The sequence below is a fragment of the Aotus nancymaae genome, unplaced genomic scaffold, assembly GCF_030222135.1.
Source record: "Aotus nancymaae isolate 86718 unplaced genomic scaffold, 86718_ANA_hifiasm-v0.15.2.pri h1tg000062l, whole genome shotgun sequence".
Lineage (NCBI taxonomy): Eukaryota > Metazoa > Chordata > Mammalia > Primates > Aotidae > Aotus > Aotus nancymaae.
Window position 1 is genome coordinate 39546038 of NW_026988476.1, and position 134177 is coordinate 39680214.

Sequence of the window (134177 nt, forward strand, 5' to 3'; positions counted from 1 at the left end):
CTGGGCGTGGTGGCACGCGCCTGTAATCCCAGCTACTTGGGAGGCTGAGGCAGGAGAATCGCTTGAACCTGGGAGGCAGAGGTTGCAGTGAGCTGAGAGTGTGCCTTTGCACTCCAGCCTGGGCAACAGAGCAAGACTCCATCTCAAAAAAAAAAAAAAAGAAAAGAAAGAAAGGAAAGGAGAAAAAGAAAAATTAAAATACAGTATATATTCGCTTTTATGTGTAAAAAAATCAGTTTTTCTTTTTTTTTTTTGAGACAGAGTCTCTTTCTGTCACCCAGGCTGGGGTGCAGTGGCACAATCATGGCTCACTGCAACCTCAACTTTCCAGGCTGAAGCGATCCTCCTGCCACAGCCTTCCAAGTAGCTGGGGCTCCAAGTAGCTGGGGCTACAGATGCGCACCATTCCTCACCATACATTTTAGAATGTTAACTATGCACTGAGCACTATGCCTTGCATTGTTAATTGCACACTATTTGATTCAGTCTTTGCAACAACCTGGTGAAAGCCATATTCTTCCTTATTCTTGAGAAACTGAGTCTCAAGAAAAGTAAACACTTGGCTCAAATAATACAAGATAATTATAGAATAAGCCAGGATTTGATCCTAAGGCTATTTAATCAAATACCCATGTTCTATCCACCACACATAACTGTCTCTCTAACTCTGCTATTATTGACTCTTAAGATGCCAGATATGTAGGATCGGGGGCTAGTGGAATTCTGATTTTTGGAGGCTGTGCTAAATGCTCCCAAACACTTTGCTAAACATCATGTGCAATAACCCACTTAATCCTTTAAAATATAATTCAAAATGCACAACTATAAAATATTAAAAGTTAGAGCAAGAATTAAAAACAAGTTATATTAGGTAGCATATTACATCTTTCAGAAACACTAAAAGTGAAAATCAAATATTTATCTCACTAATTATCTGGAAAAGCATACATTATAAAAAGGAGGATGTACTGAACCAAAAAACAAAAGAATAAACTTATAAATTAAAATTTCATTTCACCTTTAATTACAGGCACCTTGGGTGTCAGACTCAAATAAAACTTCTTAGACTTCTCCCTCAGCCTGACATGAAGAATTGCACATAAAGGTATTCACTAAACATGTGCTAAGTTAGACAATATAAACAAAGTTTAAAAAAAAACATACAGTGGGAGAAGATATTTACAACTCACACAACTAGCAAAATATTAGTTTAGATTAGTTTCCAGAAAGTATTAAACTTCAATAAATCAGTAAGGAAAACTACCCCCAAAAATGGCCATGAACTGGCAATTCACAGAATCAATTTTAATGGATAAAGCAATAAGAGGGAAAAAATATTTGACCTCACTAGTAATAAAAGAAACAATTTCATACGAATGTGGAATGACAAAAATGTTGAAAGTGTGACAGTATCAGGTGTTGGTGAGATATGGTAAGATGAAAATTATCATTAGTCACTCATTTTACTTTAAAAAACAATGTTACAATGTCTAGTAAAGTTGACTACTGTAGACCTAACAATTTCATTGCTAAGTACATGCCTCTGGGAAACTTAGCATATGCTAGAAGGAGATAATATACAAGGATGTTCATTACAGCACTATTTACAATAGCAAGAAATTGGAAGTCATATTTCTATACAGAGAAAAATGACAAATTATGATGCATTCTTATTTAATTTTATATGTCTAAATGAATGACTTAGATATTCAAGTATAAACGTGAATATCTAATATACTGTTTAACTGAAAAAAATCAATATGCAGAATGCTACTTATACAGTATAATAACCTTAATCAAGTTTAAGAACCACACAAAACTCTACCATATAGTTCTGAAATCCAGGCAATAATAAAAGCACAAGGTAAAACTGTAGACAGAAACATCTCATACCTAGGATAGTGGCTGATAATGATCTTTTAGGAGAGAGGAAGGGAATGGGATATGGGAAGAAAACAAAAGACATTAAACTACATCTGTAACATTCCATTTCTTAAAAGAATTAAAGCAAAGAAGGCCGACTTAAGATATATTAAATGTGGGTGGTAGGTACATGGATGTTCCATTATTCTCTGTGATCTTTCATGCAAAATTCAAAACATAGTAAACGAATGCAATTTAAACAATTCTGTTTTTTTTCTTTTTTTTTTTTGCTTGCCTACATGCAGAGCAATTTAAACAATTCCTAAGAGTCATGATGAAGATGGTTTAAGTCTAGAGTAATAAAAAATAGTCATACAAAAACAAATACTCTACTGACTGTTAACTGGTACACAAAAATGTATAAGAAAATTGTTTGCTTACAGAAAAATAAAGAAGACATTTAAAGGCCAGGCATGGTGGCTTATGCCTGAAATTCCAGCACTTTAGGAGGCCAAAGCGCGCAGATCACTTGAGGTCAGGCGTTTGAGACCAGCCTGCCAACATGGTGAAATCCCATCTTTACTAAAAATACAAAAATTAGCCAGGTGTGGTGGTGCATGCCTGTAGTCCCAGCTACTCAGACGCTGAGGGATGAGAATCGCTTGAACTTGGGAGGTGCAGGGTGCAGTGAGCTGAGATTGCCCCAGTGCACAGCCTGGGTGACAGAGTGAGTCTCCGTCTAAAAAAAACAAAAGAAAACAAAACAAAACTGAGGACGCAATTAATAAAATATAATGAACAGAATCTCAGAAATAAGGTCAAAATTTTTCCAAAAAGCAAATGGTAGCTTTTTGGGGGTGCAGGGGGGAGTTATTTATCTGAAAATAAAGAGCCCCTAGAAATTGTATCCAAATTATGTTCAAAATTTGATTATCATTGAAGTGAAAAATTTTAAAGGAGTTCAGTGTATCAAGAGAATCAAGACTATGTATCTGTATATCTATATATTTGGAAAATAGTTTTAATGAGTCACAAAAACACTGATATCAAAATTTTGATTTGGAACCAGAAGCATATTTCGAATGATAATAGCATATTTTCCATCGTAGGTTACACAGAATAATCTGAGAATGAATATGGAGAGCTTACGTCAAACTGAGTCCATGTACATCAGGTTTTCTCAACTAATAGGGGAAGCAAATAACAAACATCATTCAAAACTACAACAGACTAGTTATCTATAATGAAATCCAAGCATGGTAAATATTATTTAATGAAATAACAAATCTATTAGTTAGTCCATTCCTAAGTTGATCTGACATAATGGAAGAGTTATTTATTCAATGGAAGCCAGGTAAATGGAAAATGTTTTTTTCTATTTGCTATATAAGCCTGAGTGCTAATGCCTTGGGAACCCATCCATATGGACATTAAGGTTCCTTTGTTTGTGATTTTATCTGAAAAGGTTTTTCTTCTTGCTCTATTTTATTTTGAGTCAGCTCTCAAAGTCTTTCAGGTATTAAAGAAATATACAGACAAAGAAACTTTATAGATTTTTATCAGGAAAAACTTTGTATAGAGTAGTATGGAAAAAATCAGTCACATCAGAATAAAGTATTCATGAATATTTCTATCAACTCATCAATTCCTGTTATGAGCAAGGGTTTCTTCTAATTTTCAATAACATCATAAATGATCATGTTGAAGACATATACTGGTATAGATTTTCATTAACCATATGTTTTGGACAAACATATTTGTAAACAGATCTTTTTATTACAAACAAGTACAGATGCTCTCTGACTTACAATGGGGTAACATCCTGATAAATCCATCCTAAGTAAAAAATATCATAAATGTAAAATGCAATTAATACACTGATAAGCCCATTGTGAAGCCAAACACATAAATCAAGCCATCATAAATTGGGGACCATCTGTATAGTTTTCATTATATGAGATTCCCCATTTATACCCTTTTCTCTTTAATTTTCTTCTCCAACCACCACAAAGAAATAGAAAAATACAACCCCATCAAAAAGTGGGCAAAGGATACGAACAGACACTTCTCAAAAGAGACATTTATGCAGCCAATAAACATATGAAAAAAAGCTTATCATCAGTGGTCATTAGAGAAATGCAAATCAAAACCACATTGAGATACCATCTCACGCCAGTTAGAATGGCAACCATTAAAAAATCAGGAGAAAACAGATGCTGTAGAGGATGTGGAGAAACAGGAAAGCTTTTATACTGTTGTGGGAGTGCAAATTAGTTCAGTCATTGTGGAAGACAGTGTGGCCATTCCTCAAAGATCTAGAAATAGAAATACCATTTGACCCAGCAATCCCATTACTGGGTATATACCCAAAGGATCATAAATCATTCTATTATAAAGACACATGCACACATATGTTTATTGAAGCACTTTTCACAACAGCAAAGACTTGGAACCGACCCAAATGCCCATCGACGATAGACTGGATAAAGAAAATGTGGCACATATACACCACGGAATACTATGCAGCCATAAAAAAGGATGAGTTCATGTCCTTTGCAGGAACATGAAGAAAGCTGCAAACTATCATTCTCAGCAAAATGACACGAGAACAGAAAACCAAACCCCGCATGTTCTCACTGTTAAGTGGGTGTTGAACAATGAAAACACATGGACACAGGAAGGGGAACATCACACACCAGGGCCTGTTGGAGGGTGGGTGACTAGGGGAGGGATAGCAGAGGGGTGAGAGGCTAGGTGAGGGATAGCATTAGGAGAAATACCTAACGTAAATGACAGGATGATGGATGCAGCAAACGACCATGGCACGTGTATACCTATGTAACAAACTGCACATTCTGCACATGTACCCCAGAACTTATAAAGTATGATACTACTACTAATACACACACCAAAAAAAAATTAACCAGGAGTGGTGTCAGGTGCCTGTAATCCCAGCTACTTGGGAGGCTGAGGGAGAAAAAAAAAGAAAAAAGAAATAGAGCAATCCAGTGGCAAAATAAAAGAACTATTCTGGGCCAGGCACGGTGGCTCACGCCTGTAATCCCAGAACTTTGGGAGGCCGAGGTGAGTGGATCACAAGGTCAGGAGCTCAAGACCAGCCTGACCAAGATGATGAAACACTGTCTCTACTAAAAATACAGAAATTAGCCAGGAGAGGTGGTGCAAGCCTGTAATCCTAGCTACTTGGGAGGCTGAGGCAGGAGAATAGCTTGAACCTGGGCAGAAGAGGCTGCAGTGAGCTGAGATCGCACCACTGCACTCCTCCAGCCTGGGCAACGGTGAGACATCTCAAAAAAAAAAAAAAAAAAAACTATTCTGCCATTCGTATCACAAAAGATTGATGTTAATAATTCCCAGTGAGTTAACTGGGCCTAAAAATTAAAAACAAAAAAAGAAATAAAATAATTCCTGGTCGGGCACAGTGGCTCATGCCTGTAATCCCAGCACTTTGGGAGGCCAAGGCAGGCAGATCACCTGAGGTCGGGAGTTCAAGACCAGCCTGACCAACATGGAGAAACCTTGTCTCTACTAAAAATACAAAATTAGCTGCGCATGGTGGCGCATGCCTGAAATTCCAGCTACTCAGGAGGCTAAGGCAGGAGAATCACTTCAACCTGGGAAGTGGAGGTTGCAGTGAGCCGAGATCGTACCACTGCACTCCAGCCTGGGCAACAAGAGCGAAACTCAGTCTCAAGAAAAAAAAGAAAAAAGAAAAGGATTCCTAAAAGCCAATGAAAACAAATGATATCACAAGTCTTTTTGTGAAGTAATTAAGATATAAATAACAATAAAGGAAAATTAGTTGAGAAGCACAGTCCCTGCAGATACTCTTTCTCTGATGAGGCTTTCTGAAAGCATCACAGATTCAATCTAGAATTTATAATCCTAGAGGTCCAGCGACTATCCAGAGGGAAATGTTAACTCTGAATCAAGTAATTGGGCAGTCAAGAGGCCTAATATGCTCAGTATCTAGATAGTACATAACAAGAACTATTTTAGGTGCATAGGAAAGAAAATAATTCATAACACCATAACACTAAACGGCTTGTCTTGCAGAACCCTAGTTGAGAAAGGTTGCTTGAGAAGGTGTTTGTTCATATATGTGGAAATAATTAACCAGTGATGTGGTAAACAGATGACTGCTAACTAGAAATCCATCACTATGTAAACAATTGTGTGGATTGCTGAAAACTTTTATTTCATATACTGTTATTTTTGTCAGTTCTTTAAATCCTCTGGTCAGAACACCATTGAGAATGACTAGAATGCAAACCTTTACAGCCCACCTGAAAACAGTATGAAATAAGTGAAGGAAAAAAGAAACCCATTTTTTTAATTACAAATTATCGTGTAAGTATTGGTTTTATAGAACAGTAAATCAGATGTAAATGATTGAGAAATTTCAAGTTATGTAACAATGACTCTGAAAAAGGTGAGCTTCCTTCATACCTGAGTACCTGATGCTATCATAGACCTACTCCTTTTAAGCACCAATTATTTTCTCCCATCTATGCCAGCTGTTATTAGGATCAAAATTATTTCTTGCACCAGGTAAAGTCTCAAGCAGAAGAGGAGACTGGAAGTCAAAGATGACATTAAGTTAGCTTTCACAAACTTGTTTACAACACTGTCCCGAGACTTTTCAGGGTCAGCCTGGTCTGGAAGCAAAACTCTATAGCAGCTGCACTCCGGGGTGAAGACATTGGCCTTGTCTACTCCAGCATCACAAGTTAGGGTACCTGGCTGCTGTACCAGCCCCCTGCCTAACATGACAAACTAATGTGCCAAAGTAACCAGAAACAGACATTCTCTACCGACTTTCCAGGACTGCAGAAAAAATCACTTCACGCTACTGAAAATATAGCCCAGCATTTTTAAAATCTAGTTTTTGGATCACTTAAAGTATGTCAAATTTAGTGGAAAACTGAAAAAGATCTTTTTCCTCTTCCTTATAGAATTTTTCAATTTGCCCTAAGCCCTTTTTAAGCACTTCCAATAGTAACCATCAGGCTGACAGACCACAGACCCCTTTATTACATTAAAAAATATACTGGTGATTCCAGTGAGAGACTTAACAAATTCTCAAGAGTTACCTCAGGACTTTTAAAGTGACATTGTGGAGAGTATAAAATATTTTCCTATGTTGGCTCAAATATGCAGTAAGATAACACTTTTAATGTGCTAATAAGATGTGATAAAAACATAGGTCTACAATGAACATATGTGAAAAAGATATTTAATTGCAAAATAGAAAAGTAGGCCAGAGTACAGTTTTAAGGGTAATTGCTTCTTTATACAGTATAGATAACCTAGAGGGATTTTAGGGTTAAACATTTTCATAAAGCAATAAAACACTGAAAAATAAAGCAAGAAAAAAGGTTTGAAGTAATGTTTTACCAAAAAAAAAAATAATAATAACAGTCTGCCAGTGTTTAATATCCATACATTGTGGAATTCAACAATATTGTGATGAAAGCAAGTCATAACACAGACATTGAGCTTTCAAAGGGAAAAGCAGAAGCTACATTAGACATGTCTATTGCATCACTGTAGTACAAAAGTTCCTGTTCTACATACAAAAGCAATTTTTTTCCAAAAGAATAATTTCCTGGGGAGAAATAAGTCCATAAAATATTTCAGAAACCCATATGCATTGAGTTTTCCAAAAACATTATCTTAAAATCCAGTGCCTTAAAGTGCTTACATGTGGAAATCATGATGGAAGGCACAGAATAGTTTCACATCCCCACTATTAAATTTTCAAAAAAGCACAGATTTTGCAGAATTGGCAAATTCAAGTTTCTTGTAGGCTGCTCCTTCCAAGAACATTGTCATTCTAATAAAACCAGCTGCTAGCTTACTTAGTTTCAATGACCTACACAGTAAAGGGGTGGGTTTTGTTTTTGTTTTTTTCTGGTCACTTTCATCATTTTTGTGGGAGAAATACCTATAAAAGTGATGCATTTTGAAATTATAAAACATGCAGAATATGTACAAACAGAAAGTTTAAAAAATATTTGCTTCATATACATGTAAATCTACTTGGGTATAGCTGAAATTGAACAAATATAAAAATTTTACTTTCTAAAAAATGTTTTCAGAGAATCTGAGACAACTTAAAGCTGTACAAAGATTTCCTGGGAGAAATCTTCTCTTCATAATAGAGGTTTATACCTACAGGAGTAATTCCAGCATCTGTCCACCATAATTATTACACAACATTTGGTCTAATCAACAACGATCACCCTTAAAACTGTTCTGTTTCTGAGAAATTAAGGTTTGTACTAAAATCAAAAAGAATTCACAAAAACAGTGGCTTATTGTGGTTTTGGATCTCTTCAACAATCTTTATCAACTCATTTGGAACTGTAAAAAAAAACAAAAACTATTTACAGAATTCAGTTTTAAATACATTTCACAACTTCCAAAGTAAAGTTTTATGTTACAAGAATTCAGAGCTCATGGCTTAAGTCCAATTATCAATCTGTAGTCTCTTCTCTTATCCTGTATTCCCATGGCTGTACCTTTGTTGTGTACAGTTCAAGATTGTATTCTTTCTTGACCAAAAGTAAAATCAAACTACAAGTTTGTTTCAATTAAACAGCTTCTTTATTAGTCTGAAGACGAGTCATAGCTTCCAACTTCTGTCTGTAGGCCTCTGCTTCCTGTTCTTTCTTTAGAAGCTGCTGTCGATATTTTTGTGCTTCTCGATTTGCTTCATCCAGCTGTTTCTGAAGAGCTTCTCTCTCCTAATTAAAAGAAAAGTTTTTTTTTAATTTTTGCAAAAATAGATTATTAACACATATAAGCATGCATCTTTCAAATTAAAAAATAAAACCGTAGTAGCTAATAGCAGCCACCTGTTGAAATTTCCTAGCCATCTTGCGTATTCAATCAATTCACCAATATTTAAGTCACTAATTTTTTGCTCTACATTATGAGATAGGAATTAGTTTCTGACCTCAAGGAAATTATTTTTTTATTTAGAAATAAGACTGACAGAAAGACTCCAAACTGGGCACCTGTATCCTTATATGTACTATAAAAACTAGCAAAGAGTTTTTAAGAGTTTTTATACAACCACACCTCTTCGTATTTCCATTTGTGGTGCTCTTACCTAATTGTATAATTACAAGTATACTATTAGGTAATAATGATAAAACAATTTTGCTGAGCACCCACTGTATGAGTCAGGGTGATTTCCAACAATAAGCTTCTAAGACAGATATTCTGCCCATGTTACAGATGAGAAAAATGATGCTCAGAGATGATGCAGCTTTCCCAAAGTCACACAGTAAGAAGCTGGATTTATAGGATTCTAATATTACCGCTTTTAAAATTATTTTCATTTACAATAGCAAGTAAGATAATTCACCTTTAAAATAAAGAGTGATGATCAAGATCAGTATTTCCTAAATTATACTATTTCATAAACAAATAAAATACTAAATTATCAATAAATTATATATGTACAAAAGATGTAATAAATTCCCCAGTAAGTTGAGAGCTGAAATACAAATCTAATCCAACGAAAATGGTATTCTTTCTCCTCTTCCTCCTCATTCTGCCCCTATTCAGTTATCACAGGAAAAACAGGGAAAAGCATTTCAAAGAACCCATTCCCACATCTCTAAGTAAGCAGAAAGACAAAAGTTCAATCTGCACAGACCAAAGCTCAAGGTCAGTTTCCACAGTCTTAGGAATGAAGCAATCCCATCACAGATGCCCAGGACCTCTTAGTGGGGTAGAGGCCACGGGTAGGACTATCACAAGAAAGGTAGGTCCACACTGGACAAGACACTTGGCCAGAGGGAACTAACGGTGAGTGGCTGGCAGACTGCTGGGGAGGCATGGTATGTGGTTCTCTTTATTCTATGTATCCACACTGCCTCCTTCACTCTTGCCCGTTGCGAGCACCAAAGGATTCCTCACCTTCACTATTCACATGGTTGGTCTACAAGGAGGAGCATGTATAATCCTCCTGCCTTTCTGTGATTCCACTTCCTTCCCCACAATGGGAGTAAAGCTAGATCCAACATTTCTTTTTCCCATGGGCCAATCAGATATGGGAGTGATTTATTTGGAGACAAGCGGTCTCCAAATCTTCCAATTACACAAAATGTAGACGTAAAAGAAAGGAATACGCCTTACCCCCAATTTAAGCAATGCCCAGGCCCTATCCTGCTGCCTCCCTACACTTCTACTCTTCTCTTATCCTAACTCTAGCCAAGATGATAGTGTAGGAACAAGTCAGAAAAAACACCCTAGGATGAGTCCAAGGTAAGCAATCAATGTCGGTCCCCTGACTACAAACTATGCAGGACTTCAAGGACACAAATGAAAGGGGTGAGGGGTGGAACGTTGGATGTTACTTCCCAGGAGCTAGACCCCACCTCTGGCAGGAGTGCCCATAGCCATGCATGTGTTTTAACTTTACATGTGGCTGAGCACAGTGACTCACACCTGTAATGTCAGCACTTTGAGAGGCCAAGGCAGGTGGATCACTTAAGCCCAGGAGTTCGAGACAAGCCTGGGCAACATGGCAAAATCTCTACAAAAAAATACAAAATTCGGACAGGTGTAGTGGCATGCACCTGTAGTCCCAGCTACTTGGGAAGCTGAGGTGGGAGGATCATTTGAACTCAGGAGACTGAGGTTGCAGTGAGCAACTTCACTGCACTCCAGTCTGGGTGACAGAGCAAGACTCTGTCTCAAAAAAATAATAATAAACAAAAATGTACATGTATGTGAAAAATAAGATCAATCCTTTGGTAGTCAAAGTTTTGAACATGGGTAAAACTTTACCTTGATTAGCAGGAAATACTGGAAGAGGTTAACTTTTAAGTTAATATTACCTATTTATTACCACTTAAAGTCAGGAAAGGATTCACAATTATTGCACAAGATTAAAGCAAACCAAGTGAGGTAGTCTAACAGTGAAAAGAGCTTAATTCTATTTTCCATATTGCATGTTTTAATTTCAAGAAGTACAATTTATCTTGATAAAAATGAAAAGGTAGTGCCCCTCTGCCTACTAGGTGAAATAAAAAACTCATTTTCACAGCATTTTTGAGCTAATTCCATAAAACCTAGAAGACAAATATCATTAGCACTGCATGCTAAATACATTTAATCTTTAAGAATGAAAGTATAATGAACACTATAAAATTTTTAAGAATTTTCACTATTTTACTTACTTCTCAGAAATATAGGTATTTGGGGAGAGAGTCTTTTTGCCATCTCACTTTTCAAAGCAAATAAAAATACCTAAAAAGTGGAAAATATCACTCCCTTTTTTTTTTTTTTTTTTTTTGAGACAGAGTCTCACTCTGTCACCCAGGCTGGAGTGCAGTGGCGTGATCTCAGCTCACTACAACCTCCGCCTCCTGGGTGCAAGTGATTATCTGCCTCAGCCTCCCAAGTAGCTGGGATTACAGGTGCCCACTACCATGCCCGGCTAATTTTTGTATTTTTAGTAGAAATGGGGTTTCACTATCTTGCCAGGCTGTTCTTGAACTCCTGACCTCAGGTGATCCACCCGCCTCAGCATCCCAAAGTGCTGGAATTACAGGTGTGAGCCACCGCATCCGGTCTTATTTTACTCAGGGATCCTTCGTTTCCAAATTTATTTGTCAAATGTTTACTGAACACGTATCACATGGAAGACACTTCCTTAATTTAAACAGTAGTTTGGTTGTTTCACACATAAATAGTGCAACAGACTGGCATTTGAGATTTATATTTAAATAGAAATGCCAATCTTATGGCTTTCATCTTTTGCAATAAATCCACAACAAAAAGAATTTTCACATTTTTAAGTAAACATAGTTTAGCCTACCAATATGTAATACTAAAACATTTTGACCTAACAGTCTAACATTAAAGAATTCCAAGAAAAATACATCCTAATGATCAAGATTTGGTAGCAATTATCTTATGCTACAACTACAAACCCAAGCAATATATTATTACTATTACATTAGCAATGGAATAACAGAGCAAGAAAAGACTGAGTTTGCTTTTTAAATTTTAAACACGATTCTTGCATTCTGCTCGACTAGCGGCAATGATCGCTAACAGTTTTATCATTTTTTAATATATAATTTGCTAATATTCAAATTTATATTTTGTTTTTCCTGTTATAAAGCAAAAATGTCATTATAGTGATTTATCTTCTACCATACTTCATATAAATTTTAGAAGGATAATAATAGCAACTAATTTATTAAGCATTTACTGTATGCCAGCCATTATACTAGTCCTTCACATGCCTTCTCATTTAATCCTAATAACAATCTTATAATAATGTAGGTACTATTATTTCCTCCTTTTTACTGAGAAGAAAGCTAAGTCTTGACAGTTTAAATAACTTGATCAAAATCATACAATCAGACAATTATAAAATAAAATTTAAATCTAAATTTGATTCCAGACCCATATTCCTAACCACTAAATGTTTTTTAAAAGAGAGAAACTGGGAAGGGGTATGTGAGCTGTTTGCTTGTGTGTAAACATCAATTTTCTAACTGCCCTGGGACAAACATGACAACTATGATTTTGTTTTTATAAATAAAGTTTTATTGAAATACAGCCACATCCATCCATTTTAAAATTGTCTATGACTGCTTTCACTACAATGACAGAATTGAGTAGTTGACAAAGAGACTGTAGAGCCGATAAAGCCGAAAATATTTGGTACCTGGCCATTTACGGGAAAAAAAGCTTTGCCTTCTCCAGCCTTAGAAAAAAAGACTTATCAAAGTGATATAGACTGGGTGCTGGGCACACGGTGGCTCATGCCTGTAATCCTAGTACTTTGGGAGGCAAAAGCAGGTGGATTGTTAGAGCCCAGGAGTAAGTGACCAGCCTGGGCAACAAGGCAAAACCTTAGCTCAAACTCCTGACCTCAAGTGATCCTCCCACTCAGCCTCCCAAAGTGCTGGGATTACAGGTGTGAACCACTTTGCCCAGCCACAAAACCTTGTCTCTACAAAAAACACAAAAATTGGCCACACATGGTGGTGCACGCCTGTAATCCCAGCTACTCAGGAGGCTGTGAGGTGGGAGAATCACTTGAGCCCAGGGAGGTCAAGGCTGCAGTGAGGTGTGATTGGACCACTGCACTCCAGCCCAGGCAACACAGTGAGACCCTGTCTCAAAAAATACATAAATAAAAATAAATACAAACATATATACATACATAAAAACATTAATTTTAAAAAAGAAAGAGAAGAGATATGACCTGGATACAGTGACTTATGCCATTAATCTCAGCTCTTGAGGATGCTGAGGTAAGAGGATCGCTTGAAGCCAAGAGTCCAAGACCAGCCTGGGCAATATAGCAAGAGCCCCTCTCTACAAAAAGAAAAAAACACTTAGCTGGGTATAGTGGTCCCAGCTACTTGGGAAGCTGAGGTGGGAAGCTTGCTTGAGCCCAGGAGTTTGAGGTTGCAGTGAGCCATAATTGCATCACTGCACTTCTGCCTGGGTGACAAAGCGAAACCCAGTCTTAAACAAAACAAAACACCAGAGATGTGACTATAAACATTTTTAAATTTTGGCAGATCAGGAACAATCGTCATTAAAAAAAAGGAAAAGAAAAACTTTGCACCAAATAAAACATTTTATAAAGTTTACAGCAGTCAGTAAAAGAACACTAACGATCTAAAATCTACAAGTTAAAGGAAACAAATAAAACATTTCATTAAAAATAAAATTTACAGCTGTGCAGTGGCTCACGCCTATAATCCCAGCACTCTGGGACGCTGAAGCAGGCGATCACCTAAGATCAGGAGTTTGACCAGCCTGGCCAACATGGTGAAACCCTGTCACTACCAAAAATACAAAAATCAGCCAGGCGTAGTGGTGCATGCCTGTAATCCCAGCTACTTGGGAGACTGAGGCAGGAGAATCACTTGAACCCAGGAGGTGGAGGCTGCAGTGAGCCGAGATCACGGCACTGCACTCAAGCCTGAGCAACAGAGACTCTACCTAAAATAAATAAAATAAAAATAAAATTTACTAATCAACATATTTATCTCTAACATCCATGGCAAAGAAAACGTAAAATAAAAGTATTTCCTAAGTCATACAATAAAGTAAGTAATAGAGAAAATCTCTTACTCCTAATACACTAAATACATTTCTTCCACATGTACAAAGATTAATTTCAATTCAGAATAGTCTCATGTTGTTTATTTTTGGAAATCTGTAAAGAACACTCTTCATCCAAAAATATCTTCAATGCAATAATAAATGGAAGATAAAATTATATACATTATTACAATTTGGTGTCTTATTCACACCTTTCCCTCCAAAAAACAAATCTATTTTATTTCCTATATTGTCATATGTAGCCACAAAATTTACAATACACTTTCTACAATTTAATGTAATTTTTCCAGAGATTCTTGGCAAACCTCTCCAGTGTTAGTTGGGAAACTGTAAATATAAATTTTTAGCACCTTTTATTTATTTATTTATTTATTTTTTTTTTTGAGACAGAGTCTTGCTCTGTCAACCAGGCTGGAGTGCAGTGGCGCGATCTTGGCTCACTGCAATCTCTGCCTCCTGGGTTTGAGCAATTCTCCTGCCTCAGCCTCCCGAGTAGCTGGGATTACAGGCGCATGCCACCACACTCGGCTAATTTTTGTATTTTTAGTAGAGATGGGGTTTTGCCATGTTGGCCAGGCTGGTCTTGAACTCCTGACCTCAGGTGATCCACCCTCCTCGGCTTCCCAAGTGCTGGGATTACAGGCGTTAGCCATTGTGCCTGGCCAATTCTTAGCACCTTCTTTATGGACAGTCACTCTGGTCATTACATTCAGTACACGGAGAAAACCCAAATGTTAGATTTTACATAGAGTTAATTTTTAAATTTCTTTAAAGCAAAGTTTCTCAATCTCAGTATCATTGACATTTGTGGGCCACACAGTTCTTTTTTTGGTTGTTTTGTTTTGTTTTTGAGATGGCGTCTAGCTCTGTCACCAAGGCTGGAGTGCAGTGGCATGACCTCGACTCACTGCAACCTCCACTTCCTGGGTTCAAGCAATTCTCCTGCCTCAGTCTCCCGCGTAGCTGGGATTACATGCGCCCGCCACCATGCCCAGCTAATTTTTGTATTTTTAGTAGAGACGGGGTTTCACTGTGTTGGCTAGGCTGGTCTCAAACTCCTGACCTCGTGATCCACCCACCTCAGCTTCCCAAAGTGCTGGGATTACAAGGTGAGCCACCATACCCAGCCAGGTCACACAATTCTTTACTGTAGAAGGCAGTCTTGTGCATTATTGGATATCTACCCAGCCTCTACCCATTAAATGTCAGTGGAATGCCACTAGTCATGACAACCAAATATGTCTCCCCACACTGCTTTAGAAAAACTTTTTCAGTTAATAGTCAAGCTGTCCCTTAGGAGTATAAAAGTCTGCCCCCAAGATAACCCCATTGGCCACATAAGAAAATAAATTCAAAATAATGACTTCATATATTATAAGGAAATGATTACCTGGTTTGGTGAAAACATTGGAGGTCATCTCTTCATTCTACATCTCCAGCCTACCACTACCTGTACACTCACTGTATGCTTCCAGGTTTCTCTGAAATAGCCCTAAGAGGTCATGCAACCTTGACTTGAACATTTCCAGTGATGGAGAATAAGATTTCCATTACCAGAAAGCTCTAATTACTAAAATCAAAACAAAGCAAGCAAACAAAAACCAGTGTTCTTTATACCAAGCTAAAACTCAATCTCCCTAAAGCTCCACCTCCTTGGCCCTAGTTACTTTATATACCTCTCAACTCATACTTCCCTGTTATTTGCAATTATTTTCCCTGGTCTCTCAGACTGTAAGAGAGAAATCAGGCTGAACTTTGAAGGAAACAGCAATGCTCACTGGTCACTATGCAAATAAAGGTATAGGCTGCACATTCATTGTTTAAAAATATAATTTGTTGAATTAAATAAACTTACATTTAATAAAAATTCAAGTAATTTTAAAAGAATACTTTATTAAATAGTTAAAGCAAAGTACATGACAATTTCTTTACCTTATGTGTCTGAAAAAGGTCATCTGACATATCAGAAAAACACAACAAAAATTATTAAATAATAAGTATACTGATACCATTCAATGGGAAAATTGTTAGTTTGTGAATAAGGACTTCAACATCCTGCACATCACTTTAAATCTTGAAGAAATAAAACAATGCAATATCAATATTTAAAGTCATAATTTTACCAAATATTTTGGTTAAATCATTAATCAGATTCTTTTAAACTCAATAATATATTTGTGGTGTGGCCAAAGATGTTCCAGTCTTATATTTACATGAATTTAGGAAGGGTATTTTCTCATTATCTTTAGTTTGACTTATGTTGCCTTTTAGTGACTTATTTTTTAAATCTCCATTCTACAACAAGAACTTTTACAAAATATTACTAAATATTCACCAAATTTACTACACACACATATCAGATAAAAATACTGTATGACTGTGCTTTTTCAATTCTCAGAAAAACCCAAAAATGGAGACATTATTACTCTAAATTCCAGTTTGGAATACAATAAAACTGAAACTCAGAAAGATAAGATTCGTTGCTTCAACGCTAATAAAGCAAGAGGTGGGATTCAAACTCAGCTCATTCAATTTCAAGTTCAGTGGTTGCAGTTGTTCTTTCAAAGTTATTCAAGAATAACTTTGTTTTCATTTGATATAAGTTACTATCAAGTTCAGGAAACAAAATTTTATTTATAGTCAGTCAAGAAGAAAACCTGTGGGACAACTATGGTTTGGTTACACCTACAAACTAGTTTACACTTATAAACTACTTTGAGAGAAGGGAAAAGTTGAATCCTATGAACGGCTAGTCTAAATGCATTTACTTTCCTTGAAATAAGCAATTACCTACCACTTAAAAAAAATAACCCATATGACAAACATTAACCTTCTTTAAGAGGACCTGCTAGCCCAATTAGGCATTTGAGTTTCAGTTTTGAATGAAAAAAAAATTTTAGCCAATATATACTGGTATTTTCCTTTAGTAACTTGTAAGAATGGTGCATTTACTTTTAAAATATAAAGGATGAAGTGCAAGAACCAAAGACATTTCAGTGTTATCAAATGACAGACTGTTATAAACAAATTCTTCACTCACTCATTCATTCATTCAATATTTATTTATTGAGGGCTTGCTATATGTATAAGGCAAAAATAAACAAAATGAAAATACTATGCACTTTCATTCTGTATCAAAACAATACTGTCAGTAATAAATATAAAAGACAAAAAAAATTGAATTTATTTTGGATGACTGCAGCAAAGCACACCGGGTAAAAGACTCCTTACTTCTATTTCTGCAGATTCCACCCGGTTTTCAATTATTTCGATACACTGTCTCTTAGCTGGTGGTTCTTCACTTATAACAGTTTCTTCAGCAATGTCTGTTGCTGGTACTGTTAATACTAAAATGAAAAAAAAATGTATGCATTACTTCATTTTCAGAGAGGTTTATTAGAAATAAAACTAGTCTTGACATTGTTGATGCTACTCATCTAAAATAAATACATTCCAAAACAATGATTCCAAGTCATTGATTTGCTTTTTATGAGACTATCCATATTTGTCTTTTTTATCTTCTTGCTTTTTTACTGAAATCTACTTATTAAAGTACCTACATATATTTTTAAATTATATAGATAATATAGTCATTCATAACTCAAACATCAAAATATTTAACAAGTATATTTTGAGAGGTCTCATTGCCCACCCCTGCTAATAGATAATCATTTTATTAATTTATTATCCTTATATTAATTTGTGTTTAAAAATTAGTATACATTCTCATTTTTCTTTCCTACATAAAAGGAGCATATATACACTTATGTATATTGTTCTGTGTCTGTTTTTTTCACTCCAAATACTTACAGTATCCTACATCATTACATAGAGAGCTTCCTTTTATTTAGCTGCATAACATCGATGATGTGGATATCTCATTATGAGCACTGACTGTTCATAAACATTGCTTGTTTTTGTATTGGACTGTTGGACTTTTTCTCAATTATTTTCAGTAGCTTTTTATATAAATGTAAATATAGAGAAAGGCTGGCCTTGTTTTGCACAGCAGCACAGAAACACAAAAACAACTGTGCAAGCTGAAACCATGTGAAGCCATCTTAATAATCACAATGGGGAAAATTACAATTGTTCTATGACCTTTAAAATATTTTGCCAAAACATGAAAAACCCTCTTAGTGACAGTTATAAATGTAAATAAAAATGTAAAAATAATAAAACTAATATTTATTTAGTACAATGTAATTTAAAGCATTAAATACTGAGAATTCAGGTTTTACTTCTTTTTATTCATGACATTTATAAATTAATTGAGAATTTATATCTGTTTTATTAAACTGTACAGTCTATATAATTCACATGTCAGCTATATATTTTTAATTCAGGAAGGTTTTAAAAGTTTATTCTTTTAATATTCAGTAGAACTCTCTCACTGCTATTCTTTTCCAGAGTTTTTCTTATTCTTCTTCCCTCTGCCCCTCAACATAAACTTTAGACTCCATTTGGCTAATTATAGAAAAAAACTTGATCTTTGTTATGGGCTGAATGGTACTCCCACTCCCCAAATTCATATATTGAAGTCCTAACCCCCAATATCTCAGAATGTGACTCTATTTAGAGACAAGGTCCTTAAACAGATAGTTAAGGTAAAATGAGATGGGCCCTAATCCAGTACTACTGGTGTTCTTATAGGAAGAGGAGATTAGGACACAGATAACACAGGCAAACTGAGGTCAAGCATGTCAGGACAAGTCAGAAGACACCCTTCTGCAAACCAAAGAGAGTAGCCTAAGAAGAAACCAAACCTGCCAACACCTTCATCTTGCACTTCTAGCCTTCAGACCTGTGAGTAATCATTAGTCTGTATAATAATACAGGTTTTGGAAACAATGTTATATCTGCTTGATACAAATATTTTTAAAGTTTTCTTCTTTTCTAAAAATTAGAATTAGTTCTATAACACTTTGTGAAAGCATCTGACCCTAATCCAAATTTCAGACCAGCTATCAGCAGATTTCAGCAGAGTGGGACAGAAAGGCCTCCCGGTCACAGGTCAAGGGGTTCCTCTTCTATGGCTAGAGCAACAAACTCCTTTCTTGAAATGGTCTCTGTGCAATGCCATGCCTCCTCTGTCACTCAAAACCAAACCTGATTTAGGCCAAATTCTACCTCTAGCCCTGACCTTCACTGGCCATGAAACGCACATGTTCTACAATCCTACTCATTTTTTTTACTTCTTTCTTTCTTTCTTTATTTTGGAGACACGGTCTCACTCTGTCATCCACACTGGAGTACAATGGTGCAATCATAGCACACTACAGTCCCAAACTCCTGGGACCAAGCGATCCTCCTGCCTCAGCCTTCCAAGTAGATGGGACTACAGGTGCATGCCACCATACCTGGCTAATTTTATTACTTTTACTTGTGTAGAGATGGGTATCATTATGTTGCTCAGGCTGGTCTTGAACTCCTGGCCTCAAGCAACCTCCCACCTCAGCATTCCAAAGTGTTGGGATTATAGGTGTAAACCACCATTCCCAGTCCTAGTCATTTTCTTAAAGATTATGTGCCAACACCTTTTCAGGGGGAGACAAGGTACAGGGAAATGCTTAGGCACTTTCTGCAGCTTCTCTCTCTGCCTCCCACAGTATTTATGCCCTGTTCTATCTTAGTCCTGCTTGCAGCACTTCCTACTCAGTCTGGGGTCCTATCCTTCTAGGAGAGCATGTTTGTCTTTATTGTTGAGTTTAATCCCTTTTCTTTACTTGATGCACCAGTGTGGATTTCCATCAGAGTCCTCTTGCTCTGGCTGTAATGGCTTCAGATGCTTTTGGCACACTTAAAATGTGGAATTCTGAGGTTTTCTCAGCCTTTTAGTTTCACTGAAAATATAGTTGAGGTTTTTGTTTCATCCATCTTGTTAGCCTTTGTGGCTTCCAAAAGGAGAAAAATGTTAGAATTCACAATAAAGCTGCTAAAAGTTGCTACCATATTCCTACTAAAAGTCCCAAGTCCATTTTTTTTTTTCTATTTCTTTCTTTGAGAGTTTCTCTCCATTGCCCAGTCTGGAATGAAGTGGCACGATAATGGTTCACTGCAGCTTCAACCTCCTAGGCTCTAGTGATGCTCCCACTTCAGGCTCCCAAGTAGCTGGGACTATTGGCAAATGTCATCATGCCTGTCTAATTTTTAAAATTTTTTTTAGACATGGGGTTTCACTATGTTGCATAGGCTCCAACTTCTTTTTAAGTAGCTTTTTCTTACATGGTATTTTTAAAAGTTCACATGGTATTTGAATTGCATTAAATGGTCTAGAAAACTACTGTCCCACGCTGATCTGAATTATTTATTTCGTATATTATTTGTGGTGACATTTAAGTTCATTTTTTTCACCAGAATACTTTGGGGCCAATTTCTCTTTATACCTAGTATATACTCAGAGAAATCAAGTTAATTTAATTTTAATTATCCTAAGCAATAAAATTAGGTAATTAGGTCTACTGCAAAGGGTCATACAAATATAATTCAAGGCAAAAATAAATGCTTTGGAACGCATATCACAATTTCCTAAGAATTAAAAATAAACACAGTCTTTTTGGACTACAGAGAAGACTTAAAGAAAATAAAAATTAAAAAATAAACAAACATAAACTTTATATAAATGTCTACTACTAACCTTGTTGTCCATCTGGCATGGTCACAATGATGGGCTGACCAATTCCACTGGTTGGAATAGAGTGCAAATTTCCAAGCTGAATTCCATCTGTGACTATTGTGATGACTTGCTGACCCCCTGAACTAACTACTTGCTGAATTGCACCATCTACAGATTCTGCAGTAACCACTTCCTCCGTGGCCACTACTGAAAAAAAAAAAAAAAAAAAGAGAAAGAAAATTCAGCAAACATACATAACAGTATGAATAGAAACCTATTTTTGCTTTGTCTGCTACTTTTGCTTTCTCTACTTCTTTCTTTTCTTTTCTTTTTTTTTTTTTTCCAAACAGAGACAGGGTCTCTCACTCTGATGCCCATGCTAGAGTGTAGTAAACAATCATGGCTCACTGCATCCTTGAACTCCTGCACTCAAGTGATCCTCTTGACTCAGCTTCCCAAATAGCTGAGACTACAGGTACATACCACCATGCCTGACTAGTTTTATTTTTTTTAGAGATGGGGTCTTGCTATGCTGGCCAGGCTGGTCTCAAACTCCTGGACTCAAGTAAGCCTCCTGCCTTGACCTCCCAAAGTGCTGAGAATTACAAGTATGAGCCACCACACCAGGCCTCCTGCTTCTTTCTTACCCAGGAAAACTTGTACAAGATTTTAAAATTCAGTCTCCAGTGGTGCTGGAGATATCTATGTAACCAGTTGATTACAAGTCTCATAATTTACAAAACATAAGTTCCAACTATCTTTACATGTGAGTGGTTAAACAATTTCTCTTCATTTGGTTGTCTGAGGTACAAAATTTAGAAGATCTAATATCATGACAAAGGTTATATCTATTTCATAAAAACTCACAATTAAGTTGGGTACTGGTGGCTCAGGCCTATAATTCCAGCACTTTGGGAGGCCAAGGTGGGATGATCACTTGAGAGACTAGTTCGAGTTCGAGACTAGCCTGGCCAACATGGCAAAACCCCATCTCTACTAAAAATACAAAAATTAGCTGGATACGGTGGTGCACGCCTAGAATCCTAGCTACTCAGGAAGCTGAGGCAGGAGAATTGTTTGAACCCAAGAGGTGGAGGTTGCAGTGAGAAGAGATCGTGCCACTGCCCTCCAGCCTGGGCAACAGAACAAGACTCAGTCTCAAAAAAAAAAAAAAAAATTCACAATTCATAAGATGATCTGAATATGATTATACTCTGTTTACATTTATGTATGAGTTGACATACAGAATAAATATTCTCTTTTTGGATTAAGTAAGGATTTGCCTTAATAATCAGTGGCATACAGATGTGGTACTATGTGACAGTAAATAGTATAATATATTAAAATTTCCATAAGTAAAATCCCTAAATATGCTCTAAATAATTTATGACAGCCTTACAGAGGATTCTGACAGCTAAAGCAGCACCTGTGGCCTTGGCTGGGTAGAGGAATCATAAGTTAATACTGCCAAAATCCTTTCTCACAGGCAATCCTACACCCAACTAATGAACCCAAAAGATTATGTACAAGAACATGCATAGTAGATTTATAATAGTAAAAAACTACAAACAACCCAGATATTCTCTGATAATAAACAATGGTAGAGTCAAACACTGAAATAATATACAGCAATTTGACTATATGCAAAACATGGATGAACCTGACAAAAAACAAAAATGAGTGATATAAACCAGACACAAAAGAATAGGTACTGTCTACCTTCCATTTATGAACTGAGCAATGTTTACACAAATAATGTTTACAATTATTCAATGTATACCCTTTGTGATAATTAAACTGTACACTTATAATCTATAAACATTTCTGTATATTAAACCACACTTCAATAAAAAAGCATCAAAAGAAATGATAGTAATTGATTACTATCCATTCAATTTTTTAAAAATTTCCTATCAGCCTCACGCCTATAATCCCAGCACTCCAGGAGGCCGAGTCAGGATGATCACTTGAGCCCAGGAGTTCAAGACCAGCCTGAGTAACATAGTGAAATCCTGTCTACAAAAAATTTAAAAATTAGCCAGGTTTGGTGGCTTATATCTGTAGTCTCAGCTACCTGGGAGGCTGGAGTGGGAGGATTGCTTGCCTGGGAGGTTGAGGCTGCAGTGAGCAGTAATCACACCACTACACTCCAGCCCGGGTGATAGAGTGAGACTCTGTCTCCAAAATAAGAAAAAAAAATCCATGTAAAATAATACCTCGTAAAAAGGAGAGAAAGGAGAAAACGGGAAAGATCTTGATCAAATGACATCTAATTAACATTAAAGAAATGACAAATTAAGAAAAATCATTGAAATTCCTAATGTAATAATTGATTCAAGCAAGGATCAGTAGTGGTGCTAAAAGCATTGGTAAAATCTTGTGGAGAAATAGAATATTCAAATGTTCTCAAAGTATCCCACCAAAGATTACTATTAGTTGCAAAGGGGAAAATCTACCTGAAAAGACCTGGCAGTCATCATTCTACCAAGTGATCATTATCAGGATGGGCTGATATTATGTGCTTCCTTATGTAATGTAATGAGAGGTTACAAAAAAATCACTGGTGTACTTCCTGGAAATGTCTGAACTAAATCTGACTATAAAGGACATCTGGGGGACAACTTGAAAATGGACCACATGTCAAATGATGTTTTAAATTAATGTTGATGTTTTTAGAAAATAAAATGGAGCTGTGGATAGTAGAAAGCTATCCTTGTTCTTAGGAGATACATGCCAAAGTAAAGGTGAAGTATCATGATGTCTGCAGCCTACCTTCATATAACTTGGCAAAATAAATGTGTGTGTGTGTTTATGTGTGTGTGTGTGCGTGTGCACATGCATACATGTGTCAGAGAACATACTAGAATGACAAGATGTTAACAGTTGGTGAATACAGTGAAAATTATACAGGTTAATCCTCCAATTTTTCCATGGGTTTGAAAACTGTCAACATATAAAAAATTCAATTATAACTAGTTCAAAAAGAGGAATAACATTAAAAATTATTTCTAAATGGCATGGTTTTTAATGTGTTATTTGAGGCAATACTTTACAAAAACTGTAATTAAAACAAACCACTCTACCAAAATCAAGCTACCATCAGTTATACAATTGCTCTTAAACATGCTAAGTTTCTATCAACTCACAGTAGGACAGCACGGATATCAGTGATCATAGGATTTACTAAGACAGAGAGACCATAAATATAGAAACTACTTTTTTTAAAAAGGCAGGATAAATACTTGGAAACTAGTTTGCAAGATGTACTCAACAGGTCTGGCTTCAACTCTGGTACTGTGTAACTTAGTAATCAAGGATCACAATACAAACCGCAGAACACTCAAAATGCAAACAACCTTTATGTTTTGAGCTCTCCTGCAATTTTTGTTTGCCTTAAACTATAATTAGGTTTTATCACCAAGCACTTAAGAAAATTTCAGGAAGATAATTACAAAATGAAATATAGGACATAAAATAGTAATATATTCAACAGAACTACTACTAAGATTTTCAAACATATTAAGTATTGCTTTGATTTTTTCAAAAAACTATCCATATGAAAAAGAAATGTTCACTCAAGTTGAATGCTAACTACAGATAGTAAATATTTTAAAGCATAATCATATGTAAGAAATTTCTAAGATCACACACAAGGCACAACTCAAGAACTTTCATCTTTGCACTATTTGCAATGACTGTTATTAGAGTTCTGGCCTTTCATCTAAAAAGCTTTCTTTTTAAGTTCTGCTATGGTAAGATATTTAAGAAAAAATTAAAAGGAAACCAATTACGTAAGACAAAGTGCCCCCCAGAAGCCCTAAAAATAATCTAACAGTAAAATGTTGAAACATGGAAGAATAAAAGAGAAAGCCTAAAAACTCTTAGAAGGTTACTGATTTTAAAAAATATATGTGTATTCCAAAATGTAAAGCTCCCTGGATAAAAAATAACTATAATAACATAAATATTCACTGATCTAATTCAAAAGTCAAGCTGTAATATTTAAAGAATACCTAAATAATCTGCAGCACCTTTGAAGAAATCTGTTATCTCTTGTTCAACAAGAATTCTGAATTCCGATGCCAAAAAAATGAAATAAGGGAAGAAAACTGTCTTTAAAATGTCCTAAAAGATGGAAATTTCTACATAGAAACATTTAAACAATAAAATAGAAACTGTTTACTGAAGAAAAAAATAAACTTTTCGAAGGTATTGTGGCTGCAGTTTAACCTGAAATTAAAAACAAAAAGCAAAAACAAAACAATCTCATGAGGCCCAGTACGTATCCCTTAAAGCCAATTGAGTTGTATTACCCTATTTTTGACATAGACCAAAAAACAATGTGCAAAACAGACCTGGTTCAGATTTCACTTTTAGGGAAAAAGGAAGGAACTTTTATTTATTGTTTTTCTTTTTTGAACCCCTGTTTTGACATATAAGAAAGGAGGGAACTTTTAAAGCCACCAGATGCATTATACCTTTGGAAAAAACACTTTATTAGTAATTAACAGAAGTTGCTCTAAAGACAAAAAAGAAGGGTAATCACAGATGTCTAATCAAGGTATTGTATAATTGGGCCACAAGGAAGAATAAAGCTAAGCGAAGAAAAGTTATTACAGGTCTGTAGGCCAGAGCTACAAAATAAGAGATTTATGAAATAATAATTTTAAAGGACCAGATAACTACACTACAGATGTAAAGCCTACATCTTAACTAATCACAGCTTCTGATTCTATATCCCAAATAACTCTCAAATCTATTCACTTACTGTCTCTGTCAAATCTTCATTCATGCTATATTATAACTCTTCCTTGGTTGACTGCATTAGACTTCAAACAAAACTCCCTTCCAACACATTCTTTTAAACCTACCAAAGTGATCATTTTTAAAGTCCTATATACTCTCACTTTTAACCACCTTGAGTGACTCTTCCACTTACTGGGTTTAGCCAAACTGGCCTCCAAGTCCTCTAAAAAGTCCAGCGCTATCCTACCTCAAAAGCTTCACATGTCCCTCTTGCTAAAATGTTCTTCCCAAAACCTTACCCTGACTAATGCCTACTTTAATTTTCAGTTTAAATGTTTCTTCCTCTAGGAAGATTCCATGATCCACTAGAGTGGCCTGTAAGCCTTAGTAGAAAGACAAGAAAATGTCATTGCTTCTGTATACTAATAAATAATGTACTACATGGTGGTGGTTTTCCTCATTGGAAAAAATATATCTGAAATTCCCAAAAAAAAGAAAAAAAAGCTTTTACTTTGTCTATTCATTTTGGAATGACTTAAAATGAAAATTACACAGAATGATATGAGTTGGAATGAGTTCCTATCTATCTAAATCTTACCCATTCTTTAGGGCGCAACTCAACACATTCCCCTCTACCACACCCACCCCCAATTCCAGCTAAAAATAGTCTCTTTCCTGTGAACAATAATAGTAATTCGATGAGCTATTTTAATCAAGCACTGACAACCTGCTGTTATATTTGCTTACAACATCAAGAAAAGACAGAGGTATCATTTGGTTTCTCAATGAAAACATTATAATAGACATTTTAAGGTTCTCATGGGACTACCATTAAAATGTGTGGTATATGTCAAAAATTGTACAAATGCCATTTCCATTTTCTAATGGAAAGTCAATTCCATTGACTTCCACATGGAGATAATTTCCATTTTAGTCATTCCAAAATGAAGGGACGTGAAGGTACTATTTAAATCCATAATTCCTGAGTGAAATGGCATGGTACTCTGGACAATCACAATTGACTTCTCTTTATATATAGGACCATGCCAACCAGCTAGTTTCCATTTAAAATACAGTCCATCTGCTGCTACATTCTGGCTATTTTGTACCCAGAAAAAAATGTTTATTGTACCACTTAGCTAGTAAAAAAAGAGAATATGAGCAGTAACAATTAGTGTACTGATGGTGCTTACACTATATTTTGGTTTACCATCATTTAAAAACGGCAAGACAGTAGCAGAACACTTATTTCAACAGACTACCTATTACTAGAAAAAGCTACAGAAACAGATACATTCCAAAAGTAAGTCGGAATAGTGATGCTTTTGCTTGAAATAAGATAAAATGAAAATTACACAAATAATTCAAGATTGTATAATTCAAATATCACAAACCAAATTATAAACATTCTATAAGAGCCCACAGATAATGTGAATAAACTGCATGGGAGAGATGGTACATTATAGTGATCACAGACACATACCTTGGGAATCAGTCAGACTTGGAGTACAATCCTCCTTTCTCTATTTAAATTATAGTCATATGCCCTTTTATAAACTTATTTAACCTCCACAAACCTGTTTCATTATATATAAAATAGAAGTACTACTACTGTATTTTCCAGATTCTAACGAGCCCTTGAAAAGATATATATAAACATTTCTAGAATCAGGATGAGTCTGACGATTGATTCTAAACAAACTAGACAGCCAGGAATCAGAGAAATAATTTGTGGCAGATTTAGCTTTGAGCATGTGCAAACTGAACTCTGAGTTGTTTATACTGGTGGTAACATACTTAAACTTTTACTTAATACTCTTTTTTTTTTTTTTTTGAGACAGAGTCTCACTGTGTTGCCCAGACTGGAGTGCACTGGCACAGTATTGGCTCACTGCAACCTCTGCCCCCCAGGTTCAAATGATTCTCCTGCCTCAGCCTCCTGAGTAGCTGGGATTACAGGCACCCACCACCAAGTCCAGCTAATTTTTGAATTTTTAATAGAGATGGGATTTCACCGTATTGGCCAGGCTGGTCTTGAACTCCTGACCTCAAATGACCCACCCACCTCAGCCTCCCAAAGTGCTGGGATTACAGGCATGAGCCACCATGCCCACCCATTACTTCTTTTTTTTTGTTTTTTTAAGATGGAGTCTTGCTCTGTCACCCAGGCTGGAGTGCAGTGGCGCTATCTTAGCTCACTGCAATCTCTGACTCATGGGTTCAAGCCATTCTCCTCCCTCAGCCTCCCTGGTAGCTGGGATTACAGGTACACGCCACCAGGCCTAGCTAACTAGCTAATCATTTTTTTTTTTTTTTTTTTTTTGAGACAGAGTCTTGCTCTGTCACCCAGACTGGAGTGCAGTGACACAATCTCGGCTTGGCTCCCTGCAACCTCTGCCTCCCAGGCTCAAGCAATTCTCCTGCCTCAGCCTCCCAAGTAGCTACGACTACAGGCACGCGCCACCACACCCAGCTAATTTTTGTATTTTCAGTAGAGACAAGGTTTCACCATGTTGGCCAAGAAGGTCTTGATCTCTTGACCTCGTGGTCCACCTGCCCTGGCCTCCCAAAGTGCTGAGATTATAGGCGTGATCCACCACACCTGGCCAGAGATAAGTTATTTAATTAAAGAAAATAAATTTACAAGTTTAACCAAATAGAAACCACCAAGGAAATCAGTTTTCTTTGATATATGCTTCCACAATTACAAAGGTGTTAAATAGATGCAGGCATAGGATATAAAAGCAGCATGTCAGTATGATGATACATACAACTCCTAACCAATGTCCAAAAGTGATTCATAAAAATCTTAAGACTCCCAAATATAAAGACTTGGATTCAAACTTTGATTATAATGCTACAGAAGCTGGAGAATGGATAAATGTTATCTTCAAAAAGAGGCCAGGCACAGTGGCTCATGCCTGTCATCCCAGCACTTTGGGAGGCTAAGGCAGGGAGATCACTGAGGTTGGAAGTTCGAGACCAGCCTGGCCAACATGGTGAAACCTCGTCTCTATTAAAAATACGAAAAATAGCTGGGTATGGTGGTGCATACCTATAATCCCACTACTGGGGAGGCTGAGGCAGGAGAATTGCTTGAACCTGGGAGGCAGAGGCTACAGCAATCTGAGACTGCATCACTGCACTCCTGCCTGGGTGACAGAATGAGACTCTGAGAAAGAAAAGAAAGAATAGAAAGGAAGGAAAGGAGAGAAGGAGAGAGGGAGGGAGGGAGGGAAAGAAGGAAGGAAGGAAGGAGGGAAGGAAGGAAGGAAGGAAGGAGGGAAGGAAGGAGAGAGAAAAAGAGAGAAAGGAAAGAAAGAAAGAGAGAGAGAGAAAGAAAAAATAAAAGAGAAAAGAAAAAAGTAGCATTCCTCCAACTCCTCCAAGTTAAAAATATTCCAGTAATATTCATCTTAAAGCTTTCTGGTGAGGAATAAATGAGATCATACGTAAAATATTTATCACAGCGCCTAGCACACAGAGTGAGCATTTGATAAATTGTTATTATTATTGATCAAATTTTGAAAAAACACTAATTTTAAAAATGAATGACAAATTATTCTCTATTATAAACACCGATCTAAATATAATGGCTTAAGCTAAAGAAGAATATTGTCTTAGAATTTAAAAAATTTCCTAATTAAAAAAAAATTTACCAACATAATTATATCAAGAAGTATTTTCGTTAAATATAAAGGTAAATCTTATCTAAACCAGCTGTTCATTAATACTCTCCGTCATTTAACAACAAGCAACTTTTGTTTTTTGAGACAGTTTCTCGCTCTTGTTGCCCAGGCTGGAGTGCAATGGCGCAATCTCGGCTCACTACAACCTCTGCCCCAGGTTCAAGCAATTCTCCTGCCGCAGCCTCCAGAGTAGCTGGGATTACAGCATGCGCCACTACACCCAGCTAATTTTGTATTTTTAGTAGAGACAGGGTTTCTCCATGTTAGTCAGGCTGGTCTCAAACTCCCAACCTCAGGTGATCCGCCCACCTTGACCTCCCAAAGTGCTGGGATTACAGGAGTGAGCCACTGGGCCCGGCCAGGTAACCCTTTAACAGTGGTTTATGTATACTATTTCCTAGTTCTATCAGTCATTAAGATTTTATAACACTTTAATAGAGCTGCTGAAAAATAAAATTTATGAAAAAAGCAAGTTTTTTGGTTTCTGGTTTTTTTTTTTTTTTTTTTTTTTTTTTTTTGAGGCAAGTTCTCATTCTGTCACCTAGGCTGGAGTGCAGTGGCATCATCTCAGCTCACAGCAACCTCTGCCTCCTGGGTTCAAGCAATCCTCTGACCTCAGTCTCCTGAGTAGTTGGGACCACAGGCACAAGCCACCACACCTGACTAATTTTTTTTTCTTTTGTCTTTTTTTTGTTTACCTGACTAATTTTTATATTTTTTGGTAGAGATGGGATTTCAGCATGTTGCCCAGGCTGGTCTCGAACTCCTAGGCTCAAGTGATCCACCCATCTCTACCTCCCAAAGTGCTGGAATTATAGGTGTGAGCTACTGTGCCCAGCCAAAGCAAGTTGTTTAAACAAAAAGTCACAAACTAGTAAATCGAGGGCCAAATTAGATACAGAGACATGTTTTCCGTGAGCCACACAAGTTTTGTTTTGTTTTTTAATTAATTACCAAGACTTAATGTTCTTTTAAAATCCAGATTCACAGCTTCCTTTAAGAAACAGAATCTGGGAATGCTGGACTCATAAGTATAATCAGCTAGAACCAAGTCAAAGATGCTCCCCAGCCCTTGCCCCACTCTTCAACTGGGCGTAATCTCAATCCTGCCCACATTAGTCTTTTTAACCTTCCTGGCCTTTGTAAACATTTGAATCTGCAATTTTTTTTTTTTTGAGACGGAGTCTCGCTCTATCACCCAGGCTGGACTGCAGCGGCGCAATCTCAGCTCACTGCAGCCTTCACCTCTCCAGTTCAAGCAATTCTCCTGGCTCGGTCTCCTGAATAGCTGGGATTACAGGCATGCGCTACCTCGCCTGGCTAATTTTCTGTATTTTTAGTAGAAATACAAAAATACAATGGGGTTTCGCCATGCTGCTCAAGCTGATCTCTAACTCCTGAGCTCAGGCAATCCACCCACCTTGCACTCCCAAAGTGCTAGGATTACAGGTGCGAGCCACCACACCCAGCCTGAATCTGCAACTTTTAATGTACACATTAGGCTTGTTTTACTAACCTGGAGTTTCGGAAGAATTGGACAATGGAGCAGATGCTTCAGCTAAGGCAGCTAATGTAGCTAATACTGATGTAGAAGAGTTTCCAAACTGAACAGCAGATACACCCGTTTCATCTGTAAGAAAAAAGAAAATAGATTTGAATTTCTAAGGAACTTAATCCAATGCATATTTCTGATATTCTATTTATCTTATTCAACTCTTAAACAAAGCTTGGATAGCATTAGTTTTTGAAAGGTAATACTGTGGTAAATATTGCAATATCACCTTTCTTCAGATTGTTTTGTCTCATAAATATTTGTTTTTCTGTCAGCTATACCAAAGAAAACCAAGGTGGCTGGTATAATCTTACCCTTGTTCTCCAAGTCCTTTCGTAAAAGGATGTATACCTACTAAAGCATAAAATCCCAACACCTATCCTATATGCATCTCAATACCTGTTGCCTTGGATGAATTTTCTGAAGATACCAGACCTGTTAGGTTCACCACCCCTCCAGGTCCAATGATAAACTGTGGTGTTGCAGCATGTATTGTCACAGTGTCAGGACTCTCTGGATTTGTGTTGATTTGGTTCTGCATAGCAATCTAGGGGACAAATCACCACAGTGTTTTCAGAATTATAACCAGAACACAAATTCTCCATATAATACAAACACACATATAAAGGAATATTCTCTAAGAAGAATCACATAGTACAAGTGGAAATATTTGTCTAAGGTCCCCTGAGAGTGTAGTGGCATACCAAGGGTACATATTTATGTCCTGAGTCCCCCTCTTAGGGAAAGTAGCAAAATCCTAGGAGAGGAGAAATGAGTATCTAAAAGGTCTTTATAGGACACAGAACAACTTGGACATTAAGCCAGCTGAGGTGGCAGGTGCCTGTAATCCCAGCTACTCAGGAGGCTGAGGCAGGAGGAGTGCTTAAGCCCAGGAGTTCGAGACCACACAGGCAACACAGTGAGACCTCCAACTCAAAAAAAAAAAAAAAAAAAAAACACAAACAAAAAAAAACAAAACACAAACAAAAAAAAACGTTGCTGCCCTGCAGCTATAGGAATTTAATTATATCTTCTACATATGGCAATACATAATACCACACATACAAATTACTTCTCAATTACTTGCTCCCCATCTTCAACTCCAACTCCTAAACTGCACAACTCCAACCCCCAAACTGCACTCCTAGGAGTAAAAGGAATGGAAAGAGGCATGGTAGAATTCCTTTTCCTGAAATAAAACATCTTTTAAGTAACTAGTGGAAGCTCAAAGGAGTCAGATAGTCTTAGAAAAGAAGAGTTCTGGCCAGGTGTGGTGGCTCATGTCTGTAATCCCAGCACTTTGGGAGGCCGAAATGGGCAGATCACAGGGTCAGGAGTTCGAGACCAGCCTGGGTAACATGACAAAACCCCGTCTCTACTAAAAATACGAAAATTAGCCAGGCATGGTGGTGCGAGCCTGTAATCCCTGCTACTTGGGAGGCTGAGGCAGGAGAATTGCTTGAAACCGAAAGGTAGAGATTGCAGTGAGCAGAGATCGCGCCACTGTACTCCAGCCTGGGCAACAAGAGCAAAACTCCATCTCAAAAAAAAAAAGAAAAGAAGAGTTTTGCTGGGAACAAGAACAAGCAGATAGGAAAGAAGAGGTATTAATTAAAGAAGATAATTTATATTATGTCATCTGGCTGAAAATAAGAGAAGTAATGTTGGTTACTAGAAAAACCTGCCCAACGGATCACGAACTCAAGAGATCGAGACCATCCTATCCAACTTGGTGAAACCCCATCTAAAAGACAAAAGAAAAACCTGCCCCAAAGCCAAAAACAACAAATCTTTTTGAGGATGCTGAAAATCAGACTGCATTAAAATGCAACAAAAATAACAGAATAAGGCCAGGGGTCAGCGGTGGCTCATGCCTGTAACCCTAGCAATTTGGGAGGCCAAGGCGGGTAGACTGCCTGAGCTCAGGAGTTCAACACCAGCCTGGGCAACACGGTGAAACCCCATCTCTACTAAAAATACAAAAAATTAGCTGGGTCTGGCAGCGTGCACCTGTAGTCCCAGCTATTCAGGAGGCTGAGGCAGGACAATTACTTGAACCCAGGCAGAGGTTGCAGTGAACCAAGATCGTGCCACTGCACACCAGCCTGGGCAACAGAGCGAGACTCTGGCTCAAAACACACACATACAGCACACACACACACACACACACACACACACACACACACATGTCTAAAGGGAAATCACAGAAAGTAATCATCTTATCTAACGTTAATGAAAAGACTATGGCCTTATAATCAGGAAAATGAATAGTAATAAAGAAGAAGTGAAAGAGAAAAGGCCTGACCAAAATAACAAAGTCCAACATGAAAGGCTACAAACTAAATAGTTTAAATTATCCACAACATAAGAGATCCTACTACCAATAAAGCTTCTTTTTCTTTATTTTCTTAAATTAAAAACCAAAAGTTACCTGTAATATCTCTGCTAAATCTTCATTTCCATTGTCTATTGAAATATCAAATGCAGTTTTACAAAATTTACTTTGTGTGTGTACATCAGCACCATATTTGATTAAAAGTTCCACCACCTCTTGATGATTGTGTTCTGTGGCCCAATGGAGAGCTGTCATCTTTAACATGTCTTTTGCATTGACATCAGCACCATGCTACAAAAATATTTCAAAGAGATTACTAAGATATAAAACATAATATAAAGAATTCCTGATATGAAATTATTACTTCTGTGCTTTAAAGCAAGAACGAATAACATAATCAATTCTTTATTTGTATATGTTAAATACATGTTCCAGGCCAGGTGCAGTGGCTCATGCCTATAATCCCAGCACTTTGGAAGGCCAAGGCGGTTGGATTACCTGAGCTCAGGAGTTTGAAACGAGCCTGAGCAACATGGCAAAACCCCATCTCTACAATAAAAAAAATACAACAATTAAAGGCTGGCTCACACCTGTAATCCCAGCATTTGGGAAGCCAAGGCAGGCAAATCACTTGAGCTTAGGAGTTGGAGACCAGCCTGATCACATGGTGAAACCCTATCTCTACTAAAAATACAAAAATTAGCTAGGCATGGTGACACACACCTGTAATCCCAGCTACAGGGGAGACTGAGGCAGAAGAATTGCTGGAACCCGGGAGGCAGAAATTGCAGTAAGCCAAGATCACACCATTGCATTCCAGCCTGGGCAACAGAGTGAGATTTGTCTCAAAAGAAAAAAAATACAAAAAATTAGCTGGGTGTGGTGGCACACACCTGTGGTCCCAGCTACTCAGGAGGCTAAGGTGGGAGGGTTGCTTGAGCCTGGGAGGCAGAGGTTGCAATAAGCCAAGATCATGCCACTGCACTCCAACCTGGGTGACAGAGTGAGAGACTATCTCGGGGAAGAAAGAAAAAATATATATATATATATATATATATACACACACACACACACACACACACACACACAATCCTTTGCTTTCAAAACTAGTGCAGCCCAGAAAAAATAAAAATTAAATTATAGAAAGGGAAAAAAAAAGGTGCAACATGAAGAATTAAAAGAAAGCTATCTACAGATATATTGTCCAATATGATAGCCAATAGACACATGTAGTTATTGAGCATTTGAAATGTTGCTAGCCAGAACAGAGATGTGCTATATGTATAAATACACATTGAAAAATACCAAAAAAATAAAATGTAATATATCTCATTAATAATTTTTATACTGAGCAGGCGTAGTGGCTCATGCCTATAATCCCAGCACTTTGGGAGGTCAGGAGTTCAAGACCAGCCTGACCAACATAGTGAAATCCTATCTCTACGAAAAACACAAAAATAGCTGGGCATGGTGGTGGGCACCTGTAATCCCAGCTACTTGGGAGGCTGAAGCAGGAGAATTGCTTGAACCCGGGAGGCGGAGGTTGCTATGAGCCAAGAGCATGCCACTGCACTCCAGCCTGGGCAACAAAGCTAGACTCCGTCTCAGAAAAAAATAATAATAATTTTTATACTGATTTCATGTTGAAATGATATTAATCTTTGTATACATTGGGTTAAATAAAATATAAAATTAGAATTACTTTATAAATGTGGCTACTAGAATATTTAGAATTACAGTATATGGTGATTTGCATTTATGGCTTCCATTGTATTTCTTTTGGATAGGCTGATGTAGAGGCCAGGATAAGAAGGATCAAGCATAACATCTATCACTCTACATTTCAGAATTTTCTACATCACTCTTAGGCATTTAGATGATTATAGAAAAATCCCCATTTATATTATTTGCTAATATGTTTGTTAATCATTCAAGCCTACTGTTCTCCCTTCCATGAGCATTGTGACTATAAGACAAAGCTGTAGTCCCTCACCATAAGGTAGACCAAGGTCCAAGAAATCAATTAGTTGACTTAACTAAGAATATACCTAAAGGAAGTTTTGTCCCTCAGGAAATGAAAACTGTAAGATAATTTTCATTTAATGGGCTTATACACACAAAAAATGAAATACTACAGGTAAAATACTAAGTAGGCATTTAACAAAAACTAGTTCCCTCTCCTTCTTATAAAACTGTAAAGTCTTCGGGGGCTTACTTTTAAAAGCAAAGTGCATAAAGAGAACACACACCTTAAGTAAAACCTCTACTATGCTGGCATGGCCCTCAGAAGCTGCCATATGTAATGGTGTTCGGTCCACTTTGGTTCTGGCATCTCTACTTACACCAGCTCGGAGCAGTACCTCTGTGGTAGAATAATGACCATACTGTGCTGCTAGATGAAGTGGAGAAGTTCCCAGCTGTACCACAGAAAAAAATCCACATTTACCATTATTGTTAGCACATTTCTGTTTACATAGTAAACACATTTTCTTTATATTATCTGTTTACATAACTCAAAACTCCAAAGAAATGACTTGATTCATGCTTATCACATCCTCTTCATAGACTCCCTGAAGAATTACCAAACATTCTCAATGAAGAAGAAAATCCATTATTTCTTTTAATTCAAACTTTCTTTCTTGATTTTCTTTAATCAAATAAGCTGCCAAAATAAAATTAATTTCATTCGAAATTAGAGATAGAGGCAGTGCACAGTGGCTTACAAAGCCTGTAATCCCAGCACTTGGGGAGGCCGAGGCAGGTGAATCACTTGAGGTCAGGAGTTCAAGACCAGCCTGGCCAACATGGTGAACCCCTGTCTCTATTAAAAATATAGAAATTAGCCGGGCATGGTGGCACATGCCTGTATTCCCAGCTATTTGGGAGGCCGAGGCAGCAGAATCACTTGAACCCAAGAGGCAAAAGTTACAGTGAGCCGAGATCGTGCCACTGCACTCCAGCCTGGGTCAGAGCGAGACTTTGTCTTTAAAAAAGAAAGAAAGAAAGAAATTATGAGAGATTTTTCTGTGTATTAGAATGTGTTCTTCATACCAATCACATAAAACTTGCTAAGTTAACTTCATCCGTAAAATTCATGTCAAATGAAAGTAACAGTGTACATTTTTACTTTAAGTGGATCAAAACTGCTTTGTAGGACTTAAAATTTAAAATATTAATGTATTAAAACATCTCAGTGATCTTTTTAAAGGGATTTTTTTAAAGGAAAATTCTTAGGTCCACTTGACAAAGTTGAATTAGGACAAAACCAAAACAGTGACCAATTCTCCTGAAATTGGCTCCACGTCATTAAATTGACATCCACAATACATAGAGGGAGTACTAAAGTATTAGGGAAGGAAGATTAAGTTATATCACATGCATTTGAAGGCATAGAAAATCCCTACAACTCTCTGATTACCATGTCACTTGATATTCCAAAGAACTAAGATATTTCCCTAGAACATGAAATTTGCTAATTTGGACTAAGGAAATTTACACATATAAATAGTTTACTATGTTATGAAGAGATTAAGTGAGATACATGTACAAAGTTCCTTAGTACTATCTCTCCCTCCCTCCCCACCCCCTCCCATATATTTTTATATATATACATAAATATATATATATTGTAAATACATATATATATCTATATATAGATATATAGATTTTTTTTTCTTTTTAAATTAGAGACAGGGCCTCACTGTGTTGCCCAGGCTGGGGTGCAATGGCTATTCAGAGGTACAATTATCACGCACTACAGCTTTGAACTGCTGGGCTCAAGCAATCTGCTCACCTCAGCCTCCAGAGTAGCTGGGACTATAGGCACACACCAACAAACTCAGAAAAACCTTACATTTTTAAGAGAAGGTCATCTTAGCAGATCAAAGAAGATCCTTAAACAATCCTTTCTTTCTCCATGCTTTTTCAATTTTTCTATAATTAGCGATTTCTACACTCTTAAATTTCAGTATTTAATGAAAATATCTCAACAGCCCATTTACCAACCAGGAGTTTTGCTCAGCTTGACATTAGGATCTACTTTAGTATTTTTGTCTTCTGAGACCTTCCCTTCTTGGTTATTGATGCAAAACATATACACATATATGAAGGATTTGTTTGTTTGTTTGTTTTTTTCTGAGACACAGCTTCGCTCTGGCACTCAGGCTGGAGTACACCAAGGTGATTATAGCTCACCGTACCTTCAAACTCCTGAGCCCAAGTGAGCCTCCTCCCTCAGCCTCCTAAAGTGCTGGGATTATGGATGTGAGCCACCACACCTGGCTATGTAGTTTTTGTAGTTTTTTGGGTTTTTTTTTCTTAATTCATTTTTTTAGAGACAGGTTCTTGCTCTGTTGCCCAGGCTAGAGTGCAATGGAGCAACTGTAGCACACTGTAACCTCTAACTCCTAAGCTCAAGCAATCTTCCCATCTCAGCTTCCAGAGTAGCTAAAACTACAGGCTAAGCCACCAAGCCTAGCTATTTTTTTGTGCCTCCCCCCACTTTTTTTTTTTTGAGATGGGGGTCTCACTATGTTGCCCATGCTGGTCTTGAACTTCTGGCCTCAAGTAATCCGCCAGCTCAGCTTCCCAAAGTGCTGGGATTATAAGCGTAAGCCACTGTGCTCGGCCGATATATGTAGTTTAAAGAAAAATATAAGGCAAACATCTGTGAATCAACACCACAGTCTAGAAATAAAACATTGCCAGTAATTTAAATCTGGCCAGGTGCAGTGGCTTATGCCTATAAATAAACCCAGCATTTTGGGAGACCAAGAAGGGTGGATCACCTGAGGTCAGGAGTTTGAGAGCCTGACCAACATGGTGAAATCCCCCTTTCATCTACTAAAAATAAAAAATTAGCCGGGTGAGATGGCAGGTGCCTGTAATCTCAGCTACTTGGAAGGCTGAAGCAGGAAAATCGCTTGAACCTGGGAAACAGAGGTTGCAGTGAGCCAAGATCAAGCTCCTGCACTCCAGCCTGGGCAACACAGCAAGACTCTGTCTCAAAAAAATAAAAAATAAAAAAATTCCCACGTGCCACTCCCTAATCACAAGCCCCACACCAGCCCCAGACGTAACTAATATTTTGAATTTTGTGGCAAGCATTTCTTTGTTTTCTTTATGTCACTTATATCTCCCTAAATAATATACTTTGGTTTTGCCTGAGTTTTATTTAAATAGAATCATATTGCATGCATTTGTCTGTCACTTGCCTTCTTTTGCTTGGTATTAAATTCATGAGAGTCACATATTAATAAATATAAGTACAGCTTACTATATTCTGTGTTCTACAATATTCCACTGAATGAGTAAACCACAATTAATTTACCCAATCTAATCTACTAAGGAACATTTGGGTTGTTTCTAGGTTTTTTGTTATTAAGAATAATGTTGCTGCTAAATACAGTAGTCTTATACGTGTTTCAAGCACATGAACAAGTTTATCTTGGGAATATTCTTAGAAGTTCAACTGCTACATCATACAGTATGCACATCTTCAAATTTGCTACATGCTGCCAAACTGTCTTCCAAAACGATTATACCAATTCCATACTTCCACCAAAATTATGTGAGACTTCCCACCATCTCCTCACCAAGCCTTGGTACTATTCAACTGTTTTTGTTAATCTGATGGATATATAATAGTAGTTCATAATTTTACTTTGCATTTGCCCAAATGTTAATGTAGCTGAGTATCTTTTCATGTTTATTATTCAAACTTTCTCCTTGGTAAAGTACCACATCAAGTCAGTCTTCTATTGCCTTGTCTTTTTATTGCTGACTCATGGGAATTCCTTATGTATTTGGATACTAATCCTTCTTAAGATCTTTTTGTCTTTGGGAGTCTGAGGTAGATCATGAGGTCAGCAGTTCGAGACCCGTCTAGCCAACATAGTGAACTCCATCTCTATTAAAAATACAAAAAAATAGCTGGGCGTGGTGGTAGGCACCTGTAATCCTAGCCACTCGGGAGGCGGAGGCAGGAGAATCGCTTGAACCTGGGACATGGAGGTTGCAGTGAGCCAAGATCATGCCATTGCACTCCAGCCCAGCCAACAGTGCAAGACTCTATCTCAAAACAAAAAAAAAAAAGATCTTTTTGTCTTGAGGTACTACAGCATCATTATGATGCATCTAGATATGGATTAGTTTTTAAATTGATCCTGCTGGAGATCTGTTAGGCTACTCAAATATGTGGGCTGCCATCTTTTATCAGTTCTGGAAAATTCTCAGCAGTTACCTCTTCAAATTATTTCATCCCTATTTTTGCTCTTTCTGTGGATCTATGATCAGATGTTAGACTTTTTCACATGATCCTTCATGACTCAACATCTGTTTTACATCTTCTATTTTTATCCGTGTTATAATCTGGATCTTTTTTTTCTTATCTTTCAGCTTACTAATTTTCTCTTTGACTGTTTCTAATCTGTTACTAAAATCTTATCTCAAGTCCTTATAGGTCTGCTTCTGTTGTCAACTGTTTTACCAGGTTATTGTTCAAACTGCCATGTGTTCGTGTGTTTAGTTATTTCTGACTGCTCACTTTCCTTTGAATTTCATCTGTGGATATGAAGCCTGGGATGAAGGCAGGTTCCTCCAGAGAAGATATTCATTTGCTTCTGTCAGCAATCTGGGGTAATCCCTAGTCCAAAGATCACTTCAAATTCTCAATTTACAGCTTTTTAAACTAAACAAGTTTTTTTTTCTTTTTTGAGACAGAGTCTCACTCTGTCACCCAGGCCGGAGTACAGTGGCCTGATCTTGGATAACTGCAATGTTCGCCTTCCAGGTTCAAGTGATTCTCCTGCCTCAGCCTCCCGAGTAGCTGGGATTACAAGTGAGTGCCACCATGCCCGGCTAATTTTTGTATTTTTAGTAAAGACAGGGTTTCACCATGTTGGTCAGGTTGGTCCAGAACTCCTGACCTCGTGATCCACCTGCTTCGGCCTCCCAAAGTGATGGGATGACAGGCATGAGCCATCACACCTGGCCTGACTACACAAATATTTATGAGTTCAGGCTGCAAGTGTGTACAAGGGATGCCTTGTGATTCCAAATTCTCACTACCAATTTTTTTCTCTCTCTCCATTTGATGTCTTGGTTCACATCAGCTCATTTTCTTTGCAGCATCAAAGCAACAGGGGCAGGTAGCAGAAGGGACAGGGTATTTCTGCTTTACCCTTACATTGAAGGTGCAGCTCTTTGGGATTCCAGAATTATGAGATCTCCTATTAGACTTCTCTCCATAAACAGTCTCAGGTCTTTATCTTTAGTACCCCAAGCCAGTGAGGTGGAAAAAATCACCAGGCAAATGTGAGTTCACCTAATGTTCTTAGGGTAAAATTTCTCTGGGTTCTAGCCTTCACTTGGTTTTACAGGTTGATAATCTCTTTCTTTCTAACTCAGAAGTGTACTTAAGGAAGATTTTCCTTAAAATATTTAATCAAAAAGTCTTTATTCTTTAAAAATACAGGTTGAAACATGTATGGATGAAATGATATAGTCCCTGGAATTTGCTTCAAAATAATACGGAACAAAAAATCATACAGTAGATGGAGTTATTAGAGGAAACAAGATTCATCATAATTTGATAATTTTTGAAGTTGGCTAAAGGGTATTATAGGGGTTGATATATATCTGAAATTTTCCATAATAAAAAATTTTTGTTTTTCATGAAAAATTTACAAATAGCATGGAACAAAGGAAGGCAAAAACAATAAAATCAAAAATCTGGAATTTTCAGTTGTTACCAATGGAAGGGTTAATTCAGATTCCTAGCATTCCAAATCCCTAAGACAATACTTTTATTTGTCCCCAGAATTAAAGAGTTATGTTTTTTGCCTTCCCCACAACTGACTTCTTTTTATAGTTGTCAAGATCTCATTCCCATTCCTTTCTTCCTCTTTGGTCATGTTTGCAATAGTTTTACAAGTAATAACTGAAACATAAACTTGTTTTTCTTTTTAGGAGCGACTGTAACACTAACTCCAATTTTTATCAGTATCTTTCTTAATTATACATTCTACCTGTACTATTTATAAGACCTTTAAATTAAATCCCAAATAGATACATTTTTATATTCATCCCACATTAATGCATTCCAAAGCTTGAAAGAAAAACTCTTCTGTGGATGAAATATTTGGATAAGGTTGTCCAGTATCAAAGAAAATAATATAAACTACTTCTTTTAACAAAGGTATAATTCTAAAATAATAAACACATTTGCAAAAAAATAATTTTTTTGCCACTCATAAACACAATACTGACTACATTTTTCTCTGGAAAAACTCAAAAATGAGAAGAAAAAAACATACACAACATTAAAATAATTCTTTACCCAGTCTGTAGTAAAAGGAGCTCCATTTGCCATCAAAATACGAACTTCGTCATCTTGACCTGCTCGTGCTGCTTCTAAAAGCTTCTTTCCCAAATCTACCAGGGACATCTAAATAAAACATAGATGAATTGAACATCAAAATCTCCTATGACATGGCATTTTCCCTTCCTGTCTTTATTAATAAGTCAGTTCTCAATTATCCCTTCAAAAGAGTTATTATAGTTAATTTTAAATTACAGATCACAGAAAAGCAATTTATATTTGAATTTTTGAATCTATTTTCCTTTCTCATTAAGTTTTTACTTAGAATAAAAGTTTAAATTCTCCAAATACACCTGCTAAAAGACAGAAGAGGTAAGGAGCAGAGAAAAGCTGGTCTAAATTTTTTTTTTTTTGAGACAGTCTCGCCCTGTCACCCAGGTTGGAATGCAGTGGCATGATCTCGGCTCACTGAAACCTCTGTCTCCTGGGTTCAAGCAATTCTTCTGCCTCAGCCTCCTAAGTAGCTGGGACTACAGGCATGCACCACCATGCTCAGCTAATTTTTGTATTTTCAGTAGAGACAGGTTTTCACCATGTTGGCCAGGCTGGTCTCGAACAACTGACCTCAAACAATCCGCCCACCTCGGCCTCCCAAAGTGCTGGGATTACAGGCGTGAGCCACCGCGCCCAGCCAAGCTGGTCTAAAATTTAAAACTGGCAACTAATTGTTTTCACTGGAGGGTTTGTAGCAATGAAATTTTTCATAGAAGTAAATAAAGTGCAAGATATTGTTCTCTGTTGCTGGTGCAAATTAAACTAAATTTACCATAAATTTTTTTGCAATAGTAAATGTGTTCAAAATTTTAAAATATAAATTTCTGCCCTCATACATGCAATGTATATTTAAGTTCTTCCAGAAAGTAAACAATTCACATTCTATGAAAATACTGAATAGACAATAATAGTATTATGAATAGACTATTTGTCTCATTAAGAGGCTAAAGGTGGTGGCTCACTTCTGTAATCCCAGCAGTTTCGGAGACTGAGGCAGGTGGATCACTTGAGGCCAGGAGTTCAAGACCAGCCTGGCCAACATGGTGAAACCCCCATCTCTACTAAAAATAAAAAATTGGCTGGGCATAGGGGCTTATGCCTGTAGTCCCAGCTACTCAGGAAGCTGAAGCACAAGAATCGCTTGAACCGGGGAGGTGGAGGTTGCAGTGAACCGAGATCGCGCCACTGCATTCCAGCCTGGGAGACAAAGTAAACTTTGTTCAAAAAGAAAAATCTGGAAAGAGTATCTTGTATCTTGAATTAAATATATCTGAAAATGCTAATGTCCCAGCCTATGGGGTGAGGTGTGCGTGGGTGGCGTAGGTGTGTGTGTGTTTGGGTCTTCTTGAACAAGAAATATTAAAATATGTGTCAGAAAAAAGATTAGGACAGTAGAATATAGGTAAATTAAGATTTGAATGTATCACAAACATTCAAATTCAAGGGGTAGCAGTTCTGAGAAAAAAGTTTCCAAACCGAGAAAGGCTATGCAGTTGGAAAATTACTCAATTATGTTATACAGTATCCTAAGGAAAAGCAGAATTGTAAGCCTGTAGGGAAGGGACTATATGGAATCCCTGAGATTTACAATGAATAAATGTGCCTGGGGTATGAATTTGTCTCAAAAAAAAGTATATACTCTGAGGGTTAGGTAAATAGTCAAGAGGAAAAAAGTTATAAAGACAATAATGGCAGGTTGACTAGTGTATCTCTACCTGGTATGAAGAACCATTACAGGTTGAGTATCCCTAACCCAAAAATCTGAAATCTGAATCTTTTTTGAGCATCATACGAAATGCTCATTGAAGCATTTCAGATTTTGCATTTTTGCATTAGTAATGCTTAAGTGTTAATGCAAATATTCCAAAATCTGAAAAAACCCAAAATCTGAAACACTTCTGGACTTAAGTATTTCAGATAAAGGATACTCAACCTGCACTCAAGAAGGAAGAGAAAGGAATGTATGTGTGAGAAGGAAGTTGGCAAATGGGGCTCGAAAAGTTATAGCCGGGCGCAGTGGCTCATGTCTATAATCCCAGCACTTTGGGAGGCTGACGCGGGCAGATTAAGAGGTCAGGGGTTCGAGACCAGCCTGACCAACATGATGAAACCCTGTCTCTAATAAAAGACAAAAATTAGCCAGGCCTGATGCCATGCGCCTGTAATCCCAGCTACTCGGGAGACTGAGGGAAGAGAATCGCTTGAACCCAGGAGGCAGAGGTTGTGGTAAGCCAAGACTGCACCACTGCACTCCAGCCTGGATGACAGCATGAGGCTCCCTCTCAAAAAAAAAAAAAAAAAAAAAGAAAGAAAGAAAAAGAAAAGTTATTTCTGCCAGGAAGAAATAAAATGTTCTACATTAAAAGGGATGTTAAGAAATCTAAAAGGGGTAATTATAAAGCTATCCATGAAAATATACAGAATTACGTCTACATTTTTTAGTATATTAAGTAAAATGGGAATAACCGAGCACAGAAGAGGTAACCAGGGACAGATACTAACACTTGGAGGCTTGCACAATAATTAGGTAAGATATACAAATCCCAAACAGGCCTTTTTGTCACCACACAGGAAAGAATTTCTTAGAGTTGTTTCATTTGTAGAGATAAAAATAATCTATATTATGGCTGGATGCAGTGGCTCACGCCCGGAATCCCACTACTCTGGGAGGCCAAGGCGGGTGCATCCCTTGAGGTCAGGAGTTCAAGACCAGTCTGGCCAACAAGGCGAAACCCCATCTCTACTAAAAATTCAATCCAGCCTGGGCAACAGAGCGAGACTTCATCTCAAAAAAAAAAAAAAAAAAAAAAAAAAAAAAAAGCTATATTGTTTCCTGTAGTAAAAAAATAAGAAAAACAACCATATACACTTGTGGGATTTATACGGGTTTTTAAAATATACGTTTTTGTGATACTTGTAACATTTTCATCCTTGAATTTCTGATTTCCTTTCCTTTTTTTCTCCTATTCTCTCATACCTTGATGCAGTCACTGAAAGCCAAGATACTCCTCAATCCTGCTTAAGGGTACAAAAATCTATAGAGATTACTGATCTCCAATGAGGCATTTTTCCTAGAGAATATGTAATAGCTGGACAGTAAAAAATAACATCATATTCAACAGGAAAGAAACCTGCAAAAATAATTTCCTATTAAAGGCAGGATAAGCCAAAAAGAAACTGACCTCTCTCCTACAGAAGTACAGTAAAATCTAAACTGGTCACACTAACAAATACAGCATCTATACTCTGAATGATTTAAATTTGGCTTTATGATGAAATATATCTTTCCAAAAATATACATTTTAAATAGGTTTTACACAGGTAATATAAAATCAGTTTGCATTCATTCAGCTACATACTGCCAAATGGTTTAGATATCTGAATAACTTTTATGAAGTGCCAGTTTAGGGCTTTTCCCTATTTTTAGAAATTGGGTTGTCTGTCTTTTTCTTATTGATTTGTAAACATTCTAACATATGTTCTGGATTTGAGTCCTCTGTCAAATGTAACAAATATTATAAATGTCTCTGTCCAGAACACTGATTTTTGACTCCCCATCTTATGTTCTTTCTTTGATATCACATACCATTTTCCATGGGTAGATAATTGTTGGGTCTCATAAAAATGTGCAACTTCTACATATTAAAAAAAATTGAAATAAAATAAGAAATGGCAAGGAAACATATTTATCACAAAAATGACTAGGAGAAACATTAATGTTTTTACTTATTTAAAAGTTCTGACTCAAAATGAAAAGGGGGAAAAAATAAACAGCAAGAACCCAGCACATCAATAGTGAAAAGGCAGGATCTTACATTTTACAGAAAAAAAAAAAAATAGAAATAATTCACAAGGGCAAAAAATGCTCAGTGTCACTGCTAATCAGGTTAATATAAAGTAATAATTTTAAAGTAATCTTGATGCAGTCAAGAATTAGGTGAAACTGATACTTTGATACACTGACAACTCAGATATGCTGATAGTTATATAAATGGATCAGCTTTATTTTTTAGTCAATTTGGCAAATTTAACAGGTTACAAAAACATCCAAGTCCATTGATCCAACAAGTGATCCCACTTCTAAGAATCTATTCTAAAGAAAAAATATACTAAAACAGATGTATTAATAAAGATTATATATGCATATATATATTATATATAACTTTTATAATGTAAACAATCTAAAGGTAAGAAAATGAATTGTAGACTCTAAAAGGAACAAAACGCAGTAATTTAACATAATAGTTCTGAAACTATATAACAACAAAAAATTATGCCACATTATGAAAAGACATAAAACTTTTGAATGTCAAAATATGCATAAAAGTATAAAATACTGAAAAATATTAACAATTGTTTAGGTTGGTATGATTATGGGAAATTTTGTCCTCATTTTACAAAGTTTCTGTAACGTTACTATATTACCTAATTTTAAATTTTTTTATTTTTTTGATTTTTATTATTTATTTTATTATTTTTTTTGAGACAGAGTTTCACTCTGTCACCCAGGCTGGAGGGCAATGGCGTGATCTCAGCTCACTGCAACCTCCCCGTCCTGGGTTCAAGCAATTCTCCTGCCTCAGCCTCCCGAGTAGCTGGGATTACAGGTACCCACCACTACGCCCGGCTAATTTTTGTATATTTAGTAGAGACAGGGTATCACCATGTTGACCAAGCTGATCTTAAACTCCTGACCTCAGGTGATTCACCCACCTCAGCCTCCCAACGTGCTGGGATTACAGGCGTGAGCCACTGCGCCCGGCCCAAAAATGTTTTTTTCAAAGGGACAAATTATATTGTATGACTGTCAACTAAGCAAACGATAACATTAAGGAAAGTTTTATGTTCCTGACTTACTAGATAGGATGAATGGAAAAAATAAAGAAAATGTAGGATATTGAGAACTTAGAATATCCTTCATGTATCTGCTTACATGAATTACAATAAAATGATGAAGCATTTGAACAAATCAAGTTTCTCCATAATTATCCAATTGTCTTAATTATTCAAAACACCTCACAGTTAAGGACCTAATATACTTAAGTTACTCTGTATTTTTTTTTTTTAATTAATTTATTTTTTTTTTAAGAGACAAGGTCTCACTATGTTGCCCACGCTGGAGTGCAGTGGCTATTCACAGGCGCGATCCCACTACTGATCAGCATGGGAGTTTTGACCTGCTCCGTTTCCGACCTGGGCCGATTCACCCCTCCTTAGGCAACCTGGTGGTCCCCTGCTCCCAGGAGGTCACCATATTGATGGCGAACTTAGTGCAGACACCCGATCGGCATAGCGCACTACAGCCCAGAACTCCTAGGCTCAAGCGATCCTCCCACCTCAGCCTCCCGAGTAGCTGGGACTACAGGCACGAGCCACCGCGCCCAGCAAGTTACTCTGGTTTTAAAATTCCATGATCAATACAGCCATATGATAGATTAATATAGATGGATTCTTGGAAATCAGTGGTTCTCACTGTTAGCAGCACTGCCCCCTAGAGGGCCCTTTGTTTGTTTATGGAGGCATTTTGGGAATTGAAGGTGAGGATACTCTGTTCGCATTTAATGTGCAAATGCCATGGATACTAGAGGTCCAACAAAGGAGGGAATAAACCTGTAGGACAAAGAATTGTCACATGTTCTAAATAATTTTCAAGATTCCACTGAAAATTTATCTAAGGATAGAATCTAACACGTAAACAAAATATATTTTTTCTATAGTGTTAATGTATCCCAAATATTCTGGAATGCAGCCATACTGTAAACCTATTTGTTTTGTTCAAAAATTTACTAAGAGTTGTTCAACATTTTGGAAAATCGTGTCAATGCCACTTTGGCATCTGCATCACCAATATCACATATCAATCAGCTTGTCCAGCTATCACATTCACAGTGATTTTAAGTGCCAGCATAAGCATTTTACTACCTCATTGTGACATCTAATGTAGTGTGCTTGAGTATTTGTCTTTTTTTAAGACGGAGTTTTGCCTTTGTTGCCCAGGCTGGAGTGCAATGGAACGACCTCGGCTCACCACAACCTCTGCCTCTGAGGTTCAAGTGATTCTCCTGCCTTAGCCTCTTGAGTAGCTGGGATTATAGGCAAGTACCACCACGTTCAGCTAATTTTATATTTTTAGTAGAGATGGGGTTTCTCCGTGTTTGTGAGGCTGGTCTTGAACTCCTGACCTCAGTGATCCGCCCACCTCAGTTTCCCAAAGTGCTGGGACTTTTTACATATTTTAATACATTTAATACACATTTTATTATAAATTGCTTCTTTTCTAATTCTCTTTTATATTGTTATCAAAATATGATTTTTTGAAATTATACAGATCAGTAATGTTAACTATGATTTTCTTTCTTTTCTTTTGAGATAGAGTCTGTTACCCAGGCTGGAGTACAGTGATGAGATCATGGCTCACCACAGCCTCGACCTCCCAGGCTCAACTGATCCTCCTGCCTCAGCCTTCCAAGTAACTACAACTACAGTAGTATACCACCACACCCAGCTAATTTTTGTATTTTTTGTAGAGATGGGTTTTTGCCATGTCGCCCAGGCTGGTCTTGAACTCCTGGGCTCAAGCAATCTGCCTGCTGCAGCCTCCCAAAGTGTTGGGAGTATAGGCATGAACCACTGCACCCAGCAACTATGATTTTCATTTAAAGTTAGCAAAAAGGGCAATAAAATATGTCTTATAAAAAGATGGTAATGAATCTATTAAGATTGAAAATCAGTGGAAGAAAATACACGTGAGATCAAGCAAGACAAAAATCAAAGGTGCTCTGATTTTCTTGTCAAAATAATTAGTAAACTTTTAAATAATGAAAACACCAAAATGCAGCATTTTCACTTCAAATTCTCACCTAGAAGAGACCACACACACTCATAATAGTTTTTGACCCTTTTTAATAAGACAACTAAATTGACCAAGTGGAGCATAACTCCAGGTCAAGTCATTAATTTACTCAGTTCAATATCTATATATTAAAATCCTGGTCAGGCAAAGTGACTCAAGCCTATAATCCCAGCACTTTGGGAGGATAAGAAGGGCAGATCACTTGAGGCCAGGAGTCTGAGACCAACATGGCCAACATGGTGAAACTCTGCCTGTCTCTACTAAAAACTACAAAAAATTAGCCGGTTGTGGTCCCAGCTACTCAGGTAGCTGAGGCAGGAGAATTGCTGAACCCAGGAGGCAAAGGCTGCAGTGAGCCAAGATTGCTCCACTGCACTCCAGCCTGGGCAACAGAGCAAGACTCCATCTCCAAAACAAACAAAAATCCTCAGACATAAAGTGCTAGGTTTTTAAAAAAATCATTTAGTTTAATAATAAAAACATATTGCTCTTTCGGTGTGGCAAATGCGTTTTTTGCTCCAATTAAAATGTATGTTAATAATAAATTTATTATACGAACTAGGTACTTTTGCTCAAAAGTACATGCCAAGAGGGCCATCTAGTGGTAACAGGAATTACTAGCAATAATTACATGTTAAAGCATAAGTCTTATTTTGTTTTGAATTTCTATAATTTACAGATTTACAGCTTATAGAGTTGTTGCGAGGACTATAGCATCTACTGGACATGAAAATTCTATAAAATCATAAAGTAATAGTTCCATGTGACTGGTCACCAGCACTCTTAAATAAAAATATGAATTTTTTAATGTTTACACCTATTATAAATATATTTAATAAGCTTTTTCTCACATTAAAAATTTAAAATAAACTTGCCATATAATTCTTATGCTCAATGAGTACAATTATATATTCAATATAAATCTCCTAAAGATTTTCCCCACGCAATTTTGTATTACACACGCATCCAAAGTCTTTAAAATGTTCATACTCTTTGGCCTAGTAATTCTACTCATATAAACCTATCATAAGGAAACTACTTAAAATCTTAATGCTAATGTTATTTAAAATAAGGAAAAAAATCTTCCCAACTACAAACAATGATTAAAGAAATTAAAATATGTCATAATGGAATACTGTAGTGATTTATTTTATATTTTATTATGGAAATTTTGTAGTATATACAAAGTAGACAGTAGTATAATAAACTCCCACATAGCTACCGTTTAGTTTAAATATTATATTATATAGCCGACTCATTTCCCACCTCCATCCATTATTTTGAAGTGTTAGATATTATATCATATTATCTCTAAATATTTCAGTACAGATTTCTAAAAGATAAAAATCTTTTTAAAGTACTACTACATATATTCCTTTGAAAATATTATTTACAAACAGTAACGGTTTAAGAATCAGGACTCCAAGTTGTATATATACCACAATCTTGCTAGAAAAACACTTGGAAACAATGTACCATGGCAATGAAAATTACGAATTTTCCCTTTTTTCTACTTTTTCTAAATTGTAAGTTTTTATTTTTTTTCAGAGTCTCGTTCTGTTGCCCAGGCTGGAGTACAATGGCACAATCTCAGCTTCGCTCGGCTCACCATAACCTCCGCCCCCCAGGTTCAAGCAATTCTCCTGCCTCAGCCTCCCAAGTAACTAGGACTACAGGCGAATACCACCATGCCCAGCTAATTTTTGTATTTTTAGTAGAGACGGTTTCACTATGTTGGCCAGGCTGGTCTCGAACTCCTGACCTCGTGATCCACGTAGCTAAGCCTCCCAAAGTGCTGGGATTACAGGCATGAGCCACCACGCCCGGTCAAGTTGTAAGTTTTCTACAGCAAACATATCCTACTAATGTAATATTAAAACTTTTATTAAAAAGCTTTTTTTCAAAATTAGGTCACAGATAAGCTTAGTAAAGTCTTTAATGTACAAAATTAGATGTTGAAAGGATTTTTCATAGTAAATGTACATAAAATATGACTGCAAGTAAAATTTAGCATATTATAATCGTGTCTATATGCAAATATTCCAAATGTACTTGCCTACATTCTCGTAAGAAAACACTTTCAAAAATAATAAAAGCAATCCCTAGCCTCTTGCTAAGTCTTTACCTACATTGTCTCATTTTATGTGAAGGGTGTTACCAAGATCATTATTGTCTTCATTTTGCAAAGGATCCAAGTGAAAAGTAAAAGATTTACCAAAGAACACTAGTTTTGATCTTAAAACCGGGAATCTGCTGGGATGTAAAAGGGCATATCTTCCAAGGATTTAAGTTTAGTGTCTCCCAGTGTAATTCCTTTGAAAAAAAAAATCATCAAATCAACTCTGGTATATTTGGATTCCCCCATGCCCATTTTACCTAATGGAGTTTTTTTCCCCCCTTTCTTTTAATTTTAAAATAAATGGTATTTCCAAATATTATATCTCTATGTCTCTCTCCCATATACCTCTTTTTAGAAAACCACTAGAAGATGTGTTCCACCAAAACCAAGAGTAAACAGAAAGAACAATCAAGGGCTCCAGAAATAAAGGATCCAACATGTACAGAATAGGAGAGGGTACCCAAAATTATAGTGAAGGGAGACCCCAAGACAACAGCTGTGCCACAAACCTAGAAAGCAAACCCAGATGGGAGCCAGAAAACAGAGTTCTAGGAAGGAGGTCTCCAAGGAAAAAGACAGGATGGTAGTCTCCTAAGAAGAGAATGAATGCCAGTGGAGAGTTGGGGATGGGTTAATGACGGACATAAGAAAACTAAGAAAAGAAAAAGCTAGAGTATTTTTCAGACGGGAGAAAAAACTATACCAAAAAGGACTACATATCCCTTGTTGTATAGTTTTTCCTTTATACAAACACACACATTTCCTTTGTGATATACACGTGGATTAGCTAAGAAAAATAGTTCCTGGGGTGTAATGGAAAGTAAAATTTTCAGTGTAATCCTACTGAAATGTTAAATGGTGAGGGAAAATATGCACAGGAATGGCTTAAAACAGCTGAAGCTTTATCTTCATAAGCGGAAAGTCAAAAGGTATCAAATGTGGGAAAAAATCAAGAAATAGCATACATTTGTTCTTTAGAAATACGAAAAGCTAACAGATTCATAAAATGGAGACCTCTGGAAAAGAGGGTTCAGGGGTGGGAAGGAATAACACAAGTGAGTGTAGGATTTTTATCAGAAGGCTTATATTTTTTACTTTTTCAACTCTGTGCATGCATAATTTTTTTCTTCCTTAAAAAAAGGTTTTTATTTTTGGCCAGGCACGGTGGCTCACGCCTGTAATCCCAGCACTTTGGGAGGCCGAGGCAGGCGGATCACAAGGTCAAGAGATCGAGACCATCCTGTCCAACATGGTGAAACCCCATCTCTACTAAAAATACCAAAAAAAATTAGCTGGGCGTGGTGGCGCGCACCTGTAGTCCCAGCTACTTGGGAGGCTGAGGCAGAATTGCGTGAACCCGGGAGGCGGAGGTTGCAGTGAGCCGAGGTGGGGCCACTGCTCTCCAGCCTGGCGCCTGGTGATGGAGCGAGACTCTGTCTCAAGAAGAAAAAAAAAAAAGTTTTTATTTTTATAGATTCAGGGGGTACAGGTGCAGTCTTATTACATGTATATATTGCACACTGGTGAAGTCTGGGCTTTCAGTGTACACATCACCTGAACTGTGAATACTGTAACCAACAGGGAATTTTTCAGCCCTTGCCCCTCTCTCACCATCTCCGCTTTTGGAGTCCCTAGTGTCTGTTATTCCCCTCTATATGTCCGTGTATAACCGTTGTATAGCTCCCACTTATAAGTGAGAACTGTGCACATATGCTTTCATAAAAATAAAATTACAATAAACAAACACAGGTTTACTGTACATAAGAATTATACAGTTTAAAGTAATCTCAACACATCCTTGAGTTCTCAGAAGTAAACACTATCTAAATGTTTACTGCTCATCCTTCCAGATCTTTTTATATGCATAAAGAAACACATACACACAATGCTTCTTTTTAAACAAAAACACACAAAGGGGTCAGGAGGGTGGGCAAAAACAAGAAATTAAAACTAAAAAACACAAAAAAGAGATCATACTATATTGTTTTGCAACTTGCTTTTTTCCCCCATTCACAAGCAATCCTCTTAGTTTTTTTATTTTATTTTTTATTTTTTTGAGACGGAATTTTGCTCTTGTTGCCCAGGATAGGGTGCAATGGTCCAATCTTGGCTCACTGCAACTTCCGCCTCCCTGGTTCAAGTAATTCTCCTGCCTCAGCCTCCCAACTAGATGGGATTACAGACGTGCACCACCAGGCCCAGTTAATTTTGTATTTGTACAACTCCTGACCCTCAGGTGATCCACCCACCTCAGCCTCCTGAAGTGCTGGGATTACAGGCATGAGCCACCATACCTGGCCCATCCTCTTGTTTTATCAGTGATATCTTTCTGTGTCAATACACAGTCTTTTTATTGGCTGCACAGTACTATGGAGTGTGATGGGCTGAATAATGCTCCCCCAAAGATGTCTAGATCCTAATTCCCAGATCCTGTGAATATGCTACCTTACATGGCAAAAAGAATGCTGTAGAAATGATTAAATTAAGGATCTTGACTAGGGTGGTTATCCTGGATTATCCAAGTATGATATAATCACAAAAGTTCTTATACAAGAGAGCCAGGAGGATCAGAATAGGAGATGTGACATTGGGACCAGAAGGTCACAGTCAGGGAGAAGGAAGCAGAGATCAGAGAGAGAACAAAAGAGATTTGAAGATACTATGCTGGTGACCTTGAAGATGGAGGAAGGGGTCACAGGTCAAGAAATGCATGCATTCTTTAGAAGCTAGAAAACGCAAGAAAATAGATTCTCTCCTAAAGCTTCCAGAAGGAACAGTCCTGTTGAAATCCTAATTTTACGTCTTCGGACTTCCAGAACTATAAAATAATAAATTTGTGGTTTTTTTAAGGCAGTAAGGTGGTGGTAATTTGTTACAGCAAATAAGAAACTATTACACTCTAAGAATAGGTAACAAATACATAGAGTATATTTTTATATAATCCTGTTTTAATTTTTCATCTTTACAAATAGTGCTGTAATACACACGTTAGCATTGTTCTAGAAATTATTGTGAGAAACAGGGTTGCTAGGCTTGTTTAAAATCACATTTTAATTGTGATTAGACACTGCCGAATTATCTATCAAAATATTATACAACTTATACTCCCACTATCAGTCTACAAGAATAACTGCTTCTCCACAAGGTCCCCACTTCCCACAGCCAGAACCTTGATCTCAGAGATAGATCCTCCTAAAAGTCAAGACCAGTTCCAATGAAATCATACTCACAAAGCTGATGGAAAAACTTCCTTCTAGGATAACTTTCTTTCAGTAACCATAACCTGAGGATATCCCACTACCACATAAAAGAAAGACTTAAAAGGTAAAGGATGCAGCAACCCTTTTATCACTTTTAAAGTCTGCATTAAAAGGGCATTCTGTTAGCTATGTGTGGTGGCAAGCGCCTAAATCCCAGCTACTCAGGAGGCTGAGGCAGGAGAATCACTTGAACCCAGGAGGTGGAGGTTGCAGTGAGCAGAGATCATGCCATTGCTCTCCAGCCTGGGCAATAGAGTGAGACTCCATCACAAAAAAAGGAAAGGAAAGGAAGGAAAGGAAAGGGAGGGAAGGAAAGGAAGAGAAAAGGAGGAGAGAAAGGAGAGAAGGAGGGAAGGAAGGAGGGAAGGAAGGAGGAAAGGAGGGATGGAGGGAGGGTGAGAGGGAGAGAGGGTGAGAGGGAGGGAGGATGAGAGGGACGATAAGAGGGAGGGAGGGAGGGAAGGAGGGAAGGAAGGAACGAGGGAAGGAGGGAAGGAGGGATGGAGGGAGGGTGAGAGGGAGAGAGGGTGAGAGGGAGGGAGGATGGGAGGGAGGGTGAGAGGGACGATGAGAGGGAGGGAGGGAGGGAAGGAAGGAAGGAAGGGAGGGAGGAACGGAGGGAGGGAGGGAGGAAGGGAGGGAGGGAGGGAGGAAGGAAGGGAGGAAGGGAGGAAGGCGGGTGGGCGGGCGGGCAGGCTCAATAAATATTAATCCACTGAACGAACAATATTTGGCACACAGTAGAAACTCCAGAAATACTTGGAACAACCAATAACATCATAATGTTTGACTTTTTTCATGTAATCTGTTTCGCAAATCCTAGAAAATATCATAATTAACAGAATGCTTATTGAATACCTAAGTCAGCCTTTTAAGAAAATTTCTTATAACGAAACAAGATTGGAACTTGCCTGAATATTATCTTTTTATTAGCAGCAACTCAAATTGACAGATGTGACCAAAAAAAATCTGAGGTGAATTCTGTTTTTTAGTCAAAAGAGAAAATTGTGAACATAAAAAAATGTAGATACTGGCTTCATCTGGGACCCTCAGAATTACTCTTGGACCTGCCAAGTCAGCATAAAAAAATCTAGGCAGGAAGCTAGAACGTGTCTAATAACCAGCAATAATACTACAAAGCAAAATCAGCTCAGGACCACCCTCAATGACAGTAGATCAAATCAGTACCAAACTGAGTTCAAAGGTTTCAAATGGGTATATTCTAAAACTGAGGTATCCAGGCTGGGCACCATGGCTCATGCCTGTAATCCCAGCACTTTGGGAGGTTGAGGCCAGAGGATAACTTGAGATCAGGAGTTCAAGACCACCCTGGCCAAAATGGTGAAAAATATAAAAAATACAAAAAAAAAAAAATTAGCCAGGTGTGGTGGTGCATGCCTGTAGTCCCAGCTACTCAGGAGGTTGAGGCAGGAGAATCACTTGAACCTAGGAGGCAGAGGTTGCAGTGAGCCAAGATTGCCATTGCACTCCAGCTTGTGCAACACAGCAAAAGACTCTCTCTCAAAAAAAAACAAAAAAAAAAACACTGAAGTGTCTAATATAGTAACCACTAGCTACATAAGAATACTGGGCATTGAAATGTAACTAATCCAAACTGAGATGTGCTATAAATATAACACACCAGATTTTGAAGACTTGCTATCAGCCGGGTGTGGTGGCTCACACCTGTAATCCCAGCACTTTGGGAGGCCAAGGTGGGTGGATGACCTGAGGTCAGGGGTTCAAGACCAGTCTGACCAATATGGAGAAACCCTCATCTCTACTAAAACTACAAAGTTAGCCGGGCATGGTGGTGCATGCCTGTAATCCCAACTACTTGGGAGGCTGAGGAAGGAGAACTGCTGGAACCCAGGAGGTGGAGGTTGTGGTGAGCTGAGATCACGCCACTGCACTCCAGCCTGCCAGCCTGGGCAACACAAGAGAAACTCTGTCTCAAAAAAAAAAAAAAAAAAAAAAAAAAAGACTTGTAATCAAGAAAGAATGCAAAATATTCCATTAATAACTTTTATACTGATTACTTGTTGAAACAATATTTTGGAAAGGCCAGGCATGGTGGCTCATGCTTGTAATTCCAACACTTTGGGAGGCTAAGGTGGGTCGACTGCTTGAGGCCAGGAGTTCAAGACCAGCCTGGGCAACATGGCAAAACCTGGTCTCTACAAAAAAATCAGCCAAGTATGGTGGCACATGCCTGTAGTCCCAGCTACTCGGGAGGCTGAGGTGACAGGATAACCTGAGCCTAGGAGGTCGAGGCTGCAGTGAACTATGATCACACCACTGCACTCCTGTCTGGGCAACAAGAGTGAGACCCTATCATAATGACAATAATATTTTTTGATATAAGGGATTAAACTATATTACAAAAATTAATTTTGCTGGGCACAGTCATGTGTACCTGTAGTACCAGCTACTTGGTAGGCTAAGGCAGGAAGATCATTTCAGTCTAAGAGTTCAAGACTGTATTGCACAGTGGCTACTAGAAAGTTTTAAATCTGGCTGCAGTCACCCCCACAGAATGGGAAGCTGTTACCCTAGGATCAGGCCCATGGGGGAAATGGGAAACCTTGGTACTGAAGTAGTCTGTGCTGGCCCATAAGGAGCCATGACAATAACACCAATCATAATTAACAGAATGCACTACTCTCACCACAGGCCCCAGATGACAACATAGGTGCCCTTTTTTTTTTTTATCCCCACCTAAGGGAAAGAAAAACAAATGTGTAGAGGCAAGAAGTGGTCAAGGACCCAGCATGAGGCAGGGAGAGGTCACTCAGCCTTTCTACACCTCAGTTTACACATCTATAAAATGAAAAATGAGGGTAATAGCAGAACCTCTCTCACAGGGTTGTTCAGGAATTAGAGGCAATTAGCCAGGCATGCTGGCTCACACCTATAATCCCAGCACTTGGGGAGGCTGAGGCAGGAGCATCCCTTGAGCCCAGGAGTTCAAGACCAGCCTGGGCAACACACAGAGAGACATCATCTCTCCCTAATAAAAAAAAAATTAGCTGTACATGGTGGTGTCTGCCTGTAGTCTCAGTTACTCATGAGGCTGAGGCAGGAGAATCGGATGAGTCCATAAGTTTGAGGCTTCAGTGAGCCATGATCATGCCACTACACTCCAGCCTGGGCAACAGAGTCAGATCCTGTCATTCATTCATTCATAAACAAATAAATAAAACTTAAAATTTATTTTTTTAAAAAAAATGGCTGGGTATGGTGCTCATGCCTGTAATCCTAGCACTTTGGGAAGCCAAAGTGGGTGGATTGCTTAAGCCCTGGAATTCAAGACCCGCCTGGGCAACGTGGCAAAACTATGTTTCTACAAAAAATACATGAAAATTAGCTGGGCAGGTGGCACACACCTGTGGTCCCAGATACTCAGAAGACTGAGATGGGAGGATCACCTGAGCCCAGGAAGGTCAAGGCTACAGTGAGTTGTGATTGCACCACTGCACTACAGTCTAGAAAACAGAATGAGACCTCATCTCAAAAAAAAAAAATTTTTTTTTTCTCTAAATGAGTTCATTGACAGCAAGTGCCAGGCCAACAGTAAGTGCTCAATGAATCTTAGTTACTGCAGTCCTCCACTGTTAACCATCTGCGTTCATTGAATCAGCTGTGTGCCCAAGCACCATCTCCCTACACATAGACCTAGGAGTAGGGGCTATACTGCCTGTACTCACATTACCAGATGGGAAAATCGAGATTTGGAAAAGTCACCTGACCAAGGTCACAAAGCTAGTAGTTGGGAAATTTGGCCTCAAAGGTGGGCTCCCCTCGCTGAAGCCCTTCCAGTGATCCACTGCCCTGAATGCTCCCAATGTCTCCGTGGCTCCTTTTTTTTTTTTTTTGAGACAGAGTCTTGCTCTGTCAACCTGGCTGGAGTGCAGTGGTGCAATCTCCGCTCACTGCAACCTCCACCTCCTGGGTTCAGTGATTCTCCTGCCTGAGCCTCCTGAGCAGCTAGGATTACAGGAGCGTGCCACCACGTCCGGCTAATTTTTGTATTTTTAGCAGAGATGAGATTTCACCATGTTGGTCAAGCTGGTCTCAAACTCCTGACTTCATGATCCTCCTGCCTAACCCCCCACCTTGGCCTCCCAAAGTGCTGGGAGGGTAGCCACCACCAGCCCCATGGCTCTTTTTATGGACACGAGTTAAGGTTATAGTACTTGCTGTTTAGAAAACAATTAAAGGAGGTTAGCTAAGCCCAAGAATTTCTGGCTCCTTGGGGAGACTGTGGGATTAGGAGTACGTTGTTTCTTGTCTCTAGTTTTTAGAGGGCCCACCTCATTAGATATGCGTAGTTCTCTGAAAACACCATGCCCAAGGAAGGTGTTCAGTAACAGGTGTTTCTTTCTGACTCTAAATGTCAGGTCCTAAGTAAATTTTATGATTTAAAAATGTTGAAGTCAGTGAGGGGTGAAATGTGCTTTCAGAGTGTCAGGAAGAAATTGTTCCCATGAGGAAAAGGGACAAGTGTACCCCATAGTAAGTGGGCCCAGATCAAGACTTGGCATGGCTAAAAGCCAGAAGTTGAGACCCTACCTCTGCCACAGATCAGCTGCATGACCCAGTACAAATCTCATTACTCCATCTGGTTCTGTTTCTGCAGATGTAGAATGGAGCAATCAATTACAAAAAAAAAAAAAAAATCTGTGGCTCACTGTAGTTCTACTGGAAAGAGCTATTCTAAAGTCATCGGTCAAACTTCTTGAAGCCACTAACTTCAGAATTTGTAAGAAGTCATAACATTTTAAAGTAAGATTTAAGTGGATTCTTTTTTTTTTTTTTTTGAGATGGAGTCTGGTTGTGTTGTCTAGGCTGGAGTGCAAAGGCACCATCTCAGCTCACTGCAACCTCCACCTTCTCAGCTCAAGCCTCAGCCTCTCAAGTAGCTGGGATTACGGGCGGTGCACACCACCACACCAGCTAATTTTTGTATTTTTAGTAGAGACAGGGTTTCACCATGTTGGCCAGGCTGGTCTCAAACTCCTGATCTCAGGTGATCCGCCCGCATGAGCCTCCCAAAGTGCCAAAAGGCATGAGCCACCATGCCCAACCAAAGGGATTTTTAGAAAAACTTCACCTAGGCGAGACAAGGTGGCTCATGCCTGTAATCCCAGCATTTTGGGAAGCCAACTCTGGTCCCAAACTCAAGCCCAGGAGTTTGGTACCAGACTAAGCAACATAGTGAGACCCAATCTCTCCAAAAAATTTTTAAAAAGAAAAAAAAATTTTTTTTTAAATAGGCAGGCTTGGTGGTGTGCTCCTGTGGTCCAGCTACTCAGGAGGCTGAGGTGGGAGGATTGCTTGAGCCTAGGAGGTCAAGGCTGCACTGAGCTATGATCACATACACCACCCAGCCTGGCGACACAGCAAGACCCTGTTTTTAAAAAAAAAAAAGAAAGAAAGAAAGAAAGAAAAACTGCACATCAATTGTCCCTGTTATGGTGCTGAATAGGCTTTCCTTCTAAAAACTATAGGAGGAGATAGCCTTTATCTTTGTTAGATTTCACAAATTCATTTGACAATGAAGAGACCCATGGATTCTACTAAATCCTCCTCATCTTTGCAACCCAATGTGCCTTTGCCTAATTCAACTACTAGCTGCTTTTAAATCACATGAATGTATCCCAGGGGAAGAAAAAAAAAACAGAGGCTTGTAAAGAGTCTAAGTAGAAGATAAAGAAAAGGCTAGACTAGAACTCAACTGGAACTAGCTAGTGCCTTTGAATTAATCAGGGAGTATAACTTATCTGTTTCCTACAAAGTGAAGCCAATAAACTGTTGGTTCTTGTAAGTCACAAAAATTAACCATCAATATTCTGCTCACCAAAAAGAATGCATACATTCTGATCCTTACTTCTCATGATTTCTCATATTCATCCCCTCCTCTCTACTACCTCTGGTCTTACATACTCATTGCCTCATACCTTAAACATCACAATGGTCTCTTTGCTGACCTAACTCTAGTTTCTCCATCCTGCTTCCAGGCAATCCTCCTAAAATACAACTGCTGCATTCAATCAAACATTTCTATATCTGAACCTGACAAAGTACCCGCCCTTAAAGAATTCACCATCTATCTCGTAGGGAAGACATTCATCTCATGATTCCCTTGTCCAAAATCCCCACAAATATAATTATTCTGAAGAACAATTTATCAACATCTAGCAGAGTTTAAGATGTGCCTACTCTTTTTTTTTTTTTAGACAGAGTTTTGCTCTGTCACCAGGCTGGAGTACAGTGGCACGATCTCAGCTAACTGCAACCTCCGTCTCCCAGGTGCAAGCAATTCTCCTCTGTCAGCCTCCCGAGTACCTGGAATTACAGGCATGCGCCACCAAACCCAGCTAATTTTTGTATTTTTAGTAGAGACAGGGTTTCACCATGTTGGCCAGACTGCTCTTGAACTCCTGACCTCATAATCTGCCTGCCTCAACCTCCCAAAGTGCTGGGATTATAGGCGTGAGCCACTGCGCCTAGCCCCCTGTCCAGTTTCTTTTGTCTCCTTTCTTGCTGCCTTCTTTTAGCTCAATTCTTTTTAACATTCTATAATTTCCTCTAATGATTTGGAAGTTATACCCTCTGTTTCCGTTCTTTTATTGGTTTTCTAGAAATTATGCCATACAGTAAAGTCTAATTAAAATCCTATTCTCTCTTTTCCCAAAAAACCTATAAATTTTAAGACATACGCAACACATCAACAAAATGTAGTATGTAGACCCTGTTCGGATTCCAGTTTGAAGAAACCAAATGTAATTTTTTAAATCATTTTTTAAGATAATTGGGAAAATGTGAATACTAAGTATGTAATACAAGAAATTATTACCGATTTTTTTCTGTATATGATACTGGTATTATATTTTAAGTCCTTATCTTTTATGAGATAAGAACAATGTATTTATGGGTTAAATAATGTGATTGTTAGGACTTATTTTAAAATACTTGGGGTATATATAAAAACATTTTAGTCATGAATTCATAACTGTTGAAGGTGGGTAATAAATACATAAAGATTCATTATACTCTTCTCTTTTACATATTTAAAATTTTCCATAACAAAGAGTTTTTAAAAAATTACTATCCTTCTAGGTAAGACAAGGACCTTAAATCCTATAACTCTACCTAACCCACTTGTTATTCCCTTGTTTTTAATCCATTAGACATTTTTACTATGGTTAATGTAATCCATATTCATTTTCATTCTCTAAATATATATCATTTTCTTTACCTTACTTATTTTTTGGGATGGAGTCTCACTCTGTCACCCAGTCTGGAGCACAGTGGCACGATCTCAACTCACTGCAACCTCCACCTCTAGGGTTCAAGTGATTCCCCTGGCTCAGCCTCCTGAGTACCTCGGATTACAGGCATGTGCCACTACGCCCAGCTAATTTTTGTATTTTTTAGTAGAAACGGGGCTTCACCATATTGTGAACAAGCTGGTCTCAAACTCCTGACCTCGTGATCCGCCCGCTTCGGCCTCCCAAAGTGCTAGGATTACAAATGTGAGTCACCACGCCCAGCCTCTTTACCTTTCATTTACACTTCATACATTTCATTTTGTGATTTGGGATCAAATTCTTTCTGTCCTAAGTTTATCCTTTAAAAACGTACCATCCAAGGCCAGGCACAGTGGCTCACGCCTGTAATCCCAGCACTTTGGGAGGCCAAGGTGGGCAGATCACCTGTGGTTGGGAGTTCGAGACCAGCCTGACCAACATGGAGAAACCCCACCTCTATTAAAAATGTAAGATTAGTTGGGCATGGTGGCGCATGCCCGTAATCCCAGCTACTCAGGAGGCCGAGCCAGGAGAATCGCTTGAACCTGGGAAGCGGTGGTTGCAGTGAGCTGAGATCACACCATTGCACTCCATCCCGGGCAACAAGAGTAAAACTCCATCTCAAAACAAACAAATTAAAAAGTACTGTCCAATATGGTGCATGTGGCTATTTAAATTAATTAAAATTAAGTAAAACTAGAAGTTCAGTTTAATGGTTACACTAGCCACATTTCAAGTACTCAATAGCCGTATGTAGTTTGTGACTACAATACTGGACAGCACAAAGAACATTTCCAGGCCAAACATGGTGGCTCACACCTGTAATCCCAGCACTCTGGGGGACTGAGGTGGGAGAATCACTTGAGCACAGGAGTTCAAGCCTGAGTAACATAGTGAGATCTCGTCTCTACAAATAATTTTTTAAATTAGCCAGGTGAGGCTGTGTGTATCTGTGGTCTAAGCTACTCAGGAGGCTGAGGTGGGAGGATCACCTGAGCAATCCACATTATTACATTATCACATTATTTTTTTCTTAATCTTTTTTCTTCTGTTTTTTATTTTCTACATTACCACATTATTTAATCCATAAATATATATTTTTTTATCTCAGTCAGCCATGATTGCGCCATACTCCAGCCTAGGTGACAAAGTGAGACCCTGTCTCAAGAAAAAAAAAAGAACATTTCCATTTCCACAGAAACTTCTATTGAACAGTGCTGCTTTAAATGATCCTTCACAGGTGAGATGTTGGTGACAAGTTGTTTTTATCTGAAAATATCCTTATTTTATCATCATTCTTTAAATATATTATCACTGGGCACAAAATTCTAAATTGGTAGGTAGTTTCCATTTCATATTGCAGACATTTCACTGTCTGCTGATTTCCACTGTTGCTGTTGAAAAGTCATCTATTACTCTAATTCTTGCTCCTTTGATGGTTTTTTCCCCAGGTACTTTTGGTTTTCTGTGACTTTATTACAACGTGTTTAGGTGTGGACGTATTATAATCCTAATTAGGATTCATTGGAATTCCTGAATCCTGGTTTGGTATCTTTCCTTGGTTCTGTACAGTCATCATCTCTTCAAATGTCCCATTCTCTCTTCCTTTCCTTCTAGAATTCCAATTAGAACTCTCTCACTCTATCCCCATATCTCTTACACTGTTCTCTATATTTCCCGTCTTTTTGCCTCTAGCCATCATCTAAGCTACATTCTGGATAATTTAATCTAATCTATATTCCAATTTGATAATTTTTCTGATGTGTCCAATCTGCTGCAAATTGCATCATTAAGTTTTTAATTCAGTTACTTTACTTTTTACTTTTTTTGACACAGGCTCTCATTCTATCACCCAGGCTGGAGCACGGTAGTACAATCTTGACTCACTATACCCTTGACTTCCTGGGCTAAAGTGATCCTCCCACGTCAGCCCCCCAAGTAGCTGGACTACAAGCGAATGCCACCACATCTAGCTAATTTTTGTGTATGTTTTCTGTACAAACAAGATTTCACCATGTTGCCCAGGCTTGCCTCAAACTCCCAAGTCAGTTTTTTTTTACTCCAAAAATTCTATTTGTTTTTTTTTTCAAAATGATGATGCTACTCAAAAAAACTATCGTTTCCTATTCCTTCCTTATTCTCAAGTTTGTCATTTATTTCTGTAAACACAGCAAACTTGGTTCTTCTATTATGTATCTTTTAATTCTATTATATGATACCTATGAAAAGCTTTCTCTGCTGTCTGTTTTTTCTCCTGTTTCATGCCTATGGTTCTTTGTCTTCTTGTATGTCTAGCTATCTTTGACTAGGTGCTGATTCTGTCCTTGAAAAACTGTGGGGAGGCCTAAGATGGAGCCTTCCTTCAGAGAACATTTGCATTTGTTTCTGCCAAGCACCTGGAGTCAAGAACCAACCTAAATGAAGTACAGCTTTTCCGTTTCCCACCTATGCTATGGGCATAGCTTTGTAAAGACTTTTGTTTGCTTGTTTCCTTTCTCCTGTTATGCTCAGTGCCAACATAATTCGTCTTGAAATTCCTTGATATTTGGCTGGGAGGTGAGTGATGAAAGGCAGAAAAGGGGTTAGTTTTGGTTCATTCTTACCTCTCAGCTGTAGATACATGGAGCCCAAGCCTAATTAGTCAAGAATACCTCATAAGACTTTATATGTCCACATGTTGGGCGGGCTCTGCATTTTAATTTTTGTCCACCTCACCCCATAAGACTGATGAACAGAAATCTAAATTTCTTGATACTGGCAAAGATGCTGAAGGCAAAAGTGGCTTCAGTTCTCCAGATGGTCTGTTAACTTCTTGCTTTAGGCTTTCTTCCAGAATTTGGCTTAACAGATTCCCTTCTTTTCCCAGTTCTTCAAAGCTATTAAGGTAATGTTCTATATATTTTATCCAACATTTTCAATTGTCTTCAAAAAGAAGACTGGTCAGGTGGGCACCACAGCTTACGCCTGTAATCCTAGCACTTTGGGAGCCCAAGGTGGGTGGATTACAAGGTCAGGAGTTCAAAACCAGGCTGGCCAACATGGTGAAACCCAATCTCTGCTAAAAATACAAAACTAGCCGGCCATGGTGGTGTGCGCCTGTATTCCCAGCTACTGGGGAGGCTGAGGCAGGAGAATCGCTTGAACCCAAGAGGCAGAGGTTGCAGTGGGCCGAGATTGCGCCACTGCACTCCAGCCTGGCAACAGAGCAAGATTCCGTCTCAAAAAAAAAAAAAACTCCTCTAATCTAGGCCACTGTTATCCAGAAAAAAAATATACTTGGAAGTGACCTTCCTGATGTACAGCTGACCCCTGAACAACACAGGTTTGAATTGTACAGTCCATTTACACACATATTTTAATAAATGTATTAGAAAATTATTTTGGGCCAGGCATGGTGGTTCACACCTGTAATCCCAGCACTACCGGAGGCCAAGATGGGCGGATCATGAGGTCATGAGATCAAATCATCCTGGCCAACATGGTGAAACCCCATCTCTACTAAAAATACAAAAATTAGCTGGGCATGGCAGCATGCACCTGTAGTCTCAGCTATTCAGGAGGCTGAGGCAGGAGAATCACTTGAACCTGGGAGGTAGAGGTTGAGGTGAGCCAAGATCTCGCCATTGCACTCCAGCCTGGGCAACAATAAGTGAAAGTCCGTGTCAAAAAAAAAAGAGAAAAATATTTTGAAGCCAGGCACAGTGGCTCACACCTGTAATCCCAGCACTTTGGGAGGTTGAGGCAGATGGATTGCTTAAGCCCAGGAGTTCAAGACCAGACTCTATCTTTACAAAAAATTTACAATTTTTTTAAAAAATTAGCCAGGCATGGTGGCACACAGCTGTGGTCCCAACTACTTGGGAGGCTGAAGTAGGAGGATCACTTGAGCCAAGAAGACCAAGGTTGCAGTAAGCCATGTTCATGCCACTGCACTCCATCCTGGGCAACAGAACAAGACACTATCTCAAAAACAAAACAAAACAAAACTCAAAAACTGCATATTTTAAAACTTAAAAAAGTTAGGTATGTCAAGAATGCATAAAATATATTTAGATACTGGTCTATTTTATGGTTTACTATCATTAAGTATACACAAATCTATTATAAAAAGTTAAAATGTAGCCAGGTATGGTGGTACATGACTGAGAGGCTAAGGTGGGGCGATCTCTTAAGCTTAGGAGCTACAGGTCAGCCAGGTGTGGTGGTGTGTGCCTGTAGTCCCAGCTACTCAGGAAGCTGAAGTGGGAGGATCACTTGAGCCCAAGAGGTTGAGGCTGCTGTAGGCCATGATCACATCACTGCATTCCAGCCTGGACAAAAGAGTGAGACCTTGTCTCAAGAAAAAAAAAAATTACACACACACACATACACACATATGTAACATATATATAAAATATATATCTATAAAATATATATGAAGATGTTAGAGCCCATCTAAAACTCCAGCCCAGTCCAATCCAGCATTTCTCAATTTGTGTTTCCCAAAGCTCCAGACTTCAGTAGCAAGAAAGGCAGTGGCTAGAGAGTAAGCACAGGTTGGAGGTGACAGAATGGCAAGTTTCACCGCCTTTTCATTCTCACATAAACAAGATCATCTCCAACTGTTATGAGATTCTATATTATTTGTAATTTTTGCAGTATTTTTTTGAAAGACTAAGCCAGCAATAAAAGAATCTTAAAAAATAAAATTTTACTAGTAAACTGTCTTCTCTTCAGACATGATGGTTAAAAGTTTTGAATCTCAAGCAAAAATTACTGGCTAAGTGCAGTGGCTCACGCCTGTAGTAATCTCAGTGCTTTGGGAGGCTGAGGCAGGCACACCACTTGAACCAAAAAGTTCAAAACCAGCCTAGACAACATGGAGAAACTACGTCTCCACCAAAAAATTAAAAAATTAGCCAGGTGTGGTGGCGTGAGCCTGTGGTCCTAGATAATCGGGAGGCTGAAGTGAGAGGATCACCAGAATCCAAGAAGTCGATGTCTGCAGTGAGCTGGGATTGCGCCACTGCATTCCAGCCTAGGTGTCAGAGACAGACCCATCTCAATTAAAAAAGAAAAAAAAGCAAGAATTACAAAGTAGTTCTTTTTCATTACTATTCGATACCCAAATCCTTACTAACATAAATCCAGAAAAAAACTACTACATTTATTTGCAAGTCCTGCAAGTATGTGCTTTATCTGTGCTCCTCTTTTATTTAATTTTAGACTCTAGCCAAATAAAACTCAGGTAAAAGTAGTATGGATAAATTAGGACCTCAAAATTCAGATTCTGAAATATAATTCACTCAAAAAAAATTTAAACGCTAAATTATATAGCAGGAGCTTGTTTTTGTTTTGTTTAGTTTTTGAGATGAGTCTTACTCTGTGGCCCAGGCTAGGGTGCAGTGGCACGATCTTGGTTCACTGCAACCTCTGCCTCCCAGGTTCAAGCAATTCTCCTGCCTCAGCCTTCTGAGTAGCTGGGGTTACAGGGGCACATCACCACATCCGCCTAATTTTTGTTTAGTAGAGACAGGATTTCACCATGTTGGTCAGGCTGGTCTCAAACTCCTGACCTCATGATCCGCCCACCTCAGCCTCCCAAAGTGCTCGGATTATAGGCGTGAGCCACTGCGTGTGGCCAAGAGCTTGTTTTAAGCAGCACCCAACATGTTATGACTCCTTGTCTCCATAAGGTTAAACCTCTTCGTCTTATATACAGTTATGTACTACATAAAAAAAAATTTCTATGCTGTTATAAACTTCCCTCAACTTCAAAGAGGTTTGTTTTTGTTTCAGAGCTCTGTCTCCCAGGCTGGAGTACAGTGGTGTCATGTCAGTTCACTGCAACCTGTACCTCCTGGACTCAAGAGATCCTCCCACCTCATCCTCCCGAGTGGCTGGGACTACAGACACACACCACCATGTCCAGGTAATTTTTCAAATTTTTGTACAGACAGGGCTTCACCATGTTACACAGGCTGGTCTAACTCCTGGGCTCAAGTGATCCACCCACCTCGGCCTCCCAAAGCGCTGGGATTACAGGCCACCATACCCAGCCTAAACCTCAGTTTTAAATATTACAGTATAATCTCATCGACCATAAAGATCACTTCCTTATTCAAAACTATTTTAATTTTGCTTTTTAAAAAAAATTTTTTTTAATTTAGGTCTGTCTTAAAAGATCAAAACTATTTTTGTTTCTTTGAATTTCAGATACCAAAAGATGTCATTAAATGGGAACCATGGGCCAGGCACAGTGGCTCATGCCTCACTTTGGGAGGTCAAGGCAAGCAGATAGATCACCTGAGATCAGGAGTTCGAGACCAGCCTCGCCAACATGGTGAAACCCTGCGTCTACTAAAAATACAAAATTAGCTGGGTGTGGTGGTGCATGCCTGTAGTCCCAGCTACTCAGGAGGCTGAGGCAGGAGCTGTGCTTAAGCCTGGTAGGCGGAGGTTGCAGTGAGCCAAGACTGCACCACTGCACTCCAGCATGGGCAAAATTTCTTTTTAAAAATTTATATTGCCGGGCGCGGTGGCTCACGCCTGTAATCCCAGCACTTTGGGAGGCCGAGGCGGGTGAATCACGAGGTCAAGAGATCGAGACCATCCTGGTCAATATGGTGAAACCCCGTCTCTACTAAAAATAAAAAAGTTAGCTGGGCATGGTGGCGCGTGCCTGTAATCCCAGCTACTCAGGAGGCTGAGGCAGGAGAATTGCCTGAACCCAGGAGGCGGAGGTTGCGGTGAGCCGAGATGGCACCATTGCACTCCAGCCTGGGTAACAAGAGCGAAACTCCGTCTCAAAAAAAAAAAAAAGAAAAAAAAAATTTATATTTACATTATATATATAAATATAAGAAATATTTATATTTATTTATCTCAATATTTTTTATCTCAATAAATAGAAGTAAATAAATAAAAGATAATTAACTGGGCATGGTGGCAGGTGCCTGTAATCCCAGCTACTTGGTAGGCTGAGGCAGGAGAATCCCTTGAACCTGGGAGGCAGAGGTTTCAGTGAGCCAAGATTGTGCCACTACACTCCAGCTTGGGTGATAGAGTAAGACTCCATCTTCGAAAAAGAAAAATAACACTTGAAGCCATGCTAATAAATTAAGTTCTTACTTTCCACCTAAGCTACATATTTATCAGATATACATTCCCTATTTCTCTATCTACATTCTACCTGTGCTTATCAGTGTCACTACTATAACTATAGTCAAACTTTATAAAAATTAACCCAGAATATAAATGTCTGAGGATAAAAAATATTTACTGATGACTACTTAATATTCATGTTTAAGATAAGCTCAAAAGTTCCATATCTAAAGTACATAAATTATACCAACACACACTAAACTAAAAACGAGTACCTTACTAAAATAAGTAAGGTACTTGTTTTTTGTTTAGTGAGTAGTAAGGTACTAGTAGTAAGGCACTCGTTTTTACTACTAGTAGTAAGGTACTAGTAGTAAGGTGCTCATTTTTAGTTTAGTGTGTGTTGGTATAATTTGTGTACTTTAGATATGGAACTTTTGTTTTATCCAGAACTTCCCAGGCACATGCCAAAACCTAATCCTCCTTCTGCATTACCTGATAACATTATCACCCTCTTTACCTCCCAATTTAGAAATCTGGGAGCTATCTTCAACTCTTCCCTCTCCCTCATCATCTACATATAGCTGGTCTGAATGTTTGTGTCCCCACAAAACTAATATGTTGAAATCCTAACCCCAAGGTGATGGTATTAGTAAGTAGGGACTTTGAGTGATGATTAGGTCATAAGGGCAAATCTTATCATTCCATTCATAATTTCATGAATGCAATTATCGCCAGATAACTGCTTTGTTCCTTCACCATATGAGGGCACAGAAAAGCAGCTCCATCTATAATGCAGGAAATGGGCTCTCACCAGCCATGGAATCTGCCACCACTTTGAACTTCCCAGCCTCCAGAACTGTGATAAAGAAATTTCTATTGTTTATAAGCCACCAGTTTATATTTTGTTATAGTGCCCCAAAGGGACTAAGACAGTTGGTCATCAAGTAACTTCTATAAGGTCTACTTCACATCTTTTTTTTTTCAATAGACAATACTTTCTTATAGCTCAAAAACCCAAACATAGAAACATATACATTGAAAATTCTCAACAGAAGTATTTAACACTGCTCACTGCTCCTCCTCGGCCCACTCCAAACCTACAACCCTAACAAGTAATCACCTTTACTAGTCTCATAGGTATCCTTCTGGTATTTCTATAATCACCAAAAAAAAAAAAACATTACTATATAACACTGTTCCCCACTTGCTTTTCTTGCTTAACACACCCCAGAGACCTTTTCCTATAGTTCACAGAGAGGAGAGCTTCCTCATTTTTTTATACAGCTACAGAGTACGCTATTGTTTTCTGTATTAATATGCATTTCTCAAACTACTAACAAGACTGCACATCTTTAGCAAATGTTTGTTGGCCACTTACGTTTCCTTTTCCAAAACTGCCTATTCATATTCTTTACCTATGTTTCCATTTTATTATTACATGTTTATTACATATGTTGCACATACGTCTCTCAGTCTGTTTTAAATTTGTATATTCTTTTTTCTTTAAAATTTGTATATTCTAAATGTCATAAAGTCTTAAATTGGGTTTGGTCAAATTTATAAAAATCTTTCCAAAATGAATGCAGATATAATCATGTAATCCAATCACCTATAGAATACAGTGGCATTGAACCATATGTATAATTTAACTTGAAAATGATTTAAACAGTTGGCTACCCACCATTCTACTTCATAAGCATAAGTCCCAGCATAAGCTTGAAATGTGAATCTATTTTCTCAGTAGGTCTCAGTTCTCAAATGCATCTTATGGAATGAACTTCTCATCGTAATGGATAAGTTAACGTTTTATAAGATTTTTTGTTTGTACAACATAGCCCATAAATGTAAGCCATCTTCCTCTAGGGCACAATTGAGGAAACAGTGATACATTTCATCACTAGAGAAAAACTAGCTGTTTTGGAATTATTGAGAGATGGTATCTTACTTCTCATATGGCAACTTCCTAAAATTCTGACTATACAGTATTTTCCCCTAATATGCATAATCATTAAATAAGTGGTAACTCCAATCCATCTGAGACCTTTAAGGATGTGACCTTGCCTCACTGCAGCCTCATCACTCACCATTTCCTCCTTGGATTTATATTTTAATACGGTGTTATCTACAATTATCTTATCCTCATGTGCTATTCTGTCTCATGATTTCACTCCTTTATGTTATCCTGCCTAAGAAATCTTCCATTTCTGAATTTACCTGACCAAGTAGTCCTCTTCTCCCTCCAAACCCAGTTCAGACATTACCTCCTTCAATAAGTTTCCCTTGACCTTCTCAGCAAAGAAGAATCACTTCTTTATTCTCTCATTGTGGCCTTAACACATTTCCATTATTAGACAGATTCCATCACATTACAAATTATTTATTTACAAGCTTTCCTCTCCCATAAGCCTTAGGAAGTCAGACAGGGATTTATATTTTTTTTTTCCTTTTTAACCCTTATATGAGTAAAGGTTAATAGTTTATCTTATTCTTATATGTATTTTAGTATCTAGCAGCTTGTAATATACCACTCAACAGATGTTTGCTAAATTAAACAAGTCCTCTATAACTCAAGACAGTTGCAGGTGGGTAGTTAAAAAAAAAAATTAAACAAGTCCTTTCTATTCAGCATCATTATAAACACTATAAACCTACACACAAAAACTGAAGGCAAAGGCCGGGCGTGGTGGCTCATGCCTATAATCCCAGCACTCTGCGAGGCCAAAGCAGGTGGATCACCTGAGGTCGAGAGTTTGAGATCAGCCTGACCAACATGGAGAAACCCTGTCTCTACTAAAAATACAAGAATTAGCCAGGCTTGGTAGTGCATGCCTATAATCCCAGCTACTCGGGAGGCTGAGGCAGGAGAATTGCTTAAACCCAGGAGGCAGAGGTTGCAGTGAGCCGAGATCGCGCCATTGCACTCCAGCCTGGGCAACAAGAGCGAAACTCCAATTCAAAATAAAAAAAAATTGAAGGCTAGATCTTTAACCAAAAATATTTCACAAACTGAAAAAATGTGTAGAGTTCGTAGTTCAGTGTTTTCTTTAAATGAGTATAGACACCATAAATTAGTGCTTTTCAAAAGTAGTTCGTAGTTCAGTGTTTCGTTTAAATGCATATAGACACCATAAATTAGTGCTTTTCAAACTGTTGATCATGACCTATTAAACAACTGTGAAATCACTTTAGTAGGTTAAGGCCAATGTTTTTGAAAATATCAGCATATATCAAATGTAGTTATCACTCACACACACATGCACGCAGTAACATATATATACAATTACCATGTAAGATACATTTTTTATTGGGAGTCAGAATAAACAATCATCTGAAAGCTACTTCCATAGTTATATAAGTTCCAAGGTTTATATTAACAAACAAGTAGTAGTAGTCATGGAAGGCCTCTTCAATGAAGGACAACATTTGAAGCATAATCTCTCTCCCCACCATCCCTTCTCAGCTCAACTATCATTCTCCCCCTTAGTTACCGTGCTCTAGCCACAGAAGTCTTAGCAATTCGTTGAACGAGGCAAATGTGTTCACACTTTAGGGTCTAGCATATATTGGTTCTGCTGCCTAGAAAACTCTGCTTAGATAACTTTGCTCCTGCAGTCTAGGACACCCAGGGAGCAGCTCTCCCAGACTACCTAAGATAGCCACCACATTCCACTGGTCTATCCCCTTGTCTACTTTCATTCCTTTTCATTTTACTCATTACCACCTAATGTCACGTTTGTGTCCCTCTCCACAAATGTCAGCTCCAAGAAAACAGGGACTTTGTCTTCTGTTTTGTTCATTACTGTAACACCAGAGATTAGAACAGTGTCGGCCACAGGGCAAACATCCCTGAATAGGCTTTGACAGGCAAGTTAAAGGAAGAATGCATGGAGTTGTGCTTAAGCAAGATATATCACAGAGGAAACACCAGCTTAATAATGCTAAAGAGTAAGGATCAAGGCTGAAGAAGAATATAATATAAAAAGGTTTAAAAGTCAGAAAGTAGAATTTGGACTTTATCTTGTAAACTGGGAGTCATTCAAAGATTTGACCAAATGATGACCCTTTCAAACATTTATTCAGCACAGGTTCAATTCACTTTGTTTGACAGAATAGACAGTGCAAAGGTCAACAGCACATGTTCTCTCCTCAGGCTTGTACGTTTAGCAACAGGTTCAAAATTTTTCAAAAACAAATTATTCTGGCAGTCATACGCAAAACGGATTCAAGGAAGGAGAATCTAAAGTTTAAAGAGAGCAAATAATGGCAATGCAGAATTCCAGGACAAACTGAGAGCCAATAAAGGAAAAACAGCTGTGCTGATTGATACATATAAGAAATAAAGTAAAAGCATGTATTGCAGACTACTTCAAGATTTAAGTGGCCAGGCGCAGTGACTCACACCTGTAATCCCAGCACTTTGGGAGGCTGAGGCGGGTGGATCATGATGTCAGGAGTTCAAGACCAGACTGGCCAACATGGTGAAACCCAACCTCTACTAAAAAATACAAAAATTAGCTGGGCATGGTGGCTTGTGCCTGCAGTCCCAGCTACTTGGGAGGCTGAGGTAGGAGAACTGCTTGAACCCGGACCCTGGAGGCAGAGGTTGCAGTGAGCCAAGATTCCGCCACTGCACTCCAGCCTGGGCTACAGAGCGAGACTCCATCTCAAAACAAACAAACAAACAAACAAACAAACAAACAAAAAAAGATTTAAGTATGATAATCATGAAATTGAAAGAAAATCTGGGAGCAAGTGAAAAGCTAAGTAATAATAAATCTAAACGTGACAGAGCTGGCTGCGGTAGCTCATGCCTGTAATCCCAGCACTTTGGGAGGCCACGGAGAAACCCTGTCTCTACTAAAAATATAAAATTAGCCAGGCATGGTGGCACATGCTTGTATCCCAGCTACTTGGGAGGCTGAGACAGGAGAACTGCTTGAACCCGGGAGGCAGAGGTTGCAGTGAGCCAAGATCACAACACTGCACTCCAGCCTGGGCAACAAGAGTGAAACTCGGTCTTTAAAAAAAAAAAAAAGGGATGGAAATTCCTTGAATTTTCCAACAGACATATCCAGTAAACTACTGGAGTAACAAACGTGCATGGGACACACATTTGGGAGTCATGAGCATGTAAAACATCTGAGAGAAGACAAAGAGAGGAATATAAAGAATCAAGTACTGATGAGAATAACAGTGCTAAGAGGCTCAAGAAACTACAAAGAAATTAGAAAAGTAGTAATCAGAAGGGAAAAGCAGGATGGTAAATTAACATGAAGAGCAAGGAAAGAACACTAAGAAGCCTCAGTGGAAATAGTAACACATATATACTAGCTGAAAAGAGTCAGGATGAAGCCAATATAATCAACACAAAGGATGTCCTCTAAAGCAACAACCTGAATTATGATACTCCAAAACTGCATAAGTTAGGGAAGTAGTAGTAAAACAACTCAGGACTTGACTAGCCTGGACAACACAGTGAGACCTCATCTCTACCAGAAAAACACGAAATTAGCCAGTCTTGGTGGCACATGCCTGTAATCCCAGCTACTCAGGAACTGAGGTAGGAGGATCACCTAAGCCTGGGGAGGTTAAGAATGCAGTGAGCTGCAACTGCACTCCAGCCTGGGCAACACAGCGTGACCCTGTCTCTGAAAAAAAAAAAAAAGAACTCAGGGAAGCAACTATAATTCAATTCTTAAAATTTTCGAAATAAAGAAGAGAAATGCGGCAGATAGCTGGAAAGAATAGTAGCAGCAGTTAATCAAAACTGATTTTTTTCCTCCCAAAGTACACAAGTCTGTACATATTTCAAGGTAGGGAAGAAAAAACACTGCAAATAACAATCAAAGTGACAAGAGAGGTAAACTTAACTGTGGCAGCAAGACTCTTCTTCCATTCAATTTACAAAATAAGATGAAAGAATAGAGATTTGTTATGGTGACCATAAAAAAAACGTGCAAGCTTACACCTGGTTTTTCTTTTTCATTTAAATAGAAGTAAATGGCATCTATTGAGAGTTAAAGAGGAAGAAGGAATATAAGGCAACAGAAAAATGCAATTAATAAGATGATTGCCAAGAAGTAGGAAGGGCCTATTTGGAATTGTTCAGCATAAATTTATAGTGGCCAAGAAATCTTCATAATTACTCACCTTCCTCCACAAATATGCTGTGACCTGTGAGGGAAAACAGAAGAAATCGATGGTGGAAAAATTTGACAACAGGAGTCCAGTAAAATATAAAATAAATGAATGATGTCAAAGTACAGACTCTATCTAGTACATACAGGAGTAAGGTAAAGTCTTAGTCTGTTTGGGCTGCTATAACAAAATACCATGAACTGGGTGGCTTACAAACAACAGAAAATGATTTTTTTTTTTTTTTTTTGGTAGAGATGGGGTCTCACTATGTTGCCACGGCTGGTCTCAAGCAATCCTCCCGCCTCAGCCTCCCAAAGTGCCAGGATTATAGGCATGAACTGCCGCACTCAGCCCAGAAAAATTATCTTTAATAGTTCTGGAGGCTGAGAAGTCCAAAATAAGGCACTGGCAGATTCAGTATCTGCTAAGGGCCAGTTTCTAGACAGCAGTGTTTTTGCTGTAACCTCACATGAAAGAAAGGGCTAACAAGCTGTCTGGAGTCTTTTTTTTTTGAGACGGAGTCTCACTCTGTGACCCAGACTGGGCGTACTGGTACGATCTGAGCTCACTGCAACCTCCACCAGCCGGGTTCAAGCAAGTCTCCTGCTTCAGCCTCTCACGTAGCTGGGCTCCTTCCTTCCACCGCACCCAGCTAATTTTTATATTTTTACTAGAGACAAGATTTCACCATCTTGGCCAGGCTGGTCTTGAATTCCTAACCTCATGACCCACCCACCTCGGCCTCCCAAAGTGCTGGGATTATAGGCATGAGCCACCCTGCCCAGCCTGGAGTCTCATTTATAAAAGCACTAATCCCATTCATGAGGGTTCTACCTACCTGAGCTAATCACCTCCCAAAGGCCCCACCTCCTAATATCATTATCTTGGAGATTAAGATTTCAGCATGAATTCTGGGGAGATAAAAGCATTCAGACCACAGCACTAAGGAAGAGAAACTAAGAGTCTCTATGAATGAAATACATAAAGGAACACAGGAAAAGTAATCACGTGGGCAAAGATCATAGAGTTCACACAACCTATTTAGGAGATAAAGGTATAGTATACACCATATTAATATTTTTTTTACTTTTTATTATTAAAAATAATAAATATGGAACCCATCAAATTTATGTGTCTTCCTTGTGCCCATGCTAATCTCTGCATCATTTCAATTTTAGTACATGTGCTGCAGAAGCAAGCACCATACTAGTAATTATTTTTTCCTGTTTGGATATACAGTAAGTGCTATGGACATAAAGGATTACAGGAGCCAGAAGGGGCTATACATCCAAAACTCTTACCATAAGAAGAAGAATCAACCTAATTTCAAAATTCAGTACTGTAATTTTTATGACCACCTCAGTCTCCACAACCATAGAACGGGTGTGTTAAAGACATAGTGGCATCTACCCACCTCCTTTAAAGACTCACTACTATAGGCTGGGCGCAGTGGCTCACACCTGTAATCTCAGCACTTTGGGAGGCCAAGGTGGGCAGATAACTTGGGGTCAGGAGTTCAAGATCAGCCTGGCCAACATGGTTAAACCCTGTCTCTACTAAAAATACAAAAATTAGCTGGGCATGGTGGCAGGCACCTGTAACTGCAGCTACTTGGGAGAATCACTTGAAACTGGGGGGCAGAGGATGCAGTGAGCCGAGATCACGCCACTGCACTCCATCCTGGGCAACAGAGTGAAACTGTGTCTCCAAAAAAAAAATATCTTGGGTCAGGCATGTTGGCTCACACCCACAATCCCAGCACTTTGGGAGGTAGAGTCAAGCAGATCATGAGGTCAGGAGATGGAGACCATCCTCACTAACACACAGTGAAACCCTGTTGTCTCCACTAAAAATACAAAAAAAATTGCAGAAGTGGTGGCACGCGCCTGTAGTCCTAACTACTCGGGAGGCTGAGGCAGGAGAATTGCTTGAACCCGGGAGGCGGAGGTTGCAGTGAGCCGAGATCGTGCCCTTGCACTCTAGCCTGGGTGACAGAGCGAGACTCCGTATTTAAAAAAAAAAAAAAATTGTTGGGCATGATGGTGCATGCCTGTAGTCCCAGCTACTCAGGAGGCTGAGTCAGGAGAATCGCTTGAACCTGGGAGGCGGAAATTGCAGTGAGCCGAGATGGCACCACTGCACTCCAGCCTGGGCGACAGAGCAAGTCTGTCTCAAAAAAAAAAAAAAAAGAAAAGAAAAAGGAAAAAAAAAAAAGAATCTTATTCCTCAAGTGTAATGAGACATAAACAAGCTATTTGGGTTATAGGAATGCTCAAAGCTCTTTTAGAAAAAAATGATACTATATAATGGAATAAAATCACATCATTACTTTAGGATATTCTTAATAAGAGAATCACAGTCAGGACCAACAGGGGTAGTTTTTCAAAGTTTCAATTTTTTTTTTTTTGAGACGGAGTCTTGCTCTCTGTCACTGTCACCCAGGCTGGAATACAGTGGCACAATATTGGCTCACTACAACCTCCACCTCGCAGGCTCAATTTTTGTATTTTTTTTTTTTTTTTTTTTTTTTTTGACGGAGTTTCGCTCGTTACCCAGGCTGGAGTGCAACGGCGCGATCTCGGCTCACCGCAACCTCCGCCTCCTGGGTTCAGGCAATTCTCCTGCCTCAGCCTCCTGAGTAGCTGGGATTACAGGCACGCGCCACCATGCCCAGCTAATTTTTTGTATTAGTAGAGAAATTTTTGTATTCTTAATAGAGATGGGGTTTCACCATGTTGGCCAGGCTAGTCTCGAACTCCTGACCTCAAGTGATCTGCCCTCCTTGACCTCCCAAAGTCCTGGGATTACAGGTGTGAGCCACTGCGCCCAGCCTAAAAGTTTCAAAATTTAAAATAAAAAAAAATAAAATCACAGTATCAGTGTGCTCAGTATTTTTTAAACCAAAGGAGATAGAGGTGGACGTTTTCCTTTTTTTTTTTTGAGACAGAGTTTGGCTCTTGTGCCCAGGCTGGAGTGCAATGGCACAGTCTCGGCTCACTACAACTTCTGCCTCCTGGGTTCAAGCAATTCTCCTGCCTCAGCCTCCCTAGTAGCTGGGATTACAGGTGCCCACCACCATGCTCGGCTACCACTATTTTAATTGACTGTTAAATTTACTATGTACTAGGCCGGGCGCGGTGGCTCATGCCTATAATCCCAGCACTTTGGGAGGCTGAGGCGGGTGGATCACGAGTCAAGAGATCGAGACCATCCTGATCAACAAGGTGAAACCCTGTCTCTACTAAAAATAGAAAAATTAGCTGGGCATGGTGGCGCGCGCCTGTAGTCCCAGCTACTCGGGAGGCTGAGGTAGGAGAATTGCTTGAACTCAGGAGGCGGAGGTTGTGGTGAGCCGAGATCGCGCCATTGCACTCCAGCCTGGGTAACAAGAGTGAAACTCCATCTCAAAAAAAAAAAAAAAAAAAAAAATTTACCATGTACTATAAAACTATATAATACCATGAAAAGATGTTTTAATATTATAATAGGACTAAAAATTGAGTAAATACTTAATAGGTTCCTTATGTGCAATTCCAAAAATCCAAAAAACTTCTGAAACCCCAACTAACTCATCTTGTGTTAAACCTTACACAAACCGATATGAAGCTATTCATGGTCTTTATCCTAGTTAATGCAAACATTCATACATTTTGCCATAGAAATAGTAACACTTTTGAAGGGGGGTATTGCACTGGATTCTGTTAAAAGACTACACATTACTACCTCGCCCATATAAAAAAAAAAATCTTATTCCAAAACCCTAAGAATTTGAATAGTGAACTGTTACCCTATAATTGCTAACATTTATTGAGCTATTAACTATGTGTCAGGTACTGTTACTGTTCACTTTATATGAAATAACTCATTTAATCTTTCCAATTATCATGAGCTAGGTATTATAATAATCCCCATTTTACAAAGAAGTAAACTGAGACACGGAAAGATTAAGTAAACTGCCTGAAATCACAAAGCTAGAGTGTAACTAACTGGGATGACGCTGGGAAAAACATTTAAAATATTACACATAAGATTAACAAAACACAAGAGAATTGATTATGGTAAGGCGGTAGGAGTCAGTGATATATTTCTCTATTCAATTGACATTACTTCCAGAATAAGGAATCAAACAAAAAATTACAAAACACTACATGCATTTATAAATTCTCATTTATGTACAATTTCCACGAACTTGCTTAAAATGCAGAGAATAAACCCAAATTTCTCAGCTTATGCTAATATCTTTTTTATTGAAAAATATCTTAATATCTTAATTACAACACACAATAATTCATATTCATTGCAGAAGTTAGAAAAATTGAATAAGCAAAAAGAAAATAATCATCTATAAAACTATACTCAGAAATAACCATTTAACAATTTGGCACATATCCTTTCAGATATCAATATATATATTTTTTTTACCAAAATGAAATCATGTTTTTAAATCTACTTTTTCTCACTTACATATACCAAGACATCCTTTCATGTCTTTATATTATCCTTTCATCATTTTCATGGCTGAGTAGGCAGTACCCCACTGTAGGGATAGACCCTAACAATCACTGTGAAATATTCAGGTTGTTTACAGTTTTACCACATTATGATCAAGAGTACTGGCTCTGGAGTCACACTGGTTGGATTCAAGGCCTGGCCCTAATACTTACTAACTCAGCTACCTTGAGCAAGCAACCTAATTTCTCTATGCCTGTTTTCTCTTCTGCACAACAAAAATAGTACTACCCACTCCATATGATTACTGTGGGGGTTAAAGGCATTAATACACAGCTTTTATTATCAACAAAACAGCAGTTGGTATGTTCACAGCTAAATCTTCACACACATCTTTACTACATCAAAAAAATGCCTTTAAAGGGAATTTTCATGTCAGAAGGTATGCCGATTTTTAAGGTCTGAGTCTGCCAAATTAGTGTGGTTTAAAGCCCTTCTTCAAATAGCCTTCGCACTTAACACTCATTTCTCTTTATCCAAGAAGGCAAAAACTATTATCCAATTAAGTAAATCAGCTTGGTTCACTCAATTAGCTTTTTGTGCTTCCACCTGTAAACCTCGGCATATTTAATAAAACTTAAAGTTTATAGGTAACTAGAAGACACCTGGCCCAAATTCTCCTTCAGCACAATTCCTCTACTCTAGAATCCCCAACTTGTCAGTGAATAGGACAGACTATCACCCAAAACAACCCATTCTATTTTTACAGTTTTGAGGAAATATCTGTTGGAAGAGAGCTGTAATCTGCTTCTTTTAAACTTCTACCCACTGACCCTAGTTCCTTCTGGTCAAGGCAAATCTGATCCTTCTGTGTGACAGACCTCCAAATCCTTAAAGGTAGCTGTTACTTCTTAAAAGAAGCTTCACTTCTTTAGGTCAAACACCCCATTTTTTCAACTTTTTCTCATTTCAAATTTCTTTCACGTTTATGCTCTACAGATAAGTGATTTCAACACTTAAAACATGTCCACCACCTTGGAAATGAGAAAAACAGAGGTCTGTTCCTACCTTACTTAATCTTGAGCCTCTGTTTTTTTTTTATTAGCTCTCCAGATGATTCTGAAAGAGTCTGAGAATGAATACAAGGTCTCACTTATGATAGTATGCTACCCAAAAAGCCATCCCAATACCCCAAGTATAATATAACCAGTACAAAGTGGGGCTAACCTTGCTCTTTCAATAAGCTGTTCTACCAACTTAAGAATTATTCATGGACAGGTATGGTGGCTGACGCCTGTAATCCTAACATTTAAGAGGCCGTGGTGAAAGGATCACTTGAGTCCAGGAGTTTGAGACCAGCATGGGCAATATAGTGAGATCTTGTCTCTACAAAAAAACTAAAAAATTAGCCGGATGTGTTGGCACATACCTGTAGTTCCAGCTACTCAAAAGGCTGAGGCAGAGGCAGGATTGCTTGAACCTGAAAGGTGGAGCTTGCCGTGAAATATAATTGCACTATTGCACTCAGCCTTGGTAACAGAGCAAGCAAGACCCTATCAAAGAAAGAAAAGGGGCAGAGGGGGAGACAGCGTGGGAAGGGGAGAGAGAAAGGGGAGAAGGAGGTAAGGGAGGGAGAGAGAGAGAGAAAGGTGCACTAGGCCACCAACAACTGAACTGACAGCTGATTGCATCAAAGCATCTTCTCTGTATAGAGCACTGTGATGTGAACACAGAGAAAAAACACAGGCCCTAATACTGATCTCATCTAGTGCTAGATTTACCTTCTAGAAAGCATGAAGCAACAAACATCTTCAGAAAGGTGTAATACTAACTATAGCTGTCCCAAAGGAGATATATCAGAGCTATAGAAACATTGTGATTACTAGCTGGAAATCATAATAGTTGTTGGGGAGGAGAGGGGAGGGGAGAGATGACACTAAGGAAACTACGTAGCTCTGGCTCTGAACGTCAAGATTTTGTGTGGGTTTGTTTTTTAATGTTTGCAAAGTTAAAGTCAGAGAGAAGAGATGAAGGCCATCGGTGAGTTCATCTGAACTCAGGCTACTTACAATAAGAGACTGGGTAAACGCCTCATGCACACTCAAAAATAAATTCATGATTCAAAACTTCATGTAATTTCTGAATTCCTCATGACACGCGGTTTCACCATGTCAGCCAGGCTGGTCTCGAACTCCTGATTTCAGGCGATCTGCGTGCCTCCGCCTCCCAAAGTGCCGGGATTACAAGCGTGAGCCACCGCGCCCGGCCAAACCAAGCAAGTATAATTAACCAAGATCCAATCTATTTTCATTTAAAATAGCAAACATTAAAAATACACCTGGTGTTTTCTAACAATTACACGAAGAATGACCAGATGCTTCCTGTTGATGGAACAGTAGAGAACTACAGACTGACAGATTCAGACTAGAGTTCACAAAACAACTGGAAACAAACTTAGCTTCCTTTCAAAACCACTAAAGTATTGCCTTAAGTTTTTACACATTAATCAATTAAGTATAATTGTCTCCCAACCTAGAAAAGCCAGCATGATTCAGAGACAAAGAACTCTAAGGGTTATGTCTCTGCAAACTATTCTTGATTTCACCAAAGGATTCACTGCAGAATTAATTCCCTGTAAAAATCTGTACCTCCTATAGTTTTCAACACGTTCTATCTTTAAACATTAACATTTACACAGAAGTGTTCACAAGCATATGTAATGTGGAATTCACGCGTTACTTGTGTAAATCATTACAAATATGTACTGGAATTAAAATTTTTAATCACTTAGGAATATTTTCAAATGCTCCTGAGTCTCCGATTTCATACGCAGATTATGCAATCCTTATCCGTGATTTGGTTTAGGCACCTAAATTCCAACTTTTAAAAAAGTTAAGAGCCCAGTAAAAAGGCATGGGAATCAATCGTATTCGTCTTCTTAAAATGTGTCTTGCATAACATCCTGATTTGACGTGCATGGTGAAAGCAGGGTAAGAATGACACATTTTTGTTTTGTTTTTTTTTTATAAGTATGAGTGTACAGTGGAGTGTTCCAGAGGTTACATGATGTGCTAACCACAACAGTCTGAAGATTTAAGAATTTTCTATTGAACCAGACATTAAAAAGATTTGCAAAAATTTAAGATGTCATTCTTAACATATCGGTTAACATGTAATGGATTTTTTTTTTTTTTGGAAGAAAAAAAAGAGAAAAGAAAAGCCATCTTTAGTTTCCTTCAATTCAAAGTCTGAGCCTGAAAATGGAAGTATCAAAGCTGATGGTTATACGTCAGTGAGAAAAAAATTTCAACCAAGTTGGCTGGGTCTTTACATGAGATAAACTATCTGCAATAAAGAATGCCTGTCCACTAACTTCTGCATAATATATGAGAGGGCATCTTTTAATTCTGGGAGTGCAATGTACTTTACAAGGACCATTTACAGACTACATCAAACCTTTTTCCAGATAAAAATTAGACTTCAGTAACTTGCCTGACTCGAGAGAGCAAAACAGTCCGGAGAAAAAACTTAAAATGTTTCCACATTATCAAGCCCCCTTCAGAAGTACTGTGGTCTCTGCCCCTCCTTTGAACAGATGTCTGCTCGCCACAGTCCAATCAGATTTAAAGCAAGAGTATCTGTACTGAAAACAAGCTTAAAGTAGGAAGACACACACAAAGCAGGCCTGTATCATTCCTTTGGTTTCAGTTTTCACGTTGCACCCTTGAGGTTAGGCACGCTGATTCAACACAGTTGGAGAGCTTCACCGAAACACACTAAACACACACTGATGAACTGTGCCCTGGCAGAGATGACCTGGCAAAATTCTCAACTTCTTCCCTGAAGCCGTGCACCCGGCAGTCTCGGCGGCGAAGTCTTTGGGGCAGAAGTCCCGAGCCTTCAGAACGGCAGGCTTCTCCCCCTCAGGACTCCAGGCCCCGCGGCCAAGGCTGTAGCTGCGGCGGCCCCGCGCGGGACAGGCCTGGCTCTCCCGTTAACTCCGTCCGGGCCGGCCGCTCCCGTTCCGGCCCGAGCGCCTCTCGACCCCGCAGCACAGAGCGCCCAGAACCCGCCGCCCCAGTCGCTCGTTACCCTCTCCGGAGAGCTTGGCAGGGCCGTCAGGCTACCCGGACAAAGGGTACCCTGGCGCCCAGAGGCCGACGCCCGGCCGCGCCTGTCTTCCTCCCTCTCCCGCCCACCGCCAACCTCCAGTCGCCCGTAGAACCCCCGATGCCTCAGCTCGACCCCATCGCTACCCTGGGGCGGCCGCTCAGGACGGGCCCGCCGGGTAGCCGCGAGGAGGACCCGGCACGCCAGGGCCGAGGAGGGGGCGGCGGCCGCCACCATGTCTGCCCGCCCCTCCCAGAAGCGGGGTGCCCAGCGGACAAAGCGTAGCGGCGGGGCGGGCGGAGCGGGCGCCCAGGCCGACCCTGCCGACCCTGCCGACCCCCGCGGAATAAGCGGGGCCAGGAGCCCCGGAAACCCGGCGCCTTAATGCAATAAACAGGAAATCGCGGGGATGATCTGGGTTCCGGGGGAAGTGGAATTATTTTTTACCAGCGAAGAGATCAACTTCCACATCCGGTGGTAACAGGGCCCTACACAGACCCGCACTGACCTGGAAAAGCTTCGGGAGCGGCGACGGGGAGGCAGCAGGAGGTGGTGCGGGGACCCAAGGCGCCTCGTACCCGGCCGGGCCGACGCAGCCCCGCTACACACAAAGCGCTTCAGCTGCACAGGGCGCTATTTTCCGAAAATGCCGCGTCTGGTCGGCGCCCAAAATCCCCACCGAAAAGTCCCCCGTGCTGCGCGCGGAGGGACACATGGTGTGCGAGTGAGTCAAGCTCCCAGCATCCCTCCCGGACCCGGCCCTTGTCAACTCCTCTCCCGAGGATTTTCCGCCTCTGCACTTGTTGGCAGATCCCGCTACTACCCACTCCCTGACTCTGTTCCGGGAGGGAGAGAGGAGAAAGAGGGTCTGATTTTTTAACGAAGGGGAGGAAAATATGCCATTTCTAGTGCTTCAGCCACACAAAGAAACCGGCGGAATGATCCGCTCTCGGCGACCGCAAGTCCCGGCTCGCCCGGCGCCTGCGCGGCAGCGGGGGTGGGAGCTGCGGCCGGCCATGTGCGCGGCGGAGAGGCCGGGTGGCTGTGGAACCTTCCCGCCTGTTTGTGCAGTGGGTAGGAGTTTGGAAACTAATGTTCCTTTGCTAACCTTGGTGTCTCTGTGACGTGGTCGTTGAAAGACGGAGACTGCGGAATCTTTGGAGTTTAAGCTTGCCAACTGAGCGGCCTAGCAGAATCCTGAGAGGCGGAAGGACAGCCAGGAGGCTAGGATTTACCTTAAAGTGGCCTTAACATTCAACTAGGCAGACTGGGACGGGAGACGCTGTGGAGGTACCAGGGAAGGAACGAGTGAGGTTCCTTTTCCACTTTTGTATAAACTCAGCAGTCAGGTTCATGACGAAGATGTACATATTTCTGTAGCTTTTTTTCCCCAACATTGTAATAGTGCCTCCCATTTCGTAAACCCTAGTAACTGCTTACTAAATACCCTTGGATTACTGCCACCTCAGAGGTAGAGCTCTGTTTCTCCGTGGCTGGAATGTCAAAAATTTTGTTGTATTTTATTGAGAAAGTAGCAAAAGTTTGTTTGGAGATGAAGATTTGCAGAGTTAAAAAAAAAAAACCACACACCTTTTGAACTTAATCTAGATGTGATTTGCTAAGGAGCTTAACACATTGATATGTTTTTCACAGGGGAGCCTGGGCGTGGCTTTCCTAACCTAGTAACTGCAACTTCTAGCATCCTACCTGCATCTAGGACTTGGGAATATGTGAGACAGCGCCAATAATTTAATCCAGGAGAGTTGACAAGCTTCAATGAAATCCATATTGCGTACTGATTTTGTGCTCCCTCAGATAAGTAATCTTTCTCCACTCAGCCTTTTGTAATAATTGATGTAAAGTTTTGTAGTCTGCGTTATTTATTAAAGCATTGTGCCTAAAATAGAAGAAAAGTAGCATAAAAACCATAGTCTATGTTTTCTTTTGATTTAATATTTTCATTGCTTCAGTTAATAGAACTTTGTCAAAATTCTGATACGTTTTTCTGTAGCACTGTTTGAGTGAACAGTTAATTATTTCTGCAGAATTGTTATCCCCATTGATTTTAGACTGTAGAATGTAGACAAGTAAATAGGCATCATCAGTATGATGAGAGTGAAGCTGCTGAATACTGTGGAATCAAATAAAGGAGGAACCCCTCATTAAACCAAGAAGGAGGAATAGAGTAGAATGGGACTGAAGAAGCATTAGCTTTAATAAGGGTATTGGGGATCACGCCTGTAATCCCAGCACTTTGGGAGGCCGAGGTGGGCGGATCACCTGAGGTCAGGAGTTCGAAACCAGCCTGACCAACATGGAAAAACCCCATCTCTGCCAAAAATACAAAATTAGCCGGGCATGGTGGTACATGCCTGTAATCCCAGCTACTCAGGAGGCTGAGGCAGGAGCATCACTTGAACCCTGGAGGCGAAGGTTGCTGTGAGCCGAGATGGTGCCATTGCACTGCAACCTGGGTGACAAGAGCTAAACTCCATCTCAAAAAAAAAAAAAGAGAGTATTGGGGAAGACCTAGACAAGAGGCAGTAAGTACAGATGTTTGGCGGCAAACACTTAAGAGACTGTTGGGTAAAGAAGACAGTGCTGGAGGTCTACTTCTGAAAGCGTTGAACGCTGTATGCAGAAGTCAGCTTCTGAGAGCCAGGAGGAAGCTATTCAAAGATTTTAAGTGGAAGAATCATAGGATTGAATTCATTTTAGACAGATCACTGTTACACGAAAATTTGAGGCGAGGAAAAGAGTTTGGAGAAAACAGTAGGCTGTTAGCCAATAATGACTTAAATTTAGTTGGTGGCAAGTAGGAGTGAAGAAAATAACAAAAGTGGTTAGTGGGAGGTTTGGTTAACTGAAAATGACTGAGGGAGATAGATGTTAAAGGTGACTCCCAAGTGAGTTGGAGCAGCTAGGAGGATAGTAATGTCTTCACTGAGATTAGAAACAACAAGAGAGAATATATGTTAGGGAAGGAAGAAGGCTCTGTTTTGACCATGTAAAATTTGAAGTGCCTGTGAGCCAACCAAGCAGTTAGGGGTAGTCAGCAATTAGATAGTCATTTAACACTTTTTGGAAGAGCACCTACTCTGTGCCTGGCACTGTTCTAAACACTGAAATAGATAAAGCAGCAGCAAAACAAGCAGGGTTTCTACTTCTCTTTTTAGAGAGAAACAGCGTATAAACAAGTTTTAAAAATAGAGAATATCCCATAATAAGTTCGTGAAGAAACCTGGTCGCAGTGCCTCACACCTATAATCCCAGCACTTTGGGAGGCCGAGGTGGGTGGATCTCCTTCGATCAGGAGTTCAAGACCAGTGGGGCCAACGTGGCGAAACCACTTCTCTACTAAAAATAAAAAAATTAACTGGGCACAGTGGCACGTGCCTGCAATCCCAGCTACTGAGGCAGAGGCAGCTACTGAGGCTGAGACAGGAGAATAGCTTGAACCTGGGACACGGAGGCTGCAGTGAGCCAAAACTATGCCACTGCACTCCAGCTTGGGTGACAAGAGCAGGACTCTGTCTCAAAAAAAAAGTTCATGAAGAAGATTAAAGGGTGATTGGGTAAAGTGTTACTCTGGGGAAAATAAAGCAAAGTTTTGGTGGTTGGTTGATCAGAGATGGCCAAACTGAGAAGGTATTAGGAAGGAATTAAGAACAGTGTGAGACCAAAGGGAATAGCTGGGCAAAGGCCCTAAGGTGAGACGTTTGTTATGTTTGGGGAACAGCAAGAAGGTCAGTGTAGCTGAAGTCTAGTGAGCAAAAGAAGAAATGATACAAAGTGAATCACTCAGCCCTGATAAGAAGGTGAAGTGCACTGGAAGCCATTGAAGGATTTAAGAAATGGGAGTATCATGGACTAGGATAGTAGCAGTAGAGATGAGGAAAGTGGATAGATCCAAAAAGCTGACCTGTCTTGCTCACCAGTCAAATGAGGAAAGGGAGGAATCAATTGTGATTCCTAGGTTTTGTGCATGTTGTCTAGGTGGAATTAATTTTAATTGTGCCTTTTGTTTAATCCAGTATATCCAAATAATACTTCACTTTGTGATCAATATAAAAAATTACTAAATATTGAAAATAGGTATTTTTCTCATTACTAAGCATTTGAAATCTGGTGTATATTTTAGACTTATAGCATATCTCAGTACTTGATATTGTAAAATTTCCAGCTGAAAAATAGATTCACATACCCAAGTCATTCCAAGCATACTTAAAAGTTTTACAGTAATTGAATCATGTATGTTTTTAAATTTTATTTTAAATTAAAGTTAGGATTATAAATTCAGTTCCTAAATTAGTTTCATTTCACTTCCTGCATTTCAAGTGGGTCTAGTTGCTACCATATTGGACAGTGCAGTTAGTGAAATAGAGAATAGTGGAAAGTCAGACTTAAAAAGTTGTTTGGAACTAGCTCAAGAAGGCCTTGGATGTTAGATTAAAGGACTGAGATTTTACCCTTGAGTCAGACAGAACAGTAGATAGTTTTTGAACTAAGGAGTGACACAACATTGTGCTTATGGCTAGAAAAAGGCCACTAGGTGGCCAGCTGGTGAGTCAGGACACACTTCAGTTGCTTTGACTTCAGCCCTGTGGATTCAGAAGTCTGATTTTTGTCAGTGTCCTAGTGCACTGCCACCTAAAGTATGGTCTACAGGGTAGTGCCAGTCTGTAAGCCCTTTGTTACACATCCATTACAAGGCATTTACAGAAAGTAAGAAAGAATTTAGAAACTTACAGCAATTTAACAGACTAATTTTATTTCTGTGGGTCTAATAAATATTTGAGGGATTGTACTGTTGTATATGTCTTTATTTCCTTTTTTGTTTTTGTTTGAGACAGTTTCACTCTGTTGCCAGACTAGAGTGCAGTGGCACGATCTTGGCTCGCTGCAACCTCCACCTTCTGGGTTCAAGCGATTGTCCCGCCTCAGGCTCCCTACTAGCTGGGATTACAGGCACATGCCACCACGCCCCACTAATTTTTCTATTTTTAGTAGAGACGGGGGTTCGCCATGTTGGCCAGGATGGTCTCGATCTCCTGACCTCAAGTGATCCGCCCACCTCGGCCTCCCAAAGTACTGGGATTACAGGCATGAGCTACCATGCCCAACCTTTATTTCCTTTTTCTAATAATTTTTATTATATTATAAAAGTAACCTGTGGTCTCACAGATGAAGGGAGTCAGAAGAACCAAACTCCCAGAAGACTCATGTAAATCTAAATGCCTTTTTTACTTTAGAGTGAAAACCGTGATAGCCAAACTATAATGGACATCTGGTTATTTTCTCCTTCCATGTAGACATGGAAAGCTACATGGAAATAACCAAGTTTATAGTAGCTACCATAAATTAAATGTTTTTTGTATGCCAGCCTCTGTGCAAAGCCTATTACATGTATTATCTGATTTAATCCTCACAACTCTATAAAATAGGTATTGTCTGCACCATTTTTTCCAGTGAGGAAACTGAAGCTAAAATAGGTTGAATAACTTGCCTAAATTCACTAAGCTCAAAGGTGTTAAAAACAGAGTTCCAGTACAGGTCTCTCATTTCATCATTAGTATTTCTAATCATGTAGGAAATGAGAGATCTGCACTGTATCTGTTAATACCAAATTCCCTGGCATAAAGACTCAGTAGGTTTTTTTAAAGAGAATGCATGAAGTTTTCTGCATTACCTTCTGGAGGGTTCATTTGTGGATTTGGGGCCAAAGTAAGGGAAGTTAGTGGTATTCTAATAGCATCAAACAAATGAATTCATTTCTTTTTGAGGGGGTGCGGTGGTAATAAGGTCTCACCCTGTTGCCCATGCAGGCTGGAAGGCAATGATGTGGTTTCGGCTCACTGCAGCCTCAACCTGGGCTCAAGCAATCCTCCCACCTCAGCCTCCTAAGTAGCTGGGACTACAAGTACACACCACCATACCCAGCTAATTATTGTATTTTTTGTAGAGATGGGGTTTTGCCACGTTGCCGAGGCTGGTCTCAAACTCCTGAGCTCCCACCTCAGCCTTCCAAAGTGCTGGGATTACAGGTGTAATCCACCACACCCAGCCAAATGCACTCATATCTACAAGAGAAAAAGGTCTCTTTGCTCCTATCTTGAATTTGAAGACCCCCACAAATCAATAAAAATTAAAAGACATCCAATAAAAAATGAGTAGAGGCCAGGTGTGGCTCTCCTCTGTAATCCAGGCACTTTGGGATGCTGAGTCAGGCAGATCACCTGAAGTCGGAAGTTCGAGACCAGCCTGACCAACATGGAGAAACCCCAGCTCTACTAAAAATGCAAAATTAGCCAGGCATGGTGGTGCATGTCTGTAATCCCAGCTATTAAGGAGGCTGAGGTAGGGGAATCGCTTGAACCTGGGGGATGGGTGTTGTGGTAGCCTGGGCAACAAGAGTGAAACTCCATCTCAAAAAAAAAAAAGAAAGGTACTAAAGGACAGAGAAAACATGAAGGAGGAAAGGAAATCAGCATTTATTGAGCATCTGTTAAACTGTATGTCAGCTATATATTTGCTATCTCATTTATTCCTCTCCATTTCCAAGGTAGCCAATTTTAGCCTCATTTGGTAGACTGACTTTGTAGATTCACACGGCAGTAAAAAGAACCAGCATTTAAAACCAGCTTGACTCCAGTTTATTCTGTGTGCTACACCATTCCTGGAGAAGCTAAGTATGTGTTACAGGAGGCCATGGGAGAATTTGGGTCAAGGATAGATAAGCCCTGGGAAAAGACCATTGAATATTTTTGTTTTTCACCAAAGGATTCCCATAACATAGGCTGCTATGTTGACCCAGCACCTGCACTCCTGTCTTACACTTCTGTGAATGTGGATAATCCAGACATCATTTGTGTTGTAAACTCTTGTCAATAAGGGGGAAAAAAAGTCAAGATAGTAAATGTAAAAATTAGAAGAATGAAAACAAACCAGTGATTCCCCTGTCTCAGCCTCCCAAGTAGCTGTGACTACAGGTGTAAGTCACAACACTCAGCTAATTTTTTTTTTTTTTTAGTAGAAATGGGGTTTCACCCTGTTTGGCCAGGATGATCTCCATCTCCTGACCTCGTGATCCACCCACCTCAGCCTCCCAAAGTGCTGGGATTGCAGGTGTGAGCCAAAAGTTTTTTAATCATCACTGCCACCCATCCAGTTACGACCACTGAAGTAACCTCTACTTTTTTTTTCTTGCATTTTCTTAATTTTTCTTTCTTCTTTTTTTTTTTTTTTTTTTTTTTGAGTCTCATTCTGTTGCCCAGGCTGGAGTTCAGTGGCATGATCTTGGCTCACTGCAACCTCCGCCTCCCAGGTTCTAGTGATTCTCCTGCCTCAGCCTCACAACTGGCTGGAACTACAGGTGCACACTACCATACCCAGCTAATTTTTGTATTTTTAGTAGAGTCGGGGTTTCACCATGTTTGCCAGGCTGGTCTTGAACTCCTGACCTCAGGTGATCTGCCTGCCTCGGCCTCCCAAAGTGCCAAGATTACAGGCATGAGCCACCACACCTAGCCTCATATATATTCTTCCACATACACATTTTTTCATGCATATATATGTAAGAATAAATGTTCTGATTCCCCCCCATTTTTATACAAGAGAAAATACCATACAAACCCTTCTGCACATTGGACTAGCGATGGCTTTTCCATCTCAGTGCAAAAAGGTGACATTTTTTCTTACTGCTGCACATTATTTTATCAGTTATTACCCAGTTTAGGGACACTGAGTGTATTTTGAACTCTAGTTCTTGAATGATTATCCTTGGATGTACATCTTTTCTTGTATATTTAAATATGTCTCATCTTAGTTCCCAGAGGTGAAATTGTTCTGCAAAAGGGTATATATGTATTTTTAATTTGCCCTCTATGTACCAGATGTTTCACCCCAGCATTGTTGATGGATTAGAGTGCTACCAACTTTTTTGATTTTTATCTACCAGCTTTTGAAGGGCAGATTATTTCAAGTCTTAATTAATATTTCAGGAACTGTAACAATGTTTGGTTAAATTGAGAGAAATGGGATTTAGTTGACAGAATTCGTTCAGGAAATACAAATTCTTTACTGCTGCTCCTGCAGCTAGCTACACCCACAACTAGTAAAAACATGGTTGCTTAGGTTGTCAAATGACCAGCAAACCTGGAAGGGAGCCAGGAATGACTATAAACAGCTCCATCCACACTTTTTTTGGGCAAATGTGCAAGCCTAGCAGAATTTAAAAGGATCCTTCAGCCTTCGTTTGAGTTGCAGAAAATTAACATGGTAAGGAGGAAGAAATCACTAATTCCATTAAAAAATTCCCTAATATAGGAACTGAAAATGATTTTTGACCAACATGGGCAATAGAGCAAAACCTCATCTCTATTAAAAAATACAAAAATTAGTCGGACATGATGGTGCTCCCTGTAGTCCCAGCTAGTCATCCTGAGGTGGGAGGATTGCTTGAGGCCAGGAGGTTGAGGCTGCAGTGAGGCAGGATCACACCACTGCAGTAGCCTGGGCTATAGAGTAAGACTCAAGAAAAAGAAAAAAAAAAGATTTTTAATTAATCTTGCTTCAGTGCTGAGGTGGTACAGGGAGGGAGAAAGGGATATTGGGCTATGAATTCTACCTAAACTGGGGATTTTTATTAGGGTGTGAAAGATTTTCAGGAATAATTATATCAGTATCTGAGTTACTTGGAGTAAAAGTAACAGGAGGAGGAAAAGAGATGTGATATGTGGATATCTGACCTGTCAAACTTTATTCATTTTACAAATCATGAGTTTCTAGAACATCTTAATCTTTGAGGCCCAACTGCTTGGAAGTTACATAATCTCTATACTTCAGTTCCCCCTATAAAATGGGGAATATAATAGAATCTACCTTGTATTTGAGAGAATTAAATAAATATATACAAAGTGCTTAGAAAAATAAGGACTCAAATATTAGTAATAATTATTTTGACATGTTTAATCAGTACTATCTAGAAAACTGTGTTAATAATACCTGATCTACACAATTTTTTTTTTTTTGAGACAGTCTCACTCTGTCGCCCAGGCTGGAGTGCAGTGGGGCAATCTCACCTCACTGTAATCTCCACCTCCCGGGTTCAAGTGATTCTCCTACCTCAGACTCCCGAGTAGCTGAGATTACAGGCATCTGCCACCACGCCTGACTAATATTTGTCTTTTTAGTAGAGAAGGGGTTTTACCATATTGGCCAAGCTAGTCTCAATCTCCTGACCTCAGGTGATCTGCCCTCCTCAGTCTCCCAAAGTGTGGGGTTTACAGGTATGAGTCACTGCGCCCAGCTGATCTCCACAAATTTAAATGACTATGTATACCTCTTTTTTGAGCCAGAGTCTCGCTCTTTCACCCAGGCTGGAGTACAGTGGCGTGACCTCTGCTCACTGCAACCTCTGCCTCCCGGGTTCAAGAGATTGTCAAACCGCAGCCTCCCAAGTAGCTAGGATTACAGGCACCTACCACCACACCTGGCTAATTTTTGTATTTTCAGTGGAGACAGGGTTTTACCACGTAGGCTAGGTGGGTCTCAAACTCCTGACTTCAAGTAATCTGCCCACCTTGGCCTCCCAAAGTGCTAGAATTATAGCCATTAGCCACCACGCCCAACACTCTGTATCTCTCTTTTGAAAGTTGTAAGAAATATCTTTGGGAAAAAAAGTAAGGTTATTTATTTGTTTATTTAGAGGTAGTGTCTCTCACTCCGTACCCCAGGCTGGAGTATAGTGGCACAGTCACAACTCGCTCTGCAGCATCAGATTCCTAGGTTCATGCCATCCTTCCACCTTGGCCTCCTGAGTAGCTGGGACTACAGTTATGCTCCACCATACCAGGCTAATTTTTGTATTTTTTAGTAGAGATGGGGTTCTGCCATGTTGGACAGGCTGGTTTGGAACTCCTGACCTCCGGTGATCTACCCACCTTGACCTCCCAAAATGCTGGGATTACAGGCGTGAGTGAGCCACTGCACTCAGCCACTTAAGGCTTTTAAAATCAGTAATTTCCAAATGGTTTTAGACTTTTGACTCCTTATAAGTTTTTTTCCCTCTCTTTTTTTTTTTTTTGAGATGGAGTCTTGCTCTGTCACTCAGACTGGAGTGCAGTGGCACAATCTCAGCTCACTGCAACCTCTGCCTCCCAGGTTCAAGCGATTCACCTGCCTCAGCCTCATGAGTAGCTGAGACTACAGGTGTGCACCACCACGCCCGGGTAATTTTTTGTATTTTTAATAGCGATGGGGTTTCACCATGTTACCCAGGCTGGTCTCGATCTCCTAACCTTGTCATCCACCCACCTTGGCCTCCCAAAGTGCTGGGATTACAGGCGTGAGCCACCATGCCCAGCACTCATTACAAATTTTAAGGTATTTTGGTGTCTCTTTTTTCCTTCTAAAAAAAAAAAAAAACCTCAACTAGGTGATATCTATTCCTCAGTTAAAGTTAATTAAAACTATTTTGGATCCCAGCTCTTTGGGAAGCCAAGGTGGGTGGGTCACGTGAGGTCAAGAGTTCAAGACCAGCCTGGCCAATATGGAAAAACCCTGTCTGTACTAAAAATACAAAACTTAGCCCAGTATGGTGGTGGATGCCTGTAATCCCAGCTACTTGGAAGGCCGAGGCAGGAGAATCACTTGAACCTGGGAGGTGGAGGTTGCAGTGAGCTGAGATTTTGCCATTGCACTCCAGTCTGGGCAACAGAGCAAGACTCCATCTCAAAAAAAAAGATTACTAAGTTTTGAGAATGTCACAATACCAGTTGAGATAACTGCTGAATATATGGGGTAATATACAGTCCAGGGCGTGGTATCAAAAGAAGTTGTCACTGTATATATCCGAAATGGTAAAATTATGTTTTACCATTTTCATGAATTCATTCATTTTCATGTTTCATGAATTCATTCTTGTTTTAAGAAAAAGATTCTGCTTATTCTTTATTTATCTTGCTCATCTTCTTCATCACTAATTTTTCCTTATTACTGGGTTACCTCATATTACTGCTTACAAAGGTTAAAGTTAGACATCCAGGCGTCTCTTTAGTCAGAAAACAGTTGCTTTGTTCACCCCTAGCTTCATTGTTAAGGTCATAGGTAAATCTGGCAAATTGCTAGAAACATTCACACATTTGCATGTCCTTAATGCTCTCACCTTTTCCCAGCTATTTGGACGTCTAAACTTTTTCTCACTTTTTAGTGTGTCAACTCAATATATGTTGTAGGCTAAATGTTTATGTCTTCCCAAACTTCATATTTTGGAGGCCATGCATGGTGACTCACACCTGTAAACCTAGCACTTTGAGAGGCCTAGTTGGGAGGATTGCTTGAGTCCAGGAGTTTGAGACCAGCCTGGACAACATAGCGAGACCCCATTTCTAAAACAAAAAGTTTTTAATTAGCCAGGTGTGATGGCACACACCTATAGTCCCAGCTACTCAGGAAGCTTGCTTGAACCCAGAAGTTTGAGATTGCTATAAGCCATGATCATGCCAGTCTGGGTGACAGAGCGAGATCCTGTCTTTAAAAAAAAAAAAAAAATGTAGCTAGGCACTGTGGCTCATGCCTATAATCCTAGCACTTTGGGAGGCCAAGGCACATGGATCACCTAAGGTCAGGAGTTTGAGACCAGCCTGACCAATGCAGTGAAACCCCATCTCTACTAAAAATACAAAAATTAGCCAGACATGTTGGCATGCATCTGTAATCCCAGCTACTCAGGAATCTGAGGCAGGAGAATCTCTTGAACCCAGGGGGCATAGGTTGCAGTGAGCTGAGATCACACTGGTGCACTCCAGCCTGGACAACAAGAGCAAAACTCCGTTTAAATAATAATATAATAATATATACATACATATATATGTGTGTGTGAGTCCCAACCTCCAATGTGATAGTATTTGGAGATGGGGGGCCTTTGGGAGGTAGTGTGGGTTAGATTATAGTAGGGCCCTTATAATGGGATTAGTGGCCTTATAAAAAGAGAGAAATCTTCCTCAAGAGCACAGAGGAAAAGCCTTATAAGGATACAGTGAGAAGGTTGGCCACCTGCAAGCCAGAAAGGGAACCCTCGCCAGGAACCAAATTGGCTGGCACCTTGATCTTGGACTTCCCATGCTTCAGAACTATGAGAAATAAATTTCTATTATTTAAGCCCATGGTAGTTTTATGGCATCTGAAGCTAAGACAATGTGTCTCTAGTTTTCCTCAGATTCATAAAGGTCCATACTAAAATGTTATAATTGTTAATAGTGTGCTGTCCTTGAATTTAACACCAACGAACATATTGTTTGTGTAGTTCTTGCATCATTTGGAAACAGTGACCTTTAGATGTTACAGGTAACTATTGGGAAATCCTTCAATTTGTTTAATGTTTCCATATTTTAATTTGCATCTTGGAAGTTGCTTAGTATTTGGGATCCTCTTCTGTCTCCTGAATTTAAATCAGAGGCTGCTGGCTGGGTGAGGTGGTTCACGCCTGTAATCCCAGTACTTTGGGAGGCCCAGGCGGGTGGATCACCTGAGGTGGGGAGCTCGAAACCAGCCTAGCCAACATGGCGAAACCCAATCTCTACAAAAAAATTTTTGTAAATTAGCCAGGTGTGCTGGTGCACCTCTGTAATCCCAGCTACTCTGGAGGCTGAGGCAGGAGAATCACTTGAACCCGGGAAGTGGAGGTTGCAGTGAGCCAAGATCGTGTCATCCAGCCAGGTGACAGAGCAAGACTCCACCTCAAAAAAAAAAAGAAAAGAAATCAGAGGTTGAGCACAGTGGCTCATGTTTACATGCTCAAGAGGCTGAAACACAAGAGAATTGCTTGAACATGGCAGGTGGAGGTTGCAGTGAGCCGAGATCATGCCACTGCATTCCCAACTTGGGGCAACAGAGTGAGACTGTCTCAAAAAAAAAAAATTAGAGATATATAAATGCAGGAGTAAACTCATATACTTAATGGGCTATAAGTTTTGGAACTGGTTGTGATAATAAAGTAGTAATGGGCTGTACATGGTATTAAACATGGGATTAAGTGTATGTTTAATGATACCAAGGAATCATTATTTTGTTGGGCTGTGATGTTTTATTATTAGAATGATGTTATGATTAAATTTTATTTTTTGGCTGGATGCAGTGGCTCACACCTGTAATCCCAGCACTTTGGGAGGCTGAGGCTCAATAGAAATTTAATACAAGTTTGACCCTTGGTTCTGGCACTTGAGACCAGCAGTTTGAGACCAGCCTGGCCAACGTGGCAAAATCGCATCTCTACTAAAAATACAAAAAACTAGTCAGGCATGGTGGTGCACACTTGTAATCCCAGCTACTTGGGAGGCTGAGGCAGTAGGATCACTTGAACCCAGAAGGGGGAGGTTGCAGTGAGCCAAGATTGCACTACTACTACACTCCAGCCTGGGCGACAGAGAAACACTCCGTCTGAAAAAATAAATAAATTCTATTTTTAATTTTTTTTCTTTTATTGAACTCCATTTATAGCCTCTCCATTCAGAGCACAATGATTCAATTTTAAAACAAGGCTTGGCACATTGGCTTATGCCTGTAATCCCAGCACTTTGGGAGGCCAAGCTGAGTGGATCACCTGAGCTCAGAAGTTCAAGACCAGCCTGGCCAACATGATGAAACCCCGTCTCAACTAAAAGTACAAAAGCTGGCCGCGGTGGTGTGCACCTGTAGTCCCAGTTACTTGGGAGGCTGAAGCAGGAAAATTGCTTGAGCCCAGGAGGCAGAGGTTGCAGTGAGCCAAGATCGCACCACTGCACTCCAGCCTGGGTGACAGAGTGACACCCTGTCCCAAAAAAAAAAAATTTTTTTTAAACAGGAATCTCTTAGCATACTGAAATATTTAAGAGGAAATTATATTACTATATGGGAATTGTTTCCAAATAATCTGGAATCAGGACAGGGTGTAAATGTTTGGCAGTCTCAAAGAAACAAGAGGAACCAGGCATGGTGGCTAACGCCTATAGTCCCAGCTTTTAGAGAGGCAGGCACCGGAGGATAGCTTGAGCCAAGGAGTTTGAGACCTGCCTGGGCAGTATAGCGAGACCACATCCTCCACAAAAAGGAAAAACGAAAAGAGACAGGGAAAAAAAAAAAAAAAAAACGAGTCAGGATGATAATTGTAGAAGCTGCATGATGGATACATGTTCTTTATACTTCTGTATATGTTGAAATTTTTTTATAAAATTATAATTGTGTCTAATGACTATAATTATGCTTTCATTGTCCATTCTGTGTGGTTCTGTTACTTGCTGAAATGAATACATAAAGAGTCTTCAACTTACGATTTATCAAGCATAGATGTTAAAATGTTGGATGTTACTACATGTTAGATTCCACTTACCATGCATTTATTCAGCAGCTATTAAATGCTTTCATGTAGATTATCCCATATAATCTCTGCAAGGTAGGTGTTACCCCTCCTTTTACAAATGAGAAAATGTAGATTTACGATAAATAATATATCAGGTCAAAAATAGCAAAATCAGCTGAGTGCAGTGGCTCATGCCTGTAATCCCTGCACTTTGGGTGGCTGAAGTGGGCAGATCACCTGACGTCAGGCGTTCAAGACCAGCCTGGCCAACATAGTGAAACCCCATCTCTACTAAAAATACAAAAATTAGCTGGGCATGATGGCAGGTGCCTGTAATCCCAGGTACTCGGAAGGCTGAGGCAGGAGAATCACTTGAACCCAAGAGGTGGAGGTTGTAGTAAGCTGAGATCAAGCCACTGCACTCCAGCCTGAGCAACAGAGCGAGACTCCATCTTAAAAAAAAAAAAAGGCAAAGTTTACCTTTTCACCCCATTTGATTTTCCCCTTGGAAATTCATTTTATTTCTACTGTACCATGCTGCTGCTCAGACATGCCTGTTTTTTCCCCTGCTGTTTTCCTTTTAGGAGTGAAAATCTGGTACAACATGTAGCATAAAATTCATGGAAGATTTCTGGGGTCTTTGTCCTCTTCTTTACTGTTAAAGCAGCTAGAGTCAGTGGACAGGAACTAAGTATACTACACTGTAAGGAAGCCATGAAACAGTGAACTGGCAAAACTAGACCCACCTCATGAAATTTTGGTTCTTCAAGACTTTCTTTGTTATTACTTGTATTTGAGTTGGTTACTGTTCAAGATACTGGATCTTGTCTCACTTTCAGAAGAGCTCAATCCCAATGCACTTGCCTTTGTCCTCCTTCCTGTCTACATTTTATACATCCTCTTAAAGGCATGTCTTTGCAGCTCAGGAGATAGAGTAAATCCAAGGTACAAATATTCCCAACCAACACTGAGCAGCCAGCCCAGCCATTCAGTCACTGCTTTCTTATTCTCTTCTCAAGGACATTCCAAGTTTGCAATAGAGGGGAACTTTGGACAACCTCTATTCCCAAATTGATTGTAACAGTGGAGCTTTATTAATTTGGTATAGTGTAGCAGAGGTTAACTGAAGTTTCACTCTGAAGTGTGTGAAGAGACCAGATTTTGTAAGCACTTACAGTTAGAGACCCAAGGAAGGAGTCCACCCATTGAGACCTTAACATGGGTTCTGGGTATTTATACTCCCTTAATTGCTTCTAACTTGCCCCCGTATCAGAAGAAAAGTCACCATACTTAGGCAATTCTAAACCCAACTATGCTTAAAGCACTCCTTTGCTGACTAGCCCATAGAGTTGTTCATGGGGGACAGACTTGCGGCTGCGTGGTATACTTTCCCTGCCTCTGGCTTTTTGCATCACCAGGACAGAGAGAGTTAATGACAATAAAAGTACAGACTCTATAGTTTTTTGTTTTTTGTTTTTTTTTAAGAGACAGAGTCTCACTATGTTGCCCAGGCTGGAGTGCAGTAGCTATTCACAGGCGCTATCCCACCGATCAGCACATGTTTCCGACCTGGGCCGGTTCACCCCTCCTTAGGCAACCTGGTGGTCCCCCGCTCCCAGGAGGTCACCATATTGATGCCGAACTTAGTGCAGACACCCAATCGGCATAGCACACTATAGCCCAGAACTCCTGGGCTCAGGCGATCCTCCCACCTCAGCCTCCCGAGTAGCTGGGACTACAGGCACGGGCCACCATGCCCAGCCAGACTCTAGTTTTATCCACAGACATGTCCTTTGACCAGACAAAAACAGGATCAGCCAGGCGCGGTGGCTCCCATCTGTAATCCCAGCACTTTGAGAGGCTCAGGCTGGTGGATCATGAGGTCAGAAGTTCAAGACCAGCCTGCCCAATGTGATGAAACCCTGTCTCTACTAAAAATTTAAAAAGTAGCTAGACATGGTGGCACGTGCACATAATCCCAGCTTCTCGGGAGGCTTAGGCAGGAGAATTGCTTGAACTAGGACCCAGGAAGTGGAGGTTGCAGTGAGCCAAGATTATCGCACCACTGCACTCCAGCAAGACAGCCTCTCAAAAAACAGAAACAAAAAAACACAGCCTGGCGCGGTGGCTCACGCCTGTAGTCCCAACACTTTGGGAGGCTCAAGGCAGGCGGATCACAAGGTCAGGAGTTCAAGACCAGCCTGACCAACATGGTGAAACCCTGTCTCTACTAAAAATACAAAAATTAGCCAGGTATGACAGTGTGCGCCTGTAATCCCAGCTGCTCAGAAGGCTGAAGCAGGAGAATCGCTTGGACCCTGGAGGCAGGGGTTGTGGTGAGCTGAGATCACGCCACTGCAGTCCAGCCTGGGTGACAGAGCAAGACTCCGTCTTAGAAAAAAAAAAAAAAACAGGATCACTGAAGAAGCTATACTATGGTTGATTCTTACTCAAATCAGAAGTCAGTGAAAAAAAATTGATAAACTAAAAATTAAAAATATCTGCATGACCACCACCCCCACCCCCCAAAAAAAGACAAGTCAAGGGACAGATAACAACTTAGGAAAAAAACAAGGAGTATCAAGAGGGAAATAACTCCTGCTTAATATAAACTTAATGATAGATTAAATTTAAAAAGGAAGGTGCAGAAAGTGTATGTAGTGTGCTACCTTTTAATAAAAGGAGAAGATTACTAATCATCAAGCCTAGTGTTAGGTAAACTGAATCTTTTGTCCTGCCTGCTGTTAATAACCCATGGATTCATTTCTATTCTTCCTCTGGAGTGAGATCACTCTGGGTTTTCTGGGGCCTTTTAGAAAAGACTACACCTGGCACCGTCTCCTGTTCCTACCAACAGACTGTCCTGTGCAAGACTGTTACTGTTTTAAAGGCAGGAGCCAATAGTTTCCTTGTATTCCTCACACCTGCCACAGTCCCCAGAATACTTAATGTTACTTAGCGGAACTGAACAGAACATATCTAGGGCCCAGCATACTTAAGATCCAACTGTGTCCCCTCCAATGTATATTCCATTAGAGTGAGTTTCTCTTATTTCCAATCTGTTTTAAAGTTTCTGATTCCCAGCTATAAATCCTGTAACTCTCATTTCCTTTTCCCACAATCATAACTACCATCCTTTCTCTGTTCCTTCTGGAAATGTTTGCTAACCCTAGCTTTTTTGGGAAGCAGGTATTTCCCTGGTGCTCAAAATAAAACTTGGCAAGTTGATTTTTGTTCCTTAAGGATTTTGTCAGAACGAATTTAGTGCAAGTTTGACCCTTGGTTCTGGCAGGTTATGATTCAAGGTTTCTCCAGTCTTTTCTCTGGAAACCTGCTGAGTGTGTTGCAGAACAGGTGGAAAAGAGCTTATGCTTTAAACTCAACATAATAGCCTTCAAGTTTGATTCTGTCACTCATCGGTTCCATGATATTGAATAAGTCATTAAAGTACTCTGAGCATCATTTTCCTTATTATAAATTTAGGATAATAGTGCTCATCTCATAATGTTGTGGGGAGTTGGAGATAATGTATGTGAAAATCCCTGGCATAAAGTAACTGCTGTAAATGCATCCTCCTTCTTTTCTACAAAGTAATTTATGAATTGATGAAGAAACAAACGAACAGCTTTTCCAGGCAGCAATACTTACCTTATTTGTAGAAGCCTGTATTACAAGTTTTTGAATACAGGGGCAAACTAGGTCTTAATAGCTTGCCTTGGCCTGTCTCTAGCACTTTAGTTTTTGAACTTTATGCTCTTGAGGTGTGTCAGTATGTCCTGATCAAAGTCAAATCTAGGTGTGATAATGATGTAGGGAGCCTATATAGTAAGGGCCCTCTTAGTAGCCTCCTTGAGGCTCTCAGATGGTAAGGCAAAGCCTCTGGCCTTTAGGGGATGACCATCCACCAGGGTACAAAATAACAATTACGTATGGTAAAAAATGATATGACGTGAGATGTACAGAGAAAATGGCAATTAGCCGGGCGCGGTGGCTCACGCTTTGGGAGGCCAAGGCGGGTGGATCACGAGGTCAAGAGATCGAGACTATCCTGGTCAACCTGGTGAAACCCCATCTCTACTAAAAATACAAAAAATTAGCTGGGCATGGTGGCACGTGCCTGTAATCCCAGCTACTCAGGAGGCTGAGGCAGGAGAATTGCCAGAACCCAGGAGGTGGAGGTTGCGGTGAGCCGAGATCGCGCCATTGCACTCCAGCCTGGGTAACAAGAGCGAAACTCCGTCTCAGAAAAAAAAACAAAACAAAACTCCTGGGTTCAGGTAATTCTGCTGCCTGAACCTTTTGAGTAACTGGGACTATAGCCACGAGCCACCATGCCTGGTTTTTACTCTTTTGAGAAGTTGAGAGTTTAGTAGAGAGACAGTTACAGAAAAAATAATTACACATTATAGTTACATGTTATAATGGTAGGGATTGTTTTTATAATAGTATGTTCAGTGTGCTTTGGAAGCAGAAATCAAGAGTAATTAACAGCTTACAAACATTGTAGAGAAGAAATTATGTTTGAGTCTTGAAGGATAAAGAGGAGTTTACCAGATAGAGAAGACAGGAAAAGGTATTAGGTAGTCAGCCTTAATCTTGAAAATTGGAAAGAATTTAGATATTCACAAGTATGGGGGGATCTTTGAAGAGGGAACTGCATAATAAAGATGTGGAAATTATAATAAAGCATGAAGTGAAGTTGCTCTTACTCTAGCATGAGTAAGTAAAAGAATTCATGAATTGGGTCCAGTTTGTGTTGGGACTAAAGACAATGGGAAAAAAAACATTAAAGATCTTCATAATAGGACATGATAAGATCAGAACTTTGAACTGAGAAGATTAAGTTTGTAGTCTTATTCAGGATCGCTTGGATTAGGACACACCAGGAACAAGAAGGGCAATTAAGAGATCATTAAAATAGCTACTAAGAGGTAAAGAGATCATACAGAATACAGCAGGAGGAATGGAAGGGAGAGGCCAAATGAAAGAAGTGTTGCAGGCAGGCATGTATTGTTTTTGGCAACCTGAGTGTCTGAGAGGATGGTGTACCATTTACCAGTAAGAAACATAACAGATAAGGCTTAGGGGAAGTGAAAAAATTCAATTTGGACACACTAATTCTGAGCGTCTTCACGAAAGCAGTTTCTGTAGATTGGTAAGACAATTGACAAGATGGGTTAGGTGGTTAAGAAGTGGGAAGCAAGAAAGTAGAGGCAGCAAATATGACTACTCTTTTCTGAACTTTGACAATGAAAAACAGTTGAGGGTTTTTACTGTAGGATAAATTGGGGAGATTGAACTTGTTTTAGGTTGAAAGGGAAAATGGAGAAAACTGAAGATGAACGAGGAAAGAATAAGTGATAGAGCAAGGTCATAGTCTCAGAGGTATTGGTGGAGCAGTTGCCCTTGGAAAGATATTTCTATGACAAGAACTTTCAGAAATAGGAGGTAAAGAATCTCAGATTCTACTTTAAATGTATCTCACTTTATTTTTTTCTTTCCTGTGTGGAAAATCTCACCCCTTTTTTTTTTCTAGTCCCTTGGCAATCAAACCAATTTCTGACTGGCTTGCAACATGGCCTACTTAGTAAGGGACACTTTGCTGAAAAGTAGAGTGGGAGTCGTGTAACTGCATTTCCTAGTATTCCTGCTGCAGAGAGCTGCTCGTTCAGCTCCTTCAGATTTGATACCACAATACTCTGTGACTAGCTCTTTAAAAATCACTGTTTAATTTGGATAGACGTTGATTTTTACAACTCTCCTAACTCAGACTTTTTTTTTTTTTGAGATGAAGTCTGGCTATGTTGCCCAGGCTGGAGTGCAATGGTGTGGTCTTGGCTCACAGCAACCTCCACCTCCTGGGTTCAAGCGATTCTCCTGCCCTAGCCTCCCAAGTAGCTGGGACTGTAGGTGCCCACCACCACGCCAGGCTAATTTTTGTATTTTTGGTAGAGACGGGGTTTCACCATGTTGGTCAGGCTGGCCTTGAATTCCTGATCTCCTGATTCACCTGCAAACAGGCAAATGTTTTTTAAAATAGGACACAAAAAACACCAATCATAAAGGAGGAGAATAGTATAAATTGGGACTATTAAACAATTACAGGCCAGGTGCAGTGGCACTCACCTGAAATCACAGCACTTTGATGATAGTCTGAGGCAGGAGATTACTTGAGCCCAGGAGTGTAAGGACAGCTGAGCAACGTAGTGAGACCCTGTCTCTACTAAAAATAAAGTTAGCATGTGACATATGCCTGTAGTCTCAGCTACTTGGGAGGCTGAAGTGGGAGGATAGCTTGAGACCAGGAGTTTAAGGTTGCAGAAGGCTATGATAGCACACTACTGCACTCTAGCCTGGGCAATAGAGTTAGACTATCTCAAAAAAAAAAACAAATTTTTTTTTGAAGCCACAAAGTGAAAGAAGACATTTTAATATATAAATTTTTTGGCTGGGCATGGTGTATGTGGTGTGCGTGTGTGTGTGTGTATATATATATATATATTTTGGGGGTGTGTGTGTGTGTGTATATATATACATATATATATGTGTGTATATATATATATACATATATATATGTGTGTGTGTGTATATATATATATATATTTTTTTTTTTTTTTAAGTCAGAGTTTCACCATGTTAGTCAGGCTGGTCTTGAACTCCCAACCTCAGGTGATCCGCCCGCCTTGGCCTCCAAAGTGCTTGGATTACAGGCATGAGCCACCACACCTGGCCCATATTTTTTTTTAGTAATTTTTTTTTTAGAGATGGGGTTTCACCACGTTGGTCAGGCTGGTCTTGAACTCCTGACCTCAGGTGATCCACGTGCCTCGGCCTCCCAAAGTGCTGGGATTACAGGCTTGAGCCACCACGCCTGGCCATATAGAGTTCTCAAAATAGAGACAGGGTCTCACTGCATTACCGAGGCTGGTCTCAAACTCCTGGGCTCAACCAATCTTCCTGCCTCAGCCTCCCAAAGTGCTAGGATTACAGGTGTGAGCCACCACACCCAGCTGATAAATTTAAAATACTCATACCCAGAATATATAAATAATTTTACACATCAATAAGAAAAAACAGCCCTGGCCGATTGCAGTGACTGATGCCTGTAATCCCAGCACTTTGGGAGGCCAAGGAAGGCAGATCACTTGAGGTCAGGTGTTCAAGACCACCCTGATCAACTTGGTGCAACCCTGTCTCTGCTAAAAATACAAAAATTAGCTGAGCATGATTAGTGTGCATCTGTAGTTCCAGCTACTCAGGAGGCTGAGGCATGAGAATTGCTTGAAACCAGGGGGCGGAGGCTATAATGAGCCGAGATGTGCCACTGCAGTCCATCCTGGGTGACAGAGCAAGACCCTGAAAAGAGAGAGAGAGAGAGAATGAGGGAGAAAGAAAGAAAGAAGGAAGGAAGGCAGGAAAGAAAGAGAAAGAAAAAGCCTTCTGAACTTTTGAGATTACAAAGAAAGAATAAAATAAAGACAAAAAAATCATAAAATGGGCAAATAACATGAATAGGCATTTCCTAAAAGACTATCCAAAGAACCAATAAACATTTTTTTCACCCAAATTTCATCTTGAAACCAATAAACATTTTTAAATCAACTCAAGAGTTTTTAGTCATCAAAGTAGTGTACATTACAACCACAGTGGAATATCACTAGATACTCATCAAAATGGTTATAATGAAAAGGACAGAAAATACCAAGAGTTGGCAAGGATTTGGATTTGTTCCAATTCCAAACAAATACATACCCTATGACTCAGCAATTCCAGTCTTAAGATATAACTAGCAGAAACAACTGGATTCTATTTAAATATCCTACAGTAAAATGAATGAATAAATTGTGGTATAATCATACAATGTAATACTACTCTACAATAAGAATGAAAGAACCTGGGTAGGACTGCTGGTCAGAAAAATAAAGAAAGAAAAAAATATTTAAAAAGAGAAAAAAAGATAGGAATGAAAGAACCACAGCTACTCACAACAATATGGATATATTATATAAGAAAATGATGAAGCCAGAGACAAAATAATTAACATTATATGATTTCATTATATAAAGTGCAAAAATAAGTAAAAATTATCTATTTTGTTAGAAAAGAGGATATTTCTGGTATTCTATTGGTTAGGAAAAAGAGAAAAGAGGCTAATGGTTACCCTTGATGTGTGGGGAGAAGGGTGTACAGTGTAGCAACTGGAAAGGGACAGGAGGGAGACTTCTTGGGTACAGATGTTATCTTTCTTGATCAGATAATAGTTACACAGGTGTGTTCAATTTGTGAAAATCCATTGAAATATACATCTATGACTTGTGCACTTATTCTAGATGCAAATTATACTACAGGATTTTTTTTTTTTTTTTTTTTTTTTTTTTTTTGAGACAGAGTCTCACTCTGTCACCAGGCTGGAGTGCAGTGGTGAGACCTTGGCTCACTGCAACCTCCGCCTCCTAGGTTCAAGCAATTCTCCTGCCTCAGCTTCCTGAGTAGCTGAGACTATAGTTGCTCACCACCACGCCCAGCTAATTTTTGCATTTTTAGTAGAGATGGGGTTTCACCATGTTGGCTTGGATGGTCTCGATCTCTTGACCTCTTTATCTGCCTGCCTCGGCCTCCCAGAGTGCTGGGATTACAGGCGTAAGCAACTGCGCCCGGCCTACTACAGGATTTTTTTTAAGTTGGAGGTCTCAAATCTGTCAGTATTCTCATAATAGATTTGATTCAAAACTGTCATTTGTCATTTTTCCTCTGATTTATCTATTTTTTCTTTTTTTTTAAATTATTTATTTTTTATAAAGACGTGGTTTTACCATGTTGGTCAGGCTAGTCTCGAACACCTGACCTCGTGATCCACCCGCCTCAGCCTCCCAAGTGCTGGGATTACAGGCGTGAGCCACCGCACCCGGCTGATTTATTATCTATTTATTAAAATTATCCATGCTTCTCTTTAGTTTCTTCCTTCGAAAGCTCTAAGTGCTCAATTGTCTACATCTTGAAATGTTCTAATCATTTCCATACAATAGAAAATACACTAAGTTCTGGGCTTTGTGGACCCTCCAGGTGTTATTGTTATAGAACATAGCTTATCTCCCTTAAAATCCACAACACTAATGAAGTTGCTCAAATAACCAGATGGATAATAATATCCATTTAGTTTGAAGTCCACAACCATAAAGAAAGTCTAGCACAACTACAACTATGGATATCCTTAGTTTGGTAGGTAATGCCTTGGTGACTCTTGTTGCCACATTCTAGTCTTCTGGTCTCCTTGAAAACATTTGGATGTTTATATCAAGTTCAGTAGGAAATAATGATAATGGAGGGGGATGGATGTCAGGAATTCCTTGGGTTTTGCAGTTTCATTATTCCTAAGGTATTCACCATTCAGGAAAGACAACTATACAAAAATTTCCTTAATACAGTAATCTAAGTGCTAGAGAAAAAAAAAATTGTTTTTTTAATTTTTTTTATTTTGTACAGGCAGCCCCTGAAACAGAATAGGTCTAGAGAGACTCCCTGAACTAAGCTTTAAAAGTAAAACTAAGCTTAATAGTAGAGATTCCTGATTTTAAAAATAATACATTGCTGGTTCAGAGAATGTGCACTTTTGTTTTGTTTGAGACAGAGTCTCACTCTGTCACCCCCAGGCTGGAGTGCAGTGGCGAATCTCTGCTCACTGCAACCTCCGCCTCCTGGGTTCAAGCAATTATCTGCCTCAGCCTCTCAAGTAGCTGGGATTACAGGCACCTGCCACCATGCCTGCCTAATTTTTGTAATTTTAGTAGAGATGGGGTTTCACCATGTTGACCAAGCAGGTCTTGAACTCCTGACCTCGTGATCCACCCGCCTTGGCCTCCCAATGTGCTGGGATTACAGTACGTTGTAATCTGGCCTTTTTTTTTTGAAACAGAGTATTGCTCTGTTGCCCAGGCTGGAGTGCAGTGGTATGATCTTGGCTCACTGCAACGTCTGCCTCCCGGGTTCAAGCAACTCTCCTGCCTCAGCCTCCCGAGTAGCTGGGACTACAGGCACAAGCCACTATGCCCAGCCTGGTTAATTAATTTCTAAGTAAAAATAAGTGGACTTTGAGATTCCTAGGACTCAGTGTTCAAAAGGACCCCACATGACTTTTTCCTTCTTTAAACTGTACGTATAATATAATTGATATGGTTTGGATTTGTGTCCCTGCCCAAATCTCATGTCGAATTGTAATTCCTCCCAATGTTGGAGGAGGGGTCTGGTGAGAGGTGATTGTATCATGGGTGTGGATTTTCCCCCTTGCTCTTCTCATGATAGTGAATGAGTTCTTACAAAATCCAGTTGTTTAGAAGTATGTAGTATTTCCCCTTCTCTCTTTCTATCCTGCTCTGGCCATGTGAAGATGTGCCTACTTCCTCTTCACCTTCATGATTGAAACTTTCCTGAGGCCTCCCCAGCCATGCTATCTGTACAGTCTGCAGAACCTGAGCCAATTAAACCTCTTTTCTTTTTTAAGACAGAGTCTCACTCTGTCACTCAAGATGGAGTGCAGTGGTGCAATCTCGGCTCACTGCAACCTCCCCACCTCCCAGGTTCAAGTGATTCTCCTGCCTCAGCCTCCCAAGTAGCTGGGATTACAGGCATGCGCCACCACATCTTGGCTAATTTTGTATTTTTAGTAGAGATGAGGTTTCTCCATGTTGGTCAGGCTGGTCTCAAACTCCCAACCTCAGGTAATCTGCCTGCCTCAGCCACCGAGAGTGCTGGGATTACAGGCGTCAGCCACCGCGTCTGGCTTTTTTTCATATTTTTAGTAGAGATGAGGTTTCACCATGTTGGACAGGCTGGTCTTGAACTTCTGATCTCAAATGATCCGCCCACTTTGGCCTCCCAAACTGCTAGGATTACAGGCGTGAGCCACTGTGAGGGGCCTAAACCTCTTTTCTTTATAAATTGCCCAGTCTCAGGCCAGCCATGGTGGCTCACACCTGTAATCCCAGCACTTTGGGAGGCCGAGGCAGGTGGATCACAAGGTCAGGAGTTCGAGACCAGCCTGACCAACATGGTGAAACCCCGTCTCTACCAAAAATACAAAAATTAGCTAGGCTTGGTGTCACGCACCTGTAATCCCAGCTACTCAGGAGGCTGAGGCAGGAGAAGTGCTTGAACCCAGGAGGTGGAGGTTGCAGTGAGTGGACATTGTGCCGCTGTACTCCAGCCTGGGCAACAGAGCGGACTCCATGTAAAAAAAAAAGTTATTTTTCTAGGATTTTTAAAATTGTTAAAAACAAAAGGCAAAATACAAATTTTAAGAAATAAAAATAAAACTTTAATCAAATTTATTTGAATAAAGTCGAAAATTGTAATGTCTTGAAAATGTAATTAAATCTGTGAAAAATTGAAAAATAAAACTATCCATTATATATAGTGGATCCCAACACCTTGGGAGGCCAAAGTTATATACATTTTTTTTTTTTTTTGAGACAGAATCTTGCTCTGTCTCCCAGGCTGGAGTGCTGTGGTGTGATCTTGGCTTACTGCAATCTCCATCTCCCGGGTTCAAACAATTCTCCTGCCTCAGCCTCCCAAGTAGGTGAGACTACAGACACGTGCCACCATGGCCAGCTAGTTTTTTGTATTTTTAGGAGAGACGAGGTTTCACCGTGTCAGCCCAGATGGTCTCCATCTCCTGACCTTGTGATCCACCTGCCTCAGTCTCCCAAAGTGCTGGGATTACAGGCGTGAGCCACTGCGCCTGGCCAATATATTTTTTTAAGAGATGGAGTCTTAGGCGGGTGTGAAAGCTCACACCTGTAATTCCAGCACTTTGGGAGGCTGAGGCAGGCAGATCACTTGAGGTCAGGGGTTTAAGACCAGCCTGGCCAACAGGGAAAAACCCTGTCTGTACTAAAAATACAAAATTAATCCCAGCTACTAGGGAGGCTGAGACAGGGGAATCCCTTGGACCTGGGAGGCAGAGGTTGCAGTGAGCTGAGATTGCACCATTGTACTGCAGCCTGGATGACACAGTGAGACTCTGTCTCACAAAACCCCGCTATGTGGCAATGGTTTTCAAATTGTGGTCTGGGAATCCCAAAAGGCCCCCAATTTCATTTTGGGGATTCACAATGTCAAAACTATTATCTTAATAATATAGGTTACGTATCTCTTAATCAAAATGGTTTTTTTTTTTTTTGAGACGGAGTTTTGCTCTTGTTACCCAGGCTGGAGTGCAATGGCGCGATCTGGGCTCACCGCAACCTCCGCCTCCTGGGTTCAAGCAATTCTCCTGCCTCAGCCTCCTGAGTAGCTGGGATTACAGGCACGCACCACCATGCCCAGCTAATTTTTTGTATTTTTAGTAGAGACGGGGTTTCACCATGTTGACCAGGATGGTCTCGATCTCTTGACCTCGTGATCCACCCGCCTCGGCCTCCCAAAGTGCTGGGATTACAGGCATGAGCCACCGCTCCCGGCCCTATCAAAATGTTTAGGACTAGCTGGGCACCCGTGGCTCGTGCCTGTAATCTCAGCACTTTGGGAGGCTGAGGCAGGCGAATCACTTGAGGTCAGGAGTTCGAGACCAGCCTGGTCAGCATGGTGAAACCCCAACTTCTACTAAAGATGCAAAAAATTAGCCAGACTTGCTGGTAGGCACCTAATTCCAGCTACTTGGGAGGCAGAGGCAAGAGAATTTCATGAACCTGGAGGCAGAGGTTGCAGTGAGCTAAGATTGCGCCATTGAACTCCAGCTTGGGCGATAAGAGCAAAACTCCATCTCAATAAATAAATAGATGTTTAGGATCAGAAGTGTTTCAGATTTCAAATATTTTTGGATTTTGGAGTATTCGTATTACCAAATGAGCATTCCAAATCTGAAAATATGAAATCCTCCGATGAGTATTTCTTTTCTTAAATTTTAAAAATAAGGCAGGCACGTGGTTCATGCCTGTAATCCCAGCACTTTGGGAGGCCAAGGCTGGTGGATCACCTGAGGTTAAGGGTTCAAGACCCTGTCTCTACTAAAAATACAAAACTTAGTAGGTGGTGGGTGCCTATAATCCCAGCTAATTGGGAGGCTGAGGCAGGAGAATTACTTGAATCCAGGAGATAGAGTTTGCAGTGAGCAGAGATTATGCCACTGCACTCCAGCCTGGGCAACAAGAGGGACCCCATCTCAAAAAAACAATAATAATGAGGACAAAAAAAAAAAAAAAAAAAAAAACAGAAGAAAAAGCTTTAGAGTAGGAAAGAAACGGAAGTACACTTTTAAGAAACCCAAGAAGGCAACTTGAAGGACAAGTGCTGCATTTGACCTTTTGACTTGGGGTTTTATTGGATGGCATACTTGTGGGATTTTGCGTCCCTTTTCCCATGATTCTTCTCTTAGGGTGGGCCGTCTGCATGTGTGGTGCCCTCCTTATAAGGCGAGGCAGAGGATATAAGGCGGATTCATGCTGACTTCTACAACTAAATCATATGGAAACCCTTCAGCTATGACAGAAAATACCCTCTCCACTTACACAGGGCATACACTGAGTAAATAAATGACTGTAACTTTACTTCATCCTCTTCATTTACATAGGGTGTACACTTAGTAACCAATGAAAACCTCTAGAGGTTATTTAAACCCCAGAAAATTCTGTAATGGGGCCCTTGAGCCCCTATGCTCAGGTGCTCCCACACTGGGAGTGTACTTTGGTTTTCAATAAATCTCTGCTTTTGTTGCTTCATTCTTTCATTGCTTTGTTTGTGCGTTTTGTCCAATTTTCTTCCTTTATTTTTTTTCGGCATCCAAAATCTTTTTAATATAAGGATAGAATCCAGGATTAGTTTTTGTAGCCTTGGCTGTCCCGTCGGCCTCTGGCACGCTGGAACTTCCGGCCCATGGAGGGGACATAGGGTTTGGTGTGGCTGTGCGGGGTTCCCGGGCCGTGCCGAAATGGCGGTACACCTCTCTGCCCTTGCGGGGACTGGAGAGTGGGATGGTGCGGCAGCCCTTGGGGAAGGCCAGGGCCAGCTGGTTGAAAGTGAGGATCTTGCTCCCCGCCTTGAGAATGCAGCTGTGAGCTTGGCTGGTCACGCGGAGCACACACACCTTCAGTTTGGGCACCTCCTGAACCCGCACGTCATCCGTTATGGTCCCCACAACCATGGCCGTTTTGTTTTCCCGTCTAGGCAGCTTCATCTTCTGGATCATTCTGGAAAGGGACAGAGGTGGCCGGTTGGTGCGACTCATAAACAACATCTTCAGCACAATCTGGGTGAATGTGTAGTTGGTTCTGTAAGGTATATTGCCGAGTTAAAATGAGGAAACTGAGGCCAGTGTGAGAAAATGAGAATCCAATTTATTCAGCTCCCGGGCAAGGTTCTGTGGTCTGGGAAGGGGCCAGAGAAGTCGCACTGGGCTTCTCAGGGTGTGGGGTTTTATAGGGAGTGGAGGTAATTGATTGGTCTTTAGGGAAACAAAGAGCAGACAGTTTTATTGGTGAGGAGGGTTGATTGATTATTAGGGAAACAAAGAGCAGACAGTTTCATTGGTGAGTTTCATTGGTGAGGGGAAGTCAAGGTGCTGATGGGGCGAGCTGCCATTGGTTGCCAGGCAGGACTACTGGTGGGTTGACCTGCTGGGGAGGTCAATGTTAAGCTGCCGTTGGACAAATCTTTGGTGGGCTTTTTAAATTTTGAAGGGGTCGAGTGAGGAATGCAGGAGTGGGTGTGTGGAGCCAGCATAGAGAGGCTGGCATGGGGAGAGATAAGTGTGTCAGCATGGAGAGGCCAGCACGGGGAGAGATAAGTGTGTCCATTTAACTCCCAGTGAGGCAGCCGGCCTTACAGGTTCATCAGGTCAGAACCCTGTACAGCTTGACCAACAGCCTCAGGTAGATATCCTAGCTCTTGGGTTCCTTGCGCCGAACCTTTCGGTCCTGGTAGTGGCGGATGTCAACTCCCATGATGGTGCCTCCTGCTCGGCCAGGTCCGGAAAGTTGTCCAATTCTTTCTTCAAGACACCAGGAACCTGGACACCCTCCACTGGTAACACTTATGCTTGGGGTGTGCAGTGTGTTTAGGAAGTTGTACACGTAACCACCTGAGGCTGTGTTCCTTTTTCCGGTGGAATTCCCCTGGAAGGTTGTACTCCGCCATGTTGTCTCTTAATGCACATGCCGGAGCTCACTTGTCCAATTCATGCAGTTACCACTTCAGTGTGAAAGCTGTGGACCATCAGGTAATTGCCTCTTTCTGGTGCTGGCCGCCAGTTATCATTTTTGGAGCTGCAGCATGCCTGGCGCAGTGGCTCAGGCCTGTAATCCCAGCACTCTGGGAGGCCGAGGCGGGCAGATCACCTGTGGTCGAGAGTTCGAGACCGGCCTGACCAACATGGACAAACCACTGTCTCTACTAAAAATCCAAAATTAGTGCTCGCTTCGGCAGCACATATACTAAAAATTGGAACGATACAGAGAAGATTAGCATGGCCCCTGTGCAAGGGATGACACACAAATTCGTGAAGCGTTCCATATATAAATAAAATAAATAAAAATAATAAAAAAAATACAAAATTAGCCAAGTGTGGTAGCACATGTCTGTAATCCCAGCTACTCGAGAGGCTGAGGCAGGGAAATCACTTGAATCTCGGAGGCGAAGGTTGCGGTGATCCCAGATTGTGCCATTGCACTCCAGCCTGGGCAACGAGAGCAAAACTCCATCTCAAAAAAAAAAAAGAGAGAGAGAGAAGCAGTGTGATAACTAATAACTGCCGAACTATCACCTGATGGTCACCTGACCTGCCTGGTGGGGTGGGAGGGAAGCCCTCTCCTGCCCGGGTCATGTTTGAATGACTACCTGTAACAGGACTACAGGCACACATCCTGGCCTACAATTACATTCTGTTATTAAATCCTAGATCATCACTCTCAAGTAAACACAAATTATAACTTTGTAAAATATCTTGATTGTAACGGTATGATTAATGATTTTGTGAAACGAAAATAAATTTAATGAAGTAAATATGAAGTAATTTTATAATCATATAGGCCTTCATTTTTATACCAATTCAGATTTTAATGGACTATCAACCAAACACTCATACATATATGATGATAATTAAATTCACTTGGTATTTTGCCAGGTTTCAGTTGTATAAATACTGTGGCATAACACTTAGTTTTTTTAGGGTTTCTTTTCTTTACCTTTTTCTTTATAAATTAGGGGGAGTTTTTTGTTTTGGTTTTTTTTTTGAGACAGAGTCTTGCTGTGCCGCCAGGCGCCGGGGTGGAGTGCAGTGGTACGATCTTGGCTAACTGCAGCCTCCGCCTTCCAGGTTCAAGCAATTCTCCTGCCTTAGCCTCCCAAGTACCTGGGACTACAGGTGCGTGCCACCACACCCAGCTAATTTTTGTATTTTTTAGTAGAGACAGGGTTTCACCATGGTCTGGATCTCTTGATTTCCTGATCCGCCTGCCTTGGCCGCCCAAAGTGCTGGGATTACAAGCGTGAGCCACGGCACCTGGCCTGTTTTTCCTTTTTTTAATAGAGATGGGGGTTTCACTGTGTTGGCCAGGATGGTCTCAAACTCCTGACCTTGTGATCCTCCCGCCTCGGCCTCCCAAAGTGCTGAGATTACAGGCCTGAGCCACCATGCCCGGCAGTTTTTGTTTTTTTTTTTTTTTAGTTTTTAAAACGCCGACCCTCTCCGGTTTTTGGTGGTTTTTTTTTTTTTTTTTTTGAGACGGAGTGTTGCTTTGTTGACCAAGCTGGAGCAGAGTGGCCCTATCTCGGCTCACTGCAACATCCACCTCCCAAGGGGATGTTGATTCTCCTGCCTCAGCCTCCCAAGTAGCTGGGATTATAGGCACCAGCCACCACACCCAGGTGATTTTTGTATTTTTTTAGTAGAGACTGGGTTTTTCCATGTTGGCCAGGCTGGTCTCAAACTCCTGACCTCAGGTGATCCACCCAACTGGGCCTCCCAAAGTGCTGAGATTACAGGTGTGAGCCACCGTGTCTGGCTTTAGTTTTTTGTTTTTGTTTTTTTAAATTTACTATGAAAGTGTATTTATAAATGCAGGAGAATAGAACATATTTTCGTAACAGTTTGTTAGCCTGTCTTATAACTTTTAAATATTTACATATACGGACTGGGTGCAGTGGCTTACGCCTATAATCCCAGTACTTTAGGAGGCAGAGGCAGACAGATCACCTGAGGTCAGGAGTTTGAGATCAGCCTGGGCAACATAATGAAACCCTGTCTTTACTACTAAAAAAAAATAGAAAAAAATTAGCCAGGTGTGATGGCACATACCTGTAATCCTAGCTACTTGGGAGGCTGAGGCAGGAGAATCACTTGAACCCAGGAGGCAGAGGTTGCAGTGAGCCGAGATCGGGCCACTGCACTCCAGCCTGGTTGACAGAGTGAGGCTCTGTCTCAAAACAAAAATAAACAAAAAAATTTACATATATGACTAAAAAAACCCAAAACTAATAAATAGATATTTACATATGTGGTATATAGACCTTCACTTGTCCTTGTATTCTGGGCCCCAAAAATATTAAAGGTAAGTCTTCTCTTTTAATTCACTCCAATCTTGAATCCAAACACTGAACTTGTGGCAACCACAGGCCCAATCCTGCTGTGTGGGTGGTGTGCCTGACAGGTGAGGGAGAGAGGGAAATAAACTTTTGGGCACCTCAAGCAAATGTTACCTTGTAGTAAGGCTTTCTCCCCTTGGTCACTGCCCTGCACCCTATATTATTTGGAGTCTAGAAGGTCCAAGTTATGAACAAGATTACACCCAGCTAAATTATATTTTTAAAAAAAGGTCTAGCCCTCAATTTGAGGGCATTTAGGTAGAACAGGATACTTCTTCCTGTCCCTGTGGTGGCTGTTGAACCTACCAGGGACTGTAGTCATAATAATTAATCTCTCCCTCCCAGTCCCATCCACATGGAACACACAGGCTGCCAGAATCAATTCACGCCCCTTCTCTCCACCAGCAAGCACTTTGCCTTGGGAGGAATGAGAGCCATTGTTTTTTTTTTTTGTTGTTGTTGTTGTTGTTGTTGTTTTAAAGAAAAAGGAAGAAAGAGAGAAAGAAAAGAATGAAGAAGAAGAAAAAGGAAGAGAAAGAAGGAGAGAGAATGGGAGTATTGCTTTATTGCCCAGGCTAGAATGCAGTCTAAAAATGGGAATTGAAAACCTCTTTTATGCCAATAATTGTGCTTAACAATGGAGACAGGAAGGAATAAGGGAAGAAAATAACAAAAACAAGCAGCCAACCAATATTTCATTTAAACCTATGAAATGCTATGCAATTATTGAGGAGTGATTTACTTCCAATTATGTAGTCACTTTTGGAATAGGTGTGATATGGTACTGATAAGAATGTATGTTTTGTGTATTTGAAGTGGAGAGTTCTATAAATGTTTATTAAGTTTACTTGTTCCGGGTCTGAGTTCAAGTCCTGGATATTCTTGTTAATTTTCTATCTTGTTGATGAGTCTGATACTGACAATGTGATGTTACAGTCTCCCACTATTATCGTGTAGGAGGCTAAGTCTCTTTATAAGTCATTAAGAACTTGTCTTACGTATCTGGGTGCTCTTGTATTGGGTGCGTGTATATTTAGGATTGTTAGCTCTTCTTGTTGCATTGATCCTTTTACCATTATGTAATGTCCTTCTTTGCCTCTTTTGATCTTTGTTGCCTTAAAGTCTATTTTATCAGAGGTAAGAATTGCAACTCCTTTTTATTTATTTATTTATTTTTGCTCTCCCTTTGGTTGGTAAATCTTCCTCCATCCCTTTGTTTTGAGTCTTTGTGTATCGTTGCATGTGAGATGGGTCTGGATACAGCATACCGATGGGTTTTGGCTTTTTATCCAGTTAATAATATATATGAGTTTAATACTGCCATTTTATGCTAGTTGGCTGTTTTGCCCATTAGTTGATGTAAGTGCTTCATTATGTTAATGCTCTTTACTTTTTGATATATTTTTGGAAAGGCTGATACTGGTTGTTCCTTTATATGTGTAGTGCTTCTTTCAGAAGCTCTTGTAAAGCAGGCCTGGTGATGGTGAAATCTCTAAGTACTTGCTTGTTCGCAAGAGATTTTATTTTTCCTTCGCTTGTGAAGCTTAGTTTGGCTGGATATGAAATTCTGGGTTGAAAGTTCTTTTCTTTAAGGATGTTGAATATTGGCCCCCACTCTTTTTTGGCTTGTAGGGTTTCTGCTGAGAGAGCCATTGTTAGTTTACTTTCCCTTGGGCAAGAGACTCCCCCTTCCTTCTTTTTTTTTTTTCTAAGATGGGGTTTCACCATGTTGGTCAGGCTGGTCTTGAACTCCCGACCTCAGGTGATCCTCCTGCCTTGGCCTCCAAAGTGCTTGGATTACAGGTGTGAGCCACCACGTTCAGCTCTCCTTCCTTCTTACTATGTCCCGGGATAACAAGAGTGGCATTAAAGTCTGACTTCTGGCTAGTGGCCATGGCTCATGCCTATAATCCCAGCACTTTGGGAAGCCAAGGCAGGAGGATCACTTGAGGCTGGGAGTTCCAGCCTGGGCAACATGGTGCGACCCCATTTCTATTATTTTTTAAAAGGGCCAGGCATGGTGGCTCACACCTGTAATCCCAGCACTTTGAGAGGACGAGGTGAGTGGATCACTTGAGGTCAGGACTTCAAGACCAGCCTGGCCAACATGGTGAAACCCCGTCACTGATAAAAATACAAAAATTAGCTGAGTGTGGTGATGTGCACCTATAAACCCAGCTACTGAGGAGGCTGAGGCAGGAGAATCACTTGAACCCGGAAGGCCGAGGCTGCAGTGAGCCAAGATCGCACCACTACACTCTAGCCTGGGTGACAGAGTGAGACTCTGTCTCAAAAAAAAAAAATATATATATATATATATGTATACACACACACATATATATATATACATATATATTTTTAAAAAATAAAATGAGTTCCCTATAATTTCCTTGGTTACAGCAAAAATATCTGTACTTTCTTTTTTATTTTATTTTCCTTACAAACTTCTTTCTAAACACAATATCTGTATTTTCAAACCTAGAAAATCAATCTTTTTGTTATGCTAACATACGACCCCAAATTATTCCATGCTCCAGATTTCTCCAAGGTTTGGCCAGGGATTCGGGGGGCCATTTAGGGCCATTTATTTATTTATTTTGTAGACGGAGCCTTGCTCTGTCAACAGGCTGCAGTGCAGTGGTTGGATCTCGGCTCACTGCAACCTCCAACTCCCTGGTTCAAGCGATTCTCCTGCCTCAGCCTCTTGAGTAGCTGGAATTATAGGCATGTGCCATCACACCCAGCTAATTTTTGTATTTTTAGTAGAGCCAGAGTTTCACCATGTTGGCTAAGATGGTCTTGATTTCCTGACCTTGTGGTCCGCCTGCTTCAGCCTCCCAAAGTGCTAGGAATGAGCCACTGTGCCCGGCCATGGGGGTGCCATTTATTATTGTTATCATTATGCACTCAAGGGACTGAACCCTTCATTACGGTCAGATAGGATCATTGAGGGGAGAGAGGGAATTTGAATTAAAATTTCAAAGAGCCAAATTACGCACCCATATGGCACAAATTTACAAATTAAAAACATCCTTAATCAGCTCTGAATGTTTTGTTTGCATTAAGGAGGCTTAAAATGAAATGTCTCCTCTGTCACCAAGTGGACCCTGCCTTCTTTTTGTCTGTTTCTCCTTCCCAACGAGAAAAACAATGCAGACTTGTGTTATCTTGTGACTTAAACTTGCAGCTTGGCTGGGCGAGGTGGCTCACACCTGTAATCCCAGCATTTTGGGAGGCTGAGGTGGGCAGATCACTTGAGGTCAGAAGTTCATAACCAGCCTGACCAACATGGTGAAACCCCATCTCTACAAAAATACAAAAATTAGTCAGGCATGGTGGAGGACACCTGTGGTCCCAGATACTCGGGAGGCTGCGATGGGGGGGATCACTTGAACCCAGGAGGTAAAGGTTGCAGTGAGCCAATGTGGCTCCACTGCACTCAGCCTTGGTGACAGAGTGAGACGGTGTCTCAAAAAAACCCAAAACCAAAAACAAAAACAAAAACAAAAAAACCTTGCGGCCATAAATTTATGCAGCTGATAAAGCGCAACAGGGAAAAGAATGGGATGGAAGATTGGGCACGCCAGCTCACTCTTGTAATCCCAGCACTTTGGGAGGCTGAGGTGGGTGGATCACCTGAGGTCAGGAGTTCAAGATCAGCCTAGCCGACATAGTGAAACCCCATCTCTACTAAAAATACAAAAAATTAGCCAGACGTGATGGCAGACACCTGTAATCTCAGCTACTTGGGAGGGCTGAGGCAGGAGAATTACTTGAACCCTTGAGGTGGAGGTTGCAGTGAGCCGGGATCACACCACTGCACTCGAGCCTGGGCAACAAAGTGAGACTCCATTAAAAAAAAAAAAAAAGAATGGAATGAGAGAAACAAAGTTTGTGAAGTATTTTGAGACCTTTGGAAAAATATGAAGTCATTTTCAGCCATAATATATCCACACACCAAAACAGCAGCTTGATCCAGATGAAATGTCATTTTGATAAGTCAAACAGTCAGATACTGGCAATTTCACATGGTTTAACCTAATATATGTCTCTTCCCTCAAAATATTCATTGCCAACAAACCAAATAAATATACCTCAGCCGGCCAGGCACAATAGCTCACACGTGTAATCTCAGCACTTTGAGAGTCCAAGGTGGGCAGATCACGAGGTCAAGAGATTGAGACCATCCTGGCCAACATGGTGAAATCCCAACAATAAATTAAAAAAAGAAAAAGAAAAACCCCATCTCTACTAAAAATGCAAAAATTAGCTGAGCATGGTAGCACACACCTGTAATCCCAGCTACTTGAGAGGCTGAGGCAGGAGAATCACTTGAACCTGGGAATCAGAGGTTGTAGTGAGCCAGGATCGCACCACTGCACTCTAGCCTGGTGACAAAGCGAGACTACGTCTCAAAAAAAAAAAGAATATGCCTCAGTCTCCTGAGTAGCTGGGATTACAGGCATGTTCCACCATGCCCGGCTAATTTTTTGTATTTTACTAGAGACAGGGTTTCACTATGTTGGCCAGACTGGTCTCGAACTGCTCAGGTGATCTCCCCTCTCTCCCACAACCTGGCCTCCCAAAGTGCTGTGATTACAGTCGTGAGTCACCTTGCACAGCTGGTACTGTTTTTTCAATTGTCAAACTGACAAAGTGTTGTTTTTGTTTCTTGTTTTTATTTTAAAAATACAAATCTGTATCTTTCATCAAACATATTTAATGTATTTTAAATATGATTGCATATCTCTAATCATCTAATATTGTCAAGCTTTTGAGAACATAAGCAGGACCCTGCAAAGCTGGCTAATGGGGTATGAGCCTTGGTGAAAGACAGTTTTCCGTATGAAAAAGCTTGGAGTCTGCCGTGACACTTGTTTCAGGAATTCCACTTTGGAAAATTTATTTTAAGGGGTTTATTGTGGATGCCCACCAATATTTATGTGACAAACACATAAGAATATATATTACAATGATTATATAATATTCACAAATCATAAATAATTCAAATGTCCAACAGTAAAGTTAAATTAATTAGGGAATTATAACAGAATATTGTGGTCATTAAAATGATATTTTAGAATTCAGTAATGACAAGGAAAAATGTTCATAAGATATTAACTGAAACAGGAGATTATACAACACTATGTATAGTAATGATACCAATTATGTAAATATATGTGTGCAGAACAAGGATACTAGAAGGCAGGGCTGCCATGTCTACTATGCATGTTGAGTTCTTAGAATGTAGCTTAGCTAGGGGAGAGTGAAAGCAGGAATCAAGTTCACATTCCACAAACCAAGTTGTACACCCTGAGCTCAGGGCTGCATACATCCAAATCAAGGAGCACCTTTTTCTAAATTACTCAAAAGTGCCAGCTAGACTACTGTCAGCCCCACTGGATGGGCTAGAATTGTTACTGGTATGTATTTTCTTCTCCTAGTTAATCTGTCTTACTTTTCTAATTTATAAATAAATACTACTTTTGCAAAGGAGAAAGTACCATTATTTTCAAAATACATCTTTTTACAAGTAGACAATTGATAGTGGTTGAAGTTGGGCAATGGGAACATGGGGATTCACTGAACTATTCTATTTTTTTGTGATTGAGATTTTCTTATTTATTTATGTTTTTGAGACGGAGTTTTGCTGTTGTTGCCTAGGCTGGAGTGCAGTGGCACAATCTCGGCTCACTGTAACCTCCCACTACCAGGTTCAAGCGATTCTCCAGCCTTAGGCTCCCAAGTAGCTGGGATTACAGGCGCCCACCACCATGCCTAGCTAATTTTTTGTATTTTTAGAAGAGACAGGGTTTCATCATGTTGGCCAGGCTGGTCTCAAACTCCTGACCTCAGGTGATCCACCCTTCTTGGCCTCCCAAAGTGCTGGCGTTACATATGTGAGCCACTGTGCCCGGCCTGTGTTTGAGATTTTCTGTAACAAAAGTATCTTTTCTGACACCCTCATGGACACAATATTTTATATAGCTTGCTCAGTCTTGAAATATGAATCCAAATCTTTCATTATAACTGGAGCTTTGTTCAAAAGCTCTAAAATACTTAATCTGATGTTTGAAGAGTCTCTAAAAGATTAACTTCAAAGCTACGCAGATACGAGGCTTGATAATTTAACCTGGAATGTTTAAGCAAGATTAAGAGACCTTTCAGATTCCAGAAAGCACTATATTTACCTTAAGTTCCCACTTAAAATCTAAGCCTGTGGGAGTTTTTCAATTTGCAAAAGATTAGTTGTTCTTGGTTGATAGTTCTGATCTACAGAAGAAAAGTGTTTCAAAACTAGACACAGAAACTCTCTGTTTGCCTCCTTTTTCCTTTCTTCAAGTAATATATATGTACATATATATATATATATATATATATTTTTTTTTTTTTAGACAGAGTCTCACTCTTGTTGCCCAGGCTGGAGTGCAATGGCGTGATCTCAGCTCACTGCATCTCTAGCACTTGAAACGGCCATCCCTAGCGCACTTGAAACACTGCAATGGTGTGAGTGCATTCATTCATCCATCATTGAGTCATGGTCTGCAGGTCAGACTTCCGCAGGCAGTGACCCACATCTCACACCGTGTTAGCCAGAATGGTCTCGATCTCCTGATCTTGTGATCTGCCTGCCTCAGCCTCCCAAAGTTTTGGGATTACAGGCGTGAGCCACTGCACCTGGCTTCAAGTAAAATATCTTTTACATTGATGTTGTTTATGTGACCGTTATCTAAGACTAAATTGTCACTTTCTGAAATGCTTGGTTGAAATCCAGTCTTTCTAAGCTAATTGTCCCTCATGCTCCAACCAATAGCGATGGGCAAGTTTTTCCTCTCTTAACCAAATGTGGACTTGTTTATTAATTACTGTTTTATTGCTCGCTAATTGAAGTTGTCCTTTTCACCTTGACTGTGAATTTAAGAGCAGCCAAGTCAAATTTTATCTCCAAATCTTGGACCCATATAGCCAATCTAACTCTATTTGGAGGTCTCCCAGCCATTTCAAATCCAACATATTCAGTATAAGTCCTCTCCTCTTCTCTCACAACCTGATCCTTTTCTGATGGTCTTCTTGTTAATGAATGGCTCCATCATCCACCTAGTGGCTCAAGTTTTTTCCCTCCTCATACATGTTACACCCTCTCCTTACCTCTAGTATCCAATCCTGTTCTAACTCATAAATGGTGTTTTGCCAGGCACAGTGGCTCACGGCTGTAACCCCAGCACTTTGAGAGACTGAGGCAGTCGGATCACGAGGTCAAGAGTTCGAGACCAGCGTGGCCAGCGTAGTGAAACCCCATCTTTACTAAAAATACAAGAAATTAGCTGGGCATGGTGGCACACACCTGTAGTCCCAGCTACTCAGGAGATTAAGGCAGGAAAATTACTTGAACCAGCAGGCAGAGGTTACTGTGAGCAGAGATCGTGCCATTGCACTCCAACCTGGGTGACAGAGCAAGACTCCGTCTCAAAAAATAAATAAATAAAATAATAACAATAAAATTAAAATAGCGTTTTGCCTTGTCCATTTCTATGTCTACTACTGCCAACTTGGTCAAAGGCAATGCAATACACTATCTTGACCTGACAACTATACAACTATACCCACCTTCTTCTTTTTTTTTTTTTTTTGCAGGCTGGAGTGCAGTGGCACAATCTCGGCTCACTGCAACCTCTGCCTCCTGGGTTCAAGCAGTTCTGCCTCAGCTTCCCAAGTAGCTGGGATTACCGGTGCTGCCACCATGCCTGACTAATTTTTTGTATTTTTAGTAGATGGGGTTTCCTCATGTTGGCTAGGCTGGTCTCAAACTCCTGACCTCAGGTGATCCACCCACCTTGGCCTCCCAAAGTGCTCAGATTACAGGCGTGAGCCACTGCACCTGGCCTTACACCCACCTTCTTACTGATCTCCCGTATTTCCTCTTACTTGCCTTCAAACTATTCTCTCCCACAGCAACAGAAGTTATCTTTAGAAAAGCAAATCAAATTATGTCATGTTGCTAACAACACTTCAAAGGGTTTTCATGGCTTTTAGGATGAAAACAAAATCCTATATATAGTCTACAAGACCCTGAATAATCTCACCCCTGCCTATCTCACTGGCTACTATCAACTTTTATCAGTTTCTCCAAATATTCTGCACCTCCTTCCTCCTTCAGGGACTCCAAGTAAAATATTTCCTTTACCTAAAAACCCTTTTCTCCCCATACTCCACTGGACTCCTAATTAAGTCCCATTAGCCACCTAGAATTAAGCAGCAGTTAACTATAGCTAATATTTTGGAGGAACAGTGCTGTGCTAAGCACTTGTTAGGTAATAAATAACTTACTCCTCACAGCCACCCTATCAGGTAGATATTATTATTAATGTCTCTATTTTACAAATGACAAAATGGAGGGACAGAGAAGTGAAATAACTTGGCCTAGATCACATATCTATTAACTGGCAGAGCTAGGATTCAAAAGGGGCATCTAGTTCCAGAGCCTGTGCTCTTAATTTTTTTTTTTTTTTTTGAGACGGAGTCTCACTCTGTTGCCCAGGCTGGAGTGCAGTGGTGTGATCTTGGCTCACTGCAACCTCTGCCTCCTGGGTTCAAGCAATTCTCCTGCCTCAGCCTCCCAAGGAGCTGGGATTACAGGCCTGTGCCACCATACCTGGCTAATTTTTGTATTTTTTTTAAGAGACAGGGTCTCGCTCTGTTGTCCAGGCTGGAGTGCAGTGGCTAGTCACAGGCGCAATCCCACTACTGATCAGCACGGGAGTTTTGACCTGCTCCATTTCTGACCTGGGCTGGTTCACCCCTCCTTAGGCAACCTGGTGGTCCCCCGCTCCGGGGAGGTCACCATATTGATGCTGAACTTAATGCAGAAACCCGATCGGCTTAGTGCACTACAGCCCAGAACTCCTGGACTCAAGCGATCCTCCAGCCTTAGCCTCCCAAGTAGCTAGGACTACAGGCACGCACCGGCATAATTTTTGTATTTTTAGTAGAGACAGGGTTTCATCATGTTGGTCAGGCTGGTCTCAAACTCCTGACCTCGTGATCTGCCCGCCTCGGCCTCCCAAAGTGCTGGGATTACAGGTGTGAGCCACTGTGCCCAGCACTTCATTATTGCAGTATGCTATCTGCAGTTTCATCCAGGAGATTTTCATTGTAGGCTTTGGAATAGACTTTGTTTAATAAATGGAAGGGAGAAAGAAGAAAGGAAAAAAAGAAGGAAGGAAAAGTGAAAGAAGATTCTCAGTTTGTGCATGTCAAGATACACACTTCTGGTTAATTTCTTTGTTCTTATTTTGAAGTTTCCTCTTACAGTTGGCCAAAGATACAGCTTCTTCAGTTTGACACCATTTGCCAGGAAAGATGTTTCCTGGTAGGTCTAAGAAAAGGGCATAAAAAGAAACACTGAGTATATAAGATTACTTTTATGTGCCAGGAGATAATTGGCAGGGACACATGAAATTTGAAGGCATTTTTAGTAAATGTTATGAAACTCCAGCAGACAATCTAGAGCACTTCTGTATCCCAACAGGCAGGGACATGTACCTTGGGATAAAACACTGACATTATTAACAGAAGGGTCTAGTTAAAAGGGAACGTTTTCGAAGAGTTTTGGGAGGTTATCCATTAATGTTTATTAAAGATTACCAGATCTTCTGACTAGTAGGCAGAGAAACAGAAATCATTTCGTTGGAGGGGATGAATTTACAAAGGTCCATGAAGAGGAAAGGCCCTGGGGAAGGAGAGTAGGAAGCTAGGGTGGGTGCAGTGGGGAGGCTGGGAATGATAGTGGCAACATGAAACCCTAAATTGCTGGTGGGAGGAGGGGTCTCCGGAAGGGGTACATTGTCAGGAGGAAGAAGGAGTGATTTCATTTCCTTCATTGTCTCCCAATTTAAGTTTGGAGTCAGAATCTTTCTTTCTTTTTTTTTTTTTTTTTTTGAAAGAGTCTCACTCTGTTGCCAGGCTGGAGTGCAGTGGTGCAATCTCAGCTCACTGCAACCTTCACCTCCCGGCTTCAATCGATTCTCCTCCTGCCTCAGCCTCCAGAGTAGCTGGGACTACAGGCTTGTGCCACCACGCCCAGCTAATTTTTGTATTTTTAATAGAGAAGGGGTTTCATCATGTTGGCCAGGATGATCTCGATCTCCTGATCTCCTGATCTCGATCTCGATCTCAATCTCCTGCCTCGGCCTCCCAAAGTGCTGGGATTAGAGGCATGAGCCACTGCGCCCTGTAATTTGGAGTTAGAATCTTTCAAAGACATCCATCGTTTTTAAATCTTTCTATATATGATTCCTTAGATTGCAGTTGTTTCTGAAATGCTGAATTGTTTCTGACATAAGAATTGTTTTGTGAAAGGCTGAAGCTTGCCAAACCTTGCTGGACCATTTCAAGATAATTAGCATTGTTGGAAAATGATAGTTGCTGAGTAGTTCCTAAGCCAAACATCCCATCCCATCCCATCTTGAGAGTAATGGCCTACAAGGCAGGAGTTGGGCAAACTGTATGGTAAGGGAATTGTTTTCAGCAAATTGCTGTGCTTCCTCTTTTCATTCTTGGTGTCCCCCACCCCTCAGTTCTATTCAAACACACAAAACACAGTGGCAGTGGTGGGGCTACATCTAGTCCTTAAGGAGCTTCAGAACAGGAGTGGGAAATAGGCTGTGATTTCTACTCTGCCGTTGGTGGATCAAAAGGCAAACAATTACACTAAGGATAATTACACAATGTTGAGAGGGAGCACAGAGGAAAAGGACAAGGAAGGGATGAGAATAGAATCTGCAGGAAAGAGAAAACTTAAGATGAAGATTACAAGGTTAATGGAAATTGCTGAATGGTTTGAGGGGAGGGAGAATGTTCCAGGTGAACAAAGAGTACAGAAGTAAATTCAAGGAAGCTAAGCATGTTGAGAGAACTGCAGTGGCTCAGCATGGCTAGAAATTAGGCTGTTGTGGAGGCCTGACAGGAGATGAAACTGAAGAAGGGAGCATGAAAACCCTGTATGCTGCATTGAGGAGTCTATTTTATTTTAAAAGTGATAGCCATTTAACATTTTAAGTAGGAAGTTTTATTTGTCAGTTAATCAAACATTTATTGTTTTCCAATTGACCACCATGTGCTAGACACTACACTAGATGTTAGAAAGTCAAACAAGATTTTTTTAAAGAGAAAAAAGGTTTTTAAGTAGTAATTCCACAAATATGACTAGTGCTTAAAGGAAGCATTTATGTACAAGGTGCAATAGAAATATACAAAAAGGAGTTGCTTGTTCTGCCTCCTCCTTCAAAGAACCTGGATAAAGTATGAATTCTGTTCTGAAGGACAAAGAGTTCTCTAGGTGGATAGATAGTACATAAGGCACAGAGGTGCACAAGAGATCAAAGAGCTCTGAGGCATGTTCATAAATGAATCACTGTCAAGTTATAAAATATTTCTTGGCAGAATATATTGTTATATAAAAATCAGAGGGATCATTTCTAGTTATAAAATTATTTGAATCAATATCAATGATTATTAGGAAATGAATACAGCTTCAGAACATGCAGTATTTAAGTCTATAATAAAATAATCTTGGCCAGGAAGGGTGGCTCATTTCTGTAATCCAAGCACTTTGGGAGACTGATGCAGGAGGACTGCTTGAACCCAGGAGTTCCACACCAGCCTGGGCAACATGGCGAACCCTGTCTCTACAAAAAATACAAAAATTAGCTGGGCATGGTGGTGTGTGCCTGTGGTCCTGGCTACTAGGGAGGCTGAGGTAGGAGGATTGCTTGAGCCTGGGAATGGGAGGTTGCAGTGAGCAGAGATCATGCTACTGCACTCCAGCCTGGGTGAGAGTGAGATCTGTCTCAAAAAAAAAAAAAAAGTCAAATTTACATTAAAATTTCAGTTTTGGAAAAAGATTCTGTCTATGTCAGAGAAACCGTGCCCAAAATAATTGTGTATGAACATAGTTATTACTAACAGTATAATTTTCCTGGATCAGTGGATGGAAAGATTAACTATGAACCATATATATGTGATTTACAAAGTCTTTGCTAAATTTGATTCTAGTCGAAATGGGGAAGCACAGGGACTTTCTCTTTTGGACCTTGTGTTTTCCTTTAATTGGGAAGGTTTATATGTTCCAATTCCTTGTGCAGCCTCTCAGCTGCCCAAGGTCTCCCTGTGAGATTTTTGGCTCCCACAATATTTTCATCTTGGTTATCTTCACTTTGAAAGTGTAGATAATTTTGATGACAATATCAAAATTTGCCTGTCATTTGTTTAATTCCCTCTCATTATTAATAGGTTGCCTGGTTTGGGGAAATAGTTAAATGCTAAGACAGAAGGTTGTCCCAAAGATGCTACCTCTTTTTTTTTTTTCTTTTTTCTTTTCCAAGACTGGTTTTGCTATGTTGCTCAGGCTTATCTGAAACTCCTGGTCTCAAGTGAAGATGCTACAGTTTTTTTTCTTTTTTTTGAATATGCTACATTTTAATATGAAGGAATGAATTTTTAGTGGTGGCATAAGTCAAAGGAAGAGATTTGGAGACATAGGGTTTTAAAATTATCTTGTCTGGCCGGGTGCAGTGGCTCACGCCTATAATCTCAGCACTTTGGGAGGCCGAGGTGGGTGGATCACGAGGTCAGGAGATCGAAACCATCCTGGTCAACATGGTGAAACCCCGTCTCTACTAAAAATACAAAAAATTAGCCGGGCACGGTGGCACGTGCCTGTAGTCCCAGCTACTCTGGAGGCTAAGGTAGGAGAATTGCTTGAATCCAGGAGGCGGAGGTTGCGGTGAGCCGAGATCGCGCCATTGCACTCCAGCCTGGGTAACAAGAGCAAAACTCCGTCTCAAAAAAATAAATAAATAAATAAAAAATAAAATGATCTTGTCTGTCAGTCTACCTGATCTTGCTACTAAATAGAAGAACAAATTAATTATGAAAAATAAATTAATTGTGGAAAGAGAGCCAGACTATCTCAAAGGCAACATGTTAGTGAATCAGAGTAACTGCCAGTTTCAGATTTTGTGTATAGTAAGGGCATAGGAACCCAAAAGGGTTGGAAGGGCAGGCTTGAAGGTGCATTTACATAACAATTTACAACAAAATTGATAAAAGTGTTCCCTGTCTTCATTGAAAGGGGGTGTTGCTGGTGGAGATTATTGAAGGATACTAAACCACTCCTTAATTTTCCCTCCTTGATGTCAGTTATGGAGAGAAATTCAGCAATTAAACTATGAGGTAACATACAGTGAGCACCTACTGTGTATATTTAAATCTTTTTGTAACATAAATATGAGATTTTTTTCATTTACAAGATTCTTTGAAAATTTTGTGTTTATCCATATGGAAACATGAGTTGGAACAACAGAAATCAATATAATCTAATGATATTTCACACTTTTCTCATAAAAAGAAAACATAAATCACTTGATCTTTTCCATATAGTCCAATCAGGAAACAATGAAAAAGTCTACTTATGAATGTTTCCCATAATCTAAATTATCACACTCCTAGACAGAGATATATAAACAAGCTCATCCAGTTGTCCCACTTTTCTCCATTCATATACAACACACAGACACTCCATTACATTCTGAAATATGCTCACCTATCTACAGAGGTATTATGTAATCATAGAAATACCCAGTTCACACACTATTCTGACCCACAGAGAGGACACACATTCACACTCTTACTGTGTATTTGCATATGTAATATACTCGCACCTCTGCGACAAAACTTTTAACAGTTTTGTTATAATTTGTTACATAAATGTAGGACAAACAACCAGAATGGCATTGCCCTTTCATACATTTCTGTCACAAAAAGAATCATTAAAAATGGCTTATACATTGTACCTCTGCATTTGGCAGATTATAGAATGACATACTGAGAGATTTAGAATTTAAAATATTTCAGAGATAAGATTATAAACTCCCGGTAACTATATAAAGAATCTCATCATCTACTTAAAATTTCAGAAATCTTCTGCAAGACTTCTCACAGCTATTTAAAAAGCAAATTCAGATTGAAGAGAATGTTCTCTCATGACTGGGTAAAGTAGTGTTTCTTTCTTCAGGGGCAATCTGTGACCACCAGCATGAGAGTCACCGTGAGCATTTAAAAATGCTTCTTGGGGCCAGGCACAGTGGCTCATGCCTGTAATCCTAGCACTTTGGGAGACTGAGTCAGGCAGATTACTTAAGGTCAGGAGTTTGAGACCAGCCTGGCTAACATGTTGAAACCCCGTCTCTACTAAAATACAAAAATTAGCTAGGCATGGTGGTGTGCACCTGTAATCCCAACTACTCAGGAGGCTGAGGCAGGAGAATTGCTTCAACCCAGGAGGTGGAGGTTGCAGTAAGCTGAGATTGCGCCACTACATTCCAGCCTGGACCACAGAGTGAGATTCTGTCTCAAAGAAAAAAAAAAACAGCTTCTTGGCTCCATCTCTTTACCTACTGAGTGAAAACACCAGCTTGGCTGTTAATGCACACTTGAGGAAAGACACACTCTGCTAGATAACCCAAGCACTCTCTCTCTCATCAGGCAGCTTAGCAACAAGCTGGCTCAGCAGGGAGGCTGTAAGGCCTAAGGCAGAAACCAGGATTGATATGGAAAACTGCCCAGGTGATGGGGGTCTAAAAGCTTATTACATAGACCAACACTGTTTTGACCCCAATAGAAAAGCTCCAAGTTTTCAAAATTGTCTAAGGAATCCCTGCTTACTCCAAACTTCTTCATGGATAAATGAGGTGGCAGTGAGTCTGATCTTTCTTCTGAAACACTTTCAAAGAGCGTCCAGTCATATCACATTAGCAGTGAACACAGCTTTCTATGGTTTGTTGAGAGACTGGAGGATCCCATGCATTTGTTTAGCCCTGAGTCTGCAAGTTTGCAAGTTTTTGTTTTGGGCTTACACTGGATGTTGGTGTGCTGTTTATTCAACCAATGTATTGCTTGATAACATGGAAGTTTGAAAACCACCAGGCCTGTATTATTTAATACATTTACCAGTAATTTGGAAGAAGTAAATACTCCATAAAAACATCACACTTCTATTCCCATAGATGACCTCATATTACTTGTTGGTTAGGAGTCATATTAATGAGAATAAATTGCAGAAGTATTTTCTTATAATTTTTGATTTTCAGGCAGAGTTTCACTCTTGTTGCCCAGGCTGGAGTGCAGTGGCACAATATTGGCTCACTACAACCTCCACCTCCTGGGTTCAACTGATTCTCCTGCCTCAGCCTCCCGAATAGCAGAAATTACAAGCATGCCCCACCATGCCCAGCTGATTTTTCTGTATTATTAGTAGAGACAGGGTTTATACCATGTTGGACAGGCTAGTCTCGAATTCCTAACCTCAGGTGATTCACACACCTTGGCCTCCCAAAGTGCTGGGATTACAGGTGTAAGCCACTGCACCTGGCCAAAATTTTTTTCTCTTTTTAAAGACAAGGTCTTGCTGTGTTGCCCAGCCTGGAGTGCAGTGATGCAGTCATGGCTCTCTGCAGCCTCCACCTCTTAGGCTCAAGCAGTCTTCCCACCTCAGCCTCCCATGTAGCTAGGACTACAGGCATGAGCCACTGCATGCAACTTCTTCTTATTATTATTATTATTATCATCATCATTGAGACAGAGTCTCACTATGTTGCCCAGGCTCGTCTCAAATTCCTGGGTTCAAGTTAATATACTGATTTGACCTCCCAAAGTGCTGGGATTACAGGTATAAACCACTGTGCCCAGCCATTTTTTTAGAATTTTGAATTGAAGAATTATCTTCCTTAAATTATGTGCTTCCTTTAAGATATTACTACAGCTAAAACTTAACAGCTACTCCAGCTCTCTCCTGATAATAAATAAATTTTAAAAAGTAATAGCTATTTTTTGTAAATGTATAGAAAATACTTAAGTATATGTGTTGATGTGATGATCTCAATTCAATACATTTATAGCTCAACAGTTCCTAAGTTGTTGAACGGGATTCTCTTTTTGTCAGTTAATGTTAATATGACAAAATTGCAGAGACGATTCATAAGAAGTTTATTTTTATTGCAATAGCTTTTGGGGGTACAGGTGGTTTTCAGTTAACGTGGATAAGCTCTTTAGTGGTGATTTCTGAGATTTTGGTGTACCCATCACCTAAGCAGTGTAAGCTGTGCCCAAAAGACTTCTATATGTAGTTTTTTAGCCCTCACCTCCCTCTCGCTTCTCCTCCCAAGTCCCCAGAGTCTGTTTTATTATTCTTATGTCTTTATATCCTCATGGGTTAGCTCCCACTTATAAGTGAAAACATGATATATTTGGTTTTTCATTTTTGAGTTACTTAGAATAATGGCCTCCAGCTCCAACGAAGTTGCTGCAAAAGACATTATTTCATTCCTTTTTTTTTTTTTTTTGAGACGGAGTTTCGCTCATTACCCAGGCTGGAGTGCAATGGCGCGATCTCGGCTCACCGCAACCTCCGCCTCCTGGGTTCAGGCAATTCTCCTGCCTCAGCCTCCTGAGTAGCTGGGATTACAGGCACGCGCCACCGTGCCCAGCTAATTTTTTTTTGTATTAGTAGAGACGGGGTTTCACCATGTTGACCAGGATGGTCTCGATCTCTTGACCTCGTGATCCGCCCGCCTCGGCCTCCCAAAGTGCTGGGATTACAGGCTTGAGCCACCGCGCCCGGCCTTTTTTTTTTTTTTTTTTTTTTTTAAAGCTAGTCAAGTGAAGCAGTGGGAGTGGAGAAGGAATTCATTCCTTTTTTTTTTTTTTTGAGATAGAGTCACCCAGGTTGTAGTGCAGTGGCGCGATCTCCACTCACTGCAATCTCCGCCTCCTAGGTTCAAGCAATTCTCCTGCCTCAGCCTCCTGAGTAGCTGGGACTACAGGCGTGCACCACCATGCCCAGCTAAATTTTTTGCATTTTTAGTAGAGATGGGGTTTCACCCTGTTGACCAGGATGGTCTCGATCTCCTGACCTCGTGATCCACCTGCCTTGGCCTCCCAAAATGCTGGCATTACAGGCTTGAGCCACTGCACCTGGCCATTTCATTCCTTTTTATAGCTGAGTTTATAAAAGGATTAAGTAAGTCTGGCTGGGCATCGAGGCTTATGCCTATAATCCCAGCACTCTGGGAGGTTGAGGCGGGCAGATTGCTTGAGATGAGGAGTTAGAGACCAGCCTGGACAACATGGTGAAACCCTGTCTCTACTAAAAATACAAAAAAGTAGCCAGGTATGGTGGCTTGTGCCTGTATTCCTACCTACTCAGGAGGCTGAGGCAGGAGAATCGCTTGAATCTGGGAGGAGGAGGTTGCAGTGAGCCTAGATCGCACCACTACACTCCAGCCAGGGTGACAGAACCAGTGAGACTCCGTCTCAAAAATAAAAATAAAAATAGAAGATTAAGTAAGTATTTGCTTCAAAGGTCAGTTTCTGGTCAATATAAGTTAAAAAAAAAAAAAAAAGTAATGTCTTTGCTGACCTCCATCAGTAGGTAAAAATTGTGTGCGAAGGGTCAAACACTAAAAACTTTCCCTTGTTGGGATAAAACTATGTGCATCTCCATTTCCAGTATTGCATTCCAAGTATCACAACTGTGAGAAAGAGCTTAATAAAAGCAGGGAAGGTTCAGAAGAAGACAAAGTAATCATTGGAATGGGAACCCCTCAATAACATACTAACCAGATTAAAATTCTAATTAGCTTAAATGAAACAAAGGCAGAGAGGAGAGAAGACCTAACTGTAAAATCAAGAAAGGTTAAAAAAGTAAACAGAGTGGTCCGGCCACTGTGGCTCATGCCTATAATCCCAGCACTTTGGGAGACTGAGGCGGGCAGATCAGAAGGTCAAGAGATCGAGATCATCATGGCCTACGTGGTGAAACCCTGTATCTACTAAAAATACAAAAATTAGCCAGGTGTGGTGGCGCGCACCTGTAGTCCCAGCTACACAGGAGCCTGAGACAGGAGAATTGCTTGAACCCTGGAGGCGGAGGTTGTGGTGAGCCGAGATCTCGCCACCGTACTCCAGCCTAGCAACAGAGCGAGACCCCGTCTCAAAATAAATAAATTAATTAATGAAAATAAAAAGCCAGTGTAGTGGCTCACACCTGTAATTCTAGCATTTTTGGAAGCCAAGGCAGGAGGACTGCTTGAACCCAGGAGTATTCGAGACCAGCCTGGGCAAAATCATGAGTTTCTACAAAAAAAAAAAAAAAATATATATATATATATATATATATATATTTATATAAATATATATTTAAATTATATATATATTTATATATTTAAATTAGTCTGGCATGGTAGTGTATGCCTATAGTCCCAGCTACTTGGGCAGCTGAGGTGGGAGGATCGCTTGAGCCCAGGAGGTCAAGACTGCAGTGAACTGTGATTGTGCCACTACACCCCTGTCTGGGTGACACAACAAGACTGTCTCAAAAAATAAATAAATAAATAAATAAATAAAATAAAATAAAATAAAATTTGTCTGGGCGAGGTGGCTCATGCCTGTAATCCCAGCATTTTGGGAGGCTGAGGTGGGTGGATTACATGAGGTCAGGATTTCGAGACCAGCCTGGCCAACATGGCAAAATTCCATCTCTACTAAAAATAGAAAAATTAGCTGGGTGTGGTGGCAAGTGCCTATAACCCAGCTACTCGGGAGGCTGAAGCAGGAGAATTGCTTGAACCTGAGAGGCAAAGGTTGCAGTGAGCCAAGATCGAGCCACTGCATTCCAGCCTGGTTGATGGAGCAAGACTCCATCTCTAAATAAATAAGTAAAACTCATATGCCTCTAGGTGGTGATTTAATAGATTTTTTTTATATAAGTTAAGAAAAACCAGCGGCTGACAGAGTCCTAGTGAAGTGCAGAGAGTGGTAAGTACCTAACCTTTGATGTTGATATTTAGAAGGACAGCCAAGACTTGCCGCCATTTTATCTGGTGATGCATCCTCTAGAGATAAAAGTGTTTGATGGGCCATGCAACTGGTCCGATATGGTGTTAAAACAAAATAAGCAGAAGGCCATTACCAAAACTTAATTTAGAGGCATTCCTTGTAACTAAATTTTTTGTTTTTTTTTTTGGTGGGGGACCGAGTCTTGCTCTGTCACCAGGCTGGAGTGCAGTGGTGCGATATTGGCTCACTGCAACCTCCGCCTTCCAAGTTCAAGCAATTCTCCTGCCTCAGACTCCCGAATAGCTGGGATTACAGGCACATGCCATCATGCCTGGCTAATTTTTGTATTTTTAGTAGAGATGGGGTTTCACCATGTTGACCAAGGTGGTCTCTATCTCTTGACCTTGTGATCCGCCTGCCTCAGCCTCCCAAAGTGCTGGGATTGTAGGCATGAGCCACACCACTCCTGGCCCTGATTAAATTTTTTTTATCAACCTTCTCTCTGCGGAATGCAGTAGAGATTCGTAGAAAAGTCTAAGATTATTTATACCTACTTTCTAACAACAGTGATCTCATCTTCCTTTCTCTTTTCTTCTTTTTTTTTATGCAACATACAAACTTTATTGAACAAAAGTAACAGGTAAAGTCAAACAGGCACTTAATATTAAGAGAAAAACTGACTGGAAGAACTTTTATCTTAAACATCTTAACAGTAACCTACTTGCAGTTGCATTTA

General features: G+C 40.0%; 1 protein-coding gene, 1 non-coding gene and 2 pseudogenes across 5 annotated transcripts; 1 reads left to right on the forward strand and 3 right to left on the reverse strand.

Moving 5' to 3' along the window:
- Positions 1 to 7104: 7104 nt before the first annotated feature.
- GABPB1 (GA binding protein transcription factor subunit beta 1) lies at positions 7105 to 83361 on the reverse strand. 4 transcript variants are annotated; one of them, XM_064365664.1, is made up of 10 exons: positions 83147 to 83361; positions 74092 to 74115; positions 41275 to 41382; positions 35186 to 35353; positions 33033 to 33227; positions 31037 to 31148; positions 30566 to 30679; positions 20636 to 20821; positions 17230 to 17345; positions 7105 to 8633 (listed from the first exon to the last, which is right to left on the reverse strand). In XM_064365664.1, the coding sequence occupies exons 3-10, from the start codon at positions 41380 to 41382 to the stop codon at positions 8481 to 8483; spliced, it is 1152 nt and encodes a 383-aa protein (XP_064221734.1). In that variant the 5' UTR covers positions 74092 to 74115; positions 83147 to 83361; the 3' UTR covers positions 7105 to 8480. The 4 variants fall into 4 exon arrangements, with proteins under 4 accessions (XP_064221734.1, XP_064221733.1, XP_064221735.1 ...); XM_064365663.1 differs by having other exon boundaries at positions 31001 to 31148; positions 83147 to 83334; XM_064365665.1 differs by lacking the exon at positions 74092 to 74115.
- Positions 75185 to 75281, reverse strand: LOC135270454 (U6 spliceosomal RNA; annotated as a pseudogene).
- A 27423-nt stretch (positions 83362 to 110784) lies between the features above and the next one.
- On the reverse strand, positions 110785 to 111909 carry LOC105710062 (large ribosomal subunit protein eL18-like; annotated as a pseudogene).
- Positions 111910 to 112374: 465 nt separating this feature from the next.
- Positions 112375 to 112483, forward strand: LOC135270528 (U6 spliceosomal RNA). Its single transcript, XR_010338689.1, has one exon. It is a non-coding gene; the product is annotated as a U6 spliceosomal RNA (small nuclear RNA).
- Positions 112484 to 134177: the final 21694 nt, after the last annotated feature.

Excerpts from the sequence above, each read along its gene's own strand:
- GABPB1 (XM_064365662.1), bottom strand. The coding sequence starts at position 41,382 with ATGTCCCTGGTAGATTTGGGAAAGAAGCTTTTAGAAGCAGCACGAGCA. Across the intron at positions 33,228-35,185 it reads TAGTAGAGGTTTTACTTAAG|CATGGTGCTGATGTCAATGC; the intron begins GTGTGTGTTCTC and ends ATATTTTTGTAG. Across the intron at positions 17,346-20,635 it reads CATGCCAGATGGACAACAAG|TATTAACAGTACCAGCAACA; the intron begins GTTAGTAGTAGA and ends TTTTCATTTTAG.